The sequence below is a fragment of the Silene latifolia genome, chromosome 7 (genome assembly GCF_048544455.1).
Source record: "Silene latifolia isolate original U9 population chromosome 7, ASM4854445v1, whole genome shotgun sequence".
Lineage (NCBI taxonomy): Eukaryota > Viridiplantae > Streptophyta > Magnoliopsida > Caryophyllales > Caryophyllaceae > Silene > Silene latifolia.
Genome location: NC_133532.1, coordinates 39,825,191 through 39,969,369, shown reverse-complemented (window position 1 = coordinate 39,969,369; position 144,179 = coordinate 39,825,191). Strand labels below are relative to the sequence as shown.

Sequence of the window (144,179 nt, the reverse complement as noted above, 5' to 3'; positions counted from 1 at the left end):
CGGTCCACCGATAGAACACAGCAGCTAGAATTAATTGGAATTGAAGGAGAAAAAGAAGTTTGGCCTCGCTACCGGTAGGAGCACCGGTAGCCGGTCCACCGGAAGAACGCAACATTCTAAGGGATTTGAAGACTTTGAAGACAGTGTTCTGCCGGCAGGCCGGCAGCCGGTCCACCGGCAGAACACACTTGCCAGCTAAATTCCAAACTTGAAGTTCATTTTGACTGCCCTGCCGGTAGGCGAACCGGCAGCCGGTCCACCGGCAGAACGCAACAGATGACGGATTTGGGCTTTTCTCCTCTTTTCTTCTTAATCTTAGGCAAGACTATAAATACCCCCTCCCTTAACCTTTTGTACACACAACCCTAGATCTGAAAACTTTCCATAATTATTGTAATCTTTCCTTAATCAAGCTTTAATCTTTCCATAATAATTAGTAATTACTTAGTGAAATTATTTAGTATTAGTGAGAATCAATTGTTTACACTTGGTTTTTGAGGATTGTATTGGGAGATTTTGGAGGGTTTCCTTCATATTATTCAATCAAAGCAATCATCTTTACTTTTGTTGAGGAGGGAAATTGATTCTTCAAGCTCTGTCTACTGTCGCTATTCTTCTACCGGTAAACCGTTGCTATCCTTCTGATTATGTTGCTATTCTGCTGGAAGGAGCTGCAGCCAACCTACTGTGATAGAACGCTGAAACTTCGCTGGAACAAACTGCTGAAGCTTTGATGGAGAAGAATGCTGGAATTCTGCAGGACCAAGCTGCTGGCTGCTTGCCACATCTGACTCCTGCTAGATATACTTGAGATAATTCTGCATCCCTACTCTATACCCAAAATTCTGGTACCCTGGCCTGCTTGATTCTGCTGAATCGTACTCTGCTATTCTTGTAGACTAATTTCTGGCTCACCTTGGTTCTGCTGATCGGGAGGTAGATGTAAGCTGATTTTTTTACTGTTGTAGACTTGTGGGCTTCTGTTAGCAGAATTTTCAGCATGCGAACTCCAGGCGCATTTCTGCTTGAGGATGCTCAGAACAACTGGTGGACTCTAGGATCCTGATCGCGTCGGGGTCCTGATGGTCAAAAGGGAATTAGACGGCATTCTTTGGAGCCTGATGGCTGAATCTAGGAACCAGACGGCTGATGCTAGGAGCCTGATGGCTGAATTTGGAAAACGGACGGTTGACACTGGGACCGAAAGGCGATCTTTGGGAGCCGACGGTGGCGTTAGGGACCAAACGACCGCTCGGGAACTGGCGATCGGCTCGAAACCGAAAGTCGGTCTTTGGGGGCCAGACGGTTGAATCCTGGGAAGCACTTCCCACCTGTCCTTATCATTCTGTTATCTGGTCACCAAGGGTGAATCTGGTGGCTAGAGCATTTGACAAAAGTTTGTTATGCACTTGTTATGTAGGTGATACCTGCAAAATGTTAGTAGTGCGATGCATGTGCATGCATGGACTCTCTGATGTATGATGCAGAGTATATGATGGTTAGATATGATGTAGACTATCATACGTCGTGAATGCAATGTTAACCATGACTATATGCTTTATCTATGTGGTTTCGTTTGTCTTTGCCTAGAGTTTAGTTCCCACTTTTGATTTGCCAGGAGGCTGACCTAGTTCCAGGTACACAGCCTCTGCCCCTGGTGACAGATATTTGATAACATATTTTACCCATGACGTAAAATATCGTATCACTAGAATTAGCTGATTAGAGCATACCGTCATTGATTGTTTCTGACTAACAAGGAATGTTGCGTTCCTTGTGGTTCCAGACGTTTGAAATTTCGTGCGTGCACCTTTTGCTCTACGTCATAGCTATGGAATTACTGAGATTAACGTTAAGGTATGGGTGGTCTTAGCATGTCGTACCCTGCGCGCTACCTCGGCGTATGCTCCCCATGTGGCTTGACTTAAGATAAACGTCTTCGCAGCCTCACATGGCAGGGGCTGGACCCTCAAAGTGTCCCTTATTTGACAAGCAACCAACATCAGTGTCAAAGCCTTTCTCCCTAGAAGCGTGAAAGATAACCAAATAGTACAAATACCTGGTGCTATCTCATGGTGTTCCAGAGCAACATCTGGATCCAGGAAGCCACATCGCGTACCACTTGGGTTTTTAGGAAATATTTTGTTTTAAATAAAGAGGAATAAATAAAAAACACAAAAACAAATTTTGAAACTAAAAAAGGACTCGATAAAAAGATATTAGTAAAAAGGTTTTTGCTTCATGGACTGTTGAAAGGTACTCTGTACACTAAGGTTTTAGCATTTTGTCAAACAAAGTACTGTCGGGGATTATACAAGATTTGACCTTGCATGGCCATCAATCTGTACACCCTATTACCTGGCGCTTTCAGCCTTGTGAGTTTTGGTATTTTCAATTATCCTTCATAGCAATAGGTCCTCTACTGCGAGAGTCTTGATTCTGACGTTGATATCATATGCCTTTGCTTCTGATTGCTTGTACGATGTCATGCGTATGTGAGCACTTCTTAGTTCAACTGTTGTGGCTCTTTCTTTTTGTTATCGTTTCAGGTTCTCAACATTGAGTTTGTTGTTTGACCAAGCTTGCTCGATGGACTGTTGGCTTCTAGCTGTCGCGTGAGGGATGTAGTCTCTGCCCCCTGCATGCCTTTCACGGCTTTGTTGTGGATGGCATGCAAAATAGTATGAGACCCATACTTGCTTTTTACTTTCTTGCTGAGGGTAGTGTCATTTCTTCTTGTCTTTTGTTATTTCACGTTCTAGTGTCCAAGGAACCAGGCTGGTGGAAGCATGCGGCGTGATTTTTCACTTTGGGCAGCTGGTGCAAGGATGTGTTCTGCAGCATTCTGCCTGCTGCCCGTCTCCTATATATTCAGGGTGCTAGGAGCTTTTATGTACCAGCGGTATGTTTATTAAATTGCCCCCATTCCATTGATTCATGTCCTGCAAGCTGCTGGCGGAGCTACCTGTCCTGCTGGCCCGACCTGTGCGCGAGGAGGCTGTTTCTACAGGCCAAAAATTTGCTGCAGGAAGCGCTCTACGCCCTGCTCTCCACATTCTGCATCATGTGTTCTGCGTCCTGTGTTCTGCGTCTTGCATTCTACATCCTGCGTCCTGCATTCTGCATTCTGCATCCTACATCCTGCATTCTGTATTCTGCGTTATATGCTACGGGAGGAGCGATTTGATATGGGGAAGGAGTGGCAGGTTCTGGAGCCTGAGTAACCACTCCTGCTTGTAGGGAGATCTCCTGCAAGAAATTATTCTAATAGGGCCAGCAGATGGCATAGCCAACGATCTTCCAACGCTCAAGACTATAGTTATTCAAAATATAACAGGGGAAGCAAGATTACGAAGTTACGAATTACTTTAAGAGCGACATATGAACATGAATCTTCCTGTTCTTTGTTTACCGATGGTTTTAGCACATGAATGAAAAGCATAACTGATAAGATACCTAGCTTGAATGCTACCCCCAGGTTGTAAGGACGTCTGCCTCCAGATTCTGGGTTCTGGCCCCCGGTTGGGGAGCTGCCTGGTTTCAGATATTTTCAAGTGCCTGACTCTCAGGGTCGCTGCAGCCTCGGACGATCAAGTTCCCTCTTGGTCCCCTCGTGGGGACCTGGGTACCAGGGTTGTGATATATGATTTATTTGCACCTAATTTCCCCTTTTCTTTTACGCATTCTGACTCATATCGAGTCGGTTTTATCTGCCTTTCTTTGTATTTTGTGCCCAATCCCTGTAACTGTGATTTGGTGTATCCTCTTGCAGGAATCGAGTCGAGTATCGAGGCATTGGGGCAAGGAAGGCATTCCAATGCCTTTACATGAAGAAGAGGTGAAAATTGCTTGATGTCGTGTTCTGCCGGCAGCCGGTCTGGCCACCGGCAGAACACATCCCCCACTTTGCCAAAGAGAAGGAAGAAATAAACCTGAATGTTGTGTTCTGCCGGCAGGCCGACAGCCGGCCCACCGGTAGAACACAACAGCTAGAATTAATTGGAATTGAAGGTGAAAAAGAAGTTTGGCCTCGCTACCGGTAGGAGCACCGGTAGCCGGTCCACCGGAAGAACTCAACATTCTAAGGGATTTGAAGACTTTGAAGACAGTGTTCTGCCGGCAGGCCGACAGCCGGTCCACCAGCAGAACACACTTGCCAGCTAAATTCCAAACTTGAAGTTCATTTTGACTGCCCTGCCGGTAGGCGAACCGGCAGCCGGTCCACCGGCAGAACGCAGCAGATGACGGATTTGGGCTTTTCTCCTCTTTTCTTCTTAATCTTAGGCAAGACTATAAATACCCCCTCCCTTAACCTTTTGTACACACAACCCTAGATCTGAAAACGTTTCATAATTATTGTAATCTTTCCTTAATCAAGCTTTAATCTTTCCATAATAATTATTAATTACTTAGTGAAATTAGTTAGTATTAGTGAGAATCAATTGTTTACACTTGGTTTTTGAGGATTGTATTGGGAGATTTTGGAGGGTTTCCTTCATATTATTCAATCAAAGAAATCATCTTTACTTTTGTTGGTACATCTCTTCCCTTATTTACTTTGTTAATCAATTATTTACATTTTGGTTTTGTCTCTTTTAATTGCTAGAATCATTTCCATGTCTTCTCTTTATGTTGATTGTGCTTCTCTTTTTGCTAGCTTGATTAATTTCGACATGAGTGAGTAGATACCCTTCTAGGGTTTAGGGGGAGTCTAAATCGGATCGGATTATTGGGCATGATAGGTTGATAGTTTTGAGTCTTTGGTGTAGAAATTGTCTTTCTTAGCATTGCATACAAGGTGTTTGACGAATTGTGTGAGTGAGAACTTGTGCCTTTTGTCTTAGTTGCTTAATTCCTCCAATAAATGAGAGTTTGTGGTGGTCTTGTTGCGTGTTTTAGAATGGTTGTTGCTCAATGAGAGTTGGTAATCACCCTTAGGACAATCAAGAGATCGATTCCCATCCTAGGACAAACCTTCACCATAGACTATTTAAATCGACTTGTTTGCCCATAGTTCATTTAGATGACCCCGAAAACCCTAGTCTTTAATCAATCGAACACATATTTCTATAATACTTTGTTTAGTTGCTTCAAGTAGTTTAAATCAAAACCCTTTTTCTTCGTTTTTGACTAGATTAGACTCTCACCGAGACTAAGTAGAAACCCCCTCCATCCTTGTGGTTCGACCCCGATTTACGACTAAATTGGGTTATTTTTGTTGGTGGTAAGCGTCTTGACCCTACCGTTGAAAACTTACACATCAGGTTGCTCCTGCCCCTTTCATTGGAAATTCTGCTAGTGTGCCATGTACAACTCTGGTTCCTATTTGCCTTTTAGGTTCCTGATGTTTTCATCGACCTAGGTCTGGAGTGCTGGACTAGAGTCAGGTGTAAAGCCTACCATGGTTTGTGACTTAACTGTCATTCGAGGTTCGAACTTCAGGGTGTGAGCACTTAGGCGTATGGTTCAATTGATCATTGTTCATTCATCATAATAGCTCTAGTTTTCTCATATAGGCTTTCAGGGGATAGTTAGTTACCACATGGATATGATGAGACTAGAAATAAGAAAGCAATTTACAAAAAGCTATAACAAGTGCAAGAAACAGGTTTTCAAGTGACGTGTACCTGGTCTCTGCAGGATGCAAAGACTTATCTGAGATAATATTCTGGGTGCTCGTATGACGCTAACTGAAGCCTTGATTACCGACAGGTATGGGGACCAGGTGTAGGGACCTGGCGTGAGGACCAGATACATAGTCTAGGTGCGGGATCAGGTACTGGTACTAGTTACGGTAACCAGGATTCTTCTGGTTCCGGGCTGGACGTTAGTGGTGATACCAGGCTTCCCCTGGTTCTTGCTTTGACAGCAGAGGTAGTACTAGGGTTCTTCTGCCTCTGCTCACTTTGGTTGATGACTCCTATAAATGGGCTATGCAGAAGTCTGGCTCACTCTGGGTCATGCCCTTCATCTGGTCTACCGCTAGATTCTGGCTGCCTAGGTTGCTGGCGAAAGGGTTGCTGCGACAATTAATCCTGGTTGTCGTTCTGGTGTCTACTGACTGCTTCATGTTTCCTGCTTCCTGGATTGTCATTTCTGGTTCCTCCTGCTTCCTGGATTTCCGTTTCTGGTTCCTCCTGCTTCCTGGATTTCCGTTTCTGCATCCTGCTTCCTGGATTTCCGAACCAGGTTCCTCCTGTTTCCTCTGGAACCTGGAAGTTAAGAGGAGACAGGTGGTCGAGACTTCCTTCTTCTACTAGATTTCAGCGTGTTGGAACCTGGTTCTGGGTACTGATGAGGTCAGCTCCCCGAAAATGATGCTTATTGGGTCAGCCACCCGAAAATGCTGCTGGTCAGGTCAGCCACCCGAAAATACTGTTGGTGAGGTCATCTCCCCTAAAATGCTTTTGAGGCTGCTGATGTTCCTGGACCAGAGCTAGTTCCTGCAAGAGAAGCTTAAACATAGCAAGGTAGAGAAACTCGTGTAACTACTGCTGAGGAGAGGATCCTGTTAGGAGGACCTCCCCTCCACCCTGTTTCTACTCTTGTTTATGAGTGCCTGGCGAATTGGCCCTTTGTATTTTACTTTGTTTCGGGATTTTTCCCCGAGATGTAGACTGGGTATGAAACTCGTTGTAGAAGCTTCTTATGAGTTGTTACCCTACAAGGGTGACAATTTGATGGAATCAACATCCAAGCGCCTGGCGGACTGCGTGTTGATTGTTGTTGTTGGTTCTTATATTCCGATTGCTTCTTTGCAAGCTTTGATAGTTCCTGTAGGACGCTCATTCTGGTTTGCCACTTGCTAGATTTGATCTGCTTCCTGTGTACTCTGAATCTTTAGCACTGTTCGTTCCGGGTTCAGCCTACCCACATTCTGTGGCATGCCTTTTTCCCCTTTGAGTATTTTAGGTTGTAGAGTTTTGATCCACCTGTTATCACGTAAATTATTCTACCACAAATAGAGGTGTAAATGGTAGAACCTGGCTCGTGGAGCTTATTTTACTGGACCTGCCCCCACGTGATAACAGGTGGTGGCTCCTCCAGGTTTTCTGGTCCTGCAAGAGGGTTAGAGACATGCAAAATAGTACCAAATATATTACCACCTAACGACACTCCTGCAGATGTCTGCCCCCAGGGTCGCTGGCTAGTGGAGTTGTAGTGACACTAGTTCAGTTTGTCATTCTGGTTCCTGCTGGCTGAAAGTTCCTGCAACAGGGAGGAATTTAGCTCCAACAGAACAAAACTACGAGATACGGTGTTACCTGATGTTGCCTCCATTCTGGTCATTAAGAGAGAGCAGCAGGATGCTGGGCGTCCAAGGTATAGTGTGGCACCTCTGCTTACTGCAGACTCCAGACTGTCTCTCTGCAACTTGCTTCTGAATTTCCATCTGGAGCCCCAGCACGACGTCTAGGGATCTCTGGTCCAGAGATAGAGGTCCTGATCTGCCCCCAGCCTGGTACCTTTGAGTCTGTACCCCTGTACTGAACATTCCTGCTGGTCCATCTTCTGCCGGTACACTTGTTGCTGGTACGCTGCTGGCGGTTTCTTGTGCACTGACCATTCCTGCTTTGGTATCTAGAGACTGGAGGGACTATGGCGACCAGATCTACTATAGGACTGTAGAGGAACTCTGGGAAGCAGTTCAGTTGCCAGCATCGGGATGAATTTTTGGGACCAGATTTGGTGGAGGACCCTGGGAAATTCCATTGACCAGATCTGCTGGAGAATTCTGGGAAACAACAGGGACCAGATCTTCGGCTTTGGGGAGCAGATCTACGGCTCCGGAGAACAAATCTACTGCTGGATTCCAGAGGAATTCCGGGAACCAGACCTGCTGTCGGACTCAGGCTTCTGAAGGAACTTCAGGGACCAGATCTGCTGCGGGACTTCTGGAGGAACTTCGGGGACCAGGCCTGCTGCCGGACTCTGGGGCCAGATCTGCTGCGGGACTTCTGGAAGAACTTCGGGGATCAGATCTGCTACCGGACTCTAGGGCCAGATCTGCTGCGGGATTTCTGGAGGAACTTCGGGGACTAGATCTGCTGCCGGACTCTAGGACCAGATCTGCTGCTGGTCTTCTGGAGGAACTTTGGGGACCAGATCTGCTGCTGGTCTTCTAGCGGAGGATCCTGGGAAGCAGATCTGCTGCTTGCTTCCAAGGAGGGTCCCAGGAAGCTCTGACTTCTGACGGAGGATCCCAGGAAGCAGATCTGCTGCTGGCTTCTAGGGAGGATCTTTGGAAGCAGATCTGTTGCTGGCTTCTGGGGAGGGTCCCAGGAAGCAGATCTACTAATGGCTTTCAGATGACTTTATGGATTGTGAGAAGATCTTGCTCGCTAAGGGACATGGCACCGAAGACTGTCTTGATGACAACTAGGCCATAGAGATCGATCACCATGCCCCACGGTGGACGCCAAACTGTTTTGGTAAATTTCTACCAATTTAGGGTTAAAGTGACCGCCCTTTTTAGCCTCGTATCGGGGGGTTAAATTGTATGTGATTTGTGATGGAATATGTATGCAATTAAGACGAAATAACGATGTAAGTAAAGTAAATGACGAAATAAGGAAATAATGACACAAGAAATTTTGGTGACACGGAAAACCCGATGTGGGAAACAACCGCGGGGGGAGTCGGAATCCCGCCAATAGTCCACTATGTAATAATCGGAGTATAAGTACAATATACAACGGACTGGATATGATGGCGAACAATCTGTCTGGGGCGTGAAAGAGACAGACAGAGTATTACCGGATGTCAGGGGGTATTTGTGGATTTGTTCTGTTTGTACGTAGGTTACTTTGTAGCATGGTATTCATGGAGTAATGACTAGGTGATGATCACATAATGATGATGGTGATTATGTAGGTTAATCATTAGATAATGATGAGGGGATGGCTTTAGTTTTATACGTAGCCATGGTATTAGGACGCTGCTACTTGGTTGCTTGCTTTCCCTTTCGTTGTATATGACGGTATAAGCTTGGTAGTATTTGTTTTAGGGTGAATGATGGATCCGTTCTCTTGTTTGTCTTCCTTGTATTTATAGTGAATAAACCCTACTGGGTTTATTAGGGTTTCCTACTTAATTGTCTTGTTCCTCAAGGTAGAGTTTGGTAGTAACTTGGACTTTCCTTATTCAGAATATGGCAACAATTAGGATTTCCTTGTCCTACCCGGGATCTTATTAATATCTTAGTCCAAGCCGAACTCTTCTTCACCTGCTGTCCTTCCCCGAATTATTCTGCTTCCAGGCCTGCCTCCCTGGCTCGGTCCATGGGCCCGACTCCCCATGTATGTCATGGGTCCATTGCTCATTAATTACCCACTTATCTCGTGCCACGTAGCCTAAGCAAAATACGGTAATTTTGGCCCTAACAGTAAACTTAGTTCATCTCGTTTCGTCAAACATGTAAGTCTAAGGGTGTAAATCTCTCTTTTATTTATTGTTATTTATTTTTGTAATCATATTGTAAGATTTATGTCGAAAATACAATTAAAACCGATTTCTAAAACCCTTTGTTTAAAACCCTTTTTACGGATTATCAGAAGACAACCGTCGAGAAAGGACGCAGCAACTGCTGCGCCTCTTCGAAGGGACGCAGTACCTGATGCGCCTCTTCGTGAGGCTGTCGCAGTTCCTGCTTCCTTTCTTCTTCCTTCGTCTTTCGATTAATTCGTTCGTTCTTTTTCTTTTGCTTTCTTTTGTTCCTTGCTTTAATATAACAATCTGAACGTAATAATTTGACACACATTGTTCGTCATCTTTAAACATATAATCCGTCATTAATTCCCGACTTAAATCCCAAGTAATTAATATTTGCGGGTTTTCGTCATTAAAGTCAAACCGGGTTGTAGAAATTCGATTCGTTCATGTTGAGTTTCTGGAATTCGATCTCTGGTATATTTCCATCTGTTTATTATCATATTCATCATTAGTCCATCATTAATTCATCGTATTTAACTTAATTAATTTGTTTAGTTATTAATTTGTTAATTAATCCTCTTTAATCTTGTAATAATTCGTCCTAATTAGTTTCATCCATGTTTATTGCTTTCATGACCGTTAATCGCATGTAAATAATCTGATAATCACTTTCATCCGAGTCAAATAATATTAATCAAGCCTTAAATTAACCCACGAACATTAACGACTTGTAATTCCGGCTTCATAGCCGAATCGAGCCAAGGAATGTACGCAAAGAATCGCTGCTACTTTGTTCTGGTTGATTGCCTCTCGAACTCCCGTCTTGCTTTGACGTAGTTTTAGCTTACGTATTTAATTAACTACTATTCGTATTATCACCCTTAATTCCTGTTCGTTAATTTGTTTATTTATTCTTTCTCAAATTATCCGTTTTAAAGGTATTTTCGACATAAATCGTTTAACCCGTTGTAATCATTATAATTTTATTATTATATTCGTTCTATTGTATCACTTGTATGTTTTCACATGTAATCGATCCTAAATCTCAACTTTTACCCAAATGCATGTTAAATTACGTGTTCACCGACTTAGTCTAATTCTCACATGTTAGGATTAAAACGTTGGATGTTGCATTGCACGCATATAATCGACAATACATCGAGTATAGATAACTTCCCTAATCATTAGTAGAGGCCACTATCGAGGCGGGCGGGATTAGGTGTTCGATCAAAAGAGCTTCCTAATACGTACCCTCGTCCCTTACTCCAGATCTCTGTGAACATCCGTGTTCATTGGCATCCACGAGAGTCATTCTAGACATAGAATGCTAAGGGTAACGAGTTCTTGGTGTTCATGTCACTACTTTGTGTCTTGACATGGCACGAGGTATTCGAACGGTTTCAAATTTTCCACAATAAATTGGTGGCGACTCCACAAATGCAAACGCTTGTTTCCCAAGTGCCCCTGTGGCCCGCGTCCACAGTTTGGCGACACAGCTGGGGATAATACACTTACGTGTAGCCAAAAGGGTGAAACTTGAACAAGGTTAGGGAATAGTTTGTACAAGACAATTGTCGTTTTTCATAACTCGGTCTTCCTAGATCGTTTCATTCGGCCTTCCTAGGCCCAACCCAACCCATTCGACCAATCGTCCCATCTAAACGGTCCTAATTCTTATTTGGGCCTAAGGATGGATAGCGATTGACGTCAACCATACTATGGTACTTACTCTTGTTTGTATCAAGAACTTTCATTACTTGAGGAAATGGACTAGGAATCGGCCTTACTCTTGTTTGGTACGAGCCTCTCCACAGACTTCGAGTTTGATTGTTCGGTATGGCAACCCACCCTTTAAACCAAAACCCGTTTAAATGCACTCAGCATCCCGTTATAATGCTTGTATATTGTTTGTACCATACGTGATCACCCTTTTCTAAACAAAACCATGACGATTTTTGTAAAGTTCAAAATCCTTCTCACTACAAGAAAAACGCGGGTTAGTGACGGCCCTACCGACGGAAAAAAGAGGCCGTCAGAAAACACGGGTTACTGACGGATTTGTGACGGAATTTCCGTCAGAAACTATTCCTGACGGACATTCCGTCGGTAACTGTTGGCGCGTTGACAAAGTCAAAGGTGCCAAAAAACCTGTGACAGAATTTCCGTCAGTAATTACATAAAACTGACGGAATTTCCGTCATTGCTATTCACATGCAAGAATGGAGTACAGCTGGAAATTATTTTGGCCCACTGACGGAATATCCGTCAGTTTTTTCAAAATCCTGACGGAATATCCGTCAGTGGCCCAAGATATTTGAATTCTGTGTTAATGACAGTCATCACAATTATTGGCCCACCGACGGAATTTCCGTCGATTTTGAAAAACCGACGGATATTCCGTCGGTGGGCAATAATAATGTGACGTGTACAAATCACTTAAATTATTGTTCTTGAAGTGGACATCTCGACGGATATTCCGTCGCAAAAATAGAATACCGACGGAATTTCCGTCAGGATTTGTTTTACGACGGAAATCCGTCAGATGCCCTTATAAACTGAGACACGGGAACACTTTCCCCTCACTTTACCAAATTTCCCCCAAATCAATTAAAAATCGTCAACCCTAACCTCCTTAAAACTCGACACCACCACCATCCTCCTCCACTTCCGGCGCCACCACCACCACCACCACCACGCCGTCGCCATCACTATAAGGTAATTAACTTTATCTTTTTTTTTCCTCTTTCCTTTATCTTTTTCCTTCTCCTTCATCCTTTTCCTTCTCCTTTTCTTATTTACCTTTTTTTTTTCCAGCCAGCCGCCACTCCGCCGCCACGTCACCTGCCGCCCCCACGTCCGCCGCCACTGCCCCTTCTTTTTCATTTTTTTTTTGTCAAGTTAATTAGGTATTACTCCTTTTAATTTTTTTAATTAGTTTAATTAAGTTATTGTTTTTAATTGTTGTTGAAAAAGGGTTGGTGTTGATGCATGTTGACTTAGGATAGAAGCCAATGTTGTGACGGATGTATGTTGTTAATGTATGTTGTTAATTTAGATTATTAGTTATATTTATTTTTTTTAATGTATGCATGTTGACTTAAGATAGATATTTAATTTTATTGTTAAAAATTAGATTATTGTTAAATGTTAATTAGAATAGATATGAATTAGACTAGATATGTAAAATGAAAAGTAAATCATGTTAGTTTCTGTTAATTGAAAAAGTAGTCATTGTTGTATGTTTTCTTTTTAATATTGTTAAAATTATTGTTCATATTGACCTAGTACCTGTTCAAAAATTACTCACTAGGAATGGCGGCAATGAGAAAGGCTTGGGCTGATATGCAAGCATCTCAACCCCCAAACACGTGTTCTCAATTTCCTACTCCACATAGACGGGATGACTTTGGGGGTGGTGATGACGGGTTTGGAGGTACTGGTAGTTTTATTGAGCCTATAATAACTTAGAGCCTTTAGGTTAGAACTTTAATTTAGTTAGTATTGTCGTCTAGTAGGGAGTATGAAAGACATGGTAAGACAATTCTCTTTCGTGTTTAATTTGTAAGACAATGTACAAATTTGACTATGTTTTTATGTAAAACAATTTGCGTCCCCTTCTCTTTTGTCGTCTATTGATTCCCGCATTAGCGGTCGACGTGAAAATGGATTCCCGCTTGGCGGTCGACGATTGGATGTGTTTTGCAGGTTTTGGTTTTATTGGAAACGATGCAAATAAGCATCGTGGCTGTATTTGAAACGATGCAAAAAATGCATCGTGGCTGGGCAGCAGGCTGCTGTTTCCATGCCTGTTTTTTAATACCACCGACGGAATTTTCGTCAATAATTTTAAAAAACTGACGGAATTTCCGTCACTGTTCTTCCTCTTCATTTTTCCAGAATTAACACAAAAGTGCCACGTGTCTAGGAACTGACGGAACTTCCGTCAGTTTTTTAAAATTACTGACGGAAATTCCGTCACTAGCTAACATCCCCATTTTTACCGAAATCACGAAAAATCCACGTGTCGGACCACCGACGGAATTTCCGTCGGAATTTTAAAAACGACGGAAATTCCGTCACTTTGGGGCTGAAAATAAAGACGGATTTCCCGTCACGGACCCGTCGATTTTGAAAGATCGACGGAAATTCCGTCAGGACTGGTTTTTTAATGACGAAATAAGCTGACCCTGATTCCTGACGGAATTTCCGTCAGGAAATTGAAATACCGACGGAAAGGCCGTCAGTATGGGCTTAATTTTTCAGTCAGTTTCCCGAGTTTTCGTTGTAGTGTCTTTAACATGTAAAATTTCGAACTTGGGCCTAATGTTAGCGCAAAACAAGCCAAAACTCTGTCCAATTATCGAGTCAAAATTCGGGCCTCAACACCCATTTCAAAACTTCACTTCAAATCCACTCCTACAACTACACTAAAGTTGACTAGGACCAACATTTTTCAAACTTTGTCATTTCCTCAAAACTCACTGACATAAGTGGCACACTCTCAATTCACGAGTCAAAACATTTCTTTTCAAGTAAGTGTGCTAGAGTGGTCGATCGTGTTTTGATTCATCGTCAATCTCTTATTCAGTCTCCAAGATGCCTGGAACAAGCGACGTAAACTTCAATCAACTCCAGGATAGTGATGATCAAATCCTAACAGCGCTAGCTCGTCTCCAAGTTACTCAAGACCAAGTGTATGATCGCCTTGACACCATTTAGGGCCGAATATATGCCGTGGAAACAAGGATGCCTCCTCGAGAAAGTGAAATCACTGATGACTTCGTGAATGACTTCAGGGACGAAAACCCTCCCATGGGTATGACTGCAGCTGAGAAATGACTCCAATACTTAGAGGAGCAATTGATGTATCTTAAAGGGGATGACATTTATAGGGAGAATAATCGCAAGTATGAGGCCGTAAGTTCCAAGTTGCCAACCAACTTCAACATGACGGATATCCCTAAATTCAAGGGGCATGAAAATCCTTTGAACCATATCCGTGCCTTCAAGGATTACATGTCTATCAAAGGCATTAAATCCAAGATGTTCTTAAGGATCTGTCCTTCATCTCTTGACACCATCCCAAAACAATGGTTCTATTCGCTAGATCACAAGAAAATTGCTACTTGGGACGATGCCGCAATCGAGTTTGCTAAACAATATGCGGATAATGCTGAAATCCAAGTCAACATGCGCACTTTAGAGGTTCTTACCCAAAATGACAAAGAAGGTTTCACCGATTTCCTAAGTCGGTGGAGGAAGACTAGTACTCAACTTGTTGAACGTCCGGATGAGGCCACCCTTGTGGAGAAATTCGTGGACAACCTAAAGCCCATCTATGCAAATCATTTGAGGTATCAAAACATCAAGACTTTCAAATATTTGACCGTACTAGGGACAAGGATCGAAGATGACATTCGTAAAGGGCTCTTGTCCAAAACGATAGGTCGTGGATACCAAGGCTCAATAAGTCGTTCTTACGGCTCTACTAGCAAGACTGGCGAAGTTAACCTCCTTGAGCCATCTAAGAAGAGTACCCCTCCAATGAAATTCACAAATCTAGGGGACACGTATTCCAACGCTCTGAAAAGATTGATGAAACTCGGGAAACTTCAACCCATAGGTCCTACGCCTGAACCAGAAAAGAAATCCAAGTTCTGGGATGAGAATTCGTACTGCGAATACCATAGAGGTAAGGGACATGATACAGAGAATTGCTACAAATTGAAAAATGTACTTCAAGACATGATTGAAGACGGTCGCCTACCGATACCACCTGGAGGTAAGCCTAACAACACTAAGAATCCTCTCGGAGTTCTAGTGATTACAAATGAAGAATCTACCATAGATTGTTCACATCTCATTTCTCCAGTCGAAAATGAAGTTCATGCAATAGAAAATGAAGGGAACTACTCCACCATTTCCCCAAACATCACTGATTTCATCGCATGGGCAAAAAGTGTGGATAGGCAAGCCGTGAGTCTACTATTTGGAGAAGATCGATTTGATAGAGCCGCGCAGGACGAGATCATTACTATGATACTTCAAGATGATCACTTCAACCCTACCGCGTTAATCACAGAAATCAACACCAATCAGCAGAAAGGATGGAGAAAATCGATCAAGTGGACAAACAATCAAGGAAGACTCTTCAAGCTCGCTACTGGAGAAGGAGAGATGTTCAAAGGAGAACCAGAAGACGATGAATTCGAGTCAGAGTCGGGGTCTATAGAGGTTCCTAGAGAGTCTCCTCCTGTCGTCATTCCCACTCCCCTCGTTTCTCCTAGCCTAGTGTCGAATAGCAACAGTAGTTCGGGAAATGTCCCAACCACTGTCCCTTTACCGCCACTGACCACGGAACAGATGGCTTCTTTGTTTCAACTTTTCTCAAATCTTAATATGAATAAATCAGGTTCTACTTACTCTTCGTGTTATCTTGAATGCAATTCTGTTTACGATGATGATGAGAATGACCCAGACCCTGACTCAATCGAGATACCTCCCTACATAGCCAAAGAAATACTACAAGAGGGGGAAAGGGGACCAGTGATAGAAGATACTGAATCCATCAACGTAGGAACTGAACTAGAACCCCAAGAACTTAGGATAGGGACAACCCTGAGCCCCACCGAAATGGCCAATTTCATAGACCTCCTACACGAGTTCAAAGACGTTTTTGCTTGGTCCTACGAAGATATGCCAGGGATCGATAGGGAGATTGCAGAGCATAGAATCCCAATCAAACCAGGGTTCAAACCCGTGAAACAGAAGCTTCGAAGAATGAGGACAAAATGGGCTCTCAAGATCAAAGAAGAAGTCGATAAACTATTCAAATCCGGGTTCATCAAAGTTTCCGAGTACTCAGACTGGGTTGCTAACATAGTACCCGTACCCAAAAAGGATGGGAGAATCCATGTTTGTGTTGACTTTAGAGACTTAAACAAAGCAAGCCCTAAAGATGACTTTCCTCTACCACATATCGACATATTAGTGGATAATACAGCGGATCACGCGTTGCTATCCTTCATGGATGGATACGCGGGATATAACCAGATCAAGATGGCCTTAGAGGACATGCATAAGACCGTCTTTGTCACTAAATAGGGGACCTACTGCTACACGGTTATGCCGTTTGGGTTAATCAACGCCAGAGCTACATACCAACGCACCGCAACTACGCTCTTACATGACATGATGCATAAAGAAGTTGAGGTATACGTAGATGACATGATTGTCAAGTCCAAGGAAAGAGAGGGACATATTGCAAACCTTCGCAAATTCTTCTCGAGGCTAAGGAAGTACAACATGAGACTCAATCCTCAGAACTACGCATTCGGAGTGACATCTGGCAAACTCCTGGGATACGTGGTTAGCCAACGAGGTATAGAAATAGACCCTTAAAATATCAAAGCTTTAATCGAAATGCTGCAACCTCAAACAGAGAAAGAAGTTAGGGGATTCCTAGGCAAGGGAAAATACATCAATCGATTCATATCGAAACTCACCATGATCTGCGAACCCATATTCAAGAAGTTAAAGAAAACAGATCACACCATGTGGGATGATGACTGTCAGAAGGCTTTCGACTGAATCAAGGAAATACTAGCTGATACGGTCGTTATGTACCAAAAATAAATACCTAAATTACTACTAACAGAAGTCAGCGGTAAGCAGGGTGGATCTCCACAGGGAGGCGGTTTACTATCTACTTGTCTATTCTATCTGTCTAATGTCACAATTGAGGGTTTGAAATGTTTTGACTAGAAAGAGATTAAAGGCGAGAAAGATAAAGGCAAGAGAAATTAACAATAAGAGAAGGGAACTAGGATTTCGGGTCATCAATGAACGTCAGTTAATTGCGGGTAAGGTCACAAATCAATCGATGTGTCGGTCTAAGGGGCAATGAATATCTCCTTTCGGTCTCAATTCACCCTAAAATGCTATTAGCTTAACTTTCGCCCTCACTAAAGCATCATATTGTTCACTGCGGGTCTCACCTATTCCAACCTTTCGGTCCAGGTCAAGGGTTACCAATATTAAAAGGCTAATTGCTTCGAATCAACTAGCAAGATACAGTTAAGGGCAGTGATAACAACATAGATTTAGACAACAAAGACGAATCTAACAACCTAATCAGCAATTAACATTAATCCATCGACTACCCTAATCCTAGCAAGAAAGAATTAGCTAGACATAATTAAATAAGAAAGAACAAGAAATAAAGAAGAAGTAAGCATTAAATAAGAGTAAGGGAAAGAACGAATTACAGAGATAAATCCGGAATTAAAGAGGAACAAAGTAACAGTAACCGAGGAACAGTAACGTGTGATCCCCTCCAAAAAGCACACTTACAAATGACGTCCTAACTTCCTATTTATAAGAAAATAGGATTTATTTAACCTAATTGACGGAAATAAACTAAAAAGCCCAAGCCCGTAGGATAAACCACTCGATTGAGTGATTTAGAACCACTCGATCGAGCAATTCAAAGCTCAAACCATTCGATCGACCAAAAATATTACTCGATTGACTAAACACTAATATGGAACTGTTCGATCGACCAACAAAAGTACTCGATCGACTGATTATTTGACCCAAAACCACTCGATCGACCAGTTAAGTACTCGATCGAGTGAAAACTAACTTCAGCAGCTACAAAATCTCGTTAGTTTAGCTTTGACTTGTCCTTTTAACTCCCGAAACAGCTTCACGCATCCCAAGACAGCAATAATTCCGCTCCAAATTCACTCTTCCTCCAAATGCATGCAAAACGGACGATAAATGGCTCGATTTCACTACTTTCTGGTTCATTCCTGCAAATAGGACAAAATAACCCAAAGTAGCATATTCGGGGCATTTCGTAGCATAAAACTACGATAATAGCATAGAAATACGTGCATAAAATAGGCTAAAAAGACTATATAAAATGCACGTATCAAATCTCCCCAAACCAAACCTTTACTCGTCCTCGAGTAAACTAAATGCAAACTAATGGAACGGAAAAAATAACTCAGAGCTAGCTACAAATGCCCACTTAACCCAATTTAATGCAAGCAAACTAACACTTATAGCAAACAGTCAAATGCAAACGAGTTATGAGATGTTTATAATAAAGTGAACAAATCGACCTTGCAAGACCTTTAATAATGGACTCTCACGGGTCACTCTTCTCTCATGAAGCAAAGGGTGAACATATATATGTAAGAGAGAAAGAAAAATAGCCGCTCACCTAAACTACGACCCACATAAACATGCATGCAACTAATATGATAGACAATTCAAGTACTAATGCACACACTCCAACCAATAATGTCCGTCACAGCCGAGGGCTTACAAATAATTTGGGAATAGTGAGGTTCAGGTGAGAAAGGCAAAACATGTTATGGAAATGTGGAGGTAATAGCGTCAAGCTAGTTCCGAACAGGACCATAATAAAAACCATCTGAATCTCAACTGACTGAAAACTAAGTACAAGTGCCCTTCATTTGGCACAATACTCACTAAACTCAAACACAATCTCCTCAAAAATATAGAATAAGAGTGGAGCAGTCAGACGGTCACAAACTTTCCTTTTTTAAACACCGTCTGAAATAACTAACTGAAACAAATCAACTTTTTTTTTCAAACTTTCTTTTTTTTCCTTCTTCTTCCTCACGTTCCAGCTTTTTCATTTTTCTTTTTTTTTTCTTTCTTTCTCTTTTTTCTTTTTTTCACGTCTCTTTTTTTTTTTCTTTTTTCCAATTCTTTTTTTTTTCTTTTTCCTCCTTCCTCTATTTTCCAACAATTCAATACAAAAGAGATACGGGCCAAACTGAAGATGAAAAATCATACCCAAAAGAATATACTAAACTAGCTTGACTAAGCAGGCTTAATTTGGAATGTAGCTAATGGGTCAAAAAGGCAAGTTTTGGCTAATGTGGAGCTAAATGGGTGAAAAATACAAGGAAAGGGAAATTTGCAAGCACCTCCCTGCATGTGACACCAACCACAAACCCGAATATGTGCATTTGACAAGAAATTGAATGTCATAAAAGTACAAAAAAAAATGAACATGCTATGCAAGGAGTACTACTCTCAATTCCTAATGAACTGGTCATGAATGTCACCAGTTATGGCTCTAAAACTCAGAATTTTTCAAGTAGTTTGCAAATTCATCAGGTCAAGTCTAAACAGTCAGCTATATTTGAACAGAAACTCGTAGACTATGCGTATGACAAAGCTAAAAAGATATCAGTTTAATGCAAGGCTTAAGCAAAAAGACAAATAATAGTGCAATATCATCATTGAAATCGACCGTTCCGACACAACCTATATACTAAAATAAACGTGAAATTTTTGAATTTTTTGAATTTTTTTAATTTTTATGAGATTTTAAATTTTATAAAAATAACAGACAATGCATACATAAATTAAATATAATAACAGAAATGCAATAAAAACAATATGCAGACACAGATATGGATGCATAACCTCCCCAAACCAAACCGTACAATGCCCCCATTGTACCAAAACATGGAAAGGAAATGCAAACTAAAAGAGAAAGAGAGGAAATGCGGAAAACTCACAAGACTACGCGAAGAAGGACCTCCCAAACCGACCATGAACATGGGAGGTTGCTAAAACCCGAATACCGTCTCAGGAAGAAAATCCAAGTCAAAACACTCGATGGTACTCGAACAGTGGTCGATCGAGTGAATGGGCATCCAAAACTGCTCGATCGAGAAGAATAGCAGTCGATCGACTAGTTCTCTCTTTGCAGGTGCTCGATAGAGTAAAATAATCACGCGATCGAGTGGATTTAGCAACAAAAGTGCTCGATCGAGTACAAAAAGTACTCGATCGAGTGATCTTCAGTGTGTTCCTGCAAAACGCAAAAAAAAACAGCCCGCAAACTAACTAAACAAGCATACTAAGATAGTCTATGGTATGAAAACCATTTATTACAACTGAAATGAAATAGAAAATGCAAAATAAAAACTCCGGGTTGCCTCCCGGGTAGCGCTAGCTTCAGTCCCTCGACCTTCTTTTTCTTCGAGGCTCTCTAATCAGTTATAATCAAAACAGCTCAAAGCGCACAGCATTAAATCATAAATCTGCGCATGTGCTACACAGAAATGTAAGTAGCACCACAGTGGAATAAAGAAATAGGAAATAAAATCGTACAACCGTTTAAGCCTAACAAATTTCCTATGAGAGCTCCTAAATTTATCCACAAAATATAGGAGCGCGGGAGCAGTAGACGATAAAGTGGGGTCCCGTTTCGGATTAACAAAATTGAAATGACAAGGACGGTGAAAATTTGTTAATTTATACGACCTACTGGGGAGGGGCAAAGCATTAGAATGCGAAGCAAATAAAAGTCAAATGAGGCAATGCATTATTAAAACAAACAATAATAAAATTATCGTTTACTACCTCGGGTTGGTCGCTCTCTATGACGGAATCATTGACAAAGAAAGATATTACCTTTTCCGTGCTAGGAGCGATTACCGACTCAGCTGCTTCCTTGTCACCCTCTTCAGTGGATTTCAGCCCGTAAATCGCAGCCTCGAGTGCATCCAACTCGGCTTTGAACAGGGGAGATTCACCATAACCGTTATCATCATCAAAATCGTCATCCAAAACAAATCCACATGACGAATCAATGCTCTCACTGGCCAATTCAGTCGATCGAGTAGAATTGTTACTCGATCGACCACTTCCTTCCTGATTTTCACTCGATCGAGCAGAATTATCACTCGATCGAAAGCTTTCTTCTGGAAATTCACTCGATCGACTAATATAAGTCACTCGATCGAGTGATTCTTCCTGTACAGCGCGGAAATCTTCGCGTAGGCTATTGAAATATGATAGAAATTCGTCGTCTGAGTCATAAAAATCATCCTTAGCATTGGGCAACACGGTTTCTTCATGGGAAGAACCGCTTTCAGTGAAGTATACCTCTTCTGGTTGCCAACTATCCGACTCAGCTACTAACTGAGCAATTTCATACTCGAGCTTATCAAATCGCGAAAAAGTGTCTCTATCACCTTCCTTCACTTGGGATGCAAGTGTCTCTAACAGAGATTTCAGCTCCGCAATTTCTTCTTTATGTATATCAGGAGGATCTTGTTGCGGTGGCCATTGATAGGGTGGATGTGGCGGCATAACTACAGCTGCTTGACTAGCTCGACTGCGCTGCTGGAACACGTAAACTTCGTCATTTTCTGCCATGCAAACGGCTGCATTATGCTCAGCAGCACCACATCTCCCACAGTAAATCACCTGTTGCGCCATATAATGGGACATAGGTGATGGGTCAAAGGTACTCAAGCCTTCCCTTTGACGGTCTTTCACCTAGAACTGTCTAGGTAGAACCTGTAAGGCCTATCAAAACAGCACTAAAGAAAAAGATTAGAACGACCTCAAGGGAAAAATCCCTAGAGGCTAAAAACAGACAGAATTAAACAAATAAATAAATAGTTGCCTCCGCGACAACGGCGCCAAAATTTGATACGGTCGTTATGTACCAAAAATAAATACCTAAATTACTACTAACAGAAGTCAGCGGTAAGTAGGGTCGATCTCCACAGGGAGGCGGTTTACTATCTACTTGTCTATTCTATCTGTTTAATGTCACAATTGGGGGTTTGAAATGTTTTGACTAGACTAAAGAGATTAAAGGCAAGAAAGATAAAGGCAAGAGAAATTAACAATAAGAGAAGGGAACTAGGATTTCGGGTCATCAATGAACGTCAGTTAATTGCGGGTAAGGTCACAAATCAATCGATGTGCCGGTCTAAGGGGCAATGAATATCTCCTTTCGGTCTCAATTCACCCTAAAATGCTATTAGCTTAACTTTTGCCCTTACTAAAGCATCCTATTGTTCACTGCGGGTCTCACCTATTCCAACCTTTCGGTCCAGGTCAAGGGTTACCAATATTAAAAGGCTAATTGCTTCGAATCAACTAGCAAGATACAGTTAAGGGCAGTGATAACAACATAGATTTAGACAACAAAGACGAATCTAACAACCTAATCAGCAATTAACATTAATCCATCGACTACCCTAATCATAGCAAGAAAGAATTAGCTAGACATAATTAAATAAGCAAGAACAAGAAATAAAGAAGAAGTAAGCATTAAATAAGAGTAAGGGAAAGAACGAATTACAGAGATAAATCCGGAATTAAAGAGGAACAAAGTAACAGTAACCGAGGAACAGTAACGTGTGATCCCCTCCAAAAAGCACACTTACAAATGACGTCCTAACTTCCTATTTATAAGAAAATAGGATTTATTTAACCTAATTGACGAAAATAAACTAAAAAGCCCAAGCCCGTAGGATAAACCACTCGATTGAGTGATTTAGAACCACTCGATCGAGCAATTCAAAGCTCAGACCATTCGATCGACCAAAAATATTACTCGATCGACTAAACACTAATATGGAACTGTTCGATCGACCAACAAAAGTACTCGATCGACTGATTATTTGACCCAAAACCACTCGATCGACCAGTTAAGTACTCGATCGAGTGAAAACTAACTTCAGCAGCTACAAAATCTCGTTAGTTTAGCTTTGACTTGTCCTTTTAACTCCCGAAACAGCTTCACGCATCCCAAGACAGCAATAATTCCGCTCCAAATTCACTCTTCCTCCAAATGCATGCAAAACGGACGATAAATGGCTCGATTTAGCTACTTTCTTGTTCATTCCTGCAAATAGGACAAAATAACCCAAAGTAGCATATTCGGGGCATTTCGTAGCATAAAACTACGATAATAGCATAGAAATACGTGCATAAAATAGGCTAAAAAGACTATATAAAATGCATGTATCACTAGCCAAACCGTCAGTGCTCATACCACCCCAACAAGATCAACCTCTTGGTTTATATCTCACGGTAACTGAAACGGCCATGGGCGCCATGCTAGCTCAAACCGTAGGAAAAGAAGAAAGAGCCATGTACTACCTTAGTAAGAAGTTCTTGGAGTACGAGTGCAAATACACACCACTCGAGAAGACATGCCTCGCTCTTGTATGGGCAACGAAGAAGCTACGCCACTACATGCTTAGCTACTCCGTCAAAATATTCTCCAAAATGGATCCTGTCAAATACCTCTTCGAGAAACCCGTTCTCAATGAACGTCTAGCGAGATAGACTTTGATGCTCTATGAGTTCGATCTTAAATATGTACCTTTGAAAGTCATAAAGGGGTGCGCCGTTGCCGAATTCTTCGCAGAGAATCCCATCAATGATACACAAACGATAGACACTTGGTCATTTCCGGATGAGGATATACTTCAAACAGATGTAGACTCCTGGGACCTCTATTTTGATGGAGCATCGAACTTAAGAGGATTTGGAATAGGGGTGTTGCTCATTTCTACTGAAGGTGAGCATACACCAATCTCTGTCAAACTCGACTTCGAGGTGACAAATAACGCCGCGAATCTGGCTGTCTCATTGGATTGCAAGCGGTAGTAAGTTTAGGCATCAAGAATCTTCGAGTACATGGGGATTCCTCTTTGATCATCAATCAAGTTACGGGATCTTGGAAAACCCGAAGCGAAAGCTTGGCACCTTATCAAGCCAGAATAGACCAAGTAGCCTAATTCTTCGATCAAGTAACTTACTTACATCTACCTCGAGAAGAAAATCAATTCGCGGATGCTCTTGCAAAACTCGCATCTTTGATTAACATGCCGGATAGTATGGTAGAAATGCCTTTATGCATCGAATGACGATCAGAGCCAGCTTATGTGCACCAAATCACTGATGAAGAGGAAATTATGGAGGAGCCTTGGTTCCAAGCAATCCTAAACTTCAAACTCAATGGCACCTATCCACCGGAAATGGACAAAAGGGGACAACGCGCTATCCGTTTGCTAGCTTCCCAATACGTCCTAATGCAAGGAGAGCTATATAAAAGAACACCTCTTGGTGTAATCCTACATTATCTTGATCATTCACAGGCACGAAAAGTGATGGAAGAAGTCCATGATGGAGAATGTGGCCCTCACATGAGTGGACCCATGATGGCAAAGAAAATCACACGTTTAGGATATTATTGGACCACGATGAAATCTGATTGCATCAAATATGTGAGACATTGCCATAATTGCGGATCTTCGGAATGTACAACATGTTCCTCCCTCATTGCTTTACACCATGACATCTCCCCGGCCATTTTCTGCTTGGGGAATTGACATCATCGACAAGATCACTCCAGCCGGAACAGGAGGTCACTGTTTCATCCTAGTAGCAATCGATTACTTCACCAAGTGGGTAGAAGCGGCTTCCTACACCAGTCTTACAGCCAAGAACGTGGGAAAGTTCATACAAACCAATATCATCTGTCGATATAGTTGCCCACATAAGATCATCAGTGACAATGGATCACATTTCCAAGCTGAGACTGAGCAATTGCAAGCCAAGTACAAAATCAGGCATCACCACTCCTCGCCATATAGACCACAAACTCGACGGCAGGGGAAGTCTTCGGTTTCTTTGAAGGATGAACAACTCGAAACCCAGCTTCTTCCTCCCCCTGAGTCAGATGCTTCTCCTTCTCCACCTCGCGAACCTTGTAGTCAACAGGTTCACGCTTCCTCAGTCTCTCGCGTTCCTCCGGAGTAGCAGCTTTCCTCCACCGCATATAGGAATCGACACCCATGAGCAATCGACGGAAGAATTCAAGAACCAAATGTTCCTCTGAGCCCATTTGATGGCCCACTCTCTTCGACTCTCCGTAGTAAGTGCCACGGCGTCTGCAGACGAGTGTCAAGCTTCGGGATCATCCGCTTCAATCCAACCTCGCCCATCAACCTCTCCAGAAGATGCATATCACAAACTCCAAGCCGGAATGCGAACACTCGGGTAGGATCTAGGGAAGATACTCGATGCTGATTTGAGGTGCCACCATGGTACGATCCATCTAATTAAGGGGCCATCTTCACTTTTCAACTTGTTTTCCCAGTAATTGCACACTCGAGTGAAGTCCACCATGTAAAACCTGATCCTCATTGCAATCGAACGAGCATGGTAAGAAGGAACATAAACTGGGGGCTCGATCAATCGAAGACGCTCCATAAGCCAGACCTACCAAAAGCGGGTATTAGAAACAAAACAAAAAAACCAAAAACCAAAAAAAAAAAAAAAAAAAAAAAAAAAAAAAAAAAAAAAAAAAAAAAAAAAAAAAAAAAGAAAGAAAAAGTTTCTTTTACCTGCAAAATAATGGGACTTCCCAAATAAGGTAGGTCGCGATTGGCTTTCCTGTTATCTAAGCCCAATAGGATCTCTCCTAAACACAGACAAGCTGGGCTCCTGCGCAGCTCCATTGCTCAATCAGGCTCAAAAGACGAGGGTCGCCCCTCATGTCCTCATCAACATGCCCTTGAAGGACATATACATGCAACAGGCAAAACCCGAATGCCCTTCGCCTTGCAACAGTAGGATCAGCCTTATTGATGAAGTGATCGATGAAATCCAACATTCGCACTCCTTTAGAAGTCACAAGACGGTCAACATCAGCTCTGGCCAATCCAAGCAAGTCTTTAAACTTATTCTTATACCCTTGAGAAGTGGAGGGAATAGCAGGCAAATGTTCCGGATCCCAACCACCAATCGCAGCAATCTCCTCAGGAAATGGGCAAATGTCGCCTTCAGGAAAGGCAAATACCTGATGGTTCGGGTCCCAATAGTCAAGACAAGCATCGAGAAACGGTTTGACTACCTTGATCAACTTCAAGCTCAAAAGTGCTCCAAAATTATAAGCACCCATGTCATACTTCTCCACACTAGAGAACTCATTTGTCCATTCTTTTAGACGAATTTCAAGAGTATTCATGATATAGGCTTACTTTGGGAGTTTTGTGTAATAAGACGAAGAAAGACGGAAGATTTATGTGAACAAAGCCTCCTTCGCCGTCTCTATTTATACTAAAAGTTGTTTCCTAAAATCCGTCGAACAGGCGCCTTTGAAACAAAGCGCAGCAGTCTTCGCCTCTTCGAAGGGACGCGACTCTTCTTTGCACCACTTCCTCAACTGTTTTTCTGTGATTTTCCGCGTCGGATCTTTCCTAAATTCCTCAACGAATAATTTCCTATTCATACGGGTTATTATTTTGGTAAATGCGTCAAGTTACCATATTTCGTGTTTCCTAATTTCGCGAGCACGCATCTCGAGACGATATCGACATTTTTGTCATTTTAGCACACTTATACATTCCTTTTTAATTTTCTTTTTGGGGAATCATTTCACCAATTTAATTTCATTTATTCTTTTTTACATTTTGGTATTTAATTTCATCATATCATTTTTTTCGAACTTTACCTCTTTTTCTTTTGGGGAAATCATTTCACTCTCCACTTCAAACTTATATGTTTTTTTTTTTTAGGGGGTAACCCTCCCTACCGTCCGGTCATTTTCGACCAAATTTTTGCATTTTTGCCATTTCCGACCAAATTTTTGAATTTCTGGTCATACTTTTTTGCATTTTCGAGTCATTGTTTTGCGCTAATTTAGGCCATATGTACAAATATATGTTCTGTGTGATTTCTGTGTAAATTTTGGCAGCATGACGGCGTAAACCGTCATCTACCAAACCTGTTCAAAGCTAACCTGCAGGTACAAACAAAGCAACCCAGCAGCAAAGGCACTCAGGCCGTCATATATACTATCAAAAAGAGATATGTACACCAAAATGGGGCCTCGAGCCCCAAAACAAAATCCAAATGCCCGAAAATGTACAAATGTACAAAAATACAGCCAAAAACAAGAAACAACAAGAAAGCTACTGCTCGTCACCGTCTAGCTCAGCAACTCTCGCCTCGAGAGAAGCAACCTCGGCGTCACGAACCTCGAGCTCCCTCAGCAGGCGAGCCGTCTCCTCTCGGGACTGAGCAAGCTCTCGCTCCAGCTCGCGCTCCCTCTGCAAACGACAAAACTGACTCATGTCAATCATTTCAAGCATAAAAGAAAATTAGAAAACTCAAAAATAAAGTAACGGAAGGTTCATACCTGCCGTCCTCGGCCACCAGCAAGTGCCTCGACGGCAGTAGCCCGCAGCCGGTTGGCTATCCTCCACAAAACCATGAACCGGGATGGCGCGACCTGCATTTCAAAAGGAAAATGTTTAGCAATTGAGCAAACACGAGCAAATGTGTTCTTACACGAAAACTATATAGACTAGAAGACTCACCCTCCGGATCAGATGCTGCCAATCGTCCAAGTCAGCATCTCTCACCGCCACGTCAAAGTCACGTAGCTTGGAGATCGTCGTCATCCCCGTCGTATCGGTGTACTCAAGGGTCTCGGGGTACTCTGGGGGCTCGATGCCCGCCGCCTCGACCTCCTGCAAAGTCAGATGATTTTTGTTAACCGATGATCTTTCATCGTATGCTCAAACAATCAAAAATGAAAGAGGGCAAAGCACTTACCACAACCGGCTAATACGCCAACCTCCCGTAGAGGAACGCCGAGTAGTCCTCACCGGGAAGGAGGAGGGCGTCGCCACCGACGCCAGCTAGGTCAGCCTCCCTCTCAGCCTCAGAAGGCTCCCTAAACATCATCTGAGGAGGATCGATGGGAACCGTCAAGACATCCCGAGAGCACTGACGAGCCAAGCGCTCACCCAAGTACCACACATGACCCATCAACGTCCTCAGCAGCAGTCGGCTCGAGCTTCTAGGTCGAAGGACCTCAGCCACGAAAGGAAGAGCGCCAGCGTACTCCTCTCAAGGCCTAGGCACCCACTAGAAAAGCAAACGAAGGGTCATTCTTATGATCAGTTATAAAAGTAGAGAAAGTAAGACAGATAAATATAAGGTAAAATACTCACGCCGTCCAGCTGAAGAGCGTTCACTTCCCGCCGACAGACGTCATGGAAGGAACGCCGACTCCTCGTGCGACACATCACTCAATCCCTCACGACGGGATAGGCCTTCTCCACCGGCTCCGTCCTCTTGGGCGCGAGGCCCGGAAAGTAGGAGTACACTCATGCCTGTAAATCAAGATAATCAGCAACGATCTTTCGTGACTTGGTAAGAAAAAGAAATGATCTTTCATGAGAAGAAGTGAAGGTTCATACCTCCAACAGCAGTCCAGGGCCGACAGCAGTAGGAAAAGTTCCCTTCTCCATAAACTCCGGACGAACCATGGCCCTCATTGACGCGTGTCTTTTATATGATGTTTTGCATCCCATTTTACACGCATTTCAGAGCTCATTCATGTAGTTTATGCTACATTTCTCCCTATTTCCATCTACTTCCGTATTTTTGTATATTATTGCAGAAATGTGAAGAATCCAGCGGAAATCGAGCTAAATCCGTCCCCGAGTATCCTGCATTGCATATGACGTGAAGTATTCACCCGAGGAACGAGCTTGGTGCGCAATTCAAAGCCCAAAAGACAAGTCCACGAGTTTTCAGAAGTCAAATAGCAGCTAGAACAGTCGATCGACCAATGCCATCAGTCAATCGACCAACCATCGGGTTCTAGAAGCTACTTTTCTTATCGAATACGGTCGATCGATCGACCGATTCTAGCGATCGATCGACCAACTCGCTATTCCGGCGAAATTAAAAGACTGAGGAAGCATAAGCCCACTATGTTTTAGGTTTTGGAAATAAAAGTTACGTATGTTTGCTATATAACGTAACATAAACAATCAGTTTAGGTATCTCGATTTAGACTCAAGTTTTCATACAATAATATTTAGTCTTGGAATTAGGGTTTGGATTATTGTTAAGCGTTGGATCTTTGGTTCTTATTCCTAATCTTGCCTCTGCAAATTCGGTATTGATCTGCCCTGATTTCAGATAATTGTTTTATTTCATCATTAGTATAGAATTGCTAGCTAGATTCCCGCAACCAATTCATTGTTTATGTTAATTGTTTTCTTTATCGTTTCAAGCATGAATTCAGTAGCTAGTTTCATCATCGTTATTATTGTTTTTACCCTTAGCATGAGTAGCTAGATTATTTGTGCTAGGATGTAGGCGAGTTATAGCATAGGCGGCAATAGATTGAACACGGCCTGATTCGCGTGTCAGTCGATCGACTGACATTCTTGGTCGATCGACTGACCTCGTGAGGTTACCCTTTGTTTTATTTGATTTTAATGTTGTATTTAACGAATCGAATGCATGCGACCAGTTAGATGCTTAATTTATGACTGACCCATTAGATCGAAAGATAGGGAAAGTTATTTGATCGCCAATTAAGATGACTAAACTGTGCTGAGATCGAAAGATAGGTATAGTTTAGACCGTTAGTCACTTTTCAGGACGAGAGTTAGTATTAGTGATATTAGGGACCTATAGCGAGATCGAAAGATGTTATTTGTTAAGAGTGGACCGAGAGGACCTCTTGTTCCCCGCCTCACTTGTGTTCGATTTAGACCTGTTTAGTAAGCTGCCGCCGAAGCTGTAATGAACCGACCATCCTAGTACCCCTTCCTTTATCTGTTTAATCCGTCTTTTTAAGTTTATTGTCTTTATTCACTCTTAGCTGTAGACCAATTCAAATCAAACCCCACACCTTATCGTTACCTTAGACTAAAATTAGACAACTAGAATTTACATCTGCCTCTCTGTGGTTCGACCCGACTGCCGCTAGCTATAGTTGTAGTTGGAAATTATAAATCTTATTTTTGACACCTCATGACGGGTATCAAATTTTGGCGCCGTTGCCGGGGAGGCAATAGTTCTAATTTTAGTTGTTTTATTTTTAGTCTTTCTTAGTTTAAGGGACTTCTGTTCCTTAAACTTTTCTTATATTCTTTTTGTAGTTTCCTCTTATGCGCAGGTCACAGGGTGGTGAACTAGTACCATTTGATCCCGAGATAGAGAAATCTTTGCGCGAGTTGAGACGATCACAAAGGGTATTACCGACAGAGTAAGAGCTGAGTACTCTTTCAAGCTATTACGAGAACGACCTGTTCGAAAAAGACCCACATTCTTCACCCGTTTCCACTACTTCAGCCGAGACAGTCACTTCTCCAGAAATTCCAGTCATGGCCGAGGAAGCAAGTATAGCTAGTCATTCTGAGCCGACAGCTGAAAATTTATATAAGGGGTTCGAATTACCAGGAGATGCCAGGAAGTTCGAACCAAAGCCTTCATACATCAACATGGTTGAGAGAAACCGATTCGGGAGGCTGCAAATGAAGATGCGACTAAGCATATGGAGACCTTTATTGACTCTTCTGCTCCATACCCCCATCAGCCGGTGTGACCCAAGACCAGATCAAGGAGACCATGTTTATCTTCTCCCTTCGTGATGCTGCAAAGGAGTGGTATAGAGATCTGGACCGAGCCGTTCATGGGATTACTGACTGGAATTCCTTGGCATTGGCATTCTACAAGAAGTACTTTTCTGCTTCAAAGACGATCGCTATTAGAGCTCAAATCACAAGTTTCAAACAAGGGCCGGATGAGAACTTTCACGAGGCATGGGTTCGATTTAAGAAGTTGGTGCGAACCATACCGCACCATGGTTTCGAAAAATGGAGCTTGTGCAATCATTTCTATAATGGGCTGTATGACGATCGAGGGCTATTTTGGATCTGCAGCCCGATGGCCGATTTCTTTGAAAATTTGGGAGCAACCAAGGGGTGGAAGATCATTGACGATCTAGCTACCCACAAGGCCGAGTATGGGAATTCGGAGGGAACCGGAGGAGAGCTGCTGAATCTTCCTCTGTTCTTTGCACTTGAAGCTCTCACTGCGAGATTTGACAAATATGAATTAGGAGGAGCTTCTAAAGGTGGGATGTACCAAGTAAATCTTTGTGTCGACGGTCCTTTAAATGCAGTGAAAGGTGTGTGGAGCCGAGGGACACGTTTGAAGAATTTCCCTAGTCCTTTTGAGTCTTGTCTTTGTCTTTCAACATTATAGGCAGACAAACACCTACAATGAGCCCAATGTTCATCCCAACCCGAGGTGGAGTAGCCAGAATGTCCTAAATCCAACTCCACCTCCGCAAAGAAGAACCCTATGTGCCCCCTCATCAAAAGCAACAACAATATCGAAACCTCCTTATGTGCCGCAGCAAGCAACAACAATCTCACGGTTCGATTTTGCTTTGAGTTCAAGAACTTGTTGATGAAGGAGTCCCAAGCAAGAGAGGCCGGGATGAAGTTACTTGAGAGCCAAATTGCTCAATTGGCTAGTAAGAGTACCTCTCGAGCCCCGGGACACTTGCCGACTCAAACCGACCAAAAGGAGACCTTAAACGCCATCACATTAAGGAGTGGGTCCACCCTGGAGGGGCCTGCCATGGTCGAGGATGCTGTTGAAAAGAATGAGGCAGATCCGAGTTAAAAGAAAGCTGAAACGAATAATTCAAAGAAAAAGGCGTCTACCAGGTATATCAGTCGATCGATCGATACACCGAGTCGATCGGCGATACACGAGTTCTGAGGAGCTTAATCGCTGCACCCTGGTCGATCGGCGAGGGTAGTGGTCGATCGACCAAGATTCTGGCGATAAGCGAGATTGTTCGTCCTCCGATGCCCGATAACTTGAGGGACTATTTGTTTCGGGCACGACTCTCAAAGTATTAGGGCCAGACCCGAGTGCTGATGGGTCCGTCCCAACTCCGAAGTTCGATCCGACGACGGTTAATGGCTCACATTTGAGACGGTCGAGGAGGATTCGAGCTTCAACAAGGAGAAAGCGATGGACTTCCAGCCTAAGTCCACGGATGCCGTATCATGCGCAACCTAGAGGAGAGGGCTAAGGTACTTCTTACCCCCGTGTCCGGAGAGACTAGTGCCAACAAAGGAACAGGTATCTTTCAGTAAATTTGAAAAAGTTATTCGTAGCTTGAATGTACAAGTACCCTTCCTTGAGTTGGTCAATCAGGTGCCTCCCTACACTAAATTTATGAAACAACTCCTGTCAAAGAAAAAGTCGCTTAAACATGTTCACACTGTCGCATTAACCAAAGAGTCATGCTCTTACTTGTCTCACACTGCACCCCATAAGCTAGAGGACCCGGGTAGCTTTTCTGTTCCTTGCAATATAGGTACCTTCTCTATTGAGAAGGCATTATGTGATTTAGGAGCTAGTATAAGCGTCATGCCTTTGAGTCTAGCTAGGAAGCTCAAATTGACTAGGTTCGCAGTGACAGATATGACAGTTCAGATGGCTGACCGATCTGCGGTCCAGCCAATAGGGGTCTTCGAGGACATCCCTGTCCAAATAGGGAAGTTCTTTTTCCCCGTTGACTTTGTTGTACTTGACATGCCTGAGGATGCCCATATACCCATTATTTTGGGTAGGCCATTTCCGCACACTACTGGTGCAATCATAGATGTCGGTCTAGGAACCTTGACTTTCAAAGTGGGAAAGCATTCTATTGTCTTTGCCCAACCTGCTAAGAAAAAGGACCCCATGTGGCTGTGACTTGTAACACGGTTTACGAAAAGAAATCGTACTTTGTGCTTCCCGAATTGCCTGTCTCTATTATCACTCTGTGTTAACCCCTCCGCCCCATTGGGAGCAAAAAGGAGGAAGAATCTTTGTTTTAGATGTTGCGGAGCCGGTTTGGGAAGGAAGTCTTTGCAAGTTGCTCCAACTGTAACGAAGCCTATCATTCAAAGAGGAGGTCTTGGTTGCCTGAGCTATGGAATTGATGAAGTTGTTGATGACGAGCCGGTCAAAGCCAGAAAGTCTGATTTGGATTCTGACAAGCACAAAGAGATCCTTGACTGGGGAGATGATGAGAGTGTTGATCCGTTGAGCCATACGGACATAGAAGCTAAGAAGGGTGCAGCTGCTCAAATAAGCACCGTTGAGGCTACCTCTAGTAGCCAGAAGTCGACGAAGTGGGCCATACCGTGGTCATTCTTGATCAACTATTAGTTGATCGAGCTCTTCATAAACTTCATTTTATTTGTTTTTGTTAAGACACTTTTTATTGCTTTTGTGTGCGCGAAAACTTCGCATTTTATTTTGCTTGCTTAGGATTTTATACGTTTAAGACTATATTTTGGGTTTTGCGCAATTTTGGGCGCGTATTATTGTGCATTTGCAGGTTTTTAGACCTTATTTGCTCAAGTTATTGAGCAAATACGAAGAAATAAGGAGTACAAAGAAGATTTTTTGATCGATCGACTGCCGCCTTGGTCGATCGACGAGTTGCACTTTCCAGAGCTACTTTGTTCTCGACACATTGGTCGATCGACTGCCATCCTTAGTCGATCGACCAAGGACGCTGTTGTACCTGTTCACGACCTTTCCCCTGCTGTGTTTGGTCGATATGCGGACTTAAGGGAGTTTTCTACTCCACTTTATTTTCCGTCCAATTATTTATTTCTTCTAATTTTCTCATTCGTGCACATTTTTCCCGCTTCAAAATTGTTTTCTCGATTTTATGCGTGGGTTTTACTTGTCTTTCAGGTACTTCTTGGTAGCACTTCTAGCTACTGAAACCTCCTAGCTCATGCTGGTTTGGAGAGGTTTTTTTTTTTGCTGCGCTTAAGGCCTTGTGAGTTCCCGATTTTCACTTCATGTCTTATTTACTTTATTTTCTCGCAAATTCCCATTTCTCTTTTCTTCATTATATGATTTTGCACAATGGGGACATTGTGCGATTTGGTTTGGGGAAGGGTTTTGCGTCGCATATCATTTGCTTGCATTCACGTTTACATTTTGTTTTGCATTGTTTATTTCATTTCTCTCATATATACAGAAAACATCAAAAAAAATTGAAAAATTTCAAAAATTTCTATAAAATGCACGGTTATTTTAGCATATAGGTCGAGTCGGAACGGTAGTATTTCAAGGATGATATTGCATTTTGCACCTGTTTTTGCCTAAGCCTTGCTAGATTAACATGTTATTAGTAGAATCATATATGCATAGTCTACGAGTTTTCGTTAATTATTTGCTGAACTTGAGACTTGACTTAGAAAATTGGCAAACTACTTATATATTCTGAGATTTAGAGCCTATAACTGGTGTCATTCATGACCAGTTTATCTAGGATGTGAGTAGTACTCCTTATGAGGCATGTCACATAAATGTGCATAAATATGAACTTGATCTGCTTAATACCTGTGCGCATTCGGTCTGTGGTTAGTTGACACATGTGGTAGAGGTCTCTCTTTTCTTATTTTACCCATAAGCTCCACACTGCCAAAAATATCCTTTTTGTCCTATTTACTACATCCTACATTTAGCCTGCCTTGTCAAGCTAGTAGTTTAGTTTTTGGGATTGTTACTCGTTTTTGGTGGCATATGCTCTGTTGGGAAGATGAAAAGAAAGAAAGAAAGAAAGAAAGAAATAGAAAAGAAAAAAAAAAGGTGAAAAATGATTCGAAAATATGAAAAAATGAAAAAAGAGTTCTGTACTGTTTAAGCAGTCGATCGACTGCCCCTATAGGTCGATCGACTGAGGTTCGAGAAAGAGAAAGAAATCAATTCGCATAATTCAATCTTTATCTTATGGCGATTTTTGCTCCCATGTATCATTTATATTTTATGGGGAGTTAGTTGATTACTTTTATCTCTGGAAATTGTGAGATTTGTGCTTGCTATAGCACCGTTTCATTTGTTTATGAGCAAGAAGTTGGATGTTGCCATTTGGTTCCGTTTTGGTACTAGCTTGATCACCTGTACCTCCACTTTACCATAAATGTTTTGCCTCTTCTTACCCATACCTCACATATCCACATTTATACCTCGGCATGTGTCATGGTCTCTTGTTGGTTGGAATGCGTATGTACGGTTGTAGAGATTGCTTTCATATTAGACTGCAGGCATGTTCTTATAGGTCGTAGTTAGGTGAGCGTCATTACATTTACTTCTTTTTATCTTACATATATTCACCTGTACTTATTGAGTGATTTGAGCGACTCGTGAGAGTCCAATTTGCTAAGTCTCTATAGTTAACGGTTCAGCAATATTTCTAACGACTTCATAACTCGTTTGCATGATTCATTTGCTAATTGATTGTTGGTTGTGCATTAAATTGGTTTAGGCTTTACATGTTACATTTCGCTCTGAGATTGAACTCGTTCCATTAGGTCAATAGATCGAGTCTAGTTCTTGCTTGGGGACAAGCAAGGGTTTGGTTTGGGGAAGTTTGACGCGTGTCTTTTATATGATGTTTTACATCCCATTTTACACGCATTTCAGAGCTCATTCATGTAGTTTATGCTACATTTCTCCCTATTTCCGTCTACTTCCGTATTTTTGTATATTATTGCGTAAATGTGAAGAATCCAAATGTAAATCGAGCTAAATCCGTCCCCGAGTATCCTGCATTGCATATGACGTGAAGTATTCACCCGAGGAACGAGCTTGGTGCGCAATTCAAAGCCCAAAAGACAAGTCCACGAGTTTTGAAGTCAAATAGCGAAACTAGAGCGATCGATCGACCAATGCCATCATCAATCGACCAACCATCGGGTTCTAGAAGCTCATCACATCGAATACGGTCGATCGACCAGTTCTAGCAGTCGATCGACCCAACTGCTATTCCAGACGAGAATTAAAAGACTGAGGAAGCATAAGCCCACTATGTTTTAGGTTTTGGAAATAAAAGTTACGTATGTTTGCTATATAACGTAACATAAACATTCAGTTTAGGTATCTCGATTTAGACTCAAGTTTTCATACAATAATATTTAGTCTTGGAATTAGAGTTTGGATTATTGTTAAGCGTTGGATCTTTGGTTCTTATTCCTAATCTTTCCTCTGCAAATTCGGTATTGATCTGCCCTGATTTCAGTTAATTGTTTTATTTCATCATTAGTATAGAATTGCTAGCTAGATTCCCGCAACCAATTCATTATTTATGTTAATTGTTTACTTTATCGTTTCAAGCATGAATTCAGTAGCTAGTTTCATCATCGTTATTATTGTTTTTACCCTTAGCATGAGTAGCTAGATTATTTGTGCTAGGATGTAGGCGAGTTATAGCATAGGCGGCAATAGATTGAACACGGCTGATTCGCGTGTCGATCGATCGATGACATTCTTGGTCGATCGACTGACCTCGTGAGGTTACCCTTCGTTTTAATTGATTTTAATGTTGTATTTAACGAATCGAATGCATGCGACCAGTTAGATGCTTAATTTATGACTGACCCATTAGATCGAAAGATAGGGAAAGTTATTTGATCGTTAATTAAGATGACTAAACTGTGCTGAGATTGAAAGATAGGTATAGTTTAGACCGTTAGTCACTTTTCAGGACGAGAGTTAGTATTAGTGATATTAGGGACCTATAGCGAGATCGAAAGATGCTATTTGTTAAGAGTGGACCGAGAGGACCTCTTGTTTCCCGCCTCACTTGTGTTCGATTTAGACCTGTTTAGTATGCTGCCGCCGAAGCTGTAATGAACCGACCATCCTAATACCCCTTCCTTTATCTGTTTAATCCGTCTTTTTAAGTTTATTGTCTTTATTCACTCTTAGCTGTAGACCAAATCAAATCAAACCCCACACCTTATCGTTACCTTAGACTAAAATTAGACAACTAGAATTTACATCTGCCTCTCTGTGGTTCGACCCGACTGCCGCTAGCTATAGTTGTAGTTGGAAATTATAAATCTTATTTTTGACACCTCACGACGGGTATCACTCATGAAGCGGATGAGGGCCGGAAAACCAGCAGTGACCCAGTCCCAACGGCCCAGGGAACTCAGGTCATAAATAAAGGGAAGAAGCTTCGTCGAAAGCCTCTCTCCCTTGTCTCCAACGTAAATCGAAGACAAGAATCACCAGAGCCACAAGCGGACTCTCTGCTCTGCAGTGCAAGGAGGAGGAGCCGTCTGTCTCCCCTCGATCACCACCAATGTCGGGGTCTTCCCCGCGAAGTAGTCCCGCACGTAAGAACTAGGCACCAAGCCAGGTACCGCAGCCGCCTTCGGCGCCAAATTCCAGCCAATTAACCTCCTGGCCTCTGCCGAGTCAACCCTCATGGCCGTCTCTGGCTACACCACCACCTCAGTCCCACACGGCAGACCAGAAATCATGCCGTAGTCCTCCAACGTGACCCTCACCTCACCAAAAGGCATGTGAAACGTGGAGGTCGTGTCCCAAAACCGGTCCAAGAACGCTCGAACGAGACTGAGGTTGGCCCGAAGCTTCCTCCTCGCAATATACCTCCAAGCATGCACCAAGGCACCGAACGCTCCCTCCTCGATCATGGCTCGCTCCTCAGCCGACAGCCTCTCGTAGCACCCCATCGTCGTCGTGTAGCCCGAGAACGATCCGATGTTCCCGGCCTCCTATGTGATTTGAAACAAAACCTATCTTTAGCTCAAATGAAGAAGAAAAGGAATGACAAACAGAAATGAAAGAAGATGAATGAAGAGTGATGAATCCTATTTACCAAGCTCTTCACCGTCTCCGTAGGGACGGGTGACCCTCCGCACCCGAGAGGTGTGCCCTCGTCCCCGGTCTTAACCGACGCAGTGCTCCGTCGGTGGCGACCGCCTCGTCCAACGTTGGCCCGTCTCTGGGCCTCCTCCTCCTCTCAAGAGCCTCCTCCTCCTCCTGGACCTCGTCCTCAGCAGCCATCACCGCGGCGGTGAAAGCCTCCTCCAACGCCTCCTCAAGCACCTGAGAAGGGTCAACAGCAGTGTCCACGTCCATGGGAGCCCTCCCAGACGTAGAAGCCTCGTCACCTGCAAAATTAAAGTAAATTTAGGCCGCATCAAGTGACGATAGGCCTTGATTAGGGGATTTTCGAGTTTTCGGAGCTCCGAAATCGCTCTTTTCTCGCCGTCTTTGGCAATTTTCCCACAAACCCGTCCGCTCATGTGGTAATTTGGGTCAAGTAAAGCCTAAGTTGAAGCCTAGTCATGGGTTCGAGTCGGAATTTCGGCAGCATTTCGTTATAACGGCAATTATGCCCTAGAAAAGTGTCCTGAAAAAGCCGTCACAAACCAAAATCACGAGATGGTAGGAAGTTTACCCATCATACAAGGATTCCAAATATCAAGTTTCGTCACAAATAGGCAATCCTAAGGCTATTTTCGAAGCGATTTACGGTTTAGCTGTGAAACCGTCTCAATTTCACTCAAATGCTCAAAACTCAACGAAAATTCGAAACAAATACATGGTTATGATCCTTATATTACCAATTGGCCATTTACAAAGTCAATTTGGCAAGGCAAAATCATTTGGGGGAAAAGCCCCAAATTTTCGACTAATTAGGGTCGAAAACCCTAATTTTGTCGATCCCATTTGATCAAATACGGAAGATAAATGCAAGATTGATACACATACCTCAATTATTCATGGAAAATTCAAGCTTCTGGATCAAATTTTGACGGAAATGGTTGGAATTTGAGAGAGTAATTGAGATTTTATGTTTCGAAATAATGAAATGAAACCCCTGTTTCATCGGGTTTTACGCAGGAAAGACACGCCCAGGAATAGACGCAGCAGGTGTTGCGCCTCTTCCAAGGGACGCAGCTCTTGCTGCGCTTCTTCCTCAACTTCCCTTCATACGAGTTTTCAAAAATTCGTTATGAGTTCGTTATTTTTGTGGGCCCTTCTTTGGTGCGCCTCTTCCTTGATGCTACATCACATATTTGGCCCGTTTGACGTATGTTCTTCGCCCGGATCCACATCTTCCAAGCCATTAACAAATTATCGCCTTATTTTTTTTACCCATGACCTAGCTTGCCACAACGAGCATTCTTTCTTTGACAGGTGTTTCAACACGCCTTTATTCTGTTCCCCCAGCGAGAGTACAAGGATAGACTTTCCTCTCGAGACATGGAGATTAGTTCCCGATTATGTTCCCCCAGCGAGAGTTCACGACCGACAGTCACTTCCTCTCGAGACATGGAGATCAACATCGACCCCAAATTCTTCCGAAGTTTGTTTGAAGCTGAACACAAGCGATTTCTCCCGCCAGCAGGACTGCATCCTGCCCCGTCTTCTCCCAATATCGCATTTTGTTTTCCCAAGAGTTTCAAAGAATTTCAGGTATGGTCTCTTCTTATGGCTGGCGAGCCTCCTTACGTAGTCTAATGGACTTTAAACGACCCTCCCCGGAAGTCGACAGACTCTAAAATATTCTCGACGATAGGTCTTTGGCTCAGACCCCTTGAGTCGCCTCGCGTCGCCATAGTCGTCAGGTTGTAATCTTCGATTGACCTGATGGCTATACTTTGACTTTTGCCTTGTCCAAGCCTCAGTCAAAGTGGGGGCTCTGTAGATACCTCATTTCTGCACCTCCCGCAAACCACCCGGTGATAATTGGGCCGCATGTTTGGTACGCGGAACGATTTGTGACAGTTCGTAAGTTTATCGTCAAGTGATCGCTCAAACACTTATGTCTACCTCTTAATTGTCATCTACGTGCCGATACGGTCGTTTTGGCAGTAATTAGAGTACATTTAGAGTCCGGGCCTAAAACCGTCTTCATTTTCTGACAACCATTAAAATGCCGAGCCGGAATGTTTTGGAATGTTCCGGATATTTCTATTCCATATTTTATAAATCTTTTACAATCTTTTAATCTTTGGTAAACAATTTCCCGTAATATTCACACAAAATATTAAGGAAAACCAAATTATTCCGTTATTCCATAAACTAAACACGGAAATCTTTCTTCCGCAGGAGGAAACCACTTGGGAATAGACGCGAAGCGAAGTCTGCGCCTCTTCCAAGAGACGCAGATGCTCTGCTGCGCCTCTTCCCAAGTCCTTTCTCGCGTATTTTCGTATCTTTTCATATCTTTTCGAGATTCACTTCCAAAGTTTCTCCAAAAAAACCCTACTTCCTCCACGTGATTAGTATAAATAGAGACCTTCGGTCTCACATATTTCTCACGCGAGTGTCCGCCCTTCTCTCCTCCCTTTGCATTCTAGACCACGTTCTTACTTTTTGGCGTCTACGTGCTTGAACATTCGACCACGTAAGCTCGGATCTTTCTGAGTACCAGCCTCATTTTGCATGACCGACCAATTTGACCAACTCCACCATAATCAACTTTAATCAATCTGTTTTAATTCCTCTTACGAGGGCACTTTCGTTACATTCGAGTCGAGCATCACTAATCGTAAACTTAGTTCATCTCGTTTCGTCAAACATGTAAGTCTGAGGGTGTAAATATCTCTTTTATTTATTGTTATTTATTTTTGTAATCATATTGTGAAATTTATGTCGAAAATATAATTAAAATACGATTTCTAAAACCCTTTGTTTAAAACCCTTTTTACGGATTATCAGAAGACAACCGTCGAGAAAGGACGCAGCAACTATAATATAATTATGTAATTATATTATGTTGATTCATTTTATTTTATTTTTTTTGAAGAAATTACTGTTGATTCATTTTAGGTTTTATCTATTATAATTATGTAATTTTTTTAAATTGTCATTTTTCCAATGTGAAAATAACGCAGTCTATTTTGAATAAAAATCTTAAGATTGGGCCCGATTTTGTCCTTCAAGCAAAGACACAATGTATTTTTTGTCCATTTTTTGGCTCACAAATTTTTTTATAGAGAACATTTTTTTTTGAAAATATATTTCCGTCTTGAAGCTATCGATTTCTTTTGTTGTTCTCTTCGGAGTATTTTTTGTTGTAATTTTTTAGATTTGTTTTTATTGTTTGTGTAATGTGTATACTTTTCTACTAATTCTTTTAATTTTTAATTTAATTCATTTTTTTTTTGTAATTTTTTGATTTTTGATATTCACAATTATATTGTAGCATATGTGTTGTATTATTTATATATGTGTAATGTAAACATATACTCCCTCCGTACCAGACCAAAGGTAACACTTACTATAAAAGGACGTGTACCACATCAAAGGTAACATTCCTTATTTGGCCCACAACATTACCAAGTTATCCTTATAATCATTTGATATTTACACAAAATGTCATTACATACCCCACCTACCAACCCACAATTAAACCCACAATTACATACCCCACCTATTTTTTCCCTTTTTACCCTTACGTTTTCCACTTTTTCTTAAATACTCCAATTTTCCATACGTTGCCTTTGGTGTGGTACGGAGGGAGTATGTGTTGTATTGATCATTTGATTAATTGATTGTAGATTGTAGATTGCAGTGTAAAAAAAAACAAATTAATTCACCTTAATTATTAGGAACCCACGTTTCATTAGAAGAAATTTTTTTCCCCGAATTTAATGGACTAACAAAAAAGCTTGAAAAAACTTTGTGTAATACCCGCCCTTTTTGAGACCCTTTGACCAGCGTTGACTGACCTTGGGAGCGGGAATAACCTTAGAAGTGAGTGCCAAAACCATATTGGGTTGCGTGTTAAGAGTGGTACTCGATAGAGTAGAGGTTACTCGATCGAGTAGCTGGGTTACTCGATCGAGTAGGGGGCCACTCGATCGAGTATGTTGGGTACTCGATCGAGTACCGAGTTTTTGACAGGGTTTTATATCGCGTTTTGTTAAATCCGCATATCACTTCCGCCACTTTCCTCCTATCCTTCAGTCGCCTCTTTTCCTTCCCTTCACCACAAAACCTCCATGAAAGCCTCTTTGAAGATCCTTGTGCCTTAGGAGAGCGTCACTTGAGTCGGGTAGCGATTTTTTGCTGAGTTTCTCCCTATAGGTATGTCATAATCATCATCCGTGTCCTTGTTCTTAACAGTTAGGGTTTGCTTGTTAGTAATAGATAATTGTATTGTGGTTATAGGCTTTGCTTGGTCGCTGGATATGTTGTTTGTCGGCATGGATTGGTTGCAGTTGTTTAAAGGTAGGTTCGCCTACTCGGTTTACGTAGATGGTCTAGTATGTCGGTCGTTGTGATTGTATTGTGATTGCTTAGTATCGTAATTGTATTGTGACGGTGTGATTGTGATTGTGGTTGTTGTCTCGGCTCTCGAGATGCGTCTCGAGTGGGGTCACTTGGGGAGTGGCTTCACGCCCTAGTTTCGCCCTCCGTGGAACCCGCCACGGGAGGGGATGTGCACATTAATGGGCAGGGTTATCGCTCATTATGAGGAGCGGGGATTTGGTGGGAACGGCTGCGGTCCCCCACTGGCAGGGCTGGTCCAGTGGACAGTCAGTGACAGAGTTGGTTGAGTTATCGTGATTGTGTTTGAGACTGATAGCATTGTTTGTATTGATAATTGTAGTTGCCGTTGTCGTATCTTATCTCGATCGACCTTGTGTGGTTGTTTGTTTGTTATGTGTCCGCCGTGATCCCTTATGTTGAGCGGTCGGTCTTAGCGGTGTTGATATTGTTGATAGGTTTGGAGTCCTGGCGGGATGAGTCTTCACGAGATTCGATAGTCATAGCGAGTAGTCTTTGAGTTGTATCTTTCATATCGTTTGTTGGTTTAAATCGCTTGTAATACAATATAATAGTTCTTTTATCGACATTTGATTATTACTATCCTCGGGCAACCGAGATGGTAACGCCCTTATATGCTAAGGAAGGCCTAGTTAAGGCTCCTCTAAATATGGGGGTGTTACAAAGTGGTATCAGAGCGACGATTTTGGAACCTGTAACAAATAAAAATAATGAACGTAGTGAGTCTAATAAAATGAACCTGGTATATGTGTAATAGGAGCCCCAGTTGATGCTAGGTTTTGGGTGAGTAGGCGCCCTCATTTCAAAATCTTGGCCCCATGATGCTTAAGCCAGTCACATGGTACGGGAATGTGGAGTCCGTGTGTATATGTGTGATGTGTATGCTAATTGTGTCGGAACTACTTGTAGTTGAACCTTAGTTAGCATTAATAAGGATGTAATAGCTGCATTTGGGTCGTGCTTAGTGAAGACTTGGCATGATTAGTGAGCTTGTAGGAGGATTTTGAGATACGTGACAAAAGTCTATTCGATAGAAATGCATGGAATTGTGAATGGGTGTGCTATAATAGAAGGATGAACATGTTGGTGTTTGCTGTAAGTCGATGGTGACGGTAGTCATATACGAGTTTATAAACCCTGCCGTGAGTACGATGATGATAGTTATAGAATGGTTGAGTTATAATTTGAATCATAGCATATGGTAATGTATATATGCTTTGTTAGTTAGTTGAAATTTTTCCGCTGCGTAATAGTTGATTTGTGTAAGATGATTTGCTTATAATTGAATGTAGAACATGATAGAGTAATTGGTTATGAAGATATACAATTATATGTTATAAGAAAGAATGAGTTAATGCTAATTATATGTTTCAAGTTATTGTGAAAGCGAGTTTGGTAGCGATATGTTAAGACAAGTTTTGAGTATGATAGGATGATGTGACTAAGCTTGAGAGTGACTCGGTAGCAGGTAAACCGAGTTGGGTAGTTGTGTAGTGTAATGTGGCATACACCTTATTAGTGAGGCGATACGTTGTGCGTGAGTAATGATTGTAAAACGTGATCGAAGGTGATAATTAGTGCCGAATTCCGAACTTAGTTTGGAATCGACACGCGGTGTTGTTTTGCAGGTATCTTTGATTTACTTTGTACTTCTGACCGAGTACTTAACTATACTTGACAGAGTGCGAGTGTTTACTAGACCGAGTAGACCTCACTCGATCTAGTTAGGAAGCTATGACGTCGGGATGTGGAAAGATTTCCCGCATATACTCGATAAAATAGCTCCTACTCGATCGAGTAGGGTGGTACTCGATCGAGTACCTTAGACACTCGATCGAGTAGGTTACTGTACAGAGAATCCTACGGGTTTCTTAAAACCCTTCTTCTTTCTATTTCTTCTCATTATTCCTCTATAATTCGAAAACCTAAGCCTATTTCCTCTCAAACCCTCAAAAATCTCTCATATCTAGTGTTGGTGGTGGTTAATTTGGGATTATTTTCTCTGTATAATTTCGTTCCTTTACTTCACTACTTGATCAAGGTATGATTTCTACTCTATTTACATGTTTTTATGCTTTAAACTTGTTGAGGATGATTACATAACTTGAAAATTTCGATTCATATGATCCATTTGTTGCTTTTAACTGTTGGAATATGATTCACATGTCTTCTTTCTTGATTGTTGATGTTTAATTGCTGTAATATGGATTAGAAACTTGCAATTTGGGGGCCGAAATTTCTAGGGTTTCCAAAATTGAAATTGATTTTTGGTTGTTTTACAATGGTTAGATGGTAGAATTGAGCCCTATGTATTGTTTATATCATGTTGAAGGATAGATTTTGATGATTTTACCTTAGAAAGTTGCCTTAAAACTCCGTCTTAAAAGTGCCTCAAGTGGAAATTCGTGATCTATAATTAGAATTTGGTGTGGTATATGACTGTTTAAGTGAAGATTGAACTTCAATATGATAATAGAGAGGATAATTGATGAAAAATATGCCAAAATTATTACAGCTGTAAAGACCGTCTGAAAAATTTAATTGAGTTGTTGTTCATAATATTGAAGAGTGATAATGATATGTTCTAAGTTATTCTTTTCCATGAACTAGTAAGAATGCCTCACATGTGATTAGAAGTATGTTTGGAACAACCTTTAGAATCATGCTAGGATATTCGAATTTGTTGAGCATGTGTAATCACCATGATAAATTCTTCACAACCGTGGCGTATGAGTAGTGGTAAACTAAGCTTGTATGTCAAATTTGGGAAACTGTTGGTGAATGTGTGTACATAGCTTAATATTCAAGGTTAATAGCATGAGTTATGTGCTTCACATGCCGAATTTGTGGGTGAAATTTGTATGCCTAGCTGAATGTGTAAAGTCCGAATTACGTGAAGTAAATGTTTACATGTTTATACAAGTTTGCTTGAACATATGCCGAAACAGATGACGAGACTGAACATAGGAACTCGTCAAAGTAAACGGGGGAGGGGTAATCCGACTGAGGTTGGGGAAGGGAGTGGACCTGTGGTACCCGCAGTTCCGGAGTACCCTTCTGTTGTTTTTGTTGATTTCAAATAGCGAGAGCGTTTTGTAGTTTTACAAAAACGTAAGATGAGACCAACGAGGTGTATAGATACTACATTGTTGGAGGAATTGGAGATAGAGACAGATGTTCGTCACATATTTGAGACCTTGGGCCTTATGGTTTTGTATAGGCTGAGGAAACACTCTTATCCTTTTCTTACCTTGGAGTTTATGAGCTCCTTTATCTATGACCCCGCTGGCCAGACCGTTGAGTTTCGGTTGATGAACACTAGTTTCTTGCTTTCTATGGACCAATTTGCTTCTCACCTTGGGTTGGCCAAGCCTCCCAAGGACTCCATCACCGATATCCCTGCTGAGTGCGGTGTATGCGCCTAATGCCTTTGTCGACGGAAACCGGCTCCTACCTCGAGTAACATGCTGATTAATGACGTTCAGCATGTCACATTGAGGATCTTTCTTCGTTCTCTCTCGAACCTCCTTTATGATCGACTGGATATCAGTAAGCTGAACAACCATGAGGTGTTACTTCTGATGTCTTACTTGAACCCGGAGCGGACCAGGAATGTGGTCTTTAATGCTCCTTCGATGGTTTGTGCTGCCCTTGCCTTGATGGCCACTGCCTCTTCCCGATACTTGAGTTGTGGCGCCATCGCCACTCGGTTAGCTGAAAAGCTAACCTCTTTCGAGGCTTCTTCGGAGTACGTGCCTCTAGTTACCCCGGTGCCCACTATGGATCGTGACTACTATCTCGACTCCGAAATGGTTGAGGACTTTGGCCGACGGTAGCCTATCTTGGAGGGTGTGGGGCGTGAGTTGGATGAAGATTCCAGCTCCTGAGCACCTCCCACCCACGGAGCCCTTAGAGCCGGCGGTAGTGACGGTCGACTCCGATGATGAGGAGGAGGAGGAGGATGATGATAGACCCCGCCATTTTCAGACCTACCTCATCGACGACACGATTCTCGAGGTGATACTAGAGCCGAAGAAGGGCGAGAATGCGTCAGTTGTGGCAGTGGAGAGACCTAGGTTGGGGAGAGGACCCCGTCGAGTGAGGGAGAGGACCTCGGAGACTAGGCCACGGCCGGTGGCACCACAGCAGCAGCCTTTTCCATTCTACCCTTACCTCGACACCCCGGAGACGCGATCCAGCTACTTGGCGGAGAGAGTGTCATCTACCTTGACACTCCGGAACATGCACGAGATGGCGTACGCTCAGGGGATAGGGACCGAGGGACCGCATCCGGTTTGGTGGAGTGGAGTTGGGGACTACACAGGGGTTTTCCTTTCCTACGGGGTGGATCAGTCGACGTGGGGGACACCTCAGTCTTTTGCCTACGGTGGCTTGACTCCATGGTACGTGGGCCCAGGAGTAGGAGCAGGAGTGGATGCGGGGATTGGGTCATCGGGAGCGGTACTTCCCGGTGGTGGTGATGATGAGGTGATGGTTGAGCAGCAGCAGCAGCAGGAGGAGTGATACTCCTTGTACTTATCTTTGTTGATGGTAGTTGGTTTTAGATGTTGGTAGTGTTGTTAGACTTTAGTAGTTGTTTTCGTTGAGACTTAGTTGGACTTGTATGGTTGGCCATAAGGCCGGATTTGATACTTTGACCTTATTGCAGGATGTTGGGAGTCGGGGAGTGATCCCGACTTGATTGGTATGACGATTACGTACATGTATGTTGGTTTACGACGAGCTTCATAGGCATTGTTGGCCTGTAGGTACTCGACAGAGTACCCCGTACTCTATCGAGTAGCTGCAGGCATGTATGAAGTAAAACTCTCTGATCTGTGGGCTACTCGATCGAGTAGCCAGGACACTCGATCGAGTAGCATGGCACTCGATCGAGTACCGCTCATACTCGATCGAGTAGCACCTTATTTACAGGAGGTTTTCGAAAATTAAAAATGTTCAATTGTTTTATAATTGCAAGTTTAATGTTTAATGTAGTTGTTAGTGCCTAGTAACACCTTTAAACCGTTAATTTCATATGTTGGAAGTCAAGTTTCGGTTTTATATGCATAATTGTAACAATTAGTGAAGTGGCGACGATTTCTTGATTGTTTTAAATTTACATATGCCATATTACCATTCACTCATTGAAGTTACATTTCTTCATACGTTGTGCGCACGATATTAACGTGCTTTATCGATGGCGACTAGTTATCCCGGTGAGTTATGTATGATTTATAATTTAACGAGTTTATGCTTAGCGAGTAATGTCCACAATAAACAATATGTTTTTAACTCATGACATGAATCAAATAATAAGTAATATGCGTTGTAATTTCGGTGGTGAACTTCGAGGACGAAGTTCCTTTTTAGAGGGGAAGAGTAATGTCGCAAAATAAAAAGGCCGGTTTTGAAGTTATGTTGTTACTCGTTTACAAGGTTTTGTTGTTTAATTACTAATCTTTGTTACTACGTTGGTCACATTGCTTATATGAAGTCTAGGTGGTTACTTTAGTTCGTTAAAATGAATGTGATAGTATGTTTTAAAGGACCATCATAAAGAGCTAGTTGTGGTGCGATGCGTCATAATAGAACGAATTAGTGAGTAACACGTGGTGTTAGTTGTGCAGCATGAAGTTGATACGAGATACGTTTCGGGTTGATAGTTGTTATCACATGATGTTTCGGGTTGATAATTATTATCACATGATGAGCGATGGTTGTTTGTGTTGGCTCGTATGGCAAGGTCGATGTTTGATATATAATAGTTCGTAAGAATTGATGCATACATATAGGGTGACAATTAACGGTGATAATGTTTGCATGATAGTTGTAAGAGTCGATAGGTATAGAGCGTAGGCGGTGATGATGATGACATGGGGGGGACGGTATTTCCAGAGAGTAATGATTTGAGTAAGAAGTTTGGTGATGTCGTGTTTTTCCGTGTCTTGTGCGTGAGATAGGTGAGTTGAACTTCGGGGACGAAGTTCTTTTAAGGGGGGAAGACTGTAATACCCGCCCTTTTTGAGACCCTTTGACCAGCGTTGACTGACCTTGGGAGCGGGAATAGCCTTAGAAGTGAGTGCCAAAACCATATTGGGTTGCGTGTTAAGAGTGGTACTCGATAGAGTAGAGGTTACTCGATCGAGTAGCTGGGTTACTCGATCGAGTAGGGGGCCACTCGATCGAGTATGTTGGGTACTCGATCGAGTACCGAGTTTTCAGCGAGGGTTTTATATCGCGTTTTGTTAAATCCGCATATCACTTCCGCCACTTTCCTCCTATCCTTCAGTCGCCTCTTTCCCTTCCCTTCACCACAAAACCTCCATGAAAGCCTCTTTGAAGATCCTTGTGCCTTAGGAGAGCGTCACTTGAGTCGGGTAGCGATTTTTTGCTGAGTTTCTCCTTATAGGTATGTCATAATCATCATCCGTGTCCTTGTTCTTTACAGTTAGGGTTTGCTTGTTAGTAATAGATAATTGTATTGTGGTTATAGGCTTTGCTTGGTCGCTGGATATGTTGTTTGTCGGCATGGATTGGTTGCAGTTGCTTAAAGGTAGGTTCGCCTACTCAGTTTCTGTAGATGGTCTAGTATGTCGGTCGTTGTGATTGTATTGTGATTGCTTAGTATCGTAATTGTATTGTGACGGCTGTGATTGTGATTGTGGTTGTTGTCTCTGGCTCTCGAGATGCGTCTCGGCTGAGTGGGGTCACTTGCGGGAGTGGCTTCACGCCCTAGTTTCGCCCTCCGTGGAACCCGTCACGGGAGGGGATGTGCACATTAATGGGCAGGGTTATCGCTCATTATGAGGAGCGGGGATTTGGTGGGAACGGCTGCGGTCCCCCACTGGCAGGGCTGGTCCAGTGGACAGTCAGTGACAGAGTTGGTTGAGTTATCGTGATTGTGTTTGAGACTGATAGCATTGTTTGTATTGATAATTGTAGTTGTCGTTGTCGTATCTTATCTCAGTACTGACCTTGTGTGGTTGTTTGTTTGTTATGTGTCTGCCGTGATCCCTTATGGTGAGCAGTCGGTCTTAGCAGGTGTTGATATTGTTGATAGCTGGAGTCCGGGCAGGGATGAGTCTTCACGAGATTCGATAGTCATAGCGAGTAGTCTTTGAGTTGTATCTTTCATATCGTTTGTTGGTTTAAATCGCTTGTAATACAATATAATAGTTCTTTTATCGACATTTGATTATTACTATCCTCGGGCAACTGAGATGGTAACGCCCTTATATGCTAAGGAAGGCCTAGTTAAGGTTCCTCTGAATATGGGGGTGTTACACTTTGCTTTTATACATAGGGAATTACTCCGTATTTCTTAATTTACTTCGTATGTATGTGCTTTTACTTTAAAAAAAAAAATCATCACGACTATATATATATTCATAGCCATTGTACTGGATAAATCCCTGAATATACGTGATATTTTGTAAACTACGTATATAAGGTTAGCCATCCGAGGATGATAAGCTCGAAGTTTAGAAAGCATAGTCTCACGTCATAAATAAGCCACACAAGATTATTGCTCTTAAAGAGGCTTAACTTGTGCCCCTTGAGAGTTGAGAATTTTACCTAAATTTTAATCACTACCCTCCGATCCACTCGCGAGGGAAAAAAGTTTTTTTAATTACTCCAAAAAGAAAAAAAAAATGGAGAAGAAAGATTGGTGTACGTTGAGGTGAACAGTTGGTCTCTCTTCAAAAGGATCATTTTGGTCTTACAACCAAATGTGACAACAACTTTTGGAAAGCAAGTTATTGTAAACTGTAAAATTAGATAGACCATTTTGGTTATCTTTGACCATAAAGTGACTACAAAATCCCGTCTTTTTAGAAAAACGAAAATGGTCCATCTGAAACAAAAAATTATGTGAGGTGAAATATGAAAACTAATAAGGTGTCGAGTTAATCTATAATTAAAACAATAAAAAGTAAAATTTCTATATATACCGCGCATGCATTGCACGGGATCTAGACTATTATCATTAAGTCAATAAAACACAATTTCTACACAGTAGACTTGACAAAGTTGACCCGACCCAATAAGGTTAACCCTAAACCCGTAAATGACCTAAAATTGCCGGACTCGAATATGACTCGAAACCCGACTTAACCCTACCCGACCCAAACCCAAAATCTTGATTGACCCAATGCTGACCCGCCCGAGGTGACCTAGCCCAAACCCAAAGCTGTAACACCCCTTCATATCAAGGTACCTTACCAGGACTACCCCAGCATAAAAGGCTGTTACCATCTCGGTTGCCCGAGGTTAGTACATATCAAAACAACAATCCAAACACATTTATTGAGGTACGGTAAATATAAAAGTTACATTGTTTCCAAAAATCCAATAAAAAATTATCCAACTGCTAACAACTACAAAACAAAAGCTAAGACTCGTGATGGTGACATCTAATCCAGCGTGGTGACTCTCCCATGACTCCCAAAGCTCAATGAGCGTATCACCTGTCACAATCTGCTCACCATCCCCGAATGGATCACCGCAAGTTTTACAAAACATAAAGCGGGGTCAGTTACTGCATAATCAAAGTAAGACAGCAAGTGCATCAAGTAACCAGCTGATCATCCTCCATCCCCGGTCTCCCGATTTCACACAGTAACCGACTACACACCGAGGTGTGTAGCCCTGCCAGACTACCCATCGCAACAGGTAGCCCACGCCGCCAGTGGGGGACCGCAGCCAATCCCCACCAAAATCCCGCTCATCAACGAGCGATAACCATGTCCCTTAATGTGCACATCTTCTCCCGTGACGGGTTCCACGGAGGGCGAACTAGGGCGTGAAGCCACTCCCGCAAGTGACTCCACCACAACCATCACAACCACCACCACACCAACACTTCGATGATCAGCAGACAACAATCATACACATACAATCACAATCTTAAATCAATTAATAGTAAACTGAGTAGGGAAACCCTACCTTTTCGCAATCCGCTACGCTGCAATCAATCATACAATTGTATAACAAATACCACATCGTCACCTACAACAATTATAATCAACACACACATAATGACCAAACCCTAAACCCCCAATTAACCCAAAACAATAATTAGAGCAAAACCCTAAAAGACAACTTAATGAGACTCATGAAATCAGAGACTTACCGACATAATCGACGCAAGGAAAGATTCGCTAGACTCACGAACAATCCACGCAAATGAGAGAGAGATTTGGAGAGGATTAGAGTTACGTTGTGTAGTTTAGGTTTTGTAAAATGATTAGAAACTGTAAAACGCGTCTTAATATAACTCTAATCCTTTCTAAATCAACCGCGAAAAATATTACCCGTCAGACCGGATACTCGATCGAGTGTAGAGTATACTCGGCCGAGTATCCTCTACTCGGTCGAGTATTACCCATACTCGACCGAGTATTCCTGGGCAGTAGCCAAACAGAATACCCAACACACTTTACTCGACCGAGTAGGCCATACTTGGTCGAGTACCAACCTATAAAATCCGTAGTATTACAAAAGCCACCTGAACCGTAATTAACCTGATCCGAAATGACCTAAAGTGATCCAAATGGCCCGAAATTACTAATATTAAGTCATATTAACGTTTATATACATCCAAGTAAATGTTCATCGGCTACAACGCTCCTAAATAAGTAAATAAGTTTATAATTATTCAAATTAAAGGGTTTTAACTTTTAATCACTAACCCAATAAAAAAATGACAATACTAAAAAATGACTGGCCTAGAATGACTCGACAATTTAACTTCCGAAATGAGCTCGAAATTACCTGGTCGATCCAACCTAAAACATTCGACAAACCCAAAAACCCGACCTAAACCCGACTTAAACCCAACCTTATTAACCCATTTATAACCTCAACTACTCACTAGTTAGTCCAATCCGTCTCACTTTAAACGGACACTATCCATCTAAAGCTGTAGACGGATAGTGAAACTCTCACAAAATGAGAGTGGGTTATTCATTTCCCACCCCCACTTCCACTATCCACTCTCATTTTGTGAGAGGAACACTATCCATTTATAACTTTAGACTGGTAGTGTCCAGAATTTGTGCTAGTCAGTACTCACTAGTCACTACACGATATTTAAAGAGTGAGTCGACACTTGACACTTGCAAATTGCAGTGTCTAATTTCCCGCCCTAGCACAGAGTCTCACCCCCAAATTTCCCGCTATTCCTCCCTAAATCTCAAACCCTAGATTTCTCAAAATGGGTCAAAAACAACAACTTTCCACCGATTCAACCACCGATTCTAAGAAGAAACGCCGTGTTAATTTCGCTGCCACCGGTATGATTCGCCGTTAATTTCCCCCCTTTTCCGATTTTTTTTTTTGTCTCTGATTTTTTATTTCAATTGTTTTTCTTTTGTTTATGTTCCTAGATCCTGGCGTTGAAGTAAATGACTGTATCCAGATTTACCTCGGTAAGAACATTTCGCCGCCAGTAATTTTTTTCTTCATTTTACTCATTTTTTTTTGAAGTAATTAGCTTGTTTTAATTTTATTTTGGTGTGTGTTTCAACTTAGTACATTTGTGAAGTGAAAATCGAGTATTGCGTTGACGATGTAGAGATAGAAAGCGTAGCTGTAATGAATCAGTGTTTTTGGTCAGGAGGTTAAGCTGTATGTTGATTTTGGTTAATTCAACTTCTAGGGTTGAACTTAAATAGATAATTGATAGTTTTTTTTTTTTTTTTTTACGGATGATATTTCAAGTTGTGGAATTTTGTGTTATCGTTCAACGACTTTGTCGGAAAATGGTGGAAATGGGAGTATGTTTCGAAATCAAAGGTCTTAGGTTAAGCTGTATGTGGCTTTTGGTTAATTCAACTTTTGGGGTCAAACTTGATTTGATAACTGGTAGGGTTTTCTAATGGCTGATATTGCAAGTTGTGGGATTTTGTATTATCTTTGTTGATAGACTATGTCGGAAAACAGTGAAAACGGTAGTATGTTTTAAAATTGAAGATCTTAGATTAAGCTGTATGTTTTTATTGGTTAATTTAACTTTTTGGGTCAAACTTAGTTTGATAACTGGTAGGGTTTTCTAATGGCTGATATTGCAAGTTGTGGGATTTTGTATTATCTTTGTTGATAGACTATGTCGGAAAACAGTGAAAACGGTAGTATGTTTTAAAATTGAAGATCTTAGGTTAAGCTGTATGTTTTTATTGGTTAATTTAACTTTTTGGGTCAAACTTAGTTTGATAATTGGTAGGGTTTTCGTAGGGCTGATATTTCAAGCTGTGGAATTTAGTATTCTCTTTGTTGATCAACTATGTCGGAAAATGGTGAAAATGGAGGATGTTTAGTCTTTTTTTTTTCTCTCTGCATAGTTTACTCTTGTTTCCTCTATTCCTGGCATATTTTACTCTTGTTTTCTCCTGAAAATTGGATAGGGTAATTTTATGTGTAATTAATCCTGTCAATAGGGTAGACTGGTGTTTGACTTGGCTGTGATATACTTAGGATATATGACGACTTTTAGTTGATATTGTATGGTTATTTGTTTCCTACAAATGTAGTTTCCAGTAAAGAGGAGGCAGAAGCAGGGACTGGCCATCAGATTGATCCGATTGACTTGAATCAGTTTTTTGGTGAAGATGGCAAAATTTATGGGTACCAAGGCTTGAAGGTAATAAAATTGTAGGTTCAGTTTGCAGGTTATGTTTCTCTTTCTTTTTTTTGGTTCCGTGATGAAAAAAATCTAGTTCTTCTACCACTTACATTTTGCTAGGATTCTAGGAGTCCTTCACTGACTGTGTTTCATTTGTGGGTAGTGTTTTGCTTAGAATTTCGATGTGTGATGTTATGGTTTTGGATGGAAGATAGGCGATAATTCTCTTTCTGTATTCCTGAGTACTTTGTTTTATCTAAATGCTGTTTTGATCGTACAATTAGCAGCTGGTATGTGATATTTTTTCATGTTTATTGCAATTTGATTCAACCTTTGTCCAGCTAATTTATAATGCATTATTTTGGGATCTCGAGGGTAGTTGCTCATGTCGATGATGTACTTTTCTGTTGCTCCATGTAAGGGGTGGGATGGTGAGGAAACATTTTTCTTTCCTACCTATCACTTAATTTTTTGTATAATGTGTATGCATGTTTGTTGTTACATCTCATGTTTGCATTGATGAAATATCAAATATAACAGATTCATTTTGCTGTTTTCAGATTGTTGTATGGGTCAGCACTTTGTCGTTTCATGCTTATACAGACATCACATATGAAAGCACATCTGATGTAAGCCCTCTATTATTTGCTGCCAAAGTTGGCGTCGAAAATCTCTTTTAAGATATAGTATGTTGTTATATTTGCATATTGATCTTTCTTGGCTTATTTCTACTCATTGTACATAGAGAGGGAAAGGCATTACGGACTTGAAAGCTGCCCTTCAGGTAATGTTTTCTGTTTCAGAGCTGACCAGGCAATTATCACTTTCTGTTGCCTGCTGGTTGATTATGTAGAATCTTTTTTCAGGACATGTTTGCTGAAAATATCGTTGAGAAAAAGGATGATTTCTTTCTGACATTCTCAACAGAGAAGCAGTGCATTAGGTATTACCTTTTAGGCTTTTATAATCTGCCTAAACACAAATCTTGGCTTAGAATTTGAGCTATACTGCTTGTATAATCACAATTCTTTATCGTATGTTCATCTCAGCTCAGCTGTTTCCAAAGGGGAAAAACTGCAGCAGAAAACCTCTACTGACAACGGTGACAATAACATTGAGGTGGGTACAATTCTCTTCATGTTTCATGCTGTGGGTTTAGCATAAAGTTTTGTTCACATAATCATGATAGTAGATACCAATATACCATAGGATCTGCTACCTCGTTTAGACGTGGCGAGGGCCAGGGATTGGGTAACTGACCTTCCTTCATTTTGGTTGGTATTGTTAAGCATGTTGTCGACTTGTCGTGTACTAAGAAGCATCAAACTATTAATGCAAGAGAATCAGGGTACGTGTGATACTATGTTGCTCCGACACTTCACTTAGCTGCCGTGTTGCGTATCCGACAGGCAACACCTACTTGCCCGATACCGACACGACACCTCGACACTTCACTTTAGACCAAAAAATTGAAAAATTCGCACAAAATAGCCGTATCCAACACTCGACATGTGTCAGACACGTGTTGGAGAGTCTGGGTAACACAGGTGTGATATGAGATGTGTTCATGATTTGATTTGATTTGATTTTGACTACAGATAAACATAAACCTTATGGGATTGAGTCATGAAAGTACTTTTCCTGTTTTGTTAGTGGTCTCTCTATCACAGCAATGCTACCTCTTAGCTTCTGGCCTGTTTCTCTACTGTGTTTAGTGAAAGATCAACGTCTCATAATTCATGGTTGTACATGATGCAATCCTTTTCTATTTGGGTTATTGCCTATTTACAGTTTACACACTGTATCTCATGCCATCTCGTAGGTAATTCGCTTGGTTATGGGTGACATATCAGCTGGGCTTCTTTACAGCAGAGTGGTGCCTCTTGTTCTTCTTCTTGTTGATGGTAATTTAATAAACTGCATTCATGGACTCATGGTTTACTCCACTAGAAAAGTTCACTATAAGCATTATAGCTATACGTCTGATACTCTGATTTGTTTGGTCTGGCGACAGGTAGCAATCCTATTGATGTCACAGATTCAAATTGGGAGATGTATGTTATTGTTCAGAGGTCTACTGATCAACAGGGAGACAATGCAACTAAGTTGCTCGGTTTTGCAGCATCTTACCGCTTTTTTCACTATCCGGATAGTTTGAGGCTGCGACTTAGTCAGGTTTTTTTTAATGTTTGCTTACATTTGTTTTTTCCTCGATCTATGAAAGTCGAATGACCAAGATACATAGAGATTATACCCCTTTTGGAGTTTTTCTCTCAAAAAAAAAGATACAATAGAGATTAATACTGGAAGTATACTAGTAGGAGTGTAGGACGACTTCATTTGCCAGTACGTGTTAGTACAAGGAAGCAAGCAACACATAAAGAAAAAAGAAAAAACATAAATTCAAAACTGGAAACACCAATTCACCAAACAATAGCCAGTGCGTAGACCAGCCATCAATACGTAGTTTTAGGCGGTGAAGTTCTCTGAACAGTATATCTCTCAAATTCTTGTTATATTTATTTATGTTTTTTTTTTTTTTTTGGTGACGAGGGGTTTAATCCCCCCGGGCCCAGGCATTCCGGCGTCACCACCTGGACCATGTAAACCACCCCAATTGGGGCCGCCGAGATAACCGCATGCAATTGCTCATCCGTGGGTTTGAACACGGGACCTCGCAATTCTTGCCTTTGCAAGCTTTGAGGTTACCCAAGTATATTTATTTATGTTAAAACCACTTAACTCTAGTGTTGACAAATTACTGTTTTAGCTAGTTGTCATTTTTCATAATGTTAGCAACCATATCATTGTTTGCACATCCTTTTTTTGGCGAATCATTTTATATAATTGGTGTCCACTGTATGACTTTTAGTGATCATTTTACTTTAGTGCGAAATACTCTCGTGCTAACTTATTATATGACCGTCTTACAAGAGATTTACTGTTTCTCATAATGATCCCAGATACTTGTACTGCCTCCTTATCAACAAAAAGGATATGGGCGCCGTCTTCTCGAGCTACTCAACCATGTTGCTGTGTCTGAGAATGTCTATGATTTGACAGTTGAGGAACCCGTGGATTCCTTGCAACATATTCGTTACTATATTGATGTCCCCCGCCTTCGTGCGTGCAACTCTGTGAAACCTGCTGTTGATGCTGTAGTATTGAGCCTCAAAGAAGCTAATTTGTCAAAAAGAACACAAACCTCCCAGCTCCTTCCCCCGTTAACAGTTGTTGATGATGTCAGAAAGAGTCTGAAGATCAATAAAAAACAATTTACTCAGTGCTGGGAGATTCTCATATATATGTCCCTCTCGCCTGCTGACAAATACATGGAGAACTACCGAATCTTCATCACAGACAGAGTGAAGGCCAATGTTATTGGGAAAGATTCTGGGACAAAAGAAAAGCGAGTAGTTGACATCCCTAATGGTTTTGGAGAATCGTTTGTAATGTACAAGTCTCAAGACAATGAAGATAGTAATGTCAATGTAGATGAAGACGAGAAGATTCAAGAGGAGCAACTGCAGAAACTAGTTGATGAAAGGATGCAAGAGATTGAATTGATTGCTCAAAAGATTCGTGCTGAGAATCTTGGATAATTAATCTAGGTATTAATGGAGTGCGAATTTGTGTTGCTGAGTTTTTTCCCTTTGAAGGGAGCTGAATAGGTTGCGAAATTTCATTATCCTTTGTCAACACTCTGATTTTAGTATCGTTTAACTAGATTTATGACTTGTCGATGAAGTTGAGAGGAATATTGTCTGTAGTTTGGGTAAAATTTGCTGTAGGAAATTTCTTGTTGTAGGCGAACATGTAAACTGCTCTTGCTTATTAATCTTTTGAAGAACTTTGCGATCTGCAGATCACAGTATGTCACTTGATTCTGTTTTGATCTGAGGTTATTTGGGCAATGCGCTCTGCTGATGAGTAATGGGTTGAATCGTTACCATTAACCTTTTGTAGGATTGTCCTATAACAAGTTAGCGTGATATAGCTGTTCGACTTCTCATGTCCTGCGCAGGCAAGTTTGCGTTTTTTTTTGTCAGTGTGAGAGATTACTCCATATGCTATAGCTTTTGCTAAAGCATGAGTAATCCTATTAAGATTTCTAGGACAATGACTAAGAGAAAAACAATGACAAGAAATAGTAAATAGTTAAAGCATGAGTAATCCTAAATAGCTAAAGCATGAGTAATCCTATTAAGTTTGCTTCTAACCCGCAATATAACTATACACAAATATAAGTGCGCATATTTGAATAATAAAAAAAAATGATTGAGACGGAGGGGAGTAAATAAATGATTTGTTTGCTTTTTTTATTTTTTGTGAGAAATATTTTAATCAAAGATAAACAAAAAAATTGAGACGGAGGAGAGTAAAATATTTGTTTGTTAACAAATATTTTGTTGATCAACAACAAATGAGTTCCTTGGGGCAACTTTTTTTTCCAATTATCAATTCAATGGTGTCTTAGTGGAGTTTACTTATGGTAGAAGAGCATTACAGTTGTAAGTTGCGAGTTGACTGAACCAAATTATCACAAATTATAGTTCAACTCCTAAAATCTGACACTCATGCCTCGTGACTGAATCACGGTACTTCTATAGCCTTGTTACTCTTTTACGCTAAAAAAAACGATTAGGTTTACGGATTAGTCAACATATCCCCAACAAAAAAAAATATAGTAAAAAATTGACAAAACCATAAAATGCAAAATTAACTAGAACTTTTATAACATTCACAGATTGGGAAATTAGCTTGGGAAATTCACTAGTATAAAATGTACAATACATTCAATAGTAATTGTTAATATATCAGGTAAGGAAATTGAAATCATGGGTAAGAAATCATTTAAACAAATTTTCAAGTTGTCAATCCAAGGAGTAAGACTCTCCTCTTAGGTATAGCGACCCTTCAGATACTGTGGTATTATCACATAACTTTATTAGACTAACAAATTGCTCAGACGTTTAGAGTAGGGGAAACACTACTAGGCTCAACTCGCCTCATCATGAATGACTCTGGTTTGTTCGACATGTCATCATCATCATGGTATGCATAAGCAAACCCACCATGTCGGGTAAGATCCATACCCTGGGTCTCATCATGGCTGGAGATCCTTAGCAAGTTAAGCTTCTTTAGCGCGTAAAAGAGTGGGACCATAGTTGCGGTGACCCACCCAAATATAACAAGTATCTGGACTACTTGAGCCGCTAAGAGTCTTCCACCACCACCCATGAATAGTCCATAAGGCCGTCCCGTCCCATATACCTCCTCAACATAGTGTTTAGCTGCGAAAAGGCCAGTAAATAGTAAACCCCAGGCTCCACACCCACCATGTAATTGTGCTGCCTCGAGCGGGTCATCATACTTTGCTAGCTCCGCCAATTTGTTGAACCCGGTTAAAACCCAAGAAGCGACGAACCCACAAACAATAGCAGCCCAAGGCTCAACAACTGAGCAACCCGAAGTAATAGCTGCAAACCCACCCAAAAGTCCATTACACACATCAATTACATTCCAATGACCCACCAACAATCTCTTGCTAAATAAAGTTGTCAACGCTGCAGTTGATCCAGCCAATGTTGTGGTAACAGCTGTCCTTGCAATCCCACTCCATTGACCATAATACCCTCCAGGTGAACCATACGCTTTTAAGATAGTCAAAAAAGAACCGGGGTTAAAACCGTACCATCCGAACCAAAGCAAGAAAGTCCCAAGCACAACTAATGAACCACTATGACCCCTCAAAGCCACAGACCGTCCGGACCGATCAAACCGGCCAATCCTGGGTCCTTCAATAAGCGCCCCCCATAAACCTGCTATGCCACCCACCATGTGGACCACACCCGACCCTGCAAAGTCAATCGCACCCGAACCGAATAACAACTGATCAACGGGTCGAGTCGGGCTAGCCCACCCATCAACAGACCAAAACCAATGTGAAACGACCGGGTAGACGAAGCCGGTCAAGAAGGTGGAGTAAATCAAATACGCCACAAACTGGGTTCGTTCCGCTATGGAGCCGCTGGTAATACCAGCAGCTGCGATAGCAAAAGCCCACTGATATAAAAAGAAACTATAATCAAAATTACCCGACCCGTTAGAAGCCGGGATATCGTGCAAACCGAAGAAATGACGGCCAATGAAGCCATTAGAAGGGGCGCCGAATGCCAAAGCAAATCCAAAAAGATAGTATGAGAGTGAGCCTGCAGCTGCGTCGAGTACGTTAGTAAGCATGATATTCATAGTATTCTTGGCTCGAACAGAGCCAGCGCATAGCATTGCGAAACCAAGTTGCATAGCGAAAACAAGGTACGCTGAGAATAGTAGGTAGGTGTTGTCAACGGCATAGGCTACTGTTGTAAAACGGTCGCATAAGTATGTTGCCACTAAGGTCGCGTTAGCCGAGCCACCCAATAAAGGGATTAGCTCCGATGCTTGGCATATAGCGTTTGACATTCTCTGTATTATCTTTTGGAACAGGAAATATGTGATGGATGAAGAATGGGGGTTGCCAGTTGTGAAGATATTATAATATGGGAGTTGAATATATATATATATATATATATATATATATATATATATATATATATATATATATATATATATAGTTGTATTTGAAACCGATTCCGACAAGGTGTATAATAATTAATGAGTGTGTGTACAATTACGAAAGCACAAAATCTCATTGAAGACGGTGATATCTGTCACAAGCTTGTGACGGATATCATTTCCTTTCACAAAATATCCATGAAAGGTGAGTGGAGAAGCATATCCATGAGAGGTGAGTGGGGAGACACAAAAAGGCTCATCTTGTCCTCTCTCCTTTTTGTGAGTCTTGATTTGTGTGACGGGATTAGCCCGTCACAAGCAAGACGCTTTGTTACGAAAGTCTGATATAAACGAGTGGTGTGGGTTAACTTATTTATTTTTTAATAGTTATTATCCAGCACATATTTTGTCATTTTGCTTCAATCATCTTGATTTGCATCTCCTAAGCCATGGACTTGATTTGCTCCAATCATCAGCTTCAAGTTTGCGTTTGTTGTTGTATTCATAGCTCTCCTATTTCAAGCATCGCAGGACCTTCTATTTAATCATCTCCATAATTATCATCCTTTATCGATTAATACATATTTGATCCGATGATATAAATCTCACGAGATTTATGCCTTTAGTGAATATAATAATATAATATTTATTTTTTTAATAGGGTTGACAAAGTAATTCAACTAAAATTCATTAATTTATTCGGATTAAAAGTGTCGACTTCCTTATTTTATTTATTTTAATAGTAAAAATTTATCAATATGATCTCCAGGAAATTGAAAATAAGTTGAAACTAATACTCTAATGCAGACATATCTAGCAATTACATCTAAAAGTTACCGTGATGTAGCACGGGGTCTATACTAGTTGAACTAATAAGTTTGTTAAAAGATGAGCAATTTGGCTTGAGATTTATGCCTCTCAAAATTATCCCTGACACAAGTGGTAAAAAGTAGACATTATTCTCAGGTTTTGTAAGCCTCTCAAAATAGAGAAAGTTATGCGGAATGTGGATAGATGTAGTCGGTAGCCCACATTGGCAACGACAGTTGACAAGTACAATAGCATATTAATGGTAACGCTATATCAGCAGCAGAACAAATAACCAATACAGTAAATTTTCCAGAATAAAGTCAGTAAATAGCCCTTTGAAAGTTTTTCCGAATAATGATCGATTATAGATCCTCTATATTCCTCGTTCAAATCATAAACTCTTATTAGTCTTTTTTTTTCCCTCATTGCTTAAAGCAGCAACCTGAGTTAATAAAACGCATATTTGAGTTGAGTTTATTTTAATATCAGCAAAGAAACAAGAACTAAAATGAAAGCATATCTTAGGCTCAGAAGTCGGAACAGGTTGGAATCACGCGACTGATTTCAGAAATAATAGTTGGTATTTATAACTTGGAATGTAAATTCGTTGCTCACATCAAGTGGTTCCTTACATGCTGCCGATGGCCATAATGAAGGATAGCCATTCCCCCTGTGGATGATACGAAACCACACAAACATAAATTTACAGACACGTGAAAAATAAACAATCTTTTTACAAGTTCAGCTGACTATTAAAAGAGGTAAGATCATGATAGATGAACCAACTAAATCAAAATCAAAAAAAACTAAATCAAAATCAATCTTAAGGTGATGGTTGAGGCTCAACTATTATAATTATTCCTATTACGCTCTCTCACTCAAATGCTCATTGGGCTTGAAGAGTGGTTAGTTGTGCACTGGCTCCCCCGTACCATGATGGTTGAAGCCCAACTATTATAATTACTTATTACACTCCCTCACTCAAATGGCCATTGGGCTTGAAGAGTGGTTAGTTGTGCACGGAGCCCTTAAGGTGATGATTGAGGCCCAACTATTATAATTATTCCTATTACGCTCTCTCACTCAAATGTCCGTTGGGCTTGAAGAGTGGTTAGTTGTGCACCGGCTCCCCCGTGTACCGTGTGCTGGGTTTCTACTTCGAGTTTTTGAGGGGTTTTGAGGTTGTCAGGATTTAAACCCGTGACCTTCGCTCACACTGGCTCTAGGGTTGTATTGATGTTTGTAAAAGATACATTCTACTGATGAATTACAATGGTACTTATAGTGACTAAAATATCTCTATTTAGGCTAGAAAGAGGAGCCTATAGACAAAAGATATATACTAGCTATATTTACAGTATGAATGCATAATTGATATTATTTACTTGTTTTGTTTGTCGATATGGAGAATATTGAATGATTATGGTTAATACTATAGACATGTGCATATAGACTTTACCATACACTAGCATGCCCGGGTACGTCAATTTCAGCAAGCACATTAATTCCTCGTCTCTGAGCATATCTGTAATGACAAAATTCATGATAAGATGATCTTTGACAGAAACTTCAGATCACTCGCATGTGTTTTTACTTGCCTCACAACTTTTTGGATATGAAGGTATCTCTAGCGGAAAAGACTGTGTATCCACAATATGCCAGTGGAGTACATTCTGTAGTAACAAGAAACTATAATCACTGCCTTGGGGAGCCTTTAAAAGCAATGGCACCAAACCAACTCGTAGCTATATCATGGATGATGCCATCTAGCTAGCTTTGCAAAAGGCATTAGTTTGGAACATATAACGTGTCTTTGGCTTCAATCGAAACGCAAACAGTTTTTTAATTTATGTGTGCTGATTATTAATTACTGACCATGGCATTCATTTGCAAAATGTTCTTATAACAACCAGAATGATAAGCGCAGAAAAAATAAAAATTTAGAAAATAATTCAGCTGTGGTTTCTTACCAGTTTAGCGTATGCCATTGAGTCAATGACATTCTTTGTCACATGCGATGGTAAATAATGTCGCGCAGTATCTACAAGCACACCTCAAAAATTAGAGCAGAATTGCAGATGCGTCGAGATGTTAATTAATTCAGCATGCTGCTGTTGGTAAAATTTGTATAGGGTAACAGTGATAATGATCATAAACTTGGATGTCAACCGAATCACGAAGAGCACGCTTTCCTTAAGAGTATTTCGACCCTATTTCATGCCTTGGGTTACACGAAATCCCTTGTAGGATAAGACGGTTGAGGCCCTCTTCATCTAGGCAAAGATAAAGAGAAATACTTTATGGAGTTTTTATTTTTCTTTGTTATGTCAAATTCGAAATATAATTCAGTGTATATTAATACTCACACTCCTTTTATATATAACTAGTTGGAACGCCGCGTGCTCCGCACGCGGCATCCAACGTTTTTCGTTTGTAGCGGTTGTGGTTGTTGACGATTGTAGAACTTATTGTTTAATCGGCTAAATAATATAGAAAACTGTTTAAATTTGATATAAAAAAATGTAAAAGAACTTTGCGTTATTTATGATTTTTTTAACCTAGGTCGAGTAGGCATAGGATAAGAGTATGAGCAATAGAGAGGATGGTATGATCCTCTTATTTGTTCTTTCACCATCTCATTTTTTGACATATCACTTTTACTATGACTCATCTTCATTTTCGCTATGTGTATCCTCCTTTTTATATTTTTGTCCAAAATAGAGAGGATCGTCTTATTAATATATTTTCACTTATGTATTAAGAGAAAATCGAGAATGAATATAATGTACTTGTGAATAGTATAGGAAATGGAAACAGGTAAAGTGAAGTTGAATGGAGGGCCAATGCTATACTTCCTCTAAAATTAGAGGAAGTAGAGAATATTCTATTGCTAAGAGGATGTTCCATACATCTTCACAATAGAAAGAGCCTCATCTTAAAGGAGAGAGAGAGTGCTAAGAGGATGTTTATCCCTCTCTATTGTGGGTGCTCTAAGAAAACTAAATAGGAAATAAATAAATGTATTTCTTGTAAAGAAAAGTAAAAGTGATGGGATATTATAATTTCTCATAAAACCATCATTTAGTTGTTTCATTTTTTAGTTTCTTATCCTATGCCCACGGGCATAGGTTAGAAAAACCGATTTATAAATACAGTTATGGTGTGTTTGGGAATAAAGATTTTATTCTCAAATTCAGATTTGGACTAATTTGCATGTTTGGCAAACCTATTAGATTTGGATTTCCAAATGCTTACCAAATTCAAATAAGGCTAAAATAAATTCATTTGAAATCCACTCTCTAACTTCTCTCATTTCCAAATTCCAAATCTTTATTTTGATTTACAAAATTTAAAATGAGGCCGGCATTTCAAATTAAACTCTTGTTGCGAAACACTCTTTTAAACAATTTTAAAACACAAAGGGATACACTATACAATTAGTGTGTGTGGGATGCATTTATATGGTGTTTCCTTTTAACTATGTTAGTTGAACTTTTAATTTAACATCATAATAACATGACGATTTTGTCAAACTTTATGAGTATTATGTAAATCATTGAGAACTATAAACTCGCAGAATTGTATTTCCATTTATTTTAGAACGACATATAATTTAAAAACTGTTTTCAGCTGCGGAGCAAACTTGTTATTAATAGAGTAAATCAATTACGATTACTCATATAATATTCCAAAGCTTGAATGAGAAACATAATCTCCTCGAATCAATAATGACAAATAGACTGAATTCTTCAGGCAAGCTATTTTTTTGGGTGTAAAATTGAAAAGTGACTTAAAGCAAGACTTCTCTAACTATAAGGATATATAGTGATTTTAAGAATACATTCCGCATGAAAATATATCCTAACAAAGTTAACATATGAAAATACAAAAATAAAATAAAATAATCTTGGTGTTACACTCTAAACTATAAACTACTCCCTCTGTCTCAATGATTTGTTTACTTTTTTATTTTTTTGCGAAACTATTTTAATTAAAGGAAAATAATTGAGTGGACTCGACCCAGCTTTTTTTTTTTCCAGGAATAAAACACATGTAAATTTTGCGTACAAAAAAAAAACAAGTAAATTTCACCCAACGACCCGATCAATTCAAACCTGAAATGATATGTAAGTTTAGGCGTTAGGGTCTAAAACCGACCCAACATAGCTAGCCCGCTTGACTCGATGACTAAACAATAAGTTAATATTAAATAATTAGGAATATAAAACATGATTATGTTCAAAAGTAAATCCATTATGGTCAAACTACTAATAACTAATAACTAAAATGAAGCAACTAATTGTTAATTGAACAACTAATAACTAATAAAATTAAACTAAATGTTTTCGACAAATAAATCAATTAAGCAAATTAAAACAATAAATTGTTCAATTTTTTTTTTTTGTTAAAACGGTCATTATCCATTTAAGCTTAAGACGGATTAAATATACTCATATGGATTAATAAGACAAAAGTAGAATGCATCTAAATAGATAAAAGGTTTGTCCTATATACCAATGTGGGTGATATTTAACATGTCTTAAGTTTAAGACGAATAATACAGTCTTAAGCAAAAAATGACTGTAAATTATTACTCAAATTATACGATAATATATACTCTTTACGGAGTATACCCAAGATAATATCTAAAATCAAGTACACCGGGTATTTCGTAAGACCATGATTCCTCGGCCTAAACTAAGAATTGTCTTTAGACTCCAATTTCACTTTAACTTAATTACACTCACCCTTATTATCTACCTCCATGGCTTCATGAATGTCCATCAAAAATTGCTGCCTATAATAATATAACCCCTTGCCCACTACCTCATTCAATCTTCCTCCATTCACAATCTCATTCTCCCTTCACCTCACTCGGACTCATCCGTCGATTCATTGTAACTCTGATCTCATTTATATAAAACTGTGTTTTGAAACAATTTCGGTGCGAAAATTCGTGTCATTCCGCTGTTTAGAGCTTCAAGTTTGTAGATCTGCTGACTATAATACAGATTTCAAGTTTATATCAAATATATCTTGAATTTTATCAATGTATTACATTGAATTTAAGTTATTTTGGTTGAAATATTGTTTATATAAATAATCTTGTTTTCATTTATTAGATTTGTTTTATTTTAGTTTTTCATTAATAGGTAAAATCTTTTTTTTTTTCTAATGTACCAAAGTAATTTACTTACTATTTCCAAAAGTTTTATGGCATAATCGAATTTTTTTTAAGGGCAAAAATGATAAATTTAACATTCGTTGGTAAATATAGTGCGACATTTTTTTTGGTATTGCATTTTTAATATGAGAAATCAACATTTTTATCTAAATTATTTAAATTAAGCTTGAGCATTGAAGTATCCAATTTTTGACAAACTAATTACAAACAAATAGTTCTATAGAAAGTGGGGTATGAATGTGGGGTACACAAAAAATAACAATCTATCTCCGTCACAAACTTGTGACGGGTCAAATATCACTCACATTGTTAAAAAAAGACAAAAGTAAAGGTATCCAGGAAATTACAAAAGGCTTGTTTTTATCTATATAAGTGACTTTTATTTGACCCGTCACAAGGTTGTGACGGATATTATCCGTCACAAGTGAGAATTTGTGCACAAAAATGCTTTTATAAAATAAAAATATGAATTGACAACAATAATTTGGACGTAGCCAATATATTCATGGAGGAGCATTAAAGCCAATTTGCTGCTTTTTCAGTCAAAGAACATCGAAAGGCTAAAACCAAAAAAAGGAGCGCGGATTCTCTCCAGTTTTTCTAGGAACTGGAGGGTCCAATACCTATATTCAGATTCTGCCACGTGTTATAAGCCAGAATCAATGGCTCTAATTGCAAATCACAATTTTTACTTTCCCATATTTTTACCTCTTTATTTCTCAGTTGTCCACCATTAATTATCATGTATGAAACTAATGCCTTGGCTTCAATTCTTCAACTCAAAATTCCAAAACAAATAAAATGGAGGAGTCATCGAAATCTATGAATATAGATGACGAACCCATTATCTATGTCATCTTCATAAAATTTCAGTCATCCCAATTTTTGATTTCGAGTACGATAATGACGGCTTTTCTAGTGTGACGGTCCAGGAAAGAGATGACGGTACGGTGCTTATCCCATGGATCTCAGGGGGGGTGGTGGTGGCAAGCAATTTATTGGATCACAATTGAAATGGAGGAAGATGAAACCAAGAACATTGGGAAATTAATTTAATTTGTCATGGAATGTGGGTTTGGGGATGAAGGTGATGCATGTCGGCGCTGACGGTTTTGTTAGATATGGATGAGCGGTATAACGGCGAGATAATGGCGGTGGTGGTTCTGGTGGCAGCCATTGATGAGGCGGTGGAGTGGTGGACTGTGTGAAATATGGGAGTTCAAATGGAAAAATGGAGATGAAGATGTTCTTTTTTATTAGGTTGGAAAATAAAATCCCATCAGAGCCCTTGATTTGTGTCTTGTCCACGTGTAAGCAGATGAAGCTGGAACTGGACCATCCAGTTCTTTTTAGAACTGGAGAGGATCCCCACGCCAAAAAAAGTAGTCAAATTATTGGTACTACTGACAAGCATATTAAAAAATGTGGAATGGCAAAAACGTAAATACTGACGTCATAGAAGGACATAAGGCATGCAAATAAGTGTCAGAAGTGTATCCTCTTTTATAAGTAGTATAGATAGAATATGAGTTAACTACACTATCAGGACCCAAACTATTAACAAGTATAGCTATAAGGACCTAATGTATAAAAGAGGAGAAGTAAGGACCTCAGTTATCTTTTCATCCATCATTCTGTTACTGTATTACTCATTACTCCACTATTTTTTTTTTAAATAAAAAATCACCAAAATCTATTTCCCAAAGAAAACCTCAGCCATGAAACCACGAAAACATGGAGGATTTTCATAAACCATAGAAACTAAAAAGAAAACTAACACCAATTTGTGAAATATCCAAGTTCATCATATTGTAATTTACCCATTTATCAATTTGTTCTCAACTCTACGCCACCCATCCAAACATTTTTGCGTATACAATTGTGGATCATTAAGAGTTTTAGTAATCCTCTAAGAATTTTTTCCAAAATGGATTTTTTTCTAACAAACTAATTAACGAAATAGGTTGAATTTCAAAATATTTACGCAAAATGGGTCCACAAAAGATCCGTTTTTGCGAAGCTAGGTGAAGAGATCAAGTCGCTCACTCGGTAGACAACTTGGAGTACAGTCTAACCGCTGAGTGACTTGTTTCGCTGACATATTCAAACCAAAATTCCCCCTTCGGTGGCCCTTCCCCTTTATTTCGTTGATTAAAGTGACTTTTGCCTATGGAAATCGCCGAGGGGGAAGATGACTTGAGTCCAAAACACAGCCCCGTTGAGCGACTCCCCTTAAAGTCACAAAGGCAAAGGTTTGGGTGGACTTAACTGACACTTCAGGTATGGTCGCTGAGCGGGAGAACGACTTGAATCCAAGCCTAGCGTCGGTGATGATGTTGACCTATTTTGGGTAAATACTTTTAAACCCAACCCATTTCGTTAATTTGTTTGATATTGAGACCCATTTTGGGAAAAAAAAATCATCCGCCACAGTCTTCTACTCTTTTTTTATTATTAATAAAAGGGATGAACCCAAAGACCAAAGACCTATGGCGAGTAGGGTCTCACACAAGTTAAAAAAAAAAAAGAAAAACAAACAAAGCAATTATCCATCACAGTAACAAAACCACTAACAAACATTAGGTTTCGAAGCCTTCATTTGCACAATCCTTTTCTCCTCTCATGATTGCACTGTTATCTGCTTATTTATCCAATTTTCGAAAGTGTATAGTAAATTATCCTTCCGCGCTTTGTAATAATTACCTCTCTCCAATCTCCTTCTTCTAAATGAACAAGTTATCTTATTATTTTTATTTTATCCTTATAAGCATTGTCGTCAAAGTATTGTCGTGACTCGTGAATGCCGCAAAAATCGAGCAAAAAGATTATTATAGTGAAAAAATGGTGTAATTGTTTGAATTCCAAGATTAATTTCGTGAAAATTCTTTGAGCTATAGAACCATAAGAACATGATGGAGAAAAAGAGAGAGAAGCAATAAATAATTTTTTTTTTTTTTTTAAAAAAAGAGAAATTTTTCTTTCTATATTTAATTTGTTTATTAGTCATTATGCTTGTATAATATCAAAAAGCTGTTTATAGAGAAACGGATTGAAAAAAAGTAACGGAGAGGTGGATGGAAAAGTGATTGAGGTCCTTATACCTCTTCTTTCATCTTTTAGGTCCTTATAGCTATGCTTATCAATATTTTAAGTCCTTATAATGTAGTTTACTCTATAGAATATATATGTATATAAGAGTTTGTTAATAATGGATAAGATCATAGGATTTAGCACCAAATCCAACGACATATTACAAACAAACTGCCAAACACATGGCAACTCACGCGCAAAAGAGAAGGTGTATCGTATTTTCTTCGATTTCTCATGTTCGTAATATATTCTAAGTATCAATATACTTAACCCCAAATATCCAAATATGATAGGGGACGTAATATACATCGTTTACACTTAGAATTACGTCTTTCATACATGATAAATTACATTATCATAAACATATCCATTTAACCCATGAACTCGATATACGATTATATGAGCGTACACTCCGTACTCTACTACTCACATTATATCGATTCCGAGTTCAAACCGATTTCAACTTAAAAACCCGAATACACTTAAATGACTTTGTGATCAAAATCACCAACATTCTTCTCCCATTTAAGTGTATCCCTTGTTTCCAATAAAGCAACAAAGCAAACAAATCTATGCATAAATGAAAGTGTCCCAAGGATTGAACTTCCACATTAGTACATTACACATTCCAAATATTCGAGAATCAGGGTGTCCCACGGATTGAACCCTTCAACCCATTTTGAATACATGAAGATAACATACACATAAATTCAAATAACTCCAAAAAGTTTATTCTTGACACTTTTAACAGCCATGTGTCCATATCCATTCATGAGCGCATACAAAGCCAAGCCCGAGCTTTAAGAAGCGGCTACACTTCACACTCATATAGGTGGATTCTTTTAATCATGGCCTGCAATACCATTTTTTCAAAGATCCTACCATTCTTGCAGGTTTAAGCACATCCTTTGGGGACATTATATATTACATTATATATTATGTGCTTCAATCTTTCATAATAGGCTTTCCACATTGAACTCAGCCTCTAACATATATTAGAGGGGAGTTGGGTGTCCTATCACAAAAGATCACTTTAGGCTTTACCATCCCGATATCCGACTTGTTAACCAAGTCCCTAGTTGATCCTTTTTGCAAAGTGATCCACTAGATACATAGAGATCTCACAAAACACAACCAAGATCAATCTCCTTTTATGATAGTCCATAGTGTTATAATAAACATTCTGGTGCACCGTTATTCACTATCAAAAAATCATGGATGAAATTGGTCTAATACTTTTAAATAATACCGTAGATTAATTTCCTTAGCTACTTAGCCTTAACCGGCTATGCTAACACTACGCATACCAACTCCAATGTCAAACTCATAATGCAAATTCGCTTCTTGGAAACCCATAAGCTTATGGTGCGTTCCCTAAGCAATAATACTCTACCATTTGTAGAAATAACCATCTACATTGGTAAGTCAATTTGCATAACTTTTATTCCTCTTAAAACCGAAGGAAAGACCGACATAGGACAAACCACAATTCATGGTTTACTTTATACACTTTCACACTTGCTTAATTGCTTGCCAAATATGAGTACTAGTTATACTAGTATACTTACTCAACTCGTCAAACCGCAATACTCAAGCCATTGTGAAAACCCGAGTTTTGCTTCCACTTTTACCATTGGATAAAAGTATCACACTCAACTCATAAGAGTAATATAACCGGAGAATATTTTTCATACTCTCACCCTTAGCTTGACCCTAATACCACTGATCATATTACCTCCTCCATGTCCTTCATAGAAAAACACGATGACATAACCACCTTTTACAAGGTAACTTCAACTTTCCTTGAACTAAGTCATGATGTCTCTCAAGTCCACATAACCGGATCTTGATAACACTCTGTACCAATAATACACTATTCTATTGGTTGAATCATACGATTATCCATATGATATCATTCAACCCCGCATTTTCGTGTATCATATACACTATGCTATTGGTTAAAACTGACATCCATACTTCATAAAGTCATCATCCACTATGGCTACAATACACAAGTTTCAAAACAAACAACTATCAATCATAACATACATTTGAAAATCTACGAGGACTCTATGAACCATTAATCATAATTAATCATGGCCATTGTCAAATGATATATATTATCACAAATTGATAATCAATAATATCTGGTTACACCACATACTCTAAAAAGGTCATTCATCATCATCAAAATCTTAGTTTATGATTCATTAATCCATCATATTAAACATGATGTAGCATACTCTAAGACAACTTCATCCCAATAAACATGCAACAAGTCAAACAACTATCAGTATTCACATTGTTGCCTTGATGCTAATACACAATAATGACAAAAGTATATAATTTACGCATAAAATCATTAACCATTGCAAGAGGTACTTATCATGTCATTACTGCTTAGTGAAAATATGCCAACCGTTTTCTGGCCATAACCATTTTCACAAACCATTTTGTCTATAACCAGAATTGACAAAATTAATGCAAAAGAAATTCATGCATCAATCCCGTACACATTGCCAAGGCTAACAAGTAAAAAAAAATCCAACGGATAACTGCATATCATGGACAAGAATCACATAAATCTTAATTTACGTACTTAAAGAAATTAGCGAACTTATCTTTGTGATATGAACACTTAATTTCACAATTTTGTGTTGATAGAGTAAACCCCACTGCAAAATTGCCTTATCCATAATCCCATCATCCACATTGATGTATTTTCATAATTAAATGCGTGAATTCTAGAACCCATTTATGAAAACCATAATCTCTCACCAATTTGTCGCATTCTATAGAAGACTCGTGCAAATAATAACCGCAAAAACTTTACGCTTTTACGAACTTGCAATATCAGCCATTGCAACAAATTTCGAAATTTGACACAATCTCACGTACTGATACGATTATTATCACAAATCATAAGAAATACTCTTAAGAATGTTGGTAAAATTTGTATAGGGTAACAGTGATAATGATCATAAACTTGGATGTCAACCGAATCACGAAGAGCACGCTTTCCTTAAGAGTATTTCGACCCTATTTCATGCCTTGGGTTACACGAAATCCCTTGTAGGATAAGACGGTTGAGGCCCTCTTCATCTAGGCAAAGATAAAGAGAAATACTTTATGGAGTTTTTATTTTTCTTTGTTATGTCAAATTCGAAATATAATTCAGTGTATATTAATACTCACACTCCTTTTATATATATAGAATATATATGTATATAAGAGTTTGTTAATAATGGATAAGATCATAGGATTTAGCACCAAATCCAACGACATATTACAAACAAACTGCCAAACACATGGCAACTCACGCGCAAAAGAGAAGGTGTATCGTATTTTCTTCGATTTCTCATGTTCGTAATATATTCTAAGTATCAATATACTTAACCCCAAATATCCAAATATGATAGGGGACGTAATATACATCGTTTACACTTAGAATTACGTCTTTCATACATGATAAATTACATTATCATAAACATATCCATTTAACCCATGAACTCGATATACGATTATATGAGCGTACACTCCATACTCTACTACTCACATTATATCGATTCCGAGTTCAAACCGATTTCAACTTAAAAACCCGAATACACTTAAATGACTTTGTGATCAGAATCACCAACAGTTGCTTTGTTTTTTTAAGTTAGATCGATACTCCCTTGGTTCCAACCATTTGTTTACCTCTTATATTTTTTGCGAGGGGTATATAATCAAATGTAAACACATGATTCGTAAGAAGGGAGTATGAATGAGCTTACTGAAAAAATGAACCCTTCAAAATCGAGTAAATGACAGAGCTGACTAAATGTCTGCAAACATTCAGATAGACCACATGAAGCAGTCATCACTTGAACTTTAGTAAAAAAAAGGACTCGTACGGAAAATTATTTACCTGTAGTTCATGTAAAACTCCATATACAGTGTTTGCCTGCTGCAAATTACCATGGTCATTAAATGGAAAAAGAGCAGTCAATTCAATGATCTGAGTAACAAATTACAACAACTCCATCGAGGAAAACTAACTGAATCCTCCAAAGAGGAAAACATAATGTGAAAACTAAATGCAACTATGCAAGTGTCGTAAAAAATATTTGTATCTCACGGTCTCACCTTAATGCTTGCATAGGCAGGCTTCCGGTTCCTAGCAACAGGGACAGGGACAGAAAGATTGTAGGACTCATCAACATCGTAGTGCAACTGCAGAACTAAAAGCCAGGTTAAATGACAATCACCCCAAGCACAACATTTTCATTATGCCAACACCAGAAGAGAACAGGAACGAACACAAAAGACACACTTTATATGGTGAAACAGAATCATGGTTCCACGACTATTCATTAACCCTACAAGATTACAACCTATGTTATGAGTTACGACACTTTGAAGAGCTTAGGATTCTAAGTAACTAAAGAGGGGGAGTGGTAATGCAATAAACTAGGTCGTTAATATACTAGAATTAAGCTACCAAATTAACAATTTATAAGCCAAACTATACTCTAGACTACTCTAAATGATAAAGTAATATAGTGTAAGTAAGGGTCGGTCCCAAGAGAAGGTCTTTTAAGCTAAATACTTGAATTGTAAACTATTGAGTACTAATGAGAAGTGTAAAGACAAACAATGGGTATTCACAATAACCAACAATCGATAAACATAGACAAAAGGGGGGTTTTGAGTTGATTGGTAACATGAAACAAAGCAAAATGCAATTTTTGTCTAACAAGCAATAACACAAGCACTTGATGAGCAAAAAAGTTCAATATTTAGATGGACTTGGTGCAATCCTTCCTTAGCAACCAACAATGGTAAAGTTAGACTCTTTTAATAATTCTCCTCTTATTATCTACCCAATACTTCCTAACCAAGATGTCAACATACACAAATTAAACCATCCATGTATATTCTTCAAGTTCAATCAACAATTTATTAAACCATGAACATAAATCAAACAAGAGCATTAAGGGTTGTGCCAAGGTTAGGAGCTAGGACCAATTCTCACAAGATTAAACCATACAAATGAGAAAAGACATGAAATTTCCTACTTATTGCATGAATCCTTTAAACCAAATCAACATACAACAAGCTTGCTTCAACAATCCTAGATAGATTAAACCATTTCTCTAGAATTTGCAATAGTTGGGTAAATAAGATGCAAGAGTGATCAATTCTAACATTCACCTACTCAACATAAGAATTAAGCGTAAGGAAAGATCAATAGATACAATGATAGAGAGATTAAGAGAGTCTTACAAAACCAAAGTTGGAAACTTTGGATGAATTAAACCAAGTAAAAGGAAGATTAGCCTTCCATATCCTTAGAAAAACCCAAGAAATGAGGAAAGATTAACATCCAATGCTAAAAGATTACAACTTTCAACCCAAATAAATTGTTCTTCTTCTCCAAGTTACTAGAAATTATTTGCTAATTAGATATATATGATGTTCTATGATGAGAATAGGAGTCCCCTTTTAGATCTCAAAATTCTAGATATATATAGGGAGGCACGAGAATCTAGGTTAAGTCCCTCAAGAAAGCCCAAAACACGGAACAAGAATTGCGAAATCCAGAGCAGCGCGTAGAAGCGCAGGCTGCGCACAATTATGCGCAGGCTGCGCACTCAGACTGACAGCAGCATCTTGCGAAGGCCATATCTCTCTCGTTTCTTGGACAAACGAGGCGTGTGACCTACCGTTGGAAAGCTAAGATCACAAGCTTTCACCTCCAATTGGCCTTGCGTCGATACGAGGTTTAGAACTCGAGATATACTCGTTTGAAGTTGACCCTTGTGAAACCGAGTTTTCAATTCTTCATTTTGGCTCTTGTTTGTGCATGTCAAGGCTTCAATTCTTCCTTTTGCTTGCTTCTCTTGATTTTGCACTTATTCCCTTGGCTTTTCTTTTGCTCTCCTTCTTTGCCTTGGTAAGTTATAAGCTAAGATTCTAAAATTACAACCAAAAGTGCAAACCGGTATATTACAACAAGTCCAACTAAAACCCGGTATCAAGCATGTTTATTGTGATAACATTAACCTATTGACTCGTCACAATTTGACACTATCAGGGAGGGAGTGAATTAGGTACTATTTAAAAAATTTCAACTTAGTCTTTATTGTTTTAAAGCAAGTTGATTAACATTATGAAGAACAACGGGATACATCAAGTAAATTGAATGATTAAGTGTGTATCACGATTGTTGAAGGAAATTGCTGAAATGAAAGATAACGGTTGCTTGTTTGTCTTAGCAAATGAGGTTAAGGCTACATACCAAAAGCAACAATATTCAAAACCGTTGTTAAAGGAAAACACAAATGAAATACGAGTAAAATAAATGCAGCGGAATTAAAAGTAACGAGAGATCAACACGATGTTTTTGAATCGGTTCGGCCAACACTCTAAGGGCCTACGTCCAATCTTCCTTTTATTGATTAGTTAAGTGATCTACTCCGACTACTTAAAACCCTTACAATAAAAAGGACCAACAACCTATTCCGGTTGCAACAAGAGTTCTAAGACTACTCGTCTAATAACTCGACACTCTAACTTAGAATGTTTACAAGATCAAGTTTCCTCAAACTGATTCAAGAAGAATTGATAAGGACAACTTATTGATCAAATGATTCTAGGTAAGAGAACATGATACTTAAGGCAACGGTAGTGAAGACTGTTGTCACTTGAAGACTTAGAAAGATTTTGCAAATAGAAGAAATGCCTTGAGTTCTTTAAAAAATAATTTTGCAAAATACTTTGAAATTCTCAGAAAAAAGTCTTGAGAAATGAATGAGGGGAGTGCTCCTTTTATAGAGAAGCAAACTAGGGCTTTGATGGTCAAACCAATTAGTAGAGAACAAATATTTTGACAATTTGACCATTCCAAGTTTGCATAAAAGGGAACATTCTTCCAAAGGTGAAAGAAGAAAAGAAACTTTGTTATTATCTCAAACGATCTTTGTAAATCAGTCACAAAGCAAGGTTGACAACCAAGTGAGGACATTTTAGAAAATCAATCAATTTTGGAAAGAAACAACTTCTTCTTTCCAAAAGCTATGATAAAATGAATTGCCAATTTGAGAAAAAACCTTTTGAAAGATACCATTGAAATATTCTTTTCTTAATAAAAAAACATTTCATAAAATTCAAATATCAGAAATGAACATTTCAGAAATAGAAGTTTGTATTTGAAGGTTTGAGTATTTTTGAAACCAAAGACTTTCTTCAAGTGATACGAGCTAGAGCAACAGTCTTGCTTACTGTTGCCTCAATAAGCAGACCGTTGTTGAACAACAATCTTGCTTACTGTTGCCTCAGTAAGTAGATAGTTGCTTATAATTATTGCTTAGTACCATACTCTCTTACCCTTACATAAGCGACTCTATTACAACACAAGTCTTGGGTAGCTTCATCAACGCTTCTTGACTTTGAACATTGATTAATTCTTGATTGGGGAAGTGAGCTTAATCCTGAAATGAAACACAATTAAAATAGGCATGTCATCATCAACAAATATGTTCTAACAAATTCCTCTTTTAATGATGACAAGCCTCATAAAATGAATGTTCCTAATGAGTTCCCCCTCAAATGGTTAGTCCAAAAAATCACGAAGATAGAAGAAGTAGTAAGTTAAACTTATGAGACATAACAAATCCTAGAGCAAAAATTACTATCATACTTAGGCTACCACAAAATAAGAGATTAATCAATGAGCAAGTAATAAGAACATGAATTTCCCTTTTCTTCCTCTTGACATCATCAAACCGATAAGAGGCTATCCCCGGACACAGAGTAAACATGCATATTACGTCACATAAAAAACAATCAAATGTGCAACAAAGTGACAAGGTCAACATTATAAACTAGGTCCAAACAAACATTTAAACAACAAGTTCAGTACGGCTAATTCAAAGTTTAATTAATACACCACCAAATTAGATATGAGGGGGGTCGGGACAACGGGTAGGAAGCAAAAGGTTAGGCAGATTTGTTTGGGAGAGGGGACGGGTCTAGTGAGTCGAATCTTGGATGCCATCCAAGTCATCATTATCATCATCCGAGGCCTCGACATTCTCCTCATCACTAAATTGAGTGCTAAACACACACACACCCCCCTCCTCCCCCGGGGGTGTTCAGAGGTTATTTGTAACTAAATCTTTGGACGCTGAATCCTTTTCCAAGATAAACGCTTTGTTAATTTAGACTTATTACGCCAAAAATCCGAACTTTTTATCATAGTTGCCATGCTCTGCAAACTCTGCTGCAAACCACCAAATTTGTCCACTTTAATTTGGAAAAAAATTGGAGAATCATAAAAGATTCATTTGTCCCCAATAAGAACAAACGATTTGAATCCTACTTCTTGTCTTGATAAGATTGCAAGTCTTCATATTTCTCGAGCATATCTCTTGTATGCTCTCTTGAAACAAGGTTATAGTTTAGTTTTAACCCGATGATGCCCTATCATTATCCTTGATTGTTCACCTAGTTTTAGCGTGATTGGTAGATTATTGTTCACCTATAATATATGGTACATAAATTGTTAGATAAGACCGTTTTATGTATAGCATTTCGATGACAAAAAACCTGCATAAATTAGTTAATAAATTTGTAAAAAATATCAATATCAAATGTTTTATATTGATAACTTGCAGATTCAAATACGTCAATATTCATCATAAGATAACTGGTTATTAAAATATAAATAAAACTAAATGTTAACTTTGCGTTTTGTTTTTGTTTTATTCCGACTACTTGACCCGTATTAAAGATATACCCGCCTTAAATGATCATTTGTGCTAATTATTTGGATAATTATTTCTTTTTTGGTGTGTTTGTCCATTCCTCCATTTTTTTACCAATTTGTCCAAAATGAAACTTTTTTTTACCAAATTATCCATTACCCCTTACTTTGTTTCCAATTTGTCAATTTGGCCTTAATTAAACACGAGATAATAAATTAATATAAGAAGATGGGGCATATGATGACTATTCCATGAAAATATGAAATAATCTAAAAAAAACCAAACATATCAGAGATTCATTTCCTTCTTCATAGATAGAATGGAGAGGTTGAGTTTTTGACCAAGGTAAAACCCATGTGCTTCCCTGCAAACCTCAAGAACATCATCGCTTGTTTGTAAGTTTTCTACCACTTCCTTCTTTATATGTTTTTCTTGACCCGTTGATCGTGAGTTCGTGACCCAAATGACTCTTTAATTATCACTAATAATAATTTGTACCTATTACATTATCGATTAGTACAATTTTTTCTTTAATTTATAAAATGTCAATCAATAAACTTATTGAGACCTACCCATAGATTAAAATGGTAAAATGTGATGGTTATCAGTACCGTATGATGTTAATTTTGGTAACTTATGTATCAAATTTCTCGATTATTATTTATTATTGCCTAGTCTCAGTGGTGGAGCGAGGGGGGAGGGGGCTGAAGTTTGAAAATTGAGAAACTTTTAGTTAAAATTTTCGAATTTTTTCGAGGCCCCTTAATATTACCCGACTTAAAATTCTGGCTCCGCCACTGTCTGGTCAGATTTTTGTTAAATTGAAATTGAGATCGATTATGTACTAGGAGTAATGATTTTATATTAATGATTGGGACGGAAGGAGTAGATATGACGGAGTATAAGGATATATTACAATGAAGAGAAGGGACATTGCTTAATAATCCATCATTGATTATTTGGTTTGGTTATGTAGTTATCAAGCTTGTTTGATCACCATGGACAACACTTATATACTAACAATTCATATACAATCTCCTTGTTAACCCCCGTTGATCACCGACTTGAATTGCTGATGTATTTTAACTGCAGTCTTCTCCACAAACCGGAAATAAGCATCTCGCCAACTCTTCTTTATCACTAAGGTTCCAACCACTACCCAAAATCCAGTACCAACACCCAACATTATAATTATGTAGAACCACATACGTTCACGTTTATCATCTTCATCTTCATCTTCATCTTCTGTAGTACTAGGAGGCACATTTTTGCATTTGTTGGACAGGGGAAACCCACATAGGCCGGGATTGCCTGCATATATAGACGGGTCAATAAGAGTTTGAAGTTGATTACCACTTGGAATTGGGCCGTGGAGGTTGTTATTTGACAAATTTAAGCTGACTATCCATGGTATTGCAGACAAGCTTTGTGGTATAATACCGGAGATTTGGTTATTGGACAAGTCCAACGATTCCAACATCATTAGGTTGCCTATTTGTGCAGGAATGTCTCCAGTAAGATGATTATTTGACAAGTTTAATCCCTCCAATTCGGTTATGTTGGTGAGCTCCTCGGGTATTGTGCCGACTAAATGATTGCTCGAGAGATCAATGAGGGAATGAGCTCCGTTACCAGCGACCGTCTCCATTATTCCTTTGATGATTTCTGCAATTTGTACACCGGTCTGGCTGATTAACTCACCTGCATCACTGTCAAATTGTATGGAGCCTAAACAGTGAGGGATTTGTCCTGTCAAGCTATTTTGTGCGAGTTCCAATACTCGAAGAGATCTGAATTGGCACAACTGTGAACGGATGGATCCAGTAAAGTTATTCCCTCTCAGACTAAGGATTTTTAAAGAAGCATCCGGGTATACATCTCCAACGTGTATTTCTCCGGACAACATATTGTCGTCAAGGTCAAGAACGTCCAAGACGTTTTTACCTGTCAAAAGGGAGGGAAGCATTCTCCCCTTCGAAGACTGCCCCAGATAGCTTATTTGCGGACAAAATTATCGCATTAATTGTTTCTAGATGACTCAACCAATGAGGTATTGATCCAGTTAGAGAGTTGCTGTGAAGGTCGAGCAACCACAAATTACAGCCGCCACAGACAATATGTTGCGGCAAGGATCCTATCAGAAAGTTACCGTACGTGAGAAATTTATTGGAAAAATTAATGCAAAAAACTCAGTGAGTTATTATTAATGCAAAGAAAAAGCTGGTACTAATAGAACGAAGCTCGATATCTAACCTGTTAGTTGATTGCCAGAAACCTGTAATGTCTGAAAGCGGCTTATGTTCCAAAGCCATCCGGGAAACTCTCCATAGAGGCCAGTATAAGAAAGATCCAACTGTTTAATCCGAGTTTGGTTGATTAACCACGTGGGAAACACCGTGTTTATTTTGCAAGAATGGGCTCTGAAAACTTCAAGGGTAAAGGAAGGTCGCGGGTTAAAAGTCAGGTTGAGACTGATATGGTTGAAACTCGCGTCCAGGAAAGACAATTTAGAGAGGTTACCGATGCCAGACAGGGTACCGGTCATGGAGTTTGATGATATATCTAGGTGCTCTATCTTGGCTAAGTGTTGTACAAAATCTGGGATCGATCCACTTAACCTATTTACTGATAAATCTAAATATTCCAAAGCTGAAAGTTTCCCAAGAGATGCCGGAATTTCACCTTGAAACCCGTTGTTTGAAAGATCAAGGTACTGCAAGTTTGTGAGTTGTCCCAACAAAGAGGGCAAGCTACCATCTAACTTGTTGTCGAGTAAATTTAAGTATTCTATATCATAAGACGGACATACAGAAGAATTTGGTGTCGGGTCTAAGATACCTCCTTGGACAATGGCATTGTCGGACAAATCCAAATATTTGAAGTTGCATGGATTTGCCATAATCTCCCATAGCCCTCCGTCCACAAAGCTAATGTTGTTTGAACGCATCTTAAGAACTTGAAGGTCCGTCATGTTTCTGAGCCAGAGCGGAATTGAACCATTGAAACCGTTATAGCTAAGAATAAGTCTTCGCAGGGAAATCATATGTTTGAAAATGGACGGAAGAGGGCCATCAAGATTGTTAAAGCTAAGATCAAGGTGTTGAAGGTGTTGAAAGTATGAAGTCGAAGTATAATTCATGAGAGCCTCGGATAAATGAGTATTTGGTAGTTGACAAGCTGCTAGGCTAATTAGTGACAACCAAGGAAGACGTAGTAGCACTTGAAAGGTGTCGTGTGCTTCAGACATGGTGCAACTGCCCATGTCAAGAAATCGCAGTTTTGAAAGACCAGATGCCCATCCGAGGCTTTGAGCGTACAAACCACCAAGTCCAATACACTGAAAAGGAACATGAAGATCAAGGAACTTCAAATAGGTGAGATTACCAAGTTGAGGAGGAATAGGACCCGCAAAGCCACCTCGAGAGAGATCCAGATGTCTCAGATGCCGCATGGATCCTATGAATTCTGGAATATGACTTCCGTTGAAATCATTCCCGGCTAAGCTCAAGTAACGTAGAAACTTAAGCTCGAGCAAAGCAGGGCTGAGCCCCGAAGACGCCATGGAACCTTCAGATAAACATGAGTCATTATATGACAGTCTTTGATGGAGATTTAGCTTAATGACATTGCCTGCTGTGACATTGTCACATTTCACTCCTACCCATTGACAACAATCGTCACCAACCCATGACGAAAGGCGATTCATAGGATCCTTGCTGAAGCTGTTTCTGATCGTTATCAGCGCTGCTCGTTCATTTTTTTTGCATTTCATCAAGCCCGCAGATTTAGATGAGTAGATCATCACCAAGAATATTAATGGCATTAACAAGTATGATTTCCTCATTATGCTATTTATGTTGTTTATGGTTGAGGTTATACTATTTTGGTAGTTTATATAGAAATATCAATAGGTCTTTAAGCTGATACTAATATTTTGGTAGTTTATGATTTTCTATGTATAATACTTGAACCGACTTAAAGCTTAAGACGATTTACCTGTCTTAAACGAGAATTTGTGTGTACCCTCACCTCACTATACTTTTTTCGGCTCATAAAAATTTACATCAACTCATTCCTTATTTGACAATGATGATCGACTAATATCAAGTATATACTATTAGTTTTTACTTAAGACCGTGTTAAAGACTTAAAGACCTCTGACAACTCTTCATTCATTTTATCCTTATTTAAATCGATTTTATGAGTCGTCGTACAGTCTTAAACAAGAATATAACATTTGTCACGATTTGTAAAAACAATTTCACTGAATTGCTCCTGAAAAATATGTGGTTGGAAAATTGAAGATAATAATAGACATGACATTGCAACGTAAGAAAGGTATTTGGAAGGCCACGAGACCTTGAAATAGTCAGTCCACTTCGATCTTCAATAAGTCTCCTGATACAGACATACCTCACTAGTCACTGCAAACTGAAACTATACGCAAATTCTTATTTTATACGGGCTATTTTCCGTTTGAAATTAGACGAATTAATGTAGTCGATTTACGATAAAATGTTACTATTTTCTGAAAAAATATCATTATTTTCAAGGTAAAAAAGTGACAATTTTAGTTATAACATCTCCTCCCTATCTACTTAAGGATAAGTGATCTCTATTATTTTCCCGCCAATAAGTATATTATCAAAAAAAGAAAATTAATGATAATTATGTTCATCCACTAAATAAGAAAACTAACAATTACCATTTAATTCATCTATTATATTTTCATTAAAACTAATTTTTTTATCAAATTATATTATTTTTACTAAACTCTAAACTATAATATTTTAATTAAAATAAACTAAAAATTATATACAAAAACTACAAATTGCTAAGTCTTTTGTTGATCCTATTATTAGATGATGAGTTGATCCATATTCTTTATAAAACCAAAACTAGAAAGACCGTTTTATATTCACCTATAATATATGGTACATAAATTGTTAGATAAGACCGTTTTATGTAAATCATTTCGATGACAAAAAAACCCTTACCTGCATAAATTAGTTAATAAATTTGTAAAAAATGTTTTGTATCGATACCAAATGTTTTATATTGATAACTTGCAGATTCAAATATGTCGGTATTTATCATAAGTTAACAGGTTATTAAAATATAAATAAATCTAAATGTTAACTTTGGGTTATTATACCAATCGTTAGTTGGCGCAGTGGTAGCATGGGTCTGCGCTTGGTAGGGAAGTCTGCGGCTCGATCCCCAACAACTGCGATTGGGAGGGGTTTAAATACCGTAATCCTTGGACACGCCCCGAAATCCGGATTAGTCGGCCCAATGTGGTTCGGATTACCAGATGGTTTAGACCCAAAAAAAAAAAAAAAAACTTTGGGTTATTATTTTATTGGGTCAGACCTATGATATAGACGATTTTATAAGACAATCGCATATGTTAATGTGTTAAAAAGGATAATGGCATGAAACACTTTGTTTTTTTCGTGTTGACCAAGAGTATAAGTTTGACTTTTTCATTCGCAAGAGTTATGAATCGAATCCATAACCACTTGTTTAAGAGATGAGAGTCCTTACCACTCACACCAACCAACTTTGATGGCATAAAACACTTTTCATGTTCACAAAACAACTTGTAATCCGTAAATGGCTTTTGGATTAAGACTTGATTACAGGGCCAATATATTAGTCAAATAGTAGGACTTATTATCCGCTTAACACTTGTAGTTACAACTCATTAAATCGAGGTCGCCTTTTAGGTCGGGTAGTCGCTCAACTATTAGGTCATGTCAGGTCGGATCGGGTCATGTATCGGGTTGGCACGGATTACAGGTTATCATCGAGTCGGGTCAATTTCGATTTGCAACTTTTTTGCGGGTCCTATCGAATTGGATTTGCTCGTGCTCGGGTCATGTTAGACTTGCCAAGTGTAGCCATGAGCCCATGACCATCAACTTCGCCCGAAGTCCCAACTCAAGCGCAATTGCAGAAGAGTGTCGAAAAGACGGCATGGATGCGCTGATAGCTTCGTACGGCGAATCATCATCATCAGACTCAGATACAGATGATTCGCCGCCACAAACAACACCACAACCTCCGTCACTTCCACCACCTCCACTCTCTCTCCTCACTCCTCCCAATTCCCTCTTCTGTAACCTACTCTTCCTACTCAATTATTCATTTTATTTATTTATTTATTTATCTTGCAATTACAGTGTTTACAGTGTTTATGTATGCTTTAACATCCGCAATTATCTATTCAATAGCAATTTCCGTGTTTCCGTGGAAAATCATGTAATACCCACCAAGTGTTCGATGTATTTCCCCTGTGAACACTGCTGTAGCTGGGAGGGAAGGCTAGCAGGGGCGCTTGCCTTTCCAACTTGTTATAATTTCCTATTTTTTTTTTTATTTTTTTCCTAATTCACCTTATTTCATTAGTAATTATACCCCTAACGATAAATATAGGCTCCGCCACTGCCTGTCAAGATCCTCCTCATAAGTAATAACCTCTTAACGGTTTTAGGATGAAAGATTTAGTAGTCCCCACCAATTTTTTTATGTATTGCCCCGCCTTGATAAACTCTGAATGCGCGTATTGATGAAAATTTGGAAGTAATTCCCACCAAAGTCCGTGTGCTTTGAGCTGGGCATTATCTATTTATTTGCATTATTTGAGTTTCTGATGAAAAATTTAAGTAATACACGCCAAGTTTTTAATGTATTCCCCCAGCACTGGTCCTCTTGATAACCTGCTGTCGAGTTTCTGGTGAAAAATAAGTAATACCATTAAATGTTTATGTATGCTTTTAACTTGGGCATTATCTACTTGTTTGCGGCATTTGGGTTTTTGATGAAAATTAAGTAATTTACACCTAGTGTTTCATGTATTGCTGCTGTGAAGGTCCTCTTGATAACCTTCAAACAGGTCAGCCTAGCCGGGTTCGGAACTTTCCCCATGTTGAGGGCAACTATGCTTTACATGTGTTCATTCCAGGTTCTTCTTTTCTCATATCACCTTGTTTTGGTTTAAACATTGGTGATTTTATTAAATTACAGGTAAATGAGGTTTGTACATCTGTGCTTGTTTTATTACATAAAATGTCTTCAGTTCTATTCTACAATAAATCATTGCAGTGTAAGTGCAAATCATCTATGTGGGTAAATTGGAATGCGAATGTCTCTGGCAGATGATTCATATTATTGCAAGCACATCATGATTGGTCAAGATAATAGCATATCATTATGTAGATTAGACCATGTTCATATATGCATGTGGATTGGAGTTAGGCAGTTGAAATGCTATGAGCAATCTTATCTCCCTCGAAATGGAAGCTAAAAGGGGCAAAAATGTTAAATTCGATGGAACTACTCTTGACGAAAACTCAAGCATGTCCAAAAGTTACTCTTTATTCAAAAAGAGGTTCTTGTGATGGGAGGACTTGGGTCTTGGAGAGGGTGTGACAAGATCAATGAGTTTCCGAGCTAAAGAGGATTTGGAAGGAAAATGATGTGATCTGATCAGCGTGTGTGGAGGTGGACTTACTGGGGATGTGAAGGGATCCAGTCCACGAGGAATTTGCCTTTTCTTTTTGTAAGTGTTTTTGGTGTGAAGAAGTTTACTTGGATGGATTGTGAGCGGATTTGGTGGGTCCACTAGGAACTGGCAGTTTCTTTTCATAAGTATAGAGGAAGTTTGCCGAGAGGCACCTGAATTTTAACTTGATAAGCACTTTTGCCATGTGAGGAGGCTAGGTGACACGGTTCGAAGAACAAGTTGATTTCGTAGAACGCTATTAATAGTGAATGGGGTTTTGTAAGGTATATTGATAGTAAATTGGGCTCATTGAGATATTACTCCGTAGTAAACATGTAAAAAAAATTCCCAGAAGACGTCTATTTGTGTTCTTCAGCATTTACTGGAAAAATGGTTAGAGAGAGAGTTGTTTCTCTATAATTAATAAAAGGGTAAAAGACTAAAATGCCTCTGTTAAATGAAAATCCTAGCCGTAGCCGTATCCCCTGGCCCTCTCCTAATACATGAGTAGATTGCTTGACATTCTCAGTGATATATGTGCACATTGGTTGCCCAACTTGACTATCAGCATTTAGAAAAGAAAAAAATGTAACAAGAACCTTTTTGTGTTTTCGACTGCTTTCTCTCCAAGTAGTGTTTCCTCATCTCTTCATATCCTCCATAAAAAAAATCAATAACAAAAGTTTGCTCGACTCAACCTTTTAGGTAGCGAACTCAGACTTAAATATACATAACTGTGTATAATATGTGATCCGACACTAGTCGAGGTTAGGCCTGAGTTTTATTGCTAAATCGTCCCCCAACTTTTTATTGCTTATCATATTGAAGAGTCGACAGTGGTGATTGCTTGTGAATGTTGGGAGCTTCTACCTAAAATTTTAGATTGATAGGGCTTCAATAAGGGGCTGTCGACTCTTGATGTAGCTTTATTTCCTTTGTTAGATTGATAGGCCTTTTTAAGGAGCTAATGTTCATAACAGGGTTGGAAACTTGGAATATGATGAAATAAAGCAAAATGAATGTCATGTAGCAGTTGACTAATCGACTCAATATATATCATGGATCTTCCCAAGACAGTGTCTCTGCATTTTCATTAAAGGGGTCATGTTTTTGTTGTTGATGTATTTCATTGTTGTTATTTCTATTTTGTTCTTGTTTAGTTTTCATATAATGTTATAAACTACTGACGCTCAGTTTAGTTAAATATTTTTTGCAGTTCAGTTACCACAATCAGCAAGGAAAGAGGCTGCGAAGTTCCTCCGGAAAGTGTCACTGAATTTTCCAGGCCTTCATGTTGTTGATGCTGACATCGCACTCGAAAATCTTCTTAATGATGATCAGAAGGTTGAACAGATTGCCCTAGGGAGGGAATTTCATATAAGTTTAGGAAGAACTGTACCAATCCGGGTGCACCAAATTGATTCAGTAGTGGCCATGCTTCGGCAAAAGCTACAATCTCAGAAGCAGTTAGCTCTTTTTTCTCGCTGATCTCTCTCTAATATTTCTTCAATCACATTAAGCATTCATTTTTCCAAGTTGTATTTTTGTATCAGGTATTGGATCGATTTCAGTAATTGGGAGGTTTTTGTCAATGATGATAATACACGTACATTTCTTTCAATAGAAGTCAAGACAGGAGGATTGTCAGAGGTAATCACCGCACTTAAAAACAAGGATGGAAAGGGGAGGTTGATATTGATATTTGGCATATTTTGGGATAGATTTTATCTTGCTTATTGGACCTATGATATACCTTAATCGGCGTTTAAAGTTGCATTGGTTGGTTACTTAATCCAATTGATGGACTCTTGGGCCAATTCACAAATTTCTTCCTCATATTCATGTTACCTGAATTACTTGAAAATAAAACACTTCAGTCTGTAACTTTCCTTGCCGCCCTAGTCCTCTTTAACTTGAAGGATTCGTAACGCAGCTATTAAGCTGGTTATAATTAGTTAGCCTTGTTCAGTTGCCCTAATCTCCAAACCCTAACCTTAAGCACAGTCTTGTGAGCACTATTGGTTATGTTAACTTGGTTTTCAGAAACTTCTGTGGTAGTCTCTTGGTAATCCTGCCAAGAGTCATTTTCACTGTATATGGATTTTATTTTCAAATCGGAAAGATAATGAATTTTCTCTGCATACTTCCATTTTCTGTTAGTTTCACAAGGATAAACAGTACAAGGCCATAAATAACTCAGTTACTTGCATGTATTCAAGTTAGATTTGCACTGCTTGAGGGCTGTTCAGCTCGTTTCATTGCTTGTACCCAGTGAAATAGTTATGTTGTCTCTACTCTTGTTAGCCACTGAATTTAAAGCTGAATTTCCCGATAGGGTTTGTAGTGCCATTTTCCCTTATTTTTTTCATAGACAAATGAATGAAACATTAAGCCTGTTCTTCACCATATATGCAGATAACGAAACAGATTCAAGCTGTCAATGAAGTTTACAGACTGCACAATCTTCCGGAGTTTTACAAGGTTTGGCAATTAAGTCAAATGACAGTTGTTTCTTCAATGATCAAGCCATTCATTTCCACACCCATTTGGGTAATTTCAAAGGAATTTTGTATTTTAATTGCAGGACCCTCGTCCTCATATATCAGTCGCTTGGGCATTGGACGATGTCAGTGATCTGTTGAAAAGAGTGGTAGAAGAGGAGAGCAAGAAACATCCAACTATTGGCGGATCATCCTTAAAACGAGTTTTCACCGTCAAATTTAGTGGTATTGAGTGTAAGATTGGAAATAAACCTTACAAAATCTGTAAATTACCCGGTAATTAAACCCCAGTTGATCTTTGTCCTTCAGATTGCAATGATAGGCCTGGTGAAAATATCAATTGGTGGTATTTGAATTATCAATGTAAGAGTTTCGTGTATTGTGGACCAATTCTTTTTTCCTTTCCTTTTAGCCTTATTGGTAGGTAAAGTTGTGTTTTCTCAGTGTATACATCTTGTCTCTCTTCTATGGAGCTTGGTAGGGGCATTGGCCAGATCCACGGCCGTACAACTGGCTTGGCCCGCGAACGTGCAACTACTACCTTCCAGAGTCCAGACCAAAAGGGAAATGATCAAATTAATGCGGATTCAACTTTAATACTCAATAATTAGTTTCAACTCAAGTACTCAACCTAAAACGTTTTGATTTAAGATGGATGTGCCTGTTTCAAACAAAATTTTAACCCATTCAATCTTAAAATAGATATATCCGTCTTAAAAGAGACCATTACGGTCACTAAAGCCCACCACTATAGACTTGGGTAATCGTCAAGTCCCTATAAAAACACCAAACGTCTTTGAATCAATCACTCGACATTTTGGACTCTGGCACTGACAATAATGGCGACTACTGGCAAAGTGATCACCTGCAAAGGTATAGTATACCCCACCATTTCCTTTCAATTTCTCTATTTTCCATAATTTTGTAAGATTATTTTTACCAAGTTCATACTGTAACTTTTTTTGATGAGTTATTTAATCTAATCTATTGAAAAAATATTTAAAATGAAAAGCTGCGGTTGCATGGGAAGCCAACAAAGAATTAGTGATTGAAGATGTTGAAGTTGCACCACCACAAACTGGAGAAGTCAGGATCAAGATCCTTTTTACTGCCCTTTGTCATACTGATGCCTATACTTGGAGTGGCAAGGTCTTTTTCTATATTTGTTTTACAATACAACCGTCAAACCGTGTGAGACGATCCTTTTATATATAAAAACACTCGTTTATTGATAGTATTACAAAGACCATCCCACGGGGCGGTCTTATTCTATAATCCTAGTTCAAAGATGATTCATGTGGGTCGACTGCAAATTATTTTGGGATTAAGGCTTTGATGATGTTGTTGTTGTTGTAGTTGTAGATGTTTCAGAGATGAATCGTTTACTACTTCTCAGATCATTGCTGATAGTATCTTCTTTTGGGCGTTGTTTAATTTCAATGGGAATGTTTATTATGTATGATAACAATGAAAATTGAGAAAGATTACATGTGTAGAGAAGAATAAAATTTAAGTGTAAGTTTTGATCAAACCAGTGATGAGATGTGCGATATTAGACACATGTTCATTATGCTGTTTGCCTGTTCGGTTTTCTGACTCGGTCATTGGTTTGATTAGGAAGTGATGGTTTCGACATTTTTAAGATATGAAATGTTTTCGAAAACTGGTGTTAAAGTCGCAAATGTCGTTTTGCTGGCTTGGGCATAAATCTTTAAAAGTAAACTTTCTGAGTTCATTTTCATCACATCATACAAACTCGAGGGTTTTTGATTTGTCCCACAAATTAATTTTTTATGATGTTCGCCTTGTACTTATACTGTGGTTCATTATCACCTGCCATTGTTGTATGGTTTAAGTTTAGGTCGTCCGATCCTCGAATTGCATTGTTCATAGTGAAATGAAGTTCTTTCGTGAACTAGCTTGCCAGAGTTATTTATATATAAAACTAGTAGTGATCTATGAACTCGAACCAGTTCCAAAATTAAATCGAACACTGAAACATGGAACAACGGCCTAACCTAAGTTGCATGCAGCTTACCTTTTCAGTTTTCACACCGATTGGTGAAAATCCACCACATATTTTGCATCGTGCTTAATGGTCTTTCCGCAATTTGTTATTAAGATTTCTGAATTTTCGCTAGTTTTTGATTAAAAATATTCTTGCTGCAGGACCCTGAAGGTCTTTTCCCCTGTATCCTTGGTCATGAAGCTGCTGGGTGTGTACTGATATAGCTTTGCATTTCACCTGATGCGTAGCTCTATTGCTAATAAAATTTGACCTTTGTATCACTAATGCAGAATTGTGGAGAGTGTTGGTGAAGGTGTTACAGACGTACAGCCTGGAGACCATGTTATTCCTTGCTATCAAGCAGAGTGCAAAGAATGCAAATTTTGCAAGTCGGGTAAAACGAACCTCTGTGGAAAGGTCCGGGCTGCTACTGGAATTGGAGTTATGATGAATGATCGCAAGAGTCGTTTCTCTGTCAACGGAAAACCTATTTATCACTTCATGGGAACTTCAACATTCAGTCAGTATACGGTGGTACACAACGTTAGTGTTGCTAAAATTGATCCACAAGCTCCATTGGATAAAGTCTGTCTTCTTGGTTGTGGTGTCGCTACTGGTAAGGGGTTCTGCTAATCGATAGTTACTGCTATCTTAACTTGCTTTCTTATGTCTGTAACTTGACATTGATCTCAAGGTGGTTTCACGGGTTAATTTCTGACATCCTTGTATGGATGACGGCAAATATTTGTCTACAGTTTCTGCATGATATAGTCTGTATATGATATTTTGTCTCGTAGTCATATTCATAGTTTTCAGTCTCAAGTTGGGTCTAAAGATTGTGATTGTTGAATATTGGTTTGTTGATTGACGTATGAGTGAGTAAATGATCGGCTAAAGGATATTGTCTGCAAATATCTTTTAAGTGATCGACCAGCATAGTTTTTTTGTATGTCTTTTGAGGGGGTGCTAAATCTTGGATACTACGAGTAATCGAACATCGTTCCAACTTTAGGGAAACAACACTAACGTCTGCCTCAAATGTTTGATGCGGGAATTTATCTATGTAGGTCTTGGAGCTGTGTGGAACACTGCAAAAGTAGAGCCTGGGTCCAATGTTGCTGTTTTTGGTCTTGGAACAGTAGGTTTAGCGGTAAGTTCTTGTAAATTTGATCAACATTAATTTTCTAATAACTTGTGGATTTCGTTCTTTTTTCAAAGTGTTTTATGTTTTGGAATGGCTGACAGGTTGCAGAGGGTGCTAAAGCCGCGGGTGCTACAAGAATTATTGGCGTGGATATTGATCCCAAGAAGTTTGAAGTTGGTAATCTCATCATTCCTTTTCCTCCACAAGTTCTATTTTTTGATAGTGGGTTTCGTTTGTGATTTAATTACCTAACAAGACATTTAATGCTAATTGTACGTCTCACACTCTCACATTTTCTGTATGTGAGACGATCTCTTCTGATACCAATCATTCCTCATCATTGGAACTTATGTCTTTATTATGACCTCTGCTGCTACATATTTCAGAAACGTGGCCCGAGATTAGTCTTATGGTACTGCTTTGAGTGGGTTTCCTCTTCTGGCTTTTGGAGTTAGCAATTTTTAGTCTAGGCTGATATTCTTCTACGATATTTGATGAACGTACTTCTGATATGTTTTTATTGCAAAGCTCTTTTGTTCTTCTTATCATAATAATATCCTAGATTATTCCTTTTTCTTGTCATGATTCCATCCTTTACATAGAAAAAGGCTTTACTAATTTCAATTTTTTTTTTCTTCTGAAAGTTGCGCGGGGTTGAAATTCAGGATGTCACTAGACATGTTTTCTAGCTATATGAACGCTTTTGCTATATGGAGTTTTTATGTAAATATTGGGTTCTTTGTAGTTCTGGAATCAAAGACTCGCTATTCTTTGACTTCGTGTATGATAAATTAAAGCAAAATAAAGCATCAAACTGCCTGCAGTTTTATATCGTTGAGCAACAGGCCGATGGTGCAATACTGCAATTTCGACGGGATTATTATCACGACCTTTCTATGTTTTTTAACATAGGGGCAAGGATGCAACATCCTACTCCCGCTTACAATGTCGTGAGTAGTAATCACTAGGTTCTGGAGTAAAAAGTTATTGTCGTAGTAGTATTGTTTCCCTTCATTATCTATTTCTTCTGATTGATGCAGCCAAAAACTTTGGAGTGAATGAATTTGTGAATCCAAAAGATCATGACAAACCAATACAACAAGTGATTGTGGATCTCACAGACGGTGGTGTTGACTACAGCTTTGAATGCATCGGCAATGTTTCTATAATGAGGGCAGCCCTAGAATGTTGCCACAAAGTGAGTTTCTGCCTAATAATTATCGTCCTCAGTCTGGTTTTTTTGGCTTGACTAAAAATCACATTTGCTAATAAAACGGAACTGTTCAGGGGTGGGGAACATCCGTGATTGTAGGTGTTGCTGCCTCTGGTCAGGAGATATCTACTCGTCCCTTCCAGCTTGTAACAGGTCGTGTTTGGAAAGGAACGGCTTTTGGCGGTTTCAAGAGCCGATCTCAAGTACCTTGGCTTGTGGAGAAGTACATGAAGAAGGCAAGTACCTTATTCGCATGTTATCCTTCAGCATATAGATAACTGCAGCAGTGTTAAAACTCAGTTGGGAGAGCTTTACCGCTCCTGTGGACTAAATCGTCCGGTTTATAACATCACCAAATATTACCATTTATAAATCTGAATGAGATCAGTTTCATTGTTTCTTGTCCCGTAAAGTCTAATGCAAAATGACATTAACCGTACGTGTGCATTGTACAGGAAATCAAGGTGGATGAGTACATAACACACAACTTAACCCTAAGGGAGATCAACAAAGCGTTCGATCTGATGCACGAAGGTGGTTGCCTCCGCTGTGTTCTAGCAGTTGATGAATGATCTGAACATCCACTGTAGATCGACTCACAGCAACATGGCCATCAATATCAATGTAGTATTTTTCTTTCATATATTATCAAACGTTTACGCAAGTTTACCATTATAACATGGAATTGAACCCTTACCACTCTTTGAGGTAACTTTGGTTCATCTTTGTGAAGGTAAAATCTTTGCATATTCCAAATTCCACCAGTCCACCTTCAACCATTTTCCTATATGAATAAATGCTTGTTTGCAACGCTAATGGTTGTCGAACTCGGATATTATTGTCAAGGCTATATTGATCATTAACATTAAAAGACCCTTACAATATGTTAACATCACACCATCTCACAATGATCGAAAATGAGTTAATAATAAGTAAACATTAATTCCTTTCACAATTATGGGATATTCTACGATATACCCCTGAGTTTTTAGGTTTTTTATGTTGTACCCCTTTTTTTTTTTTTTTTTAATTCTACATTGTACCCCTCTTTGTGTTTCTTTCTAGTGGATGTGCTTCTTTCTTTTGTGAAGTAGCGGTCCTTCGATGCAGTTCTTGACGCAATTTTTATCTTGGGTCATTCGAAAACAGCCTCTTTGTGTTGTTAACACAAGGGTAAGGTCGTCCGACTCCCCCCCCCCGCATTTTGCGGGAGCGGGTGAAGCCATTTGGGGTAATGTTGTTGTTGTTGTTGTTGTTGTATTGTACCCCTAAACTTCTTACTTATTTCTCCATCATAAACCTCGTTTAACTCTCCATTAACTTTATCACTATCAAACGACCATACTTTGACCTTTTTTTTTGTCAAAACTTTGACCTTTATTATGACTTATGAATGTTGCATCACCATTATATATGAAAAACATCACAGATCACTTTTAATAAGCATCAACTACTATTAAAAACATCTGTTATGATTCATGACATGATAAAGAAGATTTTTTGAACTTTTAGGTAGTTTCGTATACTACTTCTTGGGCCAATAAGTATTTCAGCGAACGGATAAGTAAATGAGTAGGTTATCGAGTAATTGGAATGATAAATAGACGATTTAATAGGTCATTTAAGAAACTAAGTTAGCAATGACAATAAATAAGGTCATGCTATAGACTAATGTATAGAATTTAGGGGTATACCATAGAGTGTAAAAAAAAGGAGGGGTACAACGTAGAAAACCGAAAACCACGAGGGTACACGGTAGAATATCCCTTTTTTTTTATTAAATACCATCCAACTTTTTCTTATAGTAAATTATAAGTAGGCCTAGAGTAGGCAATGAGCCGTGCTGGGCCGGCCCACGTGCCGGCCCGTCGTGCCTTCCCCCAAAATTGGCCCGGTCCAGGCATGGATATTGAGCTCCTCGGGCCGTGCCGTGCCAGGCCCACTAATCCAAACCTACGCCGCGGCCCGCTCAAGGCAAGACCATTTTCGTGCTCGGGCCGTGCCTGACCCATGGGCTTTTCGTGCCTTGTCCGTGGGCCGGCCCATGTGCTCTAATATTTTTTTTATTTACAAAAAAACGTTATATAATTGATAAATTTTTAATACTTTTTATTTAATAAATGACGATTAATGGGTTAAATATATATTTTATTAAATATTAATGTACTTTTTGTTTAATAAATGATGATTAATGGTTTAAATATATATTTTATTAAATATTAATGTACTTTTTGTTTAATAAATAATGATCAACGGACCATTCTTCGGGTCGGGCCGTGCCAAGCCCGTCGTGCCTGGTGCGTGCCGGGCTCCACCATGCCTGGGCCATGCCGTGCCTAGGCACGGATTTTTGAAGAAAATCGCGTCGGAGCCCGCCTCAAGCCCAGTCGTGCCGTGCCCGTGCTTCCTCAATTTTCTCGACGGGCCGGGCCGGGCCGTGCCGCCCACCGGCCCGCGGCCCTTTATGCCAACTCTAAGGCCATGTTCTTTTGATTTGAAATTGTCTCAATCAATCAACTTAATAGAGTTTAATCAATCAACTTAATGGAGTTGAATCAATCAATCAATCGAATCGATCTCAATCAATCAAATAATAATAAAAAGATTATATTAATAATAATAATAATAATAATACTAATAATAAATATTATAATAAAAATAATACCAATAATAATAATAATAATAAATATTATTATAATATTATTCATTAATAATAATAATATATTAATATAATCTAATAATAATAATCTCATAAGATATATAAAAAATAAAATAGTAATATAATAATAAATATAGTAATAATAATAATAATAATAATAATAATATATTAATAATATAAATGATAAAATTATTAATAATAATATAATATATTAATAATAATAACTAAAAAATAAATAATAATATAATAATAATAATAATAGGTCTAATATAATAACTTATTAATATAATAATATTAAATATAATAATAATAATAATAAATATGTGATTAATAATATTAATAATAATGAATATATTAATAAAATAATAAATATAATATAATAACTTATTAATATAATAATATTAAATATAATAATAATACTAATAATAATAATAATAATAATATTAATAAATATTTTATAAATAATATTAATAATAATGAATATATTAATAAAATAATAAATATAATATAATAATAATAATAATGATGATGATAATAATAATAATAATAATAATAATAATAATAATAATAAATATAAATATAATAATATAAACAATACGAATTAATTATTAATAAATATAATAGTAATATCATAAATAAAAAAATAACATAATAATAATAATAATAATAATAATAATAATAATAATAATAAATATAGTAAATACATTAATATTAAAATAATAATAATGATATCAATAAGAATAATAATAATAGTAATGTTGAAATAAACTAATATGAATCGAATCAATCAATCAATCGATCTGAATCAATCAATCAATCAATCAATAGAGCCAATCAATCAATCAATCAATAGAATAATGACAATCAATCAACTTATTAGAATCGAAATTAAGTCAAAAGAAGCAGGGGCCTAAGTAGGCCCTGTTCTTTTGGACTTAAAGTCACTTAATATAAGTTCACTTCAGATCCTATAAGTTCGATTCGATTCGATTCAGATCCTATAAGTTCGATTCGATTCGATTCGATCCTATAAGTTCGATTCAGATCCTATACCTCACTTAATTTAAGTTCAGTTCAGATCCTATAAGTTCAGTTCAGTTCAGATCCTATAAGTTCAGTTCAGATCCTATAACACTACAAGAAAAACGCGGCTTACTGACGGCCCTACCGACGGAAAAAAGAGGCCGTCAGAAAACACGGGTTACTGACGGATGTGTGACGGAAATTCCGTCAGTAAAGATGTGTTTTGCAGGTTTTGTTTATATTGGAAACGATGCAAATAGGCATCGTGGTTGGGCAAAGAGTCAGATTTGAAACGATGCAAAAACGATCGTGGGTCGGGCAAAGCAGTTTTTTTCTGGTCTGTTATTTAATACATCTGACGGAATTTCCGTCAGTAATTTTAAAATACCGACGGATTTTCCGTCAGTGCGTTTTCCTCCCCATTTTCCAGATTTAACTAGAAATTGCCACGTGTCCCACAAACTGACGGAAATTCCGTCAAGAAACTCAAAACGACGGAATTTCCGTCGCACCCTCTGTTAATGTGATTTGAAAACCTACGTGGAATGCCACGTGTCGGTCATAAATCGACGGAAATTCCGTCGATAATGCTAAACACTTACGGAAATTCCGTCAGTATTGACCTATAAATAAGGACGGATTGTCCGTCACATTTCCGTCGATTTTGGAAGATCGACGGAAATTCCACGATCTGGTATTTCTACGACTAAATAAGTGACCACGATTCATCGACGGAATTTCCGTCGAAAGGGAAATACCGACGGAAATGCCGTCGATATGGGCTTAAATTTTCCGTCGATTTCCGCGTTTTTCTTGTAGTGTAAGTTCGATTCGATTCGAGATCCTATAAGTTCGATTCGATTCGGATCCAATAAGTTCGATTCGAGATCCTATAAGTTAAGTTCGATTCGATTCGATCCTATAAGTTCGATTCGATTCGAATCGATAAGTTTCAGTCCAAAAGAACAGGACCGTAGTCTTAGGCTCTGTTTGGTGAAACTAACTGAAAAGATAGCTGAAAATTGAAAAGGTAACTGAAACCTGAAAAGATAACTGATAAGGTAGCTGATTATATAAAAAACATGTTTGACAAATTAACTGAAAAGCTGATTTTGATGAAATGACATAAAAGGATATGATAATTATTTAATAGTAAAGATTTAAAAGGTAAAAACGAAAAATCAAACCAAATCAGGTACCTGAAATCTCAAATGCTACTGTAAGTAGCATTTCATTTCAGGTAGCTTATTTGGTTAAATAAGCTACTTGCCAAACGCTTACAAAAAAATAAGGTATCTGAAATTTTGGTCAAATAAGCTACTTTGACCAAATCAAGTACCTGAAATGCCTTGTCAAACGAGCCTTAATGTACAATGGCCTTAAACTAGAATTTGTATTTAGTTTCGTCTTAATATTTTAACTTGGACTCAGGGATGAAGCTTTTCGGAACAGTAAGTCTTGCTTACAACGGTTGTAAACAAAAATACATACTCCCTCCTATTCACTCATTTTGTCCCTCTTTCCTTATTGAAGCTAGTCGGGTTTTTGTCCCTCATTCCTTTTTTGGTAAGTTTTTAAGTTGTGAATTTACCATCTTATCCTTGTCTATTTTTGCATATTACAACATTTGCCATTCACTAACCCACCTACTTAACATAACCCAAATCTAATTCAACCCACCTAACACTAACTAATCTAGCCCAAAACAATTAACAACCCAATTATCAACCCAACTCCCGCCATTTAATCCCCTCATCCTTCCCCAAACCCTAGCAGCCTCCTTCCTCTTCATCTTTCTAGAACCGTCTCTTCATCTCTTCATCTCTTCATCTCCAACCAGAAAACCCTAAATCGTCTCTCACATCGCCTCCTTCCTCTCATCGCCTCCTTCCTCTCATCTTTCTATAATCCCTAAATCGTCTCTATCATAATCTGAGACACGCTTCTCATCTGTGATCTCCAATCTCTTAAAACCCGATCATCAACATGTCGCATCTTCAAATTCACAATGAATCCTCAGGATTTGACTCTAAATCTCCAGATCTGACTCATCTTTTCTCCGATATTGAAGATGGTCCTTGCCTATTCAACATCTATGAACCTCCTTTTGTTGATGTTGACGTTGATGACAATGGCGATAGGGAGAAGAGTATTGCACATGTTGAAGGCATGTCAATGAAGATCGTTCCTGATTCGTATGATGACTATTCATCATCTTCTGAAGTTGTCCCTGAATCTGAGGTTGTTCCTGAATCTGATGTTGAGGTTGTTCCTGAGACATGCATGGAGACTGAACCTGAACTTGTTTACCATACGTGTTTGGTCGAGCAAGATGCTTTTAACATTTGGTTTAAGGAAGATGTTGAGGAGAGGACTAGGAAGAAATTGGCAAGATATGAGACACCGGAGTATAAAAGAATGGCTTTATTGCGGATGAAGGTGCTCCTTGAAGAATAAGGGAGGTTAATTTACGACGATCCATAATTTTATTGTTTTTTTTTTATGTTTTTGTTGGTTGGGTTCGTAAAAATGGACTAGTGATGATTTTTTAGTACAGTTTGGGTATATTTCCTCATTATAATGGACTAATGCCCAATGATCTCATTATTGAGGGCAAAATCGACCCTAAATCACTTTATGCATGCATAAAGCCACCACAACTCAAAGTGATGAGGCTATGCATGCATTAAGTGATTGGGATCTTGAATTCGTTGAGCTACTCAATTTTAAAGTTGTACGCCAAGTGAATTGCGATCAAATCGATGTTCATAATATTTGTGTCCCGATTTACATTTAAACATTGTGCAAAGTTCATAAATAAGCATCAAAATACACAAATTATGAAACATGTTCTTCTTTGCTTGTGATCTTCAAAATATCTTTGATCTGCGATGTTTAGAGTCCGCTTGTATTCGAGCTTGGTCTTCTTAAGCGCAAAACATGTTCTTCTCGCTATTGACAAAATATGGACCAATCGATCTAGCATTTATGTTCATAATATCTTTGCATAACCGTAGCAAAAACAAATAAACCACCGCATTGCATTCATCGAACCATCTCAACAGGTTCATTGGTTAGAACCTGATCTTCGGTGAGGTCAATATATAATGATCTGTTGGTTCATTCTCGCACCCAGTGGTTCATAATGTTACCAACAAGTTCAAGATCTGCGAGAGCATCTGCAGAAACATTTGCATTAACATTTGCATCAACTAATGCATTAGCTTTGTATCCATGTTTCAACTTTGTTCATATGTCATATCAAAGAATGATCTGTTGGTTCATTCGCACCCAGTGGTTCAATAATGTTACCAACAAGTTCAAATAACGTCTGCAGATAGCATCTGCAGATAGCATCTGAGAACATTTGCATTAACATTTGCATCAACTAATGCATTAGCTTTGTATCCATGTTTCAACCTTGTTCATATGTCATATCATCAAGAATGCTCTGTTGGTTCATTCTTGGACTCAACGAGTTCAAGATAATGTTGCCAACAGTTCATTTATATCAAAGATAATGTGCTTTACTTTTATGCTAGAAGCATCACCCACATTGTTCAAGTATGTTATACACTCTTGCACCAAGTTCAAATCGGCGAGTTAGATAGTCGGGCAATAAGCTGCGCACCGCTAATTTGGATTTGTGCATGTGTGGTAAGGGGTAATCATTTCCTCCTTTCCTTTTCAAAACCTCTATCATGCATGCTTGTAGTGTTATGAAGACATAATTGAGTTTAATTACCTCCAACTTTTCAAAAGCATTATTAACTTCCACAACAAGTTTATCCAACTTGTAAGCATTTTTCCTTTGCTGAAGTGACTGAATAGCTCTGAAAAAACCCAAATCTAAGACATTCAAATCTGGTGAGTTTGGTGGTTGACAACTTAACTCAATATTCCACCCATCCTTGTTTGCTTGACTTTGAAATCGGATCCAATTCTTTATGTGTGGACGTGCATTATCTTGTTGTATGATAATATGCTTATTTTCACCTTCGAGCCACTTTGCCTTAATTGCTGGAATAACAATTTTGAGTATCATATCTTTAACAACCTGTTTGTTAATTGATTCTATGCATTTTGTTTCCATTGTACCTGCAACTCTATTCCTAGAATTTCTCTTAGCTGGTACTTCAACTATGAAGGGCCATATACCTATCTTACCATCAAAAAGTACTTCACCATTTGACCCATACCTTGGTCTGGCAACAGCACACATAAACATTACTTTTCCTATAAATTTTTTGGACTGAACACTTCTATATGGTTTTTTTTCACCTTTAGATAAGTAGAACCTCCTACTAGGCTGAGTTAAGTAAAACCATTTTTCATCCATGTGAATAACAATACTTTGATCATTGAATTTTACTTGCTTACATACCTCATCATAATGTAGTCATCCCGAGAGAAAAGCAATCTCTCAAGTTTGTTTTTGTCATTCAACTGAGGTTTGATTGCATTTGTGTGAGAAAGTATTGTCTTATCTGTTACCCATCTTGATATTCTTTGACTTGGCTAGTCCCATAAGCTTCAAAGCAGATACTATGTTGAGTGGTCCTTTCTCGAAAGGGGGATTTTGTTGAACTTCTCAACATCAAAAACCTGCCTTGTATGACATTTTTTGCCTTTCAGTTTGCTGTTAACATTTAATGCTTGGCCTGCATCCAACTGCTTCTTTGTTTCATTCCAGATCCTTGTGATACTCTTCCTGCAAACACTGAACTGGTCTGCCACCTCTAGCATTATACCCCTTTTGATCTTTCCATTATTGCTTCTTAACAATAAAATTTGAGAAATCTTACTTCTTTCTAAGTTTGTCAAGTTTTTAGTCTTCATTTATTGCTGTTTGTGAGAAATAAATGTGGATGAATCAGATTTTTTGGCTGTTTTATGTGGATTTATTATTGTAGGAAAGTGTTTTTTTGGTTGTTTGTGTATAAATGATCACTTTAGTTGCCACTATTCTATTTATAGCTAACTTGAACTTTGCACAAGTTTAAATTTGGTGAAAAATTTGGGCGCAAATTTTAGAGCCATTTTTTCATTTTGGCTCCTTAAATGAATTTGGTGCCAAATTTGAATGAATAATGCACTTGGTGTCCTTTAGTTTGGCAGTTTGCTTATTCAATATGGACGTCCAGAATGAGAATGAAGGTATAAGAGGATCCTTCTTTGAAAAATCAAGTCCAAATCCAACAACAATATTTTGTCAATTTTTTTTTTTTTTTAGCAAACTTGTTTTATTAATTTTAGAATTCAATTACTGTGTAATTTTCTTATGAAGTGTAATTTTTTAATGTCAGATGTAGAACTCCAAAAATTATCAAGTATCTTTATGTCGTATGTAGAACAAAAAACTGGTATTGTCTTGTATTTGTACTCTTTTTTAATCAAGTACTCCAATGGGAAATTATCAATGTAATCTCAAGTCTTAATTTTTGGAGGGAAAGCTTAGCATAAGCATGTCTACTTAAGTTTCCTTAATCTTACTTTCCTCTCTCCATTCACCTTGGTCCACCATGTCCTTTATTCATTTTTTAATCCCACCCTTAATTCTTGTGCACAAAATGAAAGGGACAAATTGAGTGAATAGGAGGGAGTATACAATTACCTTTCTTTCGAAAAGAAAACTATAATTAGAAATATAGATAAGATTGATATTTTGACCCTAGTTAATACTTGGACTTAACTTCGTCCCTACTTGGCAGTGGCGTTTCTGACGGGATGCATGGATTCATTTGCACCCCATTTTCCCAAAAATAATTACAATTTTGTTTAGTAAAGGATCACATAAATTATGTGGGTCTTGTGGTTGTTAAATTTATTTTTTAGTTAGAGGTCATGGGATCAATTCCTATATTGAACAATCAGTCCTCGGCATCATCTCGACATTTCTAGATCCTTTAGATCTATTACTTATAGATATTTTAATAAGGATAAAAAAAATTGAAATGAAAAACTAATCAAAAGAATTGAGTAATGTCATAAAATGTGTATTTTAATAATTTTTTTACCACAAAACTAATGATTTCAATTTAGAAATTTTCTCAGATAGTTTTAAAGAATTTTTTTTGTCATGAAATTAATAATATCAGTTCATAATTTATTTATACTTAATCTTATTCAGCTTATAGTTCCGCTTTCTCTAATATATGTGAGGAGTATTATAATGAAATGAGAACTATAGGTTGAATAGGAGGGAGTACGAATTAAGTACGTGGTAAAATTTTTTATACGAAACTAATATATCAATTTATGGGTTTTTCATATACGAATTTTTAGATTTACCAATTTTGTTTTATATTAATTAAAAGATTATAATTTAGTTAAAAAAAGATTATAATGATTAAAAGATAATATCTTAATTAAAAAATAATAATTTAATAAAAATACAGGTTTGTTTTTTTATTTAAGCATATTTCTTTTGGAGGAAAACTATTGAGAATTTTTATTTAATAATAAGGGGGGATTTTATCCAATTCCATATCACCCTGCCTTTTGTCAAACAAAATAATTTTTTTTTTTCATAAAACTTGATATTTTCATTGTTAGAAAATTTTACGCACCCATACATCAAATCATAGGAATTGTCTCTATGGCTTGGCCCCATGAAGCACACATATTACAACGATAGATGTATCCACTTAAAATGTGTAACAATCAATATGAGTATTTAGGCACATACTTCTTCAACCTTATCACTCTAGACAAGCCACTACACATGCCGTGGGGGCAAAGACTTTTATGCTTCCATTATTATGCCAATTTTTCTACATTTTCTCTTTTAACAGGTTTTCCATTATGTTTTTATCCAAAAATATCTTATAAGATATCAATAATGCATTTCTTCGTCCTTTCACCTTTTCTAAAATAAGGTGTTATGACAGTCTTTGATAATTCATAATGAAAATTTTCTTAAAAACAAACTAAATATATAATGAGTAGTTCATTAATTAGTTTGATGAAGTGTTTGTCTAAAATTCTAATGATGGAACGAGGAAGGGATAGCAAGGACGATTGGCATGTCACGCATCGCACAACTCGCGCCTCTAAGCAACTAACACGAACTTTTTAGCTAGGTTTTTCGATTCTTCCTCACAATTACTAGAGTATATTGCATCATTGTTTCGCCTTGTTGAATTGTTCAATCGATAATCTATCTAACCCTTATACGACTTTGAATTCCGTTTTGACACTACTATATTCAAACTCAAGTACTAAACCACGAGCCTCAACTCCAGTGGTGGATCTCGCTGAAAAAGTTATAAGGGTTGGGATTACTGCACAAAAGATCTAACTAAGGTTGCTAGGCAAGATTCTACTTTGGATTGATATGGAGGATAGGATCGAATCGGATCGTAAACTCGTAAGATCCTATAAACTAACTAAATATAGTTTTTTATTTGGTAAAAACATATAATTAAAGATCCATAAAATATTAATAGGAAAGAATTAAATGTGTTTTTGTGTAAATTGAAGTAAAAATGATGGGACATTGCAATTTCCCATAAAAATAGGGAGTCGTTTGATTGATCAAGGAACTTAATTTTCCTAGGAACTTCAATTTCATGGGAATTAAGTTCCTGCATCCAATTCGGGTGAATTTGACAAAAGTGTTTGGTTGCTCATGTTGGAATTAAATTCCATGGGAACTTCCAATGACCAAGGGGGAGTAGGTAAGCCAATTCCTACATTATGTAGGCATTGAAAGTTCTTGGGAACAACCCATGTTTTTGCAATTCATGGGATTTTCCAATTCCTGTGTTTTTCAAGTGTCAACCAAACAACCCCTAGCATTTAATTCTTTCTTATTTTGATTTCTTATCCTATACCTAGTGGGCATAGGTTAGAAAAACCGATTTAATAATTAATAATTTTAGTATTATTGTATGAACATGTTTCTACAACTTACATAGATGTAATTATATAAAATATATATTAATATTTTTACTATGTAATTGAATCATAAAATTGTAAAATTGTTTGATAGTATTATGATCCTAACTTTTGAATCATAAGATACTACAATCATAATAGAATTGTAGAATCCGGACTAAACCATACGAGAATTGTTCGAACCCATGTCCTCACTGTTCCCTTCTTTTTAAGGAAACAAATTTAACAATCATAATCCAATACCCATGAAGCAAAACGGCAAAAAGAGGTAAATACATTATTATATAGACAACAATAGTAATATAGCCAAATTATCGTCTCAATACGTTTTACATTGCTTACGTTGTTTCCGCATAACAACAGCATTGCTGTGTCCGCCTTGGTCACGGATCACCATGCATATATAAATAGCATTATTATCAACTTGTTCTTACTTTTTAACCTACCTATCTCTTTACGTTTGTCACACACTCATAACCAATTATTGCTTTAACTATTTCGTAAACTTGTATAAATTTCCATATCTTAAAACATTCAAATCTACAAATAAATAATAACATCAAGAGTCTTAGTCCTAAAATATTACGGAGATGGGAGATTGGAATTCAGTTCAACTCAAAGTCCTATCTGAAGTATTGGGTTGGGTTGCGTTTGTTGCTTGGTCTATCAGTTTCTACCCTCAGGCCATCTTGAATTTTCGTCGAAAAAGGTCATTTTCTTATCAACTTACGTTTTCTTTTAATTTTTTAACGAAAATTTAGACATGTCATTGTATGTATGTACGTCTTATTCGTTAATAATGTTATGTATTATTATTATTGAATTTTACAGTGTCGTGGGGCTGAATTTCGACTTCATAGTCCTGAATTTGACGAAACATTCATCGTATTTGATTTACAATGTGGTTCTATTCTTTAGCAAGACCGTTCAAGCTCAATATCGCCACAAGTTTGGCTCGAACCAGGTTAGTATTGGGTTTTTAACAGAAAAAAAAAAAGTTTGATGACACTTTGAATACATTATTGAGGTCTTAACCTAGTGGTTAATATCGTTGCCATACTGCATGTCCACCCTTTTCAGTCGATACAAGACTAAAACGAGTTATTTAATCGATACAAACTAAAACAAGCTGTGAAAATATTGCGACACTGAACTCGTCAATATGATTTGCAACTGGTAACAGCAGTAACATAATGTAATACCATGACAATGAATCCTGTTTTTTAAATCTTTTAAATTTTGATTGTAATAAGAGTGATGAATGTCGACAGATGATACCGGTTGCTGCAAATGATGTAGCATTTTCAATACATGCAGTCATCTTGACTGCATTCACCCTTTTTCAGATTTTCATCTATGAGGTAAAATTACAAACTTACTGTAATTTCCTGCAGAAATCTTCAAACTCATATTCTACTTTTAAACTTGTAAATTTAAGTTTTGAAGTAACAAAGATGTCATTTTACAGAGAAAAAACCAGAGATTTTCAAAAACCTCTCTCGGAATTGTCTCGGCTGTATGGATTTCCGCTGCTGTTTGTGTCTTTGTAGCTATTCACAGACATTCATGGCTCTGGCTTACTTCTGTTTTCAGGTATGATTTAAATCTTTCCCTATACAATCTTTTTTTTTCCTTGTAAAATTTATCCAACTTTTTTAACCATGTTTCGTTTTAACTTTTCTGCAGCACAATTCAAGTCACAATGACAGTGATCAAATATATACCCCAGGTAACAAATACTGAAGAACGTGTCAATAACTATACAATTGGTTTCTGTTATGTATATTAAGGGGTAAGATGTCTGAATATGCAGGCATTCATGAATTTTCGGCGAAAAAGCACAGATGGGTTCAGCATTGGTAACATTTTGCTGGATTTGCTCGGAGGTTTGACAAATTATGGACAAATGGCTGTGCAATCTGTAGACCAAAGTGAGTCGTAGATCAATTACGTCTCATTGTTCTGCTTATATACTCGTAATTTCTTCAGTGTAGTTTCTCAAATGTACTAATGTCCACTTTAACCTTCTTCCTGCAGAATCCTGGGTTAACTTTTATGGTAACATAGGCAAAACTTTGCTTTCACTGGTATCATTTTCCTCCTTATCACAGTAATTTATCCTTGCAGTTTTATTTAGTTTATTGACAAATGATGATAAATCACTGAGTAACTAATAGATCATAGAAAAGTCTGCCTATGTTACTTAGACTCGACTGCTAGTCTTGGACAGCGGACGTGATTGTGAAAAAATCACGATTTCTTTGCTGCCTAAATGAATCTTTTAAATGTCATGGCAATCCCGAACACTACTTAATACTACGAGTAGTTTATAAGAGACTAAGATATGAATCCTGTCGATTATTGCAGGTGTCAATATTCTTCGACATTTTGTTCATCATTCAACATTATGTGCTTTACCCTGAAAACAAAAGGGCACTTCCTATTACTCAGTCGGAGATCAAAGAGACTACTGAATTCGATAGCAAAGATACTGCTAAATTCTGAACCAGATAGATAGAAAGATTTCTTATTCTGCACTTCGGCTATAAATCTCAAGTACATAGAAGGCCTACATGATCAAGGTAAAATGTAAGAGGTCATATAATTATGCAGGAAATCAAGGGTTTCTGATTTCATAACACACAGCTCCACGTTGATTCAAGTACTCAAGTAGTCAAGTAACGTATTTCTAAGAGGACAACCCTCACACGCTCAATTTACGCCCTATACAATGAAGATAGAATATTACACATAATTCAGTGACGCCCTATTATTGTTTGTATTTGTAAATATCATAAATGAGGATGAAACTTGGGCTAAATGTCACCCATTGACATTCTTTACTTTATATTCTCTTGATGTTATTTCCAATGACCTAAACACTTGACTCTCCCCATCAATATCAATATTAAAAGGCTGGAATTCTTCATTGTTGTGGACGAATATACTACTATGTCAATGCCAATTCCGTCAATAACTATTTTTTAGCATTAGGAATAAATCAAGCACCCGACCACAAGCGCAAATTCCAAGACCCGAGCCATGACCTAACTAGAAAAAACGACTAAGAGCTCATGGACAACATCACGCTAATACACGAGTTGCCCTAGGCCCCTAGCCATGCCTAGATCTTACTAATTTGACGGGCAGGCCATGTATGGCACAAGGCCTATCCAAGAAGGCCCGTTTTCTGCCGAATGGCTCTTAATTTGTGCCACCCCAAACGAAAAGAATCAATTGTCGAATACTACCGATTAAATACTTTCTCGGTGAGTGACTTTCTTATAAAAAAAAATTATTTGTTTTTTTTTTGGTGCTAAAGAGGGGCAAAGCCCCGAAAAGATTAAGTGTTAGCTATTACACGGGGAATAGCAACCCCAAGAACATCCTCCCGGAGGATTGACCGCAACTCATTAAACGGAGTATCCAAATATGTAGGGATGGTACTTGAATCGATTCCTCTATTTGCTAGTATATCAGCCACTCTGTTTGCTTCGCGATACACGTGCTCCAGCTTCACCGTCCATGTAGAGCTCCGTATCAAGTCCTTGCATCTTCCGACTATGAAATTTGTGAAACAATGCTATTTGAACAAGTTTCTATGTGTAAAAAACATCAACGTATTCAACACACATTTTAACCCCAAAAAAAAGTCAACTTTTCAGTATTAACAACCGACAAGGCGACAACACGTGATTTTTATTGTTCCGTGAAAATTTGGTTTATAGGAACATTACTTTCTAAAGCACAAATTTTAGGACGCAATTTTTCTTTTATGTGTGTTTTTTTTTTTAAAAAAAACTAGTCTACAATTTATGTCACCGATCAGCTCCAAAAATATTGACTTTTTCGAAATTTTTTTTTAAAAAAATGAACATAAAATGCTATAAAAAAAAAATGTAATTACTTATTTATGAACGAGTTTCCTTTCGTGGACTAGAAAACGATCAAGTAGTTGGTGGAACGAATTAGGGTAAGACCGTAAGACAACGGATTAAAAAAATATGTACATTTTGGACTTTTTGGTTATCAAATTATATTTTCATCTTCTTCGACTTTTCATTCGCACCAAAAAATAAATCTTCTTCGACTTTTCATTCTAATCTCTCCGTCTCCCAAGAATTCGATCCACATTTTCGGTATGTGTTTCTTTCGATTTTTGATTTGAATTTAAATTAACCTCATTTGATTCATCTTTACCTCTTTCAATTTGTATTTAATTCTGTGTATTTTGATTATCGCAATTCAAAATCTTCTATTTTTGGATGAATCTCGAATTCGTTCAATTCAATATGCCTTATTTTTGTTGAAAGTATAATAATTCTGCAGTTAATAAGTTTGAATGATGTGAATGATCAATTCCAATTGTTTGACGGGCTGATTTACTGGTTTGAATTGTATGTATTATCATCATTTGGGGGGAAAGAATTGAACTTTGTCGCGGTGTCGATGTTTTGGGGGAAATTCGATTGCGATTTGCTTGAATGATTGTTTTGCTGGTGTTATGTTGGAGAAGGGGCGGGGTTGTGGCCTGTGGGGGTGCATTTGAGGACTTTTGTAGGGACAATTAATCCGTAGTGACAGGAATCTAGGAATGAATAGGATCCCTATCAATGAAAATTGAAAAAAAGAAGGTGACTTGATTTCTCCTCCCCCCGTTTTGATGTTGGAACTAATCCACGGAATGGGGGAATAAGGAGATAAGGAAGCTGGTATGGTCCTGTCTTTCCCGAGGTGTAAACAACCTCTGGTCTCTCTGTCAAAGCTCCTGTGCGCCTCGTTGAACATTGGGCCTCCATTTTTTTCTTTTGTCGGCCGAGCTGAAGGGGGGATCATCAGGAAGAGGATTGAACAATGAGAGAGGCAGGGAGGTCAACCTCTTTCAAATAGTATATAGGGGAGTTCGAACATGCGACATATCGCACACAAGACTTGACAACCAGTTGGCTAAGACCTCTTCGTTGGTTTGTTGAGATAATTGTGGGATATACCTTTTTATTAAGGTGCAGAGTTGGACTAGAGCGGTTATTTTGTTCTACTCATCTTTGATAGGTTTTAATCACCATCAACAACAACAACATTATCCGAGTGACCCAATGACTCGTGCAAATTGAGGTAAGGAGGGTCGGATGTACGCACCCTTTCCCTTATGTTAGCAACACAAAGAGGCTGTTTCCGAATTACCCGAGATGAAATTGCATCGAGAACTGCATTGAAGGACCGCTATTTCACATAAGAAAGAAGCGCAACCACTTTAGTGAGCTATTTTGATTTGTTCCATCATAATCCAAAACCAAAGAGTAAGGAGTCTTTGACACCATTGGAAATTTAGAGAAATAGGTTGTAATCACACTACAATAGGTTAATCTGGCAGTTGTTTATCAGGTGACCTCGCACCTCATTGTGGATTAGTGGCACACATAATCTGTGCTGTGGTTTTATGTAAGCGCTCCGGTAGTATGTTGTATACGAGAAGTTCCCCTTTTCACTAAACTGAGAACCCAAATTAGTTTCTACTTGTTGGAAACTTATGTTTTGCTAGGTATTCACTATAGTTCAGTTTTCATTGAAAGATATTACTTGCGATGCTGGAAAGAACTTGCGTTTTATTAAGATTCATAAGACTTACTCTCTTCCTGGATCATGTTCTTCAAAGCTATTCCATTTGGTGATTAGGAGAGGATATTAGGACTGATGGATTATGCTCCAAATCAAAGTTTAATCGGGCTAGGTGGATAGAAATACCACATTGATGCATAGTTTTTTTCCTGATTTATGTTGTGTTACATTGTTTTCAAGTTGTCAAAACAATGCAATATCACCCAATGTTTTACTCACAGAGCTTACAACTTTTGTAGCCTGTCACCTAGTCCGGAATATATCTACTAATAGTTCTCTTGTATCAATGGCTGACTGTGAATTGATAATCTTTATAAACCTGGGAGTGCAAATAGATACTTTAATGTCTATACTAACATGTATATACTTTGTTCAGGTGATACATGGCTTCGACTTTCCGGGCATTTTTAAACAGTCCTGTTGGTCCCAAGACTACTCATTTTTGGGGCCCTGTAGCCAATTGGGGTTTTGTTGTTGCTGTAAGCTTTGACATTATACCGAAAGATTTTTATAATTTTGGATGCAGTTTGTAGATAAGCTTTCAACTTATTGCTTGCTTAACTGATGGAATTTGCAGGGGCTTGTTGACATGAATAAACCTCCAGAAATGATTTCTGGGAACATGACTGCAGGTTGAGTTTTGATCACTTTTGCTCTTCTGCTATGTGCAGCTCATAATTTCAGAATGCCACTCTAGTTACCAATGTTTGTGTATTTGGTTTTTGCAGCCATGTGCGTCTACTCGGCGTTATTCATGAGGTTTGCATGGATGGTACAGCCTCGTAATTATTTACTTCTGACTTGCCATGCTTCTAATGAGACTGTCCAAATGTACCAACTCTCTCGATGGGCTAGGGCAAATGGGTGAGTTTTCTTACAAGTCCATTTATTTGAGTAGTAAATTGCTGGGTTACCTCGTTCTTCATTCTATAATTGGGTTTACCTTGCATAAACCTTGTATCCTTGATTGTTCTGAGTGGTGGGTCCACTTCACTGGTCTTTGTTGATCTTCTCTGATTTTGCTGGGCTTTCGTGGATCATGGCAGTTTCACCAAGAACCTTTCTAATATTATGGATACAAATATAAAATAATTGAGTCAGGGTTCTATTTCGTGGACCATGGCATTTTACCTCTTCTTTTGTAAACTCGGGGTTCTATTATGTTGATAATGTAAGAAAACACATTGTAGTAGTTATGAATTTATAACTGGCAAAAGTGAGTCGACCCGATGAACTTGATCCGAAAATGAAGAAAAGTGTCACCTGAACTTGACCTGTTAGACCCAAAGTAACCTGCCTCGGCAGTCCCGAAATGACCCGAAATAACTTAGATCCTAACACGAATGGACTCAAAACGGCCCAACCGTAAGGTAGGCGCTGTCCCACATAGCGACTCCTCTCACTATTTTTTATCACCTTCTTTGTTTGCTCGAGCTTACCAAATCGTGCCTACCAAGCACCACCATTAAGGACTAGCGGACGTTTACCCATATTGAGCAACCACTAAAGCCTTGGGAGTAAAAAGGTGTAGTGGGATAATTTTTATATTTTTGACAGCTAGAGTAGGATAATTAAGTGCATAAAAACTTGTATCACTTTCATACGAAGCTATCATAACTTACATCACCTCTATTTCTTGCATCAATGGCGTCTCTCTTCTTGTTTAGTTCATGTAGCTGAAGTTGCACCACTTCCCTTTAATAACCGTGTTTCGTGCTCCATTTCTTGTTGGTTTTTGTGTAATTTTTGGTTGATTTTTAAAGTTAAGGTTTGACTGGTTTGTTGAAAGGAAGTTCCTACAAGTATGTTTTTGTATCCTTTGTGGGTACACGTGCTGCCCAGGCAGCATATCTATGTCTAGGGGCGTTAAGGAGTCGAGCCGAGCCCGAGCTTGGCCTTGCTCAACTTGTGCTCATAAAGTAAAACTCGAACTCGAGGTTACCCGAGCTTGAAAAAATTGGCTCGTTATCAAGGTTTAACGCGAGCTCGAGCCAAACTCGAACTCAACTCGAGCCTATATATAATTGTTGAATTTTCGTTTTTTTCTCTGAATATTTTCAATAACAAGGCTCGAAGGTTTTATATACAAATCTTGGAAAATCAATGTGACATTTTTATGTGTGATACAAATATATAATCATAACAAAATATGTATAAAATATGAGTAATATCCTATCTAATTACAGAAGTTCGAGCCGAGCCAATGTTAGCTCGGCTTGACTCGTTAAGCTCTCGAACCGAGCCCGAGCCGAGCTTTGACCGAGCCAAGCTCGAGTTGCTCGCGAGCTGTCTCGTCTCATTAAGGCCCCTATCTATGTCTAAGAGAAAAGCTAAGATGATTTAGAACTTGCTAAAAAAAAATTCACACGTTAATGACGTGGACCCAATTTGCGTAAACAGTTTGAAGTCAACTCTATTTTTGTAAATATTTTGGGTTTAAACCCTAGTTTAGCAAAAAAGGGGTAGAGTCGTTACAAATTTTGTGTAGCTTTGGACTTTGGTTAAACCTATAACTTATCTGAAAAATAAACAACTTAAGCAAGGATAGAGTCACCTCGACTGGATTTAACCTGATGGTACTTATTCCAAAAAATTTACTTGTGGTTAGTTAATGTACGATAAAAATTGACATGTTCTTTGTTAATTCCTTGAGTATGCATTTGATCTTTCTATTCTGCACTTGTATCAGGTACTTGTCTGAAAAGAAGGAGGTAGAGAAAAGCCCAGAACTGTGATTTTCCGTTGCCATTGAATTGCTCGTATTTATTTCTGTCAAATTGCATCTTGGTTTCACGATTGTACTCCCCGCTCATGTAAGCTCAGATTTCAGGGTTTTGCTCAAAGATCAAATAATCTAAAATGATTTTCTTTCTTGTCAAAATGCCCTCTTTCCATGATTCCGTCTCTTGTTGAATTATGTTTTAACCCTGACTCATAACAAACATGTGTTTATGAGCTGTTGAATGTGCGTTTTTACAATTAAACCCAAGTAAATGAGCAACTGAGCTTTGACAATTAACTGCTTTTTTGTTGACTAGTCGTTGATTGTCAGAAATACTCATTTAACTAACAGTTAAACTTATCTGACGAGTAATTGGGCTAATTCAGAACGAAACTTTTTCTTAGATGGTACTCCAATATTCAAGAATTTGTGACAGAAAATCATGTAGGGAATACAACAAATCTTGGTTCTTTGCAACTGCCATTTTGTAGAACTGCTGTGCATATTATCAATGGCAAGCTCACTCTGCCACCGGAATCCTACTGTTGAACAAAACCTGTCATGCTGGCTCGACTCTTAAATCTTTGAGGAGCACTGTTTAAACCGGTCATTATCATCGTTTTTTTTTTTTTAAGAAAGCGGAGGGAGGAAGAACTAGGGGCCCCTATTTGGCTGTTTCACGTCAAATAAAATTCGATTATCATGCCACTTGAAATATTTCAATAGAAAAAAAGAACAGTTGTGATTCTGCATATATGAATGGGGCCAAGACGGCAGGCGGGCGTTTTTAACTGTAGCACCTACGTTCAAAACTCGTCAGTATAAAAGCTGCCCTACTGAGTTGCTATTCCGTTTACACCAAAAATATACAGGAAAAAAGGAAAAATGAAATTTAATATCTCACATGTAAAATATCTTAAACCAAGTCAATTGGTACTTTGACCTAGGTGATGATGCTTATGAGTTACCAAGTAGGTAGCGGAGTAGTGGGCTGGTAAGAAAGTTCGTAGGGCTTGATCCAAATTCAGAAAACAGCGTTAACACTTAATAGGCTTGCGTTAAAATGGTTTATGTTTTATATATTTGTATAGAATAGATAGATAGATAGATAGATAGATAGATAGATAATAATAATGGGAGTACTGAGGGGTCGTTTGGTTCAACAAGTTGGAATGGAATGGAATGGATTTTGATAGTATAGTAGTATGGGGTTCTAAATCCATACTTGCCTAATCTTGTTTGGTTCACCATAAATTATAAAAGGGAGGAATGGAGTTTGAATCCAAGGTAGAAGGGTGGGTATGAGATTCCAAGGGGTTGGGGTGGAGTTAGAATCCATTGGGTATCTAACTCCATTCCAAATCACCCCAACCAAACACTAGAATGGATTGAATCCATTCCAATCCATTTCAAAAGCTCCAACCAAACACCCCCTAAACTACTAATGAATATCATATCAATAATTTTATTTTATTAATATATCAAATCAATCAATATTAATTTTAAAATATGATTATCTCCTTCTCTTAGATAAAGGGAGAAAGTTCATGTAACTAACGACTTTGATGGAAGTTGGATATGAATAAATTACTTTATGCTAATTTGTTTCCTAACTAACTTTTCTAATCACATGGTGTTTTCGTTTATTATCGTTGTTATCCTTTAGCAATTGTGGACAAAATTATGTGGATCATCTAATTATCCTTTAGAACTCTTATCCTGTTAAGACTTGGGAATTAGGTAACCCAAAATATCATGAGCTCTAGTGTCGTTTAATTATCGTTTGTATTTAGGATAATATTTTTTAAATCCTAACATTCATTTGATTGGCTAATGAAAGTATATATTTTTATAAACAAAATAGTTCGATATAGATATAGATATAGAGAGTATTTTATATCAAGAAATTATCTTCTAATCCGATACGATTTAGATAACAATAATAACCGAAAATCAAAAAAATACTTGGGAGTAGGAATTTGATCACATATCAACAACGTACAATGTTAACCGTATAAATACACGCCTCAATACCCTCACGTTATTCATATCTATTAATCTCTCATTCTCTTTTTAATATTATTAGTTTCACTTAATTAATTCAATACAAATTTACTCAAAAGAAATAATGGAGTCGCCAGCTATTGTGTCATTCGGAGAGATGTTGATCGATTTCGTTCCTGATGAAGCCGGGGTTTCATTGGGTGAATCTCGTGGGTTTGTCAAGGCTCCTGGTGGTGCTCCCGCTAATGTGGCTTGTGCAGTTACTAAACTCGGTGGTTCATCCGCTTTCATGGGCAAGGTAACATACTATTCTCGGTCTTTACGTTAAATAGTATTCATGTTGCATACTCGTAGCTAATTTTTTTCACATACTATTCTCGGTCTTTACGTTAGTTACGTTCATATTCATGTATTCAGGTTGCATATACTCGTAGTATTATTATGCTAATTTTTGTTGCTAATGAATGCTTTATTATTTATTTATCCGCATGGTTACGGTAGACAGCAATATGGTTCTTATCACAATTTACATTTAATTTATTTAAATACGAAAACTTTTGTGTATGTCGTCTATTTGTGAATACCCAGGGAAAAATTAAAGTAATTTATTTTGGTTTACTCATCTTAGTATAATTTGTCCACTATTTTCCATTTGATACCCCTAATTAAACAAACGACTAAAACTTAATTCTCTCGATGGCTATAGTCCTACCACGCTCCAAGTAAACAAAATTTTAAATTATGAGTTATAATTTGTGTATAATATAAGTATTTAATTTACTAATTGCATATTTATGAATCTATATAGGTTTTTCTTTCATTTTTTGGGTTTTTTTTATTCATTAAAGGTGGTGTTAATTACAATTTATTGTTCATTGGTTGTTTGGTGGTGTTGGGATGGAGGCATGAGTGGAGACGACAAGAGTAGGGCGGCGTCGGCGGAGGGTGTTTTAGGCTGGTCGGAGATTGACGGGGCGATGAGGTGTCGTCGGATTGGGGCGGGGTACTGATCGGGGCTGGGATATTGGAGTGTGTGGCTGTACTTTTTGGTTGAATTACTGGTCGGTGAGATATGTACTTGACGGGTCCTGGTGGTCGCGTGCTTGAGTAGGGGAGGCCGGTGGTCACCGTCGGTGTGGAAAGGAATGGGCAGGTGGTCAGAAGGATAGAATGGTAAAAAAATGTACTGAGATGAGTAAAATATAAACCCATCGATAATAAAGGATAATTACTTTTTGCTTATTAATAATAATAGAGTATTAATTATTACTCCGTAACTATTGCTAACTCTATGAATTATTGCGTTTTTACATATACATATAACAAAAATATAACAAAATTATTAAGCCTGATTTGTACTTATTTTTAATCGTCAATCTCGATAATTTTTTAATGTTTTTCACGTATAACAAAACCATTAACTCTAACTTGTACCTAATATAGGTGGGCGAAGATGAATTTGGAAAGATGCTAGTAGACATACTAGACAAAAATGGTGTGAACACAAAAGGGGTGTCCTTCGACAAGGAAGCAAGAACTGCCCTAGCCTTTGTAACTCTAAAGAAAAATGGTCAGAGGGAGTTCATGTTCTACCGAAACCCTAGTGCCGATATGCTTCTAAAAGAATCTGAGCTTAATGTAGAACTTATCAAGCAAGCCAAGATCTTCCACTATGGCTCAATTAGTTTAATCACCGAACCATGCAGGTCGGCGCACTTAGCTGCGATGAAGTTAGCCAAGCAGGCTGGTGCTATTCTCTCTTATGACCCCAATGTTCGACTTCCTTTGTGGGCTTCCGCTCAAGATGCTAGGGATGGTATTAATAGCATTTGGAATCATGCTGATATTATTAAGGTTTATGTTCATACTTTTTAACAGTTTACGTTCACCCGATTGACCAATCAATGGGAGCTTACTAATAGATTCTAAATTAATTTGTTATATATATAGGTAAGTGATGAAGAGGTGGAGTTTCTAACCCAACAAGATCCTTACAATGAAGAAGTTGTCATGTCTTTATGGCATGATAATCTTAAGCTTCTGATGGTTACTGATGGTGAAAAGGGCTGCAGATATTTCTCTAAGGTTTGTTCTTCAATCTCCACCTTCATATGTTAGTATCTTTATAACGTAAAAATTTTGATATTGGGATTCAAATTGAATAAAATTGCAGAACTTCAAAGGATCGGTAAAAGGGTTTTTTGTAGCAACAGTAGATACAACAGGAGCCGGAGATGCGTATGTTGGGTCCTTCCTTTATTCGCTTGCCAACAATCCCTCACTCTTGGAGGTATAATATAACATTTATTTTGTTTATACTTAAATTTAGATATTATCTTTATGTAATATAATTTATTTATTAAAATTTGAATATACAGGATGAGAGCAAGCTGGTAGAGGCACTGAAATTGGCAAATGCGTGTGGAGCACTAGCAACAACTCAAAAGGGTGCGATCCCGGCTCTTCCAAGTATGGCCGAGGCACTTGAATTGGTCAACAAAAACTGAATTTCACCAAGTTATAGAAGTTTTACATTAGTTAATTATAACAATGGTTTTTTCAATAATTATGTTTTTAATTTGGTTATAGGTTACAGAGATTAAACTAAGTTTTTAGTGTGCTTTATAGTGAAGCTTCACCTAATGTTATTAGAATAGTGCTACAATTTCGTTCCAATAATATATTTATGTTTATTATTACTAGCGTTTTACTCATGTTTATTTTTCGTTCGACTCCCTCCCAGCGATTAAAACTTAGTTATATTTGTTAAGTCATTTGTAAACGAGGATATGCGGATGAAGGGACTACCTGATTTGTTGAAAAGAGGATTTTGTCGAGGAAAGTTACTATTACAAACCAAATGATAAAAGAAGAATAACGAACTCTCTTTTGCTAAAGTTATCAACAAAGGCTAACGCCTAACGGTCACTTGTAATTTTTCTTCCTTCGATTGAATGGTGCTCGTAGTAATTAGTAAATAGTAATGGCATGATAACTTCACCTTTTTGTTATGATTGCATATTTGCCGATTATCAAAGTGGCAAACACTTTGTATGATTAAAATTCCATGGATAGTCAAGAGTGGAGACAATTTGGAACAAAATTAATCGCCCATTTTCTCTCCATTTCCTAAAATGAAATGGAAAGGCAAGTTCCTATTAATGGTTCGGATCGCATTTGGACAACATCTAACGATTCTAAATTTACGCATAAAGATAAAGGAAAATGAGAGTAAATGGAAAAATTATTATTTAAAGAGATTGTGAGAGGAAATGGAGAGAAAGGAAATGGAGAGGATCTATAAATTAACCATATACCTTTTGGCTAATAAGTGAGTCCAAGGACGAACCCAGGATGTTATATATGGGGCAGCGACAAAATATTAAGGCCCTGTTTGGTAATCAGCAGATTGATATTAGCAGAAGCAGATTGGTCAAGCAGATTATAAATGACAGATTGGATTAACAGGTTTGACTAGTATATTTCAATTAGCAGATTTAGTATAAGTGTTTGGTAATTAGCAGATTTTGGTTAATAGAATGTTGTATCTATGTGTAGATTGTTGACGAATTCATATTTCACAATCTACTAATGTGAATATGCTGGGTAGAGCAGCATATTGGAAAACAGTAGATTGAGCTCCAATCTACTCTTTCAATATGCCATTTACCAAACACTCAAAATAGTAGATTGGTGAGTCAAACATGCTAAAAGTCTTGAATATGCTGAAAATTTTTCAATCCACCGTTTACCAAACACCCCCTAAGCGTATAATTATTAAGAAAATGGGAGTCACGAAAAAATCAAATGTGTTACATAGCCTATATAAATTCAAAATACAAACGCATAATCAACAATCAAATTAGTGCTCGATATTAACTTAAAATTCTCATTTTATAACTCAAAACTTATCTTTATTTAGTTTGGATTATATAGCTTTACGATACATAAAATGCTTAACCATTGCTAATTACTCGCAATGCCTTAAAATCTTCACATTATAATTCGACAGTTGTTCTTTATTTCATTTTCTATACAATTATAACAAACTTAATCATTAAGCAAAATCGCTCTAGTACACGAATAAAAGGACATCAACGATATTGCAAAAAACAACAAATTAATCAAAAGGCCTCCCCCATTACAATAATCATTTAATGAGGCATGGTAACGATGAAGAAAAAAATTAATGCAGTTGGTGTGTAAAAAGGCTCGAACTCCAGCTGGTTAGAGTACCACCCTTATACTACCACTGAAACACGATAGATTCAATGTAAATTTTATGCAGTTTCTTCTATTTATCTGTTCACAAATGCTCAGATTTGGGGTAGCAAAATATCATCAAATCTATTTTTTGGGGGTTTGGGGTAGCGGCGGCTACCGCTTGCTACCTACTGAGTTCGCCCATACTAATAACTTGCACACATTTACCTTTTTTTTTGTAATTTATTTTCGCAGTACGATTTTTACTCATTTCAGTACTTTTTACATCAAATTTTCCATTTGTTACGCTTAACTAAATAAAATCAAACCTAATTCTCACCACCCTCTATTTATTATTGAAACCTTAATCTTCTTCAACCTCTTTAAAAAAACTCAATTATGAATGATTATTCATTTATTCAGTTAATTCTTTAATCCTATATTAATAATTAAATTAACTCTTTCTTATAATTTTTTTTTTTTAATTAGGGTTTATGTATAAATTAATTTAGGGATAATTAGTTTGGTATGGTGGTGATTTATGTCGTCATCGGTGTAGTTCGACGGTGGTCCATCGATGACCTGAGAATGGTGGTTGGAGCCATGATACGGTGGTGGGAGGATTAGGTGGTTGTGTGACGTATTACATTAAAAAAAACTAATCAATATAGCAAATTAGTACGTAGTACATACACAAAGATGCAAGCACAATTTCCTCCGTAGTACTCAATGCAGTACATAGTAATCTACTCTTTAGTACTTTGTAATACTTACTTAGTTGGCTGACGAATCCCTCAGTGAACATTGACGACAATTGCATGAGTAGTAAGTTTATGAAATTAGAAGGAGATGAGGTTTGAGATTAGATGAAGAATTGTAATTAGAGAGAATATTTTTTTAGAAAGAAGTTAGAGAGGGAAATTGGGAAGAAAAAAATGAAAGGGGTATAATTGTCAAAAGTGTACTACGATGAGTAAAATGTGTACTTCGAAAATCAGCACTTTTTTTTTTCCAAATTCATCATACATCACCAATTATTAAAATAAGTCTCATGAGAGAGAACCAAAAAAATACACTAAATACTAATTAAAAAAAAAGAAAAAAAACACACACTGTATCAACCGTCTTGAATTAATTCACGCATATGGTTGTTACTCTGTGAGTCTGTAATGTAATTGATCCTATCTGAGCTTAGGCTCGACTTGGAATTTATCTGTTGAGCTAGGGCTTGACTCGAAGCTCGTCGAACCTAAAATTTGAAGCTTCAACACGTTTTGTCATTATATTCTTGTTACTTTCACACCTTTTGATCTAACTAAATATAAATATCTTATAAAAACAAATACAAATATTCAAAAGATAATACATTTACAAATGTAAAAAAAAAAAAAAAAAAAAAAAAAAAAACGAGCTTCTAAGCCAAGCTTCGCTGAGCTTGGGATCGGCTCAGATTTAGCCAAGCTCGATTTGACTGGCCGATTTTGAGGACTCGGCAATCGGCTCAGATCATTTTCAGCGCTAATATCACACATACTCTAAGGTATAAGTCGTATAACCGCATTTTAGTATAAGACGACGAAGACAACAACGAATTTAAACTTCGATTATCATGCCAACTCGAATATTTCAATAGAAAATAAATCAGTTATGAATCCGCAAATATTAATGGGGCCAAGACGGCGAGGGAGTTTTTTGTGTATGCAATCTTAAGCGGTGCCAATATGTGCTCTGCTATTGTGACTTGAATTATCGAGTCGAAGGAATGGCAGAAAAACTGAGGCATCAGGGAGAAATTATTTTGTGAAAATCTAATGACCACAGCATATAATGTATAGGTTATTCAATTTACGATTAAGCCAGTATGTAATTAACTCCCAGTGAGTAACATGACGGAGATGTTATATGCTTCGAAGAATTTAAGTTACATGTATCAACAAAATGAGTTTTTACCAGATCAGTGATAATGCATTACAATGTGCAGAATCAGAATTGTGATTAATTTAGTACATGCTATAGCTTGAGACACTAGGGCACTACGCCAAAGCGTGCAGCTCACGGAGCCTGTCGCCCCTGTCATCACCACCAGCTAACATGAATACCGATTGCCTGAATGTTCCCACATTATGAACGAAATTAAGCACATATGCCTTGTAAGATACTGATCCAGATGCTCATTAGCTTAGCATGTGAAGTTATTTAACTGCAGCACCAACGTTCAAAACTCGTCAGTATAAAAGCTGCCCTACTGAGTTGCTACTCCGTTTACCACCAAAAATAAACAGGACTTGCGGAATTGGACACATGCTCATAGGCTCATAGCACCATTATCTTTACATTAACATTATCTTCAAAGAGTCATAACAACTCAATAAAAACCCAACGTGCAAACAAGAGAATAAACAATCACCCAAGGTAAGCTGGTAGGGGTAGCATATCGTGCTTTATTATATACAGCGATTCCACAGCACCTTTCAAATTCTAATCTGTCATTCTAATAAATAAGAAACTATACAACAACGCCCTTGATAATTGAACGCCTTTGAATCAAACTACAAGTTGCATTTTCATTTCCAGCTAAAATTAGCAAGAGTGGAACCCCACAAGGGAAACGTATGGCTACGACTGAGCTAGACCTTGCCAAGAGGTTTCAAAATCAAAATAGAGCATACCTGTGTCTATGGGGCTCGTCTGTGGGGGTACGCCACTCATATCAAACCCCTCTGCAACTGTTTCATCCACCAGCCATCTTTCAATATCAAAATCGAGACCGGTTTGGGAATCCTTCTCGGCATTTAGCAGAAAATCATGGGGACCCATTTCCATGCTGTTTGGTGGATTCAATTCATTCAAAGTACTGAACGGAATACTAGTAGGACACTGCAAGATTCCTAATGACTGATTGCTTTTTTGTGGGATGTTGGGCGGCATATCTGATGTGGGGACCAAGTAATCAGAGAGAGAAGCGTTTTGTGCTTCTACTGGATGTTGTTGACTGCTCTGAAAAGTTCTCTTCAACGCATTAGATGTGCTGCAAGCAATAAGCGGACTAGAAATACTTTGAGCATGGCGCATTGATGCATTTGTATATTCGTATAAAGCAGCAGGTAGACCACAACTCGTGAAAGGTGATGTTGATGTATGAGGATTAGGAAGAACATATCCAGGCAACTGTGAAGTCAATGTTGTTGTATTTGACTGACGAAAAACTGGGTTCCTAACGAATTGAGAAGAAGACCCTTGTAAGTTAGCAGAAGCGTTATCAACAAATTTAACTGCTGAATTGTTACTGTCTTGCCAAATCAAAGGAGCTCGATTAGACACCCCAGACCTGGCTGTGAGTCCATTCCTCTTAAGTATAGGAAGAGACGCAGTCGTTCTAGGAGCCAATTGTGCGACTCTATTTCCCTGCGTATCACTGTTCCGAACCCTCAAAAGTTGCTGAGAAACCAAATGTCGCTGATACCCATCCCTAGCCACAGCTACATATGGTCTCTGGGTTCTACCTTGGCTGACTGTGTTTGGAACACCGAAGGGCAAAGGCCCAGAACAGGCAGAAGCTACTCTCGGATTTAAAGGTCTTGCAGAGGGTTGTAAATATTGAAATGGACCCAAAGAAACAGTAGGCTTGGAAATTGGCGCTGACGGGTTTTTTGACTGCCTGAACTTTTTCCTCTCAGTTTGCCAATATACTGCTTTATCGGTGGCATGACAGTGATCAGTAGTCGATGCACCAGACCCCCAGTGAGCACAAGGAGCCAGTGAGTCGCATACATAACAATGGCACTGCATTCAAGGGAAATTAATTAGATCATCATGGTACACCATACGATAAATATGTTCTATAACAAAACAAATGACAAATGTAGAAATAACAAATGTAATCTAACCAGCTCGCAGCGACTTTCATGTGACGTAGAGCTAAACGGAAAGTTGGCACACAGATGTCGCGAGTGAGGGAAATCTCGGCATGCTACCTGCAACAATAGGCAATAAGCAAATAAGATATATATGTCGACGAAATTACAAGTGGCATTTCTCAGTCACAATCAAGCCCCAAAGTAAACGAGTTCATCAATGCATGATTTTGCATGTCCTCAACAGTCAACTTATTTCTTCCTTCTTCTGTATGTCGTTCTTACCCCCTGAAGTTGCTTGGGTGAGAGAATATAAGGTCACTATTATAGTTAATGAAGAAACCGGGACCAATGTGTAGCAAATCTAGCTACTGCCAAAACATGAGACACAACAAAGCTTGCAAAAGCAAAATACCATTAAGCTGCAAGCCCGGTGAAAAATGATGCTTCACAAATAATCAGATGAACATATGCCAGGCGCTCTTTCAAAGCAACTGCCTGTGCCCAAGAGCTGATAAACGGGTTAGACTGAGAAATACGACTAGAGTTAATACAGCCTCTCCCTGTGATACTATCAAGTCAGGCTCTTTGCATCAACCTCTAACTGATAAATTCAACCGATCTCTGCTACTTGACAAAATATACAGGAGTAAACCATTCAACACCCATTTAATTTGTGGATTCGTATTCCAAAAACTTTTCATTTTTCTGTTTCTATTTTGTTCGCATTTTGAGGTGTGTGTTCACCCATGGACGGTTCTAAAGGATGATTCATGTCAGCCGACCCCAAATCATTTTAGGATTAAGGCTCTGATGTTGTTGTATTCCAAAACCTACAAACCAAAACCTAAAAAGACCCAAAATTTATCCCTGCTGAGCAATCACCACAATACCTCTCCCTAAGGTTCCCTATAAACACCTCTAATCAAACATTTCCAATCTACCACATGCACACAAATTCGACAACAGCAAATTTCGGGGGTTTAGACAACATAAACAAAAATCCAAACTCCTAACAAAGATTCCAACACCAAACAACAATATATCCACAACAATTAAACCTAATTTTAAGCAAAAATAACAAGGAAACATAAAATTAAAATCATACTGCACAAACCCCAAACATCAAAAGACAAAAATACATAATCTTTACAATTAATTGAAAAGATCCAAAATTTTACCTGACCCTTTTCGCCGACGACAACCACCTCATCAGAATCATCATCATCGTCACACTTTTTCACCTCATCATCACCTACCTTTGACGGTGGGGGTTTATCTGGGTCACACTCCAGCACAACACAATCGTCGTCATCATCATCATCACGACCACCATTATTCATCATAGAAAATGACCTTTTTGCCCCTTTTGGCTTCACAATTACTTCACCAACTATAACAACATCGTCATCGTCATCGTCAACAACATTAACATTATTATTAACCTTATTAATTTCGACATTTTTCACTTCAACTTCTTCACGATTAGGATCAGGACCATCAGCAACGTCTTCCAGAAGCTTTGCAATCCAATCGAGATCTTCATTGGTGGAGGAATTGTCGAACCCGAATTCTTCATCGGAACTTACATCGAAAATTATGGTTTGGGAATCCATGGGGGTGAGATCTTGGGGAAATTCAGAAAATTGGGGGTAATTTGTGAAATTAAAAAGTGGGTTTTTCTGGGTTTTGAGCGAATTAAAGAAGTAGATGAAGAAAATTGAGAAAGGGTGAGCATGGAGTGAGAATTTTGGGGGATTATTTCGGCGTGATTTTGAACGGTAAAAGAGGGATATGAGAAATTGAGCAAACCCTAAGGAAATTGGGAGTTACCAAAAATAAGAAAAGTGTGGAGAGTGTGCTCAACAAGTTGTTTTCAACGGCCTCAAGGTATCTTGTCTTGACGATTAAATCAGGGTTTTTTTAATATTCTTGTAATTTTTTTTCAAATTTTATATGGTATTATTTGTTTTTTGGAAATATTACCGGTATTTTTAAATTTAAAATGGTTAAATTATTAAAAGGGTTTTTCTAAAAAGGAAATTAATAAATGTATTTTCTTGTAAATAAAAGTAAAAGTAATTGATATAACAATTTTCCATAAAAATATCATTTTCTTTTTTTTCTTTTTGGGTTTCTTAGAAAAACTGTATTAAAAATTAGGTTTTTAACTAGTTTAATTTTGTAAAAAAGGGGGTTTCTATGATATACTATTATACCCTTGTGTTTTTCAAATTTCTACCATATACCCTTATGTTTTTCAAGTCTCTACCATATACCTTAATCATTTATAAATCTCATTCATATACCCTTGTATTTTTAGTCAATATAATCATGACCCAAATTATTAACAATAATTACTAACTTTACAAAATAATTACTCCTAAGGGGGTGTTTGGTTCACCCATTGTTGGTGGTATAAGGTATGGGTTTGGAAGGAGGGTTCATCCATTGTTGGTGGTATAAGGTATGGGTTTGGAATGAGCTAAACTCATACCTTGTGTTTGTTTCAACTTTTTTGCATTTTGATACTCATACCTCAAACCTATGAGGTATGGGTTTCTCATACCCAAGGGGGAGGTGGGCATGAAATTGATACCTTTGGGCTTTGGGTATCAAATCAAAGAAAAGAAGTGGAAAAAAATTAGGGTTATTTTACGTGAATAATCCAACCTATGACCCATCTGCTCAAAATAATCCCAACTACATTTAATCCCATAATAATCCCAACTTTTAATACTATCTTCTCAAAATACACTCATTGAATTTTCACCTGTTATATTGGGTAAAAATTGACTGGTTCTTTCTCTCTCCTTTTTTTAGTCCCCTTACCAGATCCTTCTTCTACCCCCATTAAAACACCTCCCTCCAGGCCTCCATTAACACCACCTCACACCATCTTCAACCCCGATGCCTTCTCCGGCCGCCGTGAATCCCTCCTCTACCTCCGTGCTATGTGCTATATTCGTCTCGCCTCCCCGTCATCGCACACAATCCAAATCTCACCTGAAAACTATAAAAAAAAAACCCAATTTCTCCAAAACCCTAAACCCCCAAAATTGATGGATAAGCCAGCTGACGAATCAATTAATCAAGCAAAAATCAACAACAACGACGTCGATTTTGGATCTCCGTATCAAAAAGTACCTCTCGCAAACGATTCATTAAATCGACGCTTTTCCCGCTAAAGCCTCACGACAACAAATCCGATAATTCGTTAAAAACGAGGTGAAAAAGGCCGAGGAAATTAAGGTTGTTGATATTGTAAATAGAAGGGGAAGAATATATAACAACTATAATATATTACAAGAATATGTAACAGCTATAGTATATTACAAGTATATGGAAGGGGAAGATATGGAGTTTTGATTGAAGGAGAGCAACGACTCTATAGCTGGCAGGAATATTGTGCTATTAGTTGATAATATTGTTGGTGTTAATGATGATGATGCTGTATTGATATTGTGGAGTGTTGTGGAAGTCAGGGAAGAAACAAGGGAGGGAGACCTAAGCTTAATTCTACGCCTCTGCTAAATTGTTTTGGTCCTTTTACGAAAACGAAGATCGGATGGTATTTTTGTAAGGTTTGAATTGAATTAGTGTTAATTGAGCTGGGTTTTGTTTCATCATTGCATTGGCTTGATGAGAATCGGAGACATTTTGACGTGATTGATAACAGTGAATTGCCTTCTTTACATGTTTATGACGAAAAGAGGCATATGGATGTCGTTGAGAGGGACACGATTTACAATGATAGGATATTGTTCATGATGGTTGGAAATGTAGGGATGTTTACAAGGATCATTAGTATTACTGATTTTATGGGGGAGGAGCACAGAGTAAAAGTTGGGGATGACCTATTAATCAGGTTGCAAGTCACCAAGTCTATTTTGAGAATAAGATACCCATAGTTGGGATTATTATGGGATTAAATGTAATTGGGATTATTTTGAGAAGATGGGTCATAGTTTGGATTATTCACGTAAAATAACCCAAAAAATTATTGTAAAAAACAAAACTTTTTGAAATATTCATATAATTAATTTTTCTTCTAAACTCTTTTTCCCTGTTAAAAATACAAAATATGATTTTTCGGACATTTTCGATAAGTTTATGAATACTTGAATAGAACTATTAAATATTAAAAAAAAAATTAAAGTATATATTGAAAAACTATATACAAGTTTTAACTAATTAATACAATATATGGAATTTTAAAGAAGAAAATTAATACAGAGGTAAATAGTTCAGATTCCATAAAATAGACATACAAAAATATTTGATTCCTCATCCCTGAATTGAACCAAACAAAAGGTATCAGGAATCGAGTTCCAAACTCATACCACCCTGGTATGATTCCTGATTCTATACTGATACCTTTATGCGAACGAAACACCTCCTAATTATTTTCCCAACTCAGTCTTACAACTCTAACACTATAGTTTATACCCGTGTCTCTCAAAACACTCTGATCCTCTAAAATCCCCAAATTTTCTCTCGCAAAACCCTAGAACTCATCACTCTCTCAAACTCCATAATTTGTCCCAACAAGCAAATACCATGAAACGATAGATGATATTGGATGTGATTAATGATCCATACAACGAGGCGGAGAAACATGGGTTTACTTCGCCGAGACATCCTTCCTTAAGTTACAACTATAAAATGGAACATGAAGAGAGGGCTTTATGTTTCTAAGACTAAAAAACTTGTTGATGATGAATTGGATATTGTTAAATTAAGGAAGCAGAATATGGAAGATACACGAGATATTTGGAGATAATTCTCCATTATCATATCGTTTTATGTATGTAAATATATATTTAGTTAACATATTTGTAGGAGTAAATTAAGGAGTCAAAGATTGTGCTAACAATATAGTTTGTATATATATGGAGGCTATGTACTACACGTTTGATGAAGAAATATAAAACACAATTCTTCTTCTTCTCTGTTTTATCAATTTCACATGGCATCGTGAGCAAGAAACGATCCAACACAAAAATTTCACAACGAAAATACAAGAGTAACGATTTCACCATGCCTGGTGATGACAAATTAAAAGGAGCGATGGACGGTCCAAAGACAATTCCTATAACATCGCCTTTGTATTTTCATCCCTCGGAAAGTCCAAATTTAAATGTTACGCGGATCGTTTTTGACGGGAATAATTACGATTTGTGGGCAGCCGCCGTTAAAAACGGTCTTGATGCCAAGAATAAGTTAGCCTTCATTGAAGGCAGGGTCAAGAAACCCGTCTGTGACGAGGAAGAAGAAACCGTGGAGTCAGTAGCGTGGAGGCAGTGCAACGCTATGATTCGGGCGTGGCTTCGGAATGTGATCGATCCGAAGTTACATTCGAGTATTACGTTTACTCAACCAGTAGACGAAATCTAGGAGGAGTTGCGTGGAAGATACTCCGCGGGAAACGCACCTCGAGTTCACCAATTGAAAGCTGATCTCAATGAGTGCAAGCAAGGAAATGATTCAGTGGTTTAGTATTACACACGACTCAAGGCAATATGGGACGAGTTGGCGAATTACAGCACCGTGAAGGCATGCACCTGCGGAGCAGCTGCTTCGATAGCAAAGGAACGGGAAGAAGAGAAGGTTCACCAATTCCTTATGGGATTGGATTCCAAAATGTATGGTAATATCCGAACCAATTTATTAATAGAGGATCCTATTGCTAATATAAATCGGGTATATGGTCTTATATTGAGAGAAGAGAGACATGTCTCCATAACCAAAGTTAAGGAGAAGAAAGTGGAAGCGGCAATGGCAGCGAGAATTTCTAGTACAGGAAGAGGACGAGGTGGATATCACAGGCCCGACATTGATGAAGATAATCCCCCACCACAGTGTACGTATTGCAAAAAATACTACCACACCGAAGAGAATTGTTATGATAAACACGGGTACCAAGAGGTGAAAGCTAGAGAAAGAGGTCGTGGTAGAAGAGGTGGAGGAAATAACCGTGGGGGGAATAGTCGAGGAAGAGGTCGTGGCCGTGGATATCAGGCCAATGCTGTTGGCAGTTCGTCGGGAAGCAAAAATGCAGAGAGCTCGAAACAGAACATTTCCTTCACCACCAAGGAGATTGAAAGGATATGGACCCTATTAAACGGTAGTTCAGATGGTAATGACAAGTTACAAGGTATGAAAATTACTTTAGATGTCGAGTGGTTAATAGATATTGGATGCTCGCACCATATGACAGGTAAGAAAGATTTGCTTAAAAATATTTGGCGTGAGGATTCGTCCATTGTCAGTTTGCCGGATGGTAGGAGAATGAAGGCCGAAATACATGGAGAAGTCGAATTAAGCAAAAATTTTATTTTAAAGGATGTTTTATTTGTGCCAACACTCACTTGCGATCTCATTTCTGTTCAACAATTGATAAGTGAAAACAATTGCGTAGTAACCTTTTATTCTGATCATTGTGAATTACAGGACCGGACTACGAGGATGACGGTTGGACGGGGTGAGCATCGACAAGGGGTGTATTATTACAAGCCGGAACGGTCAGAGAAAGTCAGACAAGTGACCGTAGAAAAGGAAAGGAGATTATGGACAAGCGGCTTGGACATCCTTCTGAGAAGATTTTTTCTCGTTTTTCTGCTTTAGTTGGACGTAATTTGAGTTGGAACTCGGATATGGTTTGTGATTCTTGTTGTAGGGCGAAACAAACTCGTAATCCTTTTCATTCCAATAATAAAAGTTGTGATGTTTTATTTGGGCTCATTCATTGTGACATATGGGGGCAATATCGAGTAGCTAGTTTGACACGAGCACACTATTTTTTAACCATAGTTGATGACCATAGCCGGGGAGTTTGGGTCTATCTCATGAAAGAGAAAAGTGAAGCCGGTGATTTCATGAATTTTTTTTTGTCAAATGGTAAAGACTCAGTTTCAAACTTGTGTCAAAATAATTCAAAGCGATAATGGGACAGATTTGTTAGCTGGCTCAATGCGGCGATATTATGAGGAGAATGGTATATTGTTTCAAACTAGTAATACAGGTACACCCCAACAAAATGGTCGAGTGGAAAGGAAACATCGTCACTTACTTGAAAAAGCACGAGCTTTATGTTTTGAAAGTGGACTACCTTTACAGTTTTGCGGAGAGTGTATATTAACCGCCGCTTACCTTATAAATCGTACACCCACGCCGTTTTTAGATGGGTAGACCCCGTATGAGATTTTATATCACAAGCAACCGAATTATGAAAATATTAGAATTTTTGGTTGCTTGTGTTATATTCACAATAAAATACGGGATAAATTTGAAGAGTGGGGGAAACGTTGCATATTTATCGGTTACCCACACAGTAAAAAAGAATGGAAAGTGTATGATTTAAAGGAAAAGCGGGTTTTTGTATCACGCGATGTTAATTTTTATGAACATGTTTTTCCCTATTTGGTGTCCGAAAATGACGAAAGTGCACAACAAGAGGGAGTTGGTACCGTGTTGTAGAATCAGCAACTTTCAGACCTGCACACGGATGACCTTGAGGGTGATGTACCCTATGTTGTGAGGGGGAGAACTGATACAGGGGAAAGTAAAATTGCAGAAGCAGGCCACTACAATGATGCATCAGCTGATGCTGGTGAGGTGCCCAATACAGGTACTGATACAGGGAGTTTTGAACACGGGACTGATGCACCTGATTCGGACATAGAACAAGCAGCGACAAATGCTCGGAATGACAGAGTAGAGGAAAGAATGGGTCGTGGGGCGCGAGAAAAATTCAAACCATCTTGGAAGAAGGATTATTGCTACAAGTCCAAAAGAATAATACACCCAAAGTCGCATGCTCATCACGAACAAAACAAATCCTCGTCATCAGGTACGCGCTATCCGCTAGCCAATTATGTAGCTACTAATTGTTTTTCACATTTTCACAAAAGCTTTCTAGCAAAAATTGATAAAAACAACGAGCCCACTTATTATCATGAGGCATCAAAGAGTGTGGAATGGCGAAAGGCGATGAGAAAGGAGATAGATGCTTTGGAAGGGAATGGTACGTGGAAAATAGTGAACTTACCAGAAGGGAAGAAACCGTTAGGATGCAAGTGGGTGTACAAAATTAAGTATTGAGCAAATGGAGAGATTGAACAATATAAAGCAAGACTTGTGGCACAAGGGTTAACCCAAGTGGAAGAGATAGATTTTCATGAGACATATGCACCGGTAGCGAAAATGACGAGTGTGAGGTGTATGTTAGCAGTTGCGGTAATGAAGGGATGGTTTATTGAACAATTGGATGTTAACAATGCTTTTTTACACGGATATCTAGATGAGGAATTTTACATGAAAATTCCATAAGGTTTCGAGAAAAAGGGCGAAAATAAAGTATGCAAGTTGATGAAGTCGATCTATGGCTTGAAGCAAGCTTCTCGTAATTGGTTCGCTAAGCTAACGGTAGCAATGAAAAGCTACTGTTTCATACAGTCTCTGGCCGATTACTCCCTATTCACACTCAATCTAAATGTAGTGTTTATTGGGGTACTTGTTTATGTAGATGACATGATCGTGGTTAGAAACGACAAAAAGGCTTGTGCAAATTCCAAGGTCTTCTTAGATAAACAATTCGGGATCAAGGATTTGGGACAACTCAAGTTTTTCTTGGGTATAGAAGTAGACCAGGGAGCAAATGGACTATTTTTAAACCAAAGAAAATACGCTATGAGTATTGTTGAAGAAAGTGAAATGGCTGGAGCAAAAACGACACATACACCGATTTATCCTAGACACAATTTGTCATTGGCAAGAGGATATGTGTTGAAAGATATTATGAAATATCGAAGACTCGTTGGAAGGTTAGTGTATTTAACAATCACGAGGCCGAACCTTGTTTATGTGGTTCACATTTTATCGCAATTTGTAAATGAGTCGAGAAAGGAACATTGGGAAGCGGCATTACGAGTGGTGCGATATATTAAGGGAAATCCGAGCAATGGGATCACCTTCAATAAGCGAGTTGATTACCAATTGAAGGGGTATTGTGACTCGGATTATGCATCATGTCCGATTACAAGGAGGTCATTGAGTGGTTATTTTGTGTCGATTGGTGTCACCGATTTCATGGAGGGCTAAGAAGCAAGTGACGGTGGCTAAGCTGACAACTGAGGCCGAATATAGGGCGATGGCAGGAGTAACCAGCGAACTCATATGGATAAAGTTATTCCTTGCTTCGTTGGGCATTTTTCACATAAAACCGATGAAATTATATTGTGACAACCAAGCGGCAATGCATATTGCGTAAATCCGGTGTTCCATGATCGAACGAAACATATCGAGATAGATTTTCACTTTGTGAGACAACATTTGGTTTCGAATACCATAAACACGTTTCACGTTCGTAGTAAGGAGCAAATAGCGGACTTGTTTACCAAGGCGCTAGGAGGAGAAAGCTTCGACCATCTACAGTACAGGTTGGGTCTCGGATTACCTAGAGTTCCAACTTGAGGGGGAGTGTTAAATTAAGGAAGCAGAATATGGAAGATACACGAGATATTTGGAGGTAATTCTGCATTATCATATCGTTTTATGTATGTAAATATATATTTAGTTAACATATTTGTAGGAGTAAATTAAGGAGTCAAAGATTGTGCTAACAATATAGTTTGTATATATATGGAGGCTATGTACTACACGTTTGATGAAGAAATATAAAACACAATTCTTCTTCTTCTTCTCTGTTTTATCAATTTCACAGATATGGATGGTAGGGTGCTCCTGGATGGAAAAACATGGGCTATAAAGTCCATTAGGAAACCCTCCTTTCTTAGGATGGGAAAAAATATTGGTAAGGACTAAGGAACATTTACTGGGCAAGAAAAGAGTAATGGGTATGTGAGGAGGATGAATAAAGGAATTGATGGAGGGAGAGTTGTGAATTTGGAGTAAAAAGTTATTAATCTGCATAAAACAACATAACAATACATGTAATAGGCAATTATGACATAAATGTGTTACTAACAAAATATAAGGGTATATGAATGAGATTTAGAAATGATAAGGGTTTATGGTAGAGACTTGAAACATACAGGGGTATATGGTAGAAACTTGAAAAACACAAGGGTATATCATAGGAAAACCCAAAAAAAAAATATGTTTACGATTGAGTAAATGATACTGGTATCTATGTTAACGGTATGATAAATTTTTGCCAAAAGATTAACAAAAAGGCATAAACTAAACAATTAAGAGAGATGAATTAGAGCATTTTGAATATTTTTAGAGGCTTACAGTAATTTAGGATATCAGTGATATTTTTAAAAACGATGAATATCACAAAAAATTAAAAATTAAAAAGGATACCGCATAAGAAAAAAGGAAAAAAAGGATTATATATCTGTAGATACCTCATTTATGCACCTCTAGCAAACCACCCGGTGATGATTGGGCCGCATGTTTGGTACGCGGAACGATTTGTGACAGTTCGTAATATTATCGTCAAGTGATTGCTCAAATATTAATATCTACCTCTTAGTTGTCATCTACGTGCCGATACGGTCGTTTTGACAGTAATTAGAGTACATTCGGAGTCCGGGCCTAAAACCGTCTCCATTTTCTGATAACCGTTAAATCCCGAGTCAGAATGTTCTGGAATATTCCGGATATTTCTATTCCATATTTCATAAATTTTATCTTTTGGCAAACAATTTCCCGTAATATTCACATAAGATATTAAGGAAAACCGAATTATTTCCGTCCTACCATAACTCAAACACGGAAATCTTTCTTCCGCAGGAGGGAACCCCTTGGGAACAGACGCGCAGTCTTTGCGCCTCTTCCAAGAGACGCAGTGGCTGCTGCGCCTCTTCCCAGGCCCTTTTCTGCGTATTTCTCGTATCTTTTTTCATATCTTTCCGAGATTCACTTCCAAAGAGTCTCCGAAACCCTAATTTCTCCACGTGACTAGTATAAATAGGAGCCTTCGCTCCTCATATTTCTCACGCGAGTGTCCGCCCTTCTCTTCTCCCTTTGCATTCTAGACTTTGTTCTTACTTTTTGGCGTCTACGTGCTTGAACTTTCGACCACGTAAGCTCGGATCCTTCTGAGTACCAGCCTCCCCGTTTGCATGACCGACCAATTTGACCAACTCCACATCAACCAACTTAATTAACTTAATCGTTTTCCTCTTACGAGGGCACTTTCTTTGCATTCGCGTCGAGCATCACTAATCGATATCTTAGTCCTTCTCGTTTCGTCAACATGTAAGTCTGAGGGTGTAATCTCTCTTTTTATTCATTGTATTTATTTATTGTATCATCATCAATTGTAAGATTTATGTCGAAAATACCATTAAAACCGATTTCTAAAACCATGCTTTAAAACCTCTTTTTACGGATTTCCGGTAGATAACCGTCGAGAAAGGACGCAAAGAATCGCTGCGCCTCTTGAAGGAGCGCGATTCTCCTGCGCCTCTTCGTGAGGCCGCCAGCCTTCTCGCTTCCTTTCTTCTTCGTTCGTCCTCTGTTATTCGTCAAAGTTCTTTTATTTGTTTCATTTGTTTGTTAATTCTTCACCATGATAGCATATAATTCACATGTTTATTATTATTCATCATTAACATGTTTTAAATCATCACAAATCCGACTTAAATCCCTTATAATTCAATATTTGCTGGTTTTCGTCATTAAATTCAATTCCGGGTTGTAGAGATTCAATTCATCAATATTGGGTTTCTGGAATTCGTCTTTGATATAGTTTTCATCTGTCTTTTGTCGTATCTATCATATATTCGTCATTAATCCATCATATTTAACTTAATTAATTTGTTTAATTTGTTAATATTTTTCACTCCTGTAATTAATCCATCTTATGTTAATTCGTTTAATTCCGTCTTATTCATGTTTTATTGTTTTATGACCCTTCATCATATGTCAATAACCTACTAATCACTTTCATCCGAGTAAATAATTTAATCGATCGTTAAATTCACCAATTGATATTAACAATACGCAATTAAACTTCACAGACCAGAGAATTCAGTCGAAACAGACGCGATGTTCTGCTGCGCCTATTCCAAAGGACGCAGCTCTGCTGCGCCTGTTCCGGGTTGAATTCTGTCCCTGAACTCTGTTTTTCCTTGACCTAGTTTAATTAGCTTACGTATTAATTGACTATTACCCGTATTATCACCTTCTGATTTGTTCGTATTTCATTCTTTTATTCTTTTTCTTAAATTATCCGTTTTAAAGATATTTTCGACATAAATCGCCTAACCCAATGTAATTATTGTAATTTTCATTATTGTAATTTATAATTATTGTATTTCTTTTATCATTTGTATGTTTTCACATGTAATTGTGCATTAAATCCCTACTTCGACATTAATTGTATGCTAATTACGTGTTTACCGACTTAGTATTAATTCTCACATGCTAGGATTAAAACTTGGATGTTGCATCGCATGCATATAGCCGACGATATATCAAGTATGAATAACTTCCCTAATCATTAGTAGAGGCCGCTATCGAGGCGGGCGGGATTAGGTGTTCGATCAAAAGAGCTTTCTAATACGTACCCTCACCCCTTACTCGAGATATCTGTGAACACCCGTGTTCATTGGCATCCACGAGAGTCATTCTAGACATAGAATGCTAAGGGTAACGATTGTTTAGTGTTCATGTCTCTACTTTGTGTCTTGACATGACACGAGGTATTCGAACGGTTCCAATTTCCCATAAAAATTGGTGGCGACTCCATACAAAAATGCAAACGCTTGTTTCTCTTTTCCTCCCAAGCGCCCCCGTGGGCCCTCGCTGTCCACCGTTTGGCGACTCCACTGGGGATAATACACTTACGTGTAGCAAGGGTGAAACTTGAACAAGGTTAGGGAATAGTTTGTACAAGACAATTGTCGGTTTTCATAACTCGGTCTTCCTAGACCATTTTATTCGGCCTTCCTAGGCCCAACCCAACCCATTCGACCAATCGTCCCGTCTAAACGGTCCTAATTCTTATTTGGGCCTAAGGATGGATAGCGATTGACGTCATCCATACCATGATGCTTACTCTTGTTTGTATCAAGGGCCTTCACTACTTGAGGAAATGGACTAGGAATCGGCCTTACTCTTGTTTGGTACGAGCCTCTCCACAGACTTCGGGTTGGATGGTTCGGTATGGCAACCCACCCTTTAAACCAAAACCCTTTTTAAATGCACTCAGCATCCCCTTATAATGCTTGTATAAATATTTGTACCTTACGTGATCACCGCTTCTAAACAAAACCATGACGATTTTTCAAATCAAAACCCATTTTCAAATAAAATTTCGAAATAGGCTTTCAATTAGCGCAAAATCCGGTCAAAACTCTGTCCGTTTGTCGTGTCAAAATTCGGGCCACAAGCCCATTTCAATGCCTCACTTCGAGTCCACTTTTACAACTACACTATAGTTGACTAGGACACACATTTTCAAAAACCTTGTCTTTCTTCAAAGCTCACTCAACACAAGTGGCACACACCCACTTCACGAGTCAAAACATTTCTTCTTTTAGCAAGTGTGTTAGAATGGTCGATCGTGTTTTGATTCGTCGCCGATCTCTTATCCAGTTTTCAAGATGCCCGGATCAAGTGATGAAACAAACCTCCACCAACTTCAAGATGGTAATGATCGAATCCTAGCCGCGCTAGCCCAAATGCAAGTTACCCAAGACCAAGTCTATGACCGCCTTGAACTCATTGAAGGCCGTATCTATGCCGTAGAAGGAAGGTTACCCCCTCATGAAAGTGAAGTACTACGTAACTCCGATGATGAATCCAGGGATGAAAATCCTCTCGTGGGGATGACTGTAGCTGAGAAAAGACTCCAATACTTAAAGGAGCAATTGATGTACCTTAAGGGGGATGACATTTATAGGGAGAACAATCGCAAGTATGAGGCCGTCAATTCCAAATTGCCAACTAACTTCAATATGACGGATATCCCTAAGTTCAAGGGACACGAGAACCCTTTGAACCACATCCGTGCCTTCACGGATTACATGTTTATCAAAGGCATCAAACCCGAGATGTTCTTAAGGATCTTTCCTTCATCTCTTGACACTATCCCAAAGCAATGGTTCTACTCCTTAGATCACAAGAAGGTCGCTACTTGGGAAGACGCCGCAATCGAATTCTCTAAACAATATGCGGATAATGCCGAGATCCAAGTCAACATGCGTACTCTAGAGGTTCTTACCCAAAATGACAAAGAAGGATTCACCGACTTCCTAAGTAGGTGGAGGAAGACTAGCACCCAACTAGTTGAACACCTGGATGAAGCTACCCTTGTGGAGAAGTTTGTGGATAATCTCAAACCCATCTATGCCAATCATTTGAGACACCAAAACATCAAAACTTTCAAGGACTTAACCGTACTAGGGACAAGGATTGAAGATGACATCCGTAAAGGACTCTTGTCCAAAACGGTAGGTCGAGGATATCAAGGGTCCACAAGTCGTTCATACGGCTCTACTAGCAAGACCGATGAAGTTAACTTTCTCGAGCCATCGAAGAAAAGCACCCCACCAAGGAAATTCACAAATCTTGGGGACACTTACTCCAACGCTCTAAAAAGGTTAATGAAGCAAGGTAAACTCCAACCCATTGGGCCTACTCCCGAACCCGAAAGGAAGTCCAAATTCTGGGACGAGAACTCGTACTGCGAATACCATAGGGGCAAGGGGCACGACACGGAAAAATGCTACAAGTTGAAAAATGTGCTTCAAGACATGATTGAAGATGGTCGACTATCAATACCACTGGGAGGTAAGCCCAACAACACTGAGAATCCTCTTGGAGTTCTAGTGATCACAAGTGATGAATCTACCTTAGATTGCTCACACCTCATTTCTCCAATCGAAAATGAAATTCATGCAATCGAGAATGAAGGGCTTTACTCTACTATCTCCCCTACCATTTCCGACTTCATCACATGGGCAAGGAGTGTGGATAGACAAGTTTGGGAATTAGAAAATGTGGTGACAACTTTACGCGATCCGAACGCAACACCCGAAGAACATGTGCCACTAATCTTCTCTCAAAACGCTACTATGAAGAAGTAGTCACCGTGGTTGACAAACTAGTTGACCAAATCATACGACTAGAAGGTGATATCATGAGAATGAGAGAGCTAACTGCAATCAATGGAGTTTGGGCCGACGATGACGAGGACGAGTATCTCACTGAAAACTCCCTAGTCAAAGAAATAGTCCAAAATGGTGAAGACCAAGATGTGGACCACCTAACTCGTTCGGGTCGTCCATACCAAAGCACTACTCAAAATGGTCCAACTAACGTCATCACACCAAATGACAACGAAGATGACTCCACTGATCATTTGCTCAAGCAATTACAAAAGACAAAGGCTGATCTTTCAGTCTGGCAATTAATAGCAAGCTCATTCCCACATCGCCAAGCTTTACTGGAAGCTTTGGCCAAACTAAATGTAGCACATAACTCCACTTCTGAAGATGTAGTCAACTTGGTCTTCCAAGAATCACCGAAGCTAAGTAATCCTATTACTTTCTCGGACGAAGATTTGCCACCTTTTGGCGCTAGTCACAACCTTGCTCTATACATCATTGTCATTTGTCTAAAGAAGAATGTGCCAATGACCTTGGTGGACGATGATTCTGCAGTCAACGTCATACCCCTCAAAACAGCATACAAGCTAGGCATGAAAGAGTCGGATTGGACCCCTACCAATCAAGGTGTGCGTGCATATGACGGTACACGACGAAAGGTGGTAGGACTTGTTAACCTAACCATAGCCACAGGGCCAATCGAACGAAAGGTTAACTTCCAAATAGTGGACATTGAAGCTTCATTCAACATACTTCTGGGAAGGCCGTGGATTCACGCTTCCAAAGCGGTAACATCCACTCTTCATCAAAAGATCAAGATCCCACTAAATGGCAAAGTAGTGACGATCACTTCGTCACCCATCAAGGCAATAATCGAAAAACAGTCAAACGATCAAGTACTTGCGGATCCCGTGTACGAACTTGGGGGCTTCCAAAGTGTAAGTGTCATAGAAAGCGAGTTGGCACCCTTATACTATAATCCCTACTCCAACTTGGTGGTCAATCACATACTCAAAACCCAGGGATACTTCCCTGGAATGCCTTTAAACCCTACTCGAAGAAACACCTTCGCACCATACAAGGAAGGCAACTCAAACAGGATACCACTTGGACTAGGGTACAAACCCACAAAAGAGGAGGTTCTCGAAATGCTTGCCCAAGTCCAAAACCGTAAGCACGTAGGAGTCCAAATGCGACCCTATATCCCTACTTTAAATGGGTACTTTGTTCAAGAAGGAAGTCTAGAACTCTTTCACGGATTTCCCGAACCTTGGCATTATCTCGAGAGGAAGTTAGCCGGAATCGAGATCTTTCATGATTGCTACTTTATCCCTCCAGAAACGGTTCCTACCGTCAAAACCCGTCAAGCACCTTGCTTAGACGAACAAGCTGTTAGCCTATTGTTTGGAGAAGATCGATTCGTTAGGGCCGCGCAGGACGAGATCATTACCATGATACTTCAAGACGATCGCTTCAACCCCACCGCATTAATCACAGAAACCAACGCAAGACAGCAGAAAGGATGGAGAAAATCAATCAAATGGACCAACAATCAAGGAAGACTCTTCAAGCTCACCACTGGAGAAAGAGAGATGTTCAAAGGAGAACCAGAAGACGATGAGTTCGAGTCGGAGTCGGGGTCAGAGTCGGAGTCTAGAGAAGTCATTAGAGAGTCTACTCCTGTCGTCATCCCCACTCCCTTCGTTTCTCCTAGCTTAGCCTCGAGTAGTCATAGTAGTTCGGGAAATATCCCAACCACTGTCCCTTTGCCACCACTGACCATGGATCAGTTGGCTTCTTTGTTTCAACTTTACTCAAATTTTAATATGAATAAATCAGGTTCTGCTTACTCTTTGTGTTATCTTGAGTGCAATTCTGTTTACGATGATACTGAGGATGACCAAGACCCAGACTCGATCGAAATACCTCCCTACGTAGCCAAGGAAATATTACAGGAAGGGGAAGAGGGACCAGTGATAGAGGACACCGAACCCATCAATGTAGGAACTGAACTAGAACCCCAAGAACTTAGGATAAGGACTACCTTGAGCTCTACCGAAAGGGCCGATTTCATAGACCTCCTAAATGAATTCAAAGACGTTTTCGCTTGATCCTACAAAGACATGCCAGGGATCGACAGGGATATCGTCGAACATAGGATTCCGATTAAGCCAGGATTCAAACCTGTAAAACAGAAGCTTCGACGAATGAGAACAGAATGGGCTCTAAAGATTAAGGAAGAAGTTGACAAACAATTCAAAGCCGGGTTCATCCCAGTTTCGAGTATTCTGACTGGGTAGCTAACATAGTACCCGTACCCAAAAAGGATGGGAGAATCCGTGTTTGTGTTGACTTTAGGGACTTAAACAAAGCAATTCCAAAAGATGACTTTCCTCTACCTCACATCGACATATTGGTGGACAATACTGCAGACCACGCATTACTATCCTTCATGGATGGGTATGCGGGATATAATCAAATCAAGATGGCCATGGAAGATATGCATAAGACCGCCTTTGTCACCCAATGGGGAACCTATTGTTATACGGTAATGCCGTTTGGATTGATCAACGCCGGAGCTACATATCAACGCACCGCAACTACACTCCTACATGACATGATGCACAAAGAAGTTGAGGTATACGTAGATGACATGATTGTCAAATCCAAAGAAAGAGAGGGACATATTGCGAACCTTCGCAAGTTCTTCGCAAGGCTACGAAAATACAACATGAGACTCAATCCTCAGAAGTGCACGTTCGGGGTAACATCTGGCAAACTTCTGGGATACGTTGTTAGCCAACGAGGTATAGAGATAGATCCTTCCAAAATCAAAGCTCTGATCGAAATGCCACAACCTCAAACAGAAAAAGAAGTCAGAGGATTCCTGGGAAAAGTACAATATATAAGTCGATTCATACTTACGATGATTTGTGAGCCTATCTTCAAGAAACTCAAGAAAACGGACCATACCATGTGGGATGATGATTGTCAAAAGGCATTCGACTGAATCAAGGAGATATTGGCTAAACCACCAGTGCTCATGCCACCACAACGAGATCAACCTCTCGGTTTATATCTCTCAGTAACCGAAACGACCATGGGTGCCATGCTGGCTCAAACTGTAGGAAGTGAAGAAAGAGCTATCTACAATCTTAGTAAGAAGTTCTTGGAGTACGAGTGCAAATACTCACAACTCGAAAAGATATGCCTCGCTCTTGTGTGGGCAACGAAAAAGCTACGCCATTACATGCTTAGCTACTCTGTTAAAATATACTCCAAAATGGATCCAGTCAAATACCTCTTCGAGAAACCCGTCCTCAACGGACGTCTAGCAAGATGGACATTGATGCTCTCAGAATTCGACCTCAAATACGTGCCACTGAAAGTTATAAAAGGTCGCGCCGTCGCCGAATTTTTCGCAGAAAATTCTATCAACGACGCACAAACAATAGATACTTGGTCATTTCCAGACGAGGATATACTCCAAACCGATGTAGACTCCTGGGACCTGTACTTTGATGGAGCATCGAACTTAAGAGGATTCGGAATAGGAGTGTTGCTCATTTCTCCTGAAGGCGAGCATACACCAATTGCTGTCAAACTCGACTTCGAGGTGACAAACAATGCTTTGCGAGAATCTGAAGCTTGTCTCATTGGACTACAAGCGGCAGTGAGCTTAGGCATTAAAAACCGCCGAGTACATGGGGATTCATCACTGATCATCAACCAAGTTACAGGATCTTGGAAAATCCGAAGCGAAAGCCTCGCACATTATCAGGCTAGAATAGACCAAGTCGCTCAATTCTTTGATCACGTAACCTACCTACACCTACCTCGGGAAGAAAATCAATTTGCAGACGCTCTTGCGAAACTTGCATCTCTGATTAATATGTCGGATCACATGATGGAAATGTCTTTGTGCATCGAACGACGGTCGGAGCCGGCTTATGTCCACCAAATCACCGATGAAGAAGAGATCGCGCAGGAACCCTGGTTCCAAGCAATCCTGAATTTTAAGCTTAATGGTACCTATCCACCGGATATGGACAAGAGGGGACAACGCGCTATACGCCTACTAGCTTCCCAATACGTTCTCATGCAAGGAGAATTATACAAAAGAACACCTCTTGGTGTAGTCCTACGTTGCCTTGATCATTCACAGGCACGAAAGGTGATGGAAGAAGTCCATGACGGAGAATGCGGTCCTCACATGAGTGGGCCTATGATGGCAAATAAAATCACACGTCTGGGGTATTATTGGACCACAATGGAATCCGATTGCATCAAATACGTAAGACATTGCCACAATTGCCAAGTCTTCGGGAATGTACAACATGTCCCTCCTTCATTACTCTATACAATGACATCCCCTTGGCCATTTTCTGCATGGGGAATTGACATAATCGGGAAGATAACCCCAGCCGGAACAGGAGGCCACTGTTTCATTCTAGTAGCAATTGACTATTTCACCAAATGGGTAGAAGCGGCTTCCTACACTAGTATTACTGCTAAAAATGTGGCAAAGTTCATACAAAACAACATCATCTGTCGATATGGTTGCCCACATGAGATCATTAGTGACAATGGATTGTACTTCCAAGCTGAGACCGAGCAATTGCTGGCCAAATACAAGATTAAGCATCACCACTCTTCGCCCTATAGACCACAGACTAACGGCGCGGTAGAGGTGGCAAACAAGAATGTTGTCATAAGTCTCAAGAAAATGATTGACAACTATAGATATTAGCCAAGCAAGATACCCTTTGCTTTGTGGGGGTATCTTACATCTGTTAGGACGCCCACTGGGGCCACTCCTTTCTATTTGACATACGGCATGGAAGCTGTACAACCAGTCGAGCTAGAAATACCATCCTTGCGTATTTTACTAGAAAGTCAAATCCCGGAAGCCGATTGGAAGAAGGATAGATATGAAGAACTCATCCTCCTGGATGAACGTAGGCTACTCATCCAAACATATCAAGCACGTATCAAACGAGCTTTCAACAAAAGGGTTAGGCCAAGAAACATCAAAGAGGGAGACTTAGTGCTCAAATCGGTTAGAGCTCTTTTACCTGTTGACCCACGGGGAAAATTCAAACCTACTTGGGCCAGACCATTTCTAGTCAAATCCATACTCCCAGGGGGTGCGGTTAGAATCACAGACCTAGACGGGAATGAGTTTTCAAACCCAACAAACCTTGACCAACTAAAACGATACTATGCCTAGAATAGGAACGAAAACGCGCCTCGCGTAACCCCACGTGTCGCTCTTGTGGCACTAAATAAACGGCCCCCGGCCAAGCTGAAATAAGCTAATGTCACTGTGCTCTTGCATTTTGACAAATTTGTCATCCTCATGTCATCAAATAAACTAAATTCGCACCTTCAGAGTAAGCAAAAGCTCATGCTTATTTTCTACGTTCATTACAAGCTCTTGCTTAGAACAATTATTCTTTTACATTTACTCGAACTACGCGCAAGGGTTTGATTTCACTTTTTTAAGTGAATACGTAGGCAATCCTTCACAGGATTCAACCCGTTATGTCTAAAATGCAAATAGAAGGACATTTGCATTGCATTTGAAATTCGACAAGAATAATAAATAGAAAATCACAACGGTTTCATAACCATTTAACCTTTTTTTATTTCATTCATTTTCTGATAATAATAGTACGCTACATAATAAAAATAGAATAGGCTTGGATTCTAAAAACCCCACCTTTTTTATTACAACAACAAATAATAATAATAATCAAATAATAAATAAAGACTCGGGCTATTCCTCCATCTTCCCCTTGCCCTTGTCATTCTTATCATATTTCTTGTCACGACCTCGAGCCGGACGCTCTTGCGCCACTTCAGACCTAATCACCAACGGTCTTTCTCGAGACCTAGACTTTCCATTCTTGCCAATCACCATTTCCGCGACAGAAGTAGTCTTTGGTTTCTTTGAAGGATGAACAACTTGAAAACCGGCTTCTTCTTCTCCCTCTGTCAGGTGTTTCTCTTTCTCTTTCTCTCCCTCGCGCACCTTGTAGTCAACAGGCTCGCGTTTCCTCAGTCTCTCGCGCTCTTCCGAAGTAGTAGCCTTTCTCCATCTCAGATAAGAATCCGACACCCACAAGGCCCATTTAATGGCCCACTCTCTTCGGCTCTCTGTAGTAAGCGCCATAGCGATCAAGGGACGGTGTCAAGCCTCCTGGATCGTCTGTTTACCCAACTTGTCTCATCAGTCTTTCCGGGAAGATACACACCATAAACTCCAATCCAGGAATGCGCACGGACCTAGTGGGATCCAAAGAAGACACTCCAGTGACAGATTTGAGGTGCCACCACGGTACGACCCACCTAATAAACGGGCCATCGTCGCTCTTCAGCTTATTCATCCAATAATCACAGACCCGAGTGAAGTCCACCATGTAAAACCTCGTCCTCACCGCAATCGAGCGGGCATGATAGGAAAGCACATGAACTGGGGGCTCGATCAATCGGAGCCGTTCCATAAGCCAAAGCTACCAAA

General features: G+C 38.8%; 9 protein-coding genes and 2 long non-coding RNA genes across 14 annotated transcripts; 6 read left to right on the top strand and 5 right to left on the bottom strand.

The window, feature by feature from the left end:
• The first annotated feature begins 52,319 nt into the window (after window positions 1–52,319).
• LOC141592050 (histone acetyltransferase type B catalytic subunit-like) lies at window positions 52,320–57,703 on the top strand. The gene is made up of 10 exons (XM_074412607.1): window positions 52,320–52,496; window positions 52,590–52,631; window positions 53,733–53,842; window positions 54,385–54,453; window positions 54,570–54,608; window positions 54,691–54,767; window positions 54,874–54,943; window positions 55,647–55,728; window positions 55,839–55,999; window positions 56,788–57,703. Exons 1-10 carry the CDS (start codon window positions 52,418–52,420, stop codon window positions 57,424–57,426), a joined length of 1,368 nt encoding a protein of 455 aa, XP_074268708.1. The 5' UTR covers window positions 52,320–52,417; the 3' UTR covers window positions 57,427–57,703.
• An 828-nt stretch (window positions 57,704–58,531) lies between these two features.
• LOC141592049 (ammonium transporter 1 member 2-like) lies at window positions 58,532–60,370 on the bottom strand. Its single transcript, XM_074412605.1, has one exon. It carries the CDS (start codon window positions 60,287–60,289, stop codon window positions 58,790–58,792), a length of 1,500 nt encoding a protein of 499 aa, XP_074268706.1. The 5' UTR covers window positions 60,290–60,370; the 3' UTR covers window positions 58,532–58,789.
• Window positions 60,371–61,163: 793 nt separating this feature from the next.
• On the bottom strand, window positions 61,164–63,504 carry LOC141591020 (uncharacterized). Its single transcript, XR_012520603.1, has 3 exons — window positions 63,163–63,504; window positions 62,652–62,717; window positions 61,164–61,862 (listed from the first exon to the last, which is right to left on the bottom strand). It is a non-coding gene; the product is annotated as an uncharacterized LOC141591020 (long non-coding RNA).
• Window positions 63,505–72,649: 9,145 nt separating this feature from the next.
• Window positions 72,650–75,542, bottom strand: LOC141591019 (uncharacterized). Of its 3 annotated transcripts, none has more exons than XR_012520600.1 (4): window positions 74,733–75,542; window positions 73,593–73,687; window positions 73,375–73,413; window positions 72,650–73,291 (listed from the first exon to the last, which is right to left on the bottom strand). It is a non-coding gene; the product is annotated as an uncharacterized LOC141591019 (long non-coding RNA). The 3 variants fall into 3 exon arrangements; XR_012520602.1 differs by having other exon boundaries at window positions 73,375–73,410; XR_012520601.1 differs by having other exon boundaries at window positions 73,593–73,679.
• An 8,411-nt stretch (window positions 75,543–83,953) lies between these two features.
• LOC141592048 (uncharacterized) lies at window positions 83,954–88,672 on the top strand. The gene is made up of 6 exons (XM_074412604.1): window positions 83,954–84,335; window positions 85,089–85,181; window positions 86,938–87,187; window positions 87,275–87,371; window positions 88,137–88,202; window positions 88,306–88,672. Exons 1-6 carry the CDS (start codon window positions 84,128–84,130, stop codon window positions 88,504–88,506), a joined length of 915 nt encoding a protein of 304 aa, XP_074268705.1. The 5' UTR covers window positions 83,954–84,127; the 3' UTR covers window positions 88,507–88,672.
• A 278-nt stretch (window positions 88,673–88,950) lies between these two features.
• Window positions 88,951–93,400, top strand: LOC141592047 (alcohol dehydrogenase class-3-like). The gene is made up of 9 exons (XM_074412603.1): window positions 88,951–89,095; window positions 89,235–89,371; window positions 90,392–90,438; window positions 90,521–90,846; window positions 91,298–91,380; window positions 91,476–91,551; window positions 92,415–92,572; window positions 92,662–92,823; window positions 93,043–93,400. Exons 1-9 carry the CDS (start codon window positions 89,062–89,064, stop codon window positions 93,157–93,159), a joined length of 1,140 nt encoding a protein of 379 aa, XP_074268704.1. The 5' UTR covers window positions 88,951–89,061; the 3' UTR covers window positions 93,160–93,400.
• Window positions 93,401–99,389: 5,989 nt separating this feature from the next.
• On the bottom strand, window positions 99,390–100,608 carry LOC141589988 (uncharacterized). Its single transcript, XM_074410606.1, has 2 exons — window positions 100,015–100,608; window positions 99,390–99,512 (listed from the first exon to the last, which is right to left on the bottom strand). The coding sequence occupies exons 1-2, from the start codon at window positions 100,606–100,608 to the stop codon at window positions 99,390–99,392; spliced, it is 717 nt and encodes a 238-aa protein (XP_074266707.1).
• Window positions 100,609–104,607: 3,999 nt separating this feature from the next.
• Window positions 104,608–107,111, top strand: LOC141592046 (cystinosin homolog). Its single transcript, XM_074412602.1, has 8 exons — window positions 104,608–104,877; window positions 105,000–105,132; window positions 105,440–105,529; window positions 105,637–105,761; window positions 105,855–105,897; window positions 105,982–106,099; window positions 106,206–106,255; window positions 106,536–107,111. The coding sequence occupies exons 1-8, from the start codon at window positions 104,759–104,761 to the stop codon at window positions 106,671–106,673; spliced, it is 816 nt and encodes a 271-aa protein (XP_074268703.1). The 5' UTR covers window positions 104,608–104,758; the 3' UTR covers window positions 106,674–107,111.
• Window positions 107,112–108,138: 1,027 nt separating this feature from the next.
• LOC141592045 (mitochondrial pyruvate carrier 1) lies at window positions 108,139–112,806 on the top strand. The gene is made up of 5 exons (XM_074412601.1): window positions 108,139–108,307; window positions 110,164–110,266; window positions 110,365–110,419; window positions 110,516–110,651; window positions 112,477–112,806. Exons 2-5 carry the CDS (start codon window positions 110,171–110,173, stop codon window positions 112,520–112,522), a joined length of 333 nt encoding a protein of 110 aa, XP_074268702.1. The 5' UTR covers window positions 108,139–108,307; window positions 110,164–110,170; the 3' UTR covers window positions 112,523–112,806.
• A 1,752-nt stretch (window positions 112,807–114,558) lies between these two features.
• On the top strand, window positions 114,559–117,209 carry LOC141591018 (putative fructokinase-5). The gene is made up of 5 exons (XM_074411489.1): window positions 114,559–114,811; window positions 115,957–116,367; window positions 116,464–116,598; window positions 116,687–116,803; window positions 116,892–117,209. Exons 1-5 carry the CDS (start codon window positions 114,638–114,640, stop codon window positions 117,018–117,020), a joined length of 966 nt encoding a protein of 321 aa, XP_074267590.1. The 5' UTR covers window positions 114,559–114,637; the 3' UTR covers window positions 117,021–117,209.
• A 3,339-nt stretch (window positions 117,210–120,548) lies between these two features.
• Window positions 120,549–124,437, bottom strand: LOC141592044 (uncharacterized). Of its 2 annotated transcripts, XM_074412600.1 has the most exons (4): window positions 123,752–124,437; window positions 122,604–122,690; window positions 121,386–122,499; window positions 120,549–120,916 (listed from the first exon to the last, which is right to left on the bottom strand). In XM_074412600.1, exons 1-4 carry the CDS (start codon window positions 124,184–124,186, stop codon window positions 120,909–120,911), a joined length of 1,644 nt encoding a protein of 547 aa, XP_074268701.1. In that variant the 5' UTR covers window positions 124,187–124,437; the 3' UTR covers window positions 120,549–120,908. The 2 variants fall into 2 exon arrangements, with proteins under 2 accessions (XP_074268701.1, XP_074268700.1); XM_074412599.1 differs by lacking the exon at window positions 120,549–120,916 and having other exon boundaries at window positions 121,002–122,499; window positions 123,752–124,419.
• Between the last annotated feature and the right edge of the window lie 19,742 nt (window positions 124,438–144,179).

What these genes read in the sequence shown, in the direction of transcription:
- LOC141592050 (XM_074412607.1), top strand. Translation starts at nt 52,418, where the DNA reads ATGGGTCAAAAACAACAACTTTCCACCGATTCAACCACCGATTCTAAG. An exon ending in ATGGGTACCAAGGCTTGAAG is followed by an intron (nt 53,843 to 54,384) that starts GTAATAAAATTG and finishes TGCTGTTTTCAG; the next exon opens with ATTGTTGTATGGGTCAGCAC. An exon ending in CATATGAAAGCACATCTGAT is followed by an intron (nt 54,454 to 54,569) that starts GTAAGCCCTCTA and finishes CATTGTACATAG; the next exon opens with AGAGGGAAAGGCATTACGGA.
- LOC141592049 (XM_074412605.1), bottom strand. Translation starts at nt 60,289, where the DNA reads ATGTCAAACGCTATATGCCAAGCATCGGAGCTAATCCCTTTATTGGGT.
- LOC141592048 (XM_074412604.1), top strand. Translation starts at nt 84,128, where the DNA reads ATGACCATCAACTTCGCCCGAAGTCCCAACTCAAGCGCAATTGCAGAA. An exon ending in AGACAGGAGGATTGTCAGAG is followed by an intron (nt 87,372 to 88,136) that starts GTAATCACCGCA and finishes CCATATATGCAG; the next exon opens with ATAACGAAACAGATTCAAGC. An exon ending in ATCTTCCGGAGTTTTACAAG is followed by an intron (nt 88,203 to 88,305) that starts GTTTGGCAATTA and finishes TTTTAATTGCAG; the next exon opens with GACCCTCGTCCTCATATATC.
- LOC141592047 (XM_074412603.1), top strand. Translation starts at nt 89,062, where the DNA reads ATGGCGACTACTGGCAAAGTGATCACCTGCAAAG. An exon ending in CTTGGTCATGAAGCTGCTGG is followed by an intron (nt 90,439 to 90,520) that starts GTGTGTACTGAT and finishes TCACTAATGCAG; the next exon opens with AATTGTGGAGAGTGTTGGTG. An exon ending in TGGTTGTGGTGTCGCTACTG is followed by an intron (nt 90,847 to 91,297) that starts GTAAGGGGTTCT and finishes TTATCTATGTAG; the next exon opens with GTCTTGGAGCTGTGTGGAAC.
- LOC141589988 (XM_074410606.1), bottom strand. Translation starts at nt 100,608, where the DNA reads ATGGATGAAAAATGGTTTTACTTAACTCAGCCTAGTAGGAGGTTCTAC. An exon ending in ATGCTTTTGAAAAGTTGGAG is followed by an intron (nt 99,513 to 100,014) that starts GTAATTAAACTC and finishes ATATGAACAAAG; the next exon opens with TTGAAACATGGATACAAAGC.
- LOC141592046 (XM_074412602.1), top strand. Translation starts at nt 104,759, where the DNA reads ATGGGAGATTGGAATTCAGTTCAACTCAAAGTCCTATCTGAAGTATTG. An exon ending in TTCAGATTTTCATCTATGAG is followed by an intron (nt 105,530 to 105,636) that starts GTAAAATTACAA and finishes GTCATTTTACAG; the next exon opens with AGAAAAAACCAGAGATTTTC. An exon ending in TGGCTTACTTCTGTTTTCAG is followed by an intron (nt 105,762 to 105,854) that starts GTATGATTTAAA and finishes ACTTTTCTGCAG; the next exon opens with CACAATTCAAGTCACAATGA.
- LOC141592045 (XM_074412601.1), top strand. Translation starts at nt 110,171, where the DNA reads ATGGCTTCGACTTTCCGGGCATTTTTAAACAGTCCTGTTGGTCCCAAG. An exon ending in ATTGGGGTTTTGTTGTTGCT is followed by an intron (nt 110,267 to 110,364) that starts GTAAGCTTTGAC and finishes TGGAATTTGCAG; the next exon opens with GGGCTTGTTGACATGAATAA. An exon ending in TTCTGGGAACATGACTGCAG is followed by an intron (nt 110,420 to 110,515) that starts GTTGAGTTTTGA and finishes TGGTTTTTGCAG; the next exon opens with CCATGTGCGTCTACTCGGCG.
- LOC141591018 (XM_074411489.1), top strand. Translation starts at nt 114,638, where the DNA reads ATGGAGTCGCCAGCTATTGTGTCATTCGGAGAGATGTTGATCGATTTC. An exon ending in CATCCGCTTTCATGGGCAAG is followed by an intron (nt 114,812 to 115,956) that starts GTAACATACTAT and finishes TACCTAATATAG; the next exon opens with GTGGGCGAAGATGAATTTGG. An exon ending in ATCATGCTGATATTATTAAG is followed by an intron (nt 116,368 to 116,463) that starts GTTTATGTTCAT and finishes TTATATATATAG; the next exon opens with GTAAGTGATGAAGAGGTGGA.
- LOC141592044 (XM_074412599.1), bottom strand. Translation starts at nt 124,186, where the DNA reads ATGGATTCCCAAACCATAATTTTCGATGTAAGTTCCGATGAAGAATTC. An exon ending in TCGTCGGCGAAAAGGGTCAG is followed by an intron (nt 122,691 to 123,751) that starts GTAAAATTTTGG and finishes CTATTGTTGCAG; the next exon opens with GTAGCATGCCGAGATTTCCC. An exon ending in ATGAAAGTCGCTGCGAGCTG is followed by an intron (nt 122,500 to 122,603) that starts GTTAGATTACAT and finishes CCTTGAATGCAG; the next exon opens with TGCCATTGTTATGTATGCGA.